Source organism: Hoplias malabaricus, chromosome 13 (genome assembly GCF_029633855.1).
Source record: "Hoplias malabaricus isolate fHopMal1 chromosome 13, fHopMal1.hap1, whole genome shotgun sequence".
NCBI classification, from domain to species: Eukaryota; Metazoa; Chordata; class Actinopteri; order Characiformes; family Erythrinidae; genus Hoplias; species Hoplias malabaricus.
Genome location: NC_089812.1, coordinates 35792600 through 35936778, shown reverse-complemented (window position 1 = coordinate 35936778; position 144179 = coordinate 35792600).

The following is a 144179-nucleotide window of genomic DNA, read 5'->3' as shown; positions in this document are numbered from 1 at the left end:
GAGCTTTCTTCGCCGTCCTTGAGAAGTTTAGTCATTTCATAGGATATGTTATCATGTTAAGCCTGGCCGAAAAACAATCTGTCTCGTTCTCTGTGTGTTTTTTGGGAGAGTTCTCTGACTTGCGCGATCTAAGCTCCGCCCAGTGTGGCCAAAAAAAAAAACAAAAAAAAAAATTCTCAGCTGTGTCATGTGACAGTTGTGGATACACCTACAATTGGACTAGGCAGTCTAAGCAATACAGTGACCTCTACTGCCCGATTGAATTCAGTGTCTTAAATAGGCCCTCCCATGTCTACTCTTTTAATTCATGGTGAATTAACAAAAAATGGCGGGAATTAGAGCTTCCTTCGCCGTCCTTGAGAAGTTTAGTCATTTCATAGGATATGTTATCATGTTAAGCCTGGCCGAAAAACAATCTGTCTCGTTCTCTGTGTGTTTTTTGGGAGAGTTCTCTGACTTGCGCGATCTAAGCTCCGCCCAGTGTGGCCAAAAAAAAAAAAAAAAAAAAAAAACTCTCAGCTGTATCACTTTAAATAGGTCCTCAAATGTCTCAGACTGAAAATTTTAGCCACCATGTTTGAGAAACATAGTTGGATCTTTGAAGCTAAGAACACCCTGAGCGAGCCGAAGGCGAGCGGCGCGAAGCCGGGCTCAGGCAGGCTTGGAGCGGGACCCTAGGGCCCCCTGACCCTGTGAAATGCAAAATCATATCAATAAATAAATCAATATAAAATAAAAAATGGAAAAAAAAAACCCCTCTCAGCCGTGTCATGTGACAACTATGGTTACACCCACAATTGGACTAGGCAGTCTAAGCAATACAACGACCTCTGTTGGTCCATTGAATTCAGTGTCTTAAATAGGCCCTCGCATGTCTACTCTTTTAATTCATGGTGAATTAACAAAAAATGGCGGGAATTAGAGCTTTCTTCGCCGTCCTTGAGAAGTTTAGTCATTTCATAGGATATGTTATCATGTTAAGCCTGGCCGAAAAACAATCTGTCTCGTTCTCTGTGTGTTTTTTGGGAGAGTTCTCTGACTTGCGCGATCTAAGCTCCGCCCAGTGTGGCCAAAAAAAAAAAAAAACTCTCAGCTGTGTCATGTGACAGTTGTGGATACACCCACAATTGGACTAGGCAGTCTAAACAATACAGCGACCTCTACTGCCCGATTGAATTCAGTGTCTTAAATAGGCCCTCCCATGTCTACTCTTTTAATTCATGGTGAATTAACAAAAAATGGCGGGAATTAGAGCTTTCTTCGCCGTCCTTGAGAAGTTTAGTCATTTCATAGGACATGTTATCATGTTAAGCCTGGCCGAAAAACAATCTGTCTCGTTCTCTGTGTGTTTTTTGGGAGAGTTCTCTGACTTGCGCGATCTAAGCTCCGCCCAGTGTGGCCAAAAAAAAAAAAAAATCTCTCAGCTGTGTCATGTGACAGCTGTGGATACAACCACAATTGGACTAGGCAGTCTAAGCAATACAGCGACCTCTACTGCCCGATTGAATTCAGTGTCTTAAATAGGCCCTCGCATGTCTACTCTTTTAATTCATGGTGAATTAACAAAAAATGGCGGGAATTAGAGCTTTCTTCGCCGTCCTTGAGAAGTTTAGTCATTTCATAGGATATGTTATCATGTTAAGCCTGGCCGAAAAACAATCTGTCTCGTTCTCTGTGTGTTTTTTGGGAGAGTTCTCTGACTTGCGGATCTAAGCTCCGCCCAGTGTGGCCAAAAAAAAAAAAAAAAAAAAAAACCTCTCAGCTGTGTCATGTGACAGCTGTGTATACACCCACAATTGGACTAGGCAGTCTAAGCAATACAGCGACCTCTACTGCCCGATTGAATTCAGTGTCTTAAATAGGCCCTCCCATGTCTACTCTTTTAATTCATGGTGAATTAACAAAAAATGGCGGGAATTAGAGCTTTCTTCGCCGTCCTTGAGAAGTTTAGTCATTTCATAGGATATGTTATCATGTTAAGCCTGGCCGAAAAACAATCTGTCTCGTTCTCTGTGTGTTTTTTGGGAGAGTTCTCTGACTTGCGCGATCTAAGCTCCGCCCAGTGTGGCCAAAAAAAAAAAAAAAAAAACTCTCAGCTGTATCACTTTAAATAGGTCCTCAAATGTCTCAGACTGAAAATTTTAGCCACCATGTTTGAAAAACATAGTTGGATCTCTGAAGCTAAGAACACCCTGAGCGAGCCGAAGGCGAGCGGAGCGAAGCCGGGCTCAGGCAGGCTTGGAGCGGGACCCTAGGGCCCCCTGACCCTGTGAAATGCAAAATCATATAAATAAATAAATCAATATAAAATAAAAATTGGACTACAATTTTTTTACCCACATTTGGACTAGGCAGTCTAAGCAATACAACAACCTCTGTTGGTTGATTGAATTCAGTGTCTTAAATAGGCCCTCCCATGTCTACTCTTTTAATTCATGGTGAATTAACAAAAAATGGCGGGAATTAGAGCTTTCTTCGCCGTCCCTGAGAAGTTTAGTCATTTCATAGGACATGTTATCATGTTAAGCCTGGCCGAAAAACAATCTGTCTCGTTCTCTGTGTGTTTTTTGGGAGAGTTCTCTGACTTGCGCGATCTAAGCTCCGCCCAGTGTGGCCAAAAAAAAAAAAAAATCTCTCAGCTGTGTCATGTGACAGCTGTGGATACAACCACAATTGGACTAGGCAGTCTAAGCAATACAGCGACCTCTACTGCCCGATTGAATTCAGTGTCTTAAATAGGCCCTCCCATGTCTACTCTTTTAATTCATGGTGAATTAACAAAAAATGGCGGGAATTAGAGCTTTCTTCGCCGTCCTTGAGAAGTTTAGTCATTTCATAGGATATGTTATCATGTTAAGCCTGGCCGAAAAACAATCTGTCTCGTTCTCTGTGTGTTTTTTGGGAGAGTTCTCTGACTTGCGCGATCTAAGCTCCGCCCAGTGTGGCCAAAAAAAAAACAAAAAAAAAACACTCTCAGCTGTGTCATGTGACAGTTGTGGATACACCTACAATTGGACTAGGCAGTCTAAGCAATACAGCGACCTCTACTGCCCGATTGAATTCAGTGTCTTAAATAGGCCCTCGCATGTCTACTCTTTTAATTCATGGTGAATTAACAAAAAATGGCGGGAATTAGAGCTTTCTTCGCCGTCCTTGAGAAGTTTAGTCATTTCATAGGATATGTTATCATGTTAAGCCTGGCCGAAAAACAATCTGTCTCGTTCTCTGTGTGTTTTTTGGGAGAGTTCTCTGACTTGCGGATCTAAGCTCCGCCCAGTGTGGCCAAAAAAAAAAAAAAAAAAAAAAAACTCTCAGCTGTGTCATGTGACAGCTGTGTATACACCCACAATTGGACTAGGCAGTCTAAGCAATACAGCGACCTCTACTGCCCGATTGAATTCAGTGTCTTAAATAGGCCCTCCCATGTCTACTCTTTTAATTCATGGTGAATTAACAAAAAATGGCGGGAATTAGAGCTTTCTTCGCCGTCCTTGAGAAGTTTAGTCATTTCATAGGATATGTTATCATGTTAAGCCTGGCCGAAAAACAATCTGTCTCGTTCTCTGTGTGTTTTTTGGGAGAGTTCTCTGACTTGCGCGATCTAAGCTCCGCCCAGTGTGGCCAAAAAAAAAAAAAAAAAAACTCTCAGCTGTATCACTTTAAATAGGTCCTCAAATGTCTCAGACTGAAAATTTTAGCCACCATGTTTGAGAAACATAGTTGGATCTCTGAAGCTAAGAACACCCTGAGCGAGCCGAAGGCGAGCGGAGCGAAGCCGGGCTCAGGCAGGCTTGGAGCGGGACCCTAGGGCCCCCTGACCCTGTGAAATGCAAAATCATATAAATAAATAAATCAATATAAAATAAAAATTGGACTACAATTTTTTTACCCACATTTGGACTAGGCAGTCTAAGCAATACAACAACCTCTGTTGGTTGATTGAATTCAGTGTCTTAAATAGGCCCTCCCATGTCTACTCTTTTAATTCATGGTGAATTAACAAAAAATGGCGGGAATTAGAGCTTTCTTCGCCGTCCCTGAGAAGTTTAGTCATTTCATAGGACATGTTATCATGTTAAGCCTGGCCGAAAAACAATCTGTCTCGTTCTCTGTGTGTTTTTTGGGAGAGTTCTCTGACTTGCGCGATCTAAGCTCCGCCCAGTGTGGCCAAAAAAAAAAAAAAATCTCTCAGCTGTGTCATGTGACAGCTGTGGATACAACCACAATTGGACTAGGCAGTCTAAGCAATACAGCGACCTCTACTGCCCGATTGAATTCAGTGTCTTAAATAGGCCCTCCCATGTCTACTCTTTTAATTCATGGTGAATTAACAAAAAATGGCGGGAATTAGAGCTTTCTTCGCCGTCCTTGAGAAGTTTAGTCATTTCATAGGATATGTTATCATGTTAAGCCTGGCCGAAAAACAATCTGTCTCGTTCTCTGTGTGTTTTTTGGGAGAGTTCTCTGACTTGCGCGATCTAAGCTCCGCCCAGTGTGGCCAAAAAAAAAACAAAAAAAAAACACTCTCAGCTGTGTCATGTGACAGTTGTGGATACACCTACAATTGGACTAGGCAGTCTAAGCAATACAGCGACCTCTACTGCCCGATTGAATTCAGTGTCTTAAATAGGCCCTCGCATGTCTACTCTTTTAATTCATGGTGAATTAACAAAAAATGGCGGGAATTAGAGCTTTCTTCGCCGTCCTTGAGAAGTTTAGTCATTTCATAGGATATGTTATCATGTTAAGCCTGGCCGAAAAACAATCTGTCTCGTTCTCTGTGTGTTTTTTGGGAGAGTTCTCTGACTTGCGGATCTAAGCTCCGCCCAGTGTGGCCAAAAAAAAAAAAAAAAAAAAAAAACTCTCAGCTGTGTCATGTGACAGCTGTGTATACACCCACAATTGGACTAGGCAGTCTAAGCAATACAGCGACCTCTACTGCCCGATTGAATTCAGTGTCTTAAATAGGCCCTCCCATGTCTACTCTTTTAATTCATGGTGAATTAACAAAAAATGGCGGGAATTAGAGCTTTCTTCGCCGTCCTTGAGAAGTTTAGTCATTTCATAGGATATGTTATCATGTTAAGCCTGGCCGAAAAACAATCTGTCTCGTTCTCTGTGTGTTTTTTGGGAGAGTTCTCTGACTTGCGCGATCTAAGCTCCGCCCAGTGTGGCCAAAAAAAAAAAAAAAAAAACTCTCAGCTGTATCACTTTAAATAGGTCCTCAAATGTCTCAGACTGAAAATTTTAGCCACCATGTTTGAAAAACATAGTTGGATCTCTGAAGCTAAGAACACCCTGAGCGAGCCGAAGGCGAGCGGAGCGAAGCCGGGCTCAGGCAGGCTTGGAGCGGGACCCTAGGGCCCCCTGACCCTGTGAAATGCAAAATCATATAAATAAATAAATCAATATAAAATAAAAATTGGACTACAATTTTTTTACCCACATTTGGACTAGGCAGTCTAAGCAATACAACAACCTCTGTTGGTTGATTGAATTCAGTGTCTTAAATAGGCCCTCCCATGTCTACTCTTTTAATTCATGGTGAATTAACAAAAAATGGCGGGAATTAGAGCTTTCTTCGCCGTCCCTGAGAAGTTTAGTCATTTCATAGGACATGTTATCATGTTAAGCCTGGCCGAAAAACAATCTGTCTCGTTCTCTGTGTGTTTTTTGGGAGAGTTCTCTGACTTGCGCGATCTAAGCTCCGCCCAGTGTGGCCAAAAAAAAAAAAAAATCTCTCAGCTGTGTCATGTGACAGCTGTGGATACAACCACAATTGGACTAGGCAGTCTAAGCAATACAGCGACCTCTACTGCCCGATTGAATTCAGTGTCTTAAATAGGCCCTCCCATGTCTACTCTTTTAATTCATGGTGAATTAACAAAAAATGGCGGGAATTAGAGCTTTCTTCGCCGTCCTTGAGAAGTTTAGTCATTTCATAGGATATGTTATCATGTTAAGCCTGGCCGAAAAACAATCTGTCTCGTTCTCTGTGTGTTTTTTGGGAGAGTTCTCTGACTTGCGCGATCTAAGCTCCGCCCAGTGTGGCCAAAAAAAAAACAAAAAAAAAACACTCTCAGCTGTGTCATGTGACAGTTGTGGATACACCTACAATTGGACTAGGCAGTCTAAGCAATACAGCGACCTCTACTGCCCGATTGAATTCAGTGTCTTAAATAGGCCCTCGCATGTCTACTCTTTTAATTCATGGTGAATTAACAAAAAATGGCGGGAATTAGAGCTTTCTTCGCCGTCCTTGAGAAGTTTAGTCATTTCATAGGATATGTTATCATGTTAAGCCTGGCCGAAAAACAATCTGTCTCGTTCTCTGTGTGTTTTTTGGGAGAGTTCTCTGACTTGCGGATCTAAGCTCCGCCCAGTGTGGCCAAAAAAAAAAAAAAAAACTCTCAGCTGTGTCATGTGACAGCTGTGTATACACCCACAATTGGACTAGGCAGTCTAAGCAATACAGCGACCTCTACTGCCCGATTGAATTCAGTGTCTTAAATAGGCCCTCCCATGTCTACTCTTTTAATTCATGGTGAATTAACAAAAAATGGCGGGAATTAGAGCTTTCTTCGCCGTCCTTGAGAAGTTTAGTCATTTCATAGGATATGTTATCATGTTAAGCCTGGCCGAAAAACAATCTGTCTCGTTCTCTGTGTGTTTTTTGGGAGAGTTCTCTGACTTGCGCGATCTAAGCTCCGCCCAGTGTGGCCAAAAAAAAAAAAAAAAAAACTCTCAGCTGTATCACTTTAAATAGGTCCTCAAATGTCTCAGACTGAAAATTTTAGCCACCATGTTTGAGAAACATAGTTGGATCTCTGAAGCTAAGAACACCCTGAGCGAGCCGAAGGCGAGCGGAGCGAAGCCGGGCTCAGGCAGGCTTGGAGCGGGACCCTAGGGCCCCCTGACCCTGTGAAATGCAAAATCATATAAATAAATAAATCAATATAAAATAAAAATTGGACTACAATTTTTTTACCCACATTTGGACTAGGCAGTCTAAGCAATACAACAACCTCTGTTGGTTGATTGAATTCAGTGTCTTAAATAGGCCCTCCCATGTCTACTCTTTTAATTCATGGTGAATTAACAAAAAATGGCGGGAATTAGAGCTTTCTTCGCCGTCCCTGAGAAGTTTAGTCATTTCATAGGACATGTTATCATGTTAAGCCTGGCCGAAAAACAATCTGTCTCGTTCTCTGTGTGTTTTTTGGGAGAGTTCTCTGACTTGCGCGATCTAAGCTCCGCCCAGTGTGGCCAAAAAAAAAAAAAAATCTCTCAGCTGTGTCATGTGACAGCTGTGGATACAACCACAATTGGACTAGGCAGTCTAAGCAATACAGCGACCTCTACTGCCCGATTGAATTCAGTGTCTTAAATAGGCCCTCCCATGTCTACTCTTTTAATTCATGGTGAATTAACAAAAAATGGCGGGAATTAGAGCTTTCTTCGCCGTCCTTGAGAAGTTTAGTCATTTCATAGGATATGTTATCATGTTAAGCCTGGCCGAAAAACAATCTGTCTCGTTCTCTGTGTGTTTTTTGGGAGAGTTCTCTGACTTGCGGATCTAAGCTCCGCCCAGTGTGGCCAAAAAAAAAAAAAAAAAAAAAAAACTCTCAGCTGTGTCATGTGACAGCTGTGTATACACCCACAATTGGACTAGGCAGTCTAAGCAATACAGCGACCTCTACTGCCCGATTGAATTCAGTGTCTTAAATAGGCCCTCCCATGTCTACTCTTTTAATTCATGGTGAATTAACAAAAAATGGCGGGAATTAGAGCTTTCTTCGCCGTCCTTGAGAAGTTTAGTCATTTCATAGGATATGTTATCATGTTAAGCCTGGCCGAAAAACAATCTGTCTCGTTCTCTGTGTGTTTTTTGGGAGAGTTCTCCTACTTGCGCGATCTAAGCTCCGCCCAGTGTGGCCAAAAAAAAAAAAAAAAAAACTCTCAGCTGTATCACTTTAAATAGGTCCTCAAATGTCTCAGACTGAAAATTTTAGCCACCATGTTTGAGAAACATAGTTGGATCTCTGAAGCTAAGAACACCCTGAGCGAGCCGAAGGCGAGCGGAGCGAAGCCGGGCTCAGGCAGGCTTGGAGCGGGACCCTAGGGCCCCCTGACCCTGTGAAATGCAAAATCATATAAATAAATAAATCAATATAAAATAAAAATTGGACTACAATTTTTTTACCCACATTTGGACTAGGCAGTCTAAGCAATACAACAACCTCTGTTGGTTGATTGAATTCAGTGTCTTAAATAGGCCCTCCCATGTCTACTCTTTTAATTCATGGTGAATTAACAAAAAATGGCGGGAATTAGAGCTTTCTTCGCCGTCCCTGAGAAGTTTAGTCATTTCATAGGACATGTTATCATGTTAAGCCTGGCCGAAAAACAATCTGTCTCGTTCTCTGTGTGTTTTTTGGGAGAGTTCTCTGACTTGCGCGATCTAAGCTCCGCCCAGTGTGGCCAAAAAAAAAAAAAAATCTCTCAGCTGTGTCATGTGACAGCTGTGGATACAACCACAATTGGACTAGGCAGTCTAAGCAATACAGCGACCTCTACTGCCCGATTGAATTCAGTGTCTTAAATAGGCCCTCCCATGTCTACTCTTTTAATTCATGGTGAATTAACAAAAAATGGCGGGAATTAGAGCTTTCTTCGCCGTCCTTGAGAAGTTTAGTCATTTCATAGGATATGTTATCATGTTAAGCCTGGCCGAAAAACAATCTGTCTCGTTCTCTGTGTGTTTTTTGGGAGAGTTCTCTGACTTGCGCGATCTAAGCTCCGCCCAGTGTGGCCAAAAAAAAAAAAAAAAAAAACACTCTCAGCTGTGTCATGTGACAGTTGTGGATACACCTACAATTGGACTAGGCAGTCTAAGCAATACAGCGACCTCTACTGCCCGATTGAATTCAGTGTCTTAAATAGGCCCTCGCATGTCTACTCTTTTAATTCATGGTGAATTAACAAAAAATGGCGGGAATTAGAGCTTTCTTCGCCGTCCTTGAGAAGTTTAGTCATTTCATAGGATATGTTATCATGTTAAGCCTGGCCGAAAAACAATCTGTCTCGTTCTCTGTGTGTTTTTTGGGAGAGTTCTCTGACTTGCGGATCTAAGCTCCGCCCAGTGTGGCCAAAAAAAAAAAAAAAAAAAAAAAACTCTCAGCTGTGTCATGTGACAGCTGTGTATACACCCACAATTGGACTAGGCAGTCTAAGCAATACAGCGACCTCTACTGCCCGATTGAATTCAGTGTCTTAAATAGGCCCTCCCATGTCTACTCTTTTAATTCATGGTGAATTAACAAAAAATGGCGGGAATTAGAGCTTTCTTCGCCGTCCTTGAGAAGTTTAGTCATTTCATAGGATATGTTATCATGTTAAGCCTGGCCGAAAAACAATCTGTCTCGTTCTCTGTGTGTTTTTTGGGAGAGTTCTCTGACTTGCGCGATCTAAGCTCCGCCCAGTGTGGCCAAAAAAAAAAAAAAACTCTCTGCTGTGTCATGTGACAGCTGTGGATACACCCACAATTGGACTAGGCAGTCTAAGCAATACAGCGACCTCTACTGCATATTGAATTCAGTGTCTTAAATAGGCCCTCCCATGTCTACTCTTTTAATTCATGGTGAATTAACAAAAAATGGCGGGAATTAGAGCTTTCTTCGCCGTCCTTGAGAAGTTTAGTCATTTCATAGGATATGTTATCATGTTAAGCCTGGCCGAAAAACAATCTGTCTCGTTCTCTGTGTGTTTTTTGGGAGAGTTCTCTGACTTGCGCGATCTAAGCTCCGCCCAGTGTGGCCAAAAAAAAAACAAAAAAAAAAAACTCTCAGCTGTGTCATGTGACAGTTGTGGATACACCTACAATTGGACTAGGCAGTCTAAGCAATACAGCGACCTCTACTGCCTGATTGAATTCAGTGTCTTAAATAGGCCCTCCCATGTCTACTCTTTTAATTCATGGTGAATTAACAAAAAATGGCGGGAATTAGAGCTTCCTTCGCCGTCCTTGAGAAGTTTAGTCATTTCATAGGATATGTTATCATGTTAAGCCTGGCCGAAAAACAATCTGTCTCGTTCTCTGTGTGTTTTTTGGGAGAGTTCTCTGACTTGCGCGATCTAAGCTCCGCCCAGTGTGGGCAAAAAAAAAACAGAAAAAAAAAACTCTCAGCTGTGTCATGTGACAGTTGTGGATACACCTACAATTGGACTAGGCAGTCTAAGCAATACAGCGACCTCTACTGCCCGATTGAATTCAGTGTCTTAAATAGGCCCTCCCATGTCTACTCTTTTAATTCATGGTGAATTAACAAAAAATGGCGGGAATTAGAGCTTTCTTCGCCGTCCTTGAGAAGTTTAGTCATTTCATAGGATATGTTATCATGTTAAGCCTGGCCGAAAAACAATCTGTCTCGTTCTATGTGTGTTTTTTGGGAGAGTTCTCTGACTTGCGCGATCTAAGCTCCGCCCAGTGTGGCCAAAAAAAAAAAAAAACTCTCAGCTGTATCACTTTAAATAGGTCCTCAGATGTCTCAGACTGAAAATTTTAGCCACCATGTTTGAGAAACATAGTTGGATCTCTGAAGCTAAGAACACCCTGAGCGAGCCGAAGGCGAGCGGAGCGAAGCCGGGCTCAGGCAGGCTTGGAGCGGGACCCTAGGGTCCCCTGATCCTGTGAAATGCAAAATCATATCAATAAATAAATCAATATAAAAATAAAAATGGAAAAAAAAAACCCTCTCAGCCGTGTCATGTGACAACTATGGTTACACCCACAATTGGACTAGGCAGTCTAAGCAATCCAACGACCTCTGTTGGTCGATTGAATTCAGTGTCTTAAATAGGCCCTCGCATGTCTACTCTTTTAATTCATGGTGAATTAACAAAAAATGGCGGGAATTAGAGCTTTCTTCGCCGTCCTTGAGAAGTTTAGTCATTTCATAGGATATGTTATCATGTTAAGCCTGGCCGAAAAACAATCTTTCTCGTTCTCTGTGTGTTTTTTGGGAGAGTTCTCTGACTTGCGCGATCTAAGCTCTGCCCAGTGTGGCCAAAAAAAAAACAAAACAAAAAAAAACTCTCAGCTGTGTCATGTGACAGTTGTGGATACACCTACAATTGGACTAGGCAGTCTAAGCAATACAGCGACCTCTACTGCCCGATTGAATTCAGTGTCTTAAATAGGCCCTCCCATGTCTACTCTTTTAATTCATGGTGAATTAACAAAAAATGGCGGGAATTAGAGCTTTCTTCGCCGTCCTTGAGAAGTTTAGTCATTTCATAGGATATGTTATCATGTTAAGCCTGGCCGAAAAACAATCTGTCTCGTTCTCTGTGTGTTTTTTGGGAGAGTTCTCTGACTTGCGCGATCTAAGCTCCGCCCAGTGTGGCCAAAAAAAAAAAAAAAAAAACTCTCAGCTGTATCACTTTAAATAGGTCCTCAAATGTCTCAGACTGAAAATTTTAGCCACCATGTTTGAGAAACATAGTTGGATCTCTGAAGCTAAGAACACCCTGAGCGAGCCGGGCTCAGGCAGGCTTGGAGCGGGACCCTAGGGCCCCCTGACCCTGTGAAATGCAAAATCATATAAATAAATAAATCAATATAAAATAAAAATTGGACTACAATTTTTTTACCCACATTTGGACTAGGCAGTCTAAGCAATACAACGACCTCTGTTGGTTGATTGAATTCAGTGTCTTAAATAGGCCCTCCCATGTCTACTCTTTTAATTCATGGTGAATTAACAAAAAATGGCGGGAATTAGAGCTTTCTTCGCCGTCCTTGAGAAGTTTAGTCATTTCATAGGACATGTTATCATGTTAAGCCTGGCCGAAAAACAATCTGTCTCGTTCTCTGTGTGTTTTTTGGGAGAGTTCTCTGACTTGCGCGATCTAAGCTCCGCCCAGTGTGGCCAAAAAAAACAAAAAAAATCTCTCAGCTGTGTCATGTGACAGCTGTGGATACAACCACAATTGGACTAGGCAGTCTAAGCAATACAGCGACCTCTACTGCCTGATTGAATTCAGTGTCTTAAATAGGCCCTCCCATGTCTACTCTTTTAATTCAAGGTGAATTAACAAAAAATGGCGGGAATTAGAGCTTTCTTCGCCGTCCTTGAGAAGTTTAGTCATTTCATAGGACATGTTATCATGTTAAGCCTGGCCGAAAAACAATCTGTCTCGTTCTCTGTGTGTTTTTTGGGAGAGTTCTCTGACTTGCGCGATCTAAGCTCCGCCCAGTGTGGCCAAAAAAAAAAAAAAAAAACTCTCAGCTGTATCACTTTAAATAGGTCCTCAAATGTCTCAGACTGAAAATTTTAGCCACCATGTTTGAGAAACATAGTTGGATCTCTGAAGCTAAGAACACCCTGAGCGAGCCGAAGGCGAGCGGAGCGAAGCCGGGCTCAGGCAGGCTTGGAGCGGGACCCTAGGGCCCCCTGACCCTGTGAAATGCAAAATCATATAAATAAATAAATCAATATAAAATAAAAATTGGACTACAATTTTTTTACCCACATTTGGACTAGGCAGTCTAAGCAATACAACAACCTCTGTTGGTTGATTGAATTCAGTGTCTTAAATAGGCCCTCCCATGTCTACTCTTTTAATTCATGGTGAATTAACAAAAAATGGCGGGAATTAGAGCTTTCTTCGCCGTCCTTGAGAAGTTTAGTCATTTCATAGGACATGTTATCATGTTAAGCCTGGCCGAAAAACAATCTGTCTCGTTCTCTGTGTGTTTTTTGGGAGAGTTCTCTGACTTGCGCGATCTAAGCTCCGCCCAGTGTGGCCAAAAAAAAAAAAAAATCTCTCAGCTGTGTCATGTGACAGCTGTGGATACAACCACAATTGGACTAGGCAGTCTAAGCAATACAGCGACCTCTACTGCCCGATTGAATTCAGTGTCTTAAATAGGCCCTCCCATGTCTACTCTTTTAATTCATGGTGAATTAACAAAAAATGGCGGGAATTAGAGCTTTCTTCGCCGTCCTTGAGAAGTTTAGTCATTTCATAGGATATGTTATCATGTTAAGCCTGGCCGAAAAACAATCTGTCTCGTTCTCTGTGTGTTTTTTGGGAGAGTTCTCTGACTTGCGCGATCTAAGCTCCGCCCAGTGTGGCCAAAAAAAAAACAAAAAAAAAACACTCTCAGCTGTGTCATGTGACAGTTGTGGATACACCTACAATTGGACTAGGCAGTCTAAGCAATACAGCGACCTCTACTGCCCGATTGAATTCAGTGTCTTAAATAGGCCCTCGCATGTCTACTCTTTTAATTCATGGTGAATTAACAAAAAATGGCGGGAATTAGAGCTTTCTTCGCCGTCCTTGAGAAGTTTAGTCATTTCATAGGATATGTTATCATGTTAAGCCTGGCCGAAAAACAATCTGTCTCGTTCTCTGTGTGTTTTTTGGGAGAGTTCTCTGACTTGCGGATCTAAGCTCCGCCCAGTGTGGCCAAAAAAAAAAAAAAAAAAAAAAAAACTCTCAGCTGTGTCATGTGACAGCTGTGTATACACCCACAATTGGACTAGGCAGTCTAAGCAATACAGCGACCTCTACTGCCTGATTGAATTCAGTGTCTTAAATAGGCCCTCCCATGTCTACTCTTTTAATTCATGGTGAATTAACAAAAAATGGCGGGAATTAGAGCTTTCTTCGCCGTCCTTGAGAAGTTTAGTCATTTCATAGGATATGTTATCATGTTAAGCCTGGCCGAAAAACAATCTGTCTCGTTCTCTGTGTGTTTTTTGGGAGAGTTCTCTGACTTGCGCGATCTAAGCTCCGCCCAGTGTGGCCAAAAAAAAAAAAAACTCTCTGCTGTGTCATGTGACAGCTGTGGATACACCCACAATTGGACTAGGCAGTCTAAGCAATACAGCGACCTCTACTGCATATTGAATTCAGTGTCTTAAATAGGCCCTCCCATGTCTACTCTTTTAATTCATGGTGAATTAACAAAAAATGGCGGGAATTAGAGCTTTCTTCGCCGTCCTTGAGAAGTTTAGTCATTTCATAGGATATGTTATCATGTTAAGCCTGGCCGAAAAACAATCTGTCTCGTTCTCTGTGTGTTTTTTGGGAGAGTTCTCTGACTTGCGCGATCTAAGCTCCGCCCAGTGTGGCCAAAAAAAAAAAAAAAAAAAACTCTCAGCTGTATCACTTTAAATAGGTCCTCAAATGTCTCAGACTGAAAATTTTAGCCACCATGTTTGAGAAACATAGTTGGATCTCTGAAGCTAAGAACACCCTGAGCGAGCCGAAGGCGAGCGGAGCGAAGCAGGGCTCAGGCAGGCTTGGAGCGGGACCCTAGGGCCCCCTGACCCTGTGAAATGCAAAATCATATAAATAAATAAATCAATATAAAATAAAAATTGGACTACATTTTTTTTACCCACAATTGGACTAGGCAGTCTAAGCAATACAACGACCTCTGTTGGTTGATTGAATTCAGTGTCTTAAATAGGCCCTCCCATGTCTACTCTTTTAATTCATGGTGAATTAACAAAAAATGGCGGGAATTAGAGCTTTCTTCGCCGTCCTTGAGAAGTTTAGTCATTTCATAGGACATGTTATCATGTTAAGCCTGGCCGAAAAACAATCTGTCTCGTTCTCTGTGTGTTTTTTGGGAGAGTTCTCTGACTTGCGCGATCTAAGCTCCGCCCAGTGTGGCCAAAAAAAAAAAAAAATCTCTCAGCTGTGTCATGTGACAGCTGTGGATACAACCACAATTGGACTAGGCAGTCTAAGCAATACAGCGACCTCTACTGCCCGATTGAATTCAGTGTCTTAAATAGGCCCTCCCATGTCTACTCTTTTAATTCATGGTGAATTAACAAAAAATGGCGGGAATTAGAGCTTTCTTCGCCGTCCTTGAGAAGTTTAGTCATTTCATAGGATATGTTATCATGTTAAGCCTGGCCGAAAAACAATCTGTCTCGTTCTCTGTGTGTTTTTTGGGAGAGTTCTCTGACTTGCGCGATCTAAGCTCCGCCCAGTGTGGCCAAAAAAAAAACAAAAAAAAAACACTCTCAGCTGTGTCATGTGACAGTTGTGGATACACCTACAATTGGACTAGGCAGTCTAAGCAATACAGCGACCTCTACTGCCCGATTGAATTCAGTGTCTTAAATAGGCCCTCGCATGTCTACTCTTTTAATTCATGGTGAATTAACAAAAAATGGCGGGAATTAGAGCTTTCTTCGCCGTCCTTGAGAAGTTTAGTCATTTCATAGGATATGTTATCATGTTAAGCCTGGCCGAAAAACAATCTGTCTCGTTCTCTGTGTGTTTTTTGGGAGAGTTCTCTGACTTGCGGATCTAAGCTCCGCCCAGTGTGGCCAAAAAAAAAAAAAAAAAAAAAAAAACTCTCAGCTGTGTCATGTGACAGCTGTGTATACACCCACAATTGGACTAGGCAGTCTAAGCAATACAGCGACCTCTACTGCCTGATTGAATTCAGTGTCTTAAATAGGCCCTCCCATGTCTACTCTTTTAATTCATGGTGAATTAACAAAAAATGGCGGGAATTAGAGCTTTCTTCGCCGTCCTTGAGAAGTTTAGTCATTTCATAGGATATGTTATCATGTTAAGCCTGGCCGAAAAACAATCTGTCTCGTTCTCTGTGTGTTTTTTGGGAGAGTTCTCTGACTTGCGCGATCTAAGCTCCGCCCAGTGTGGCCAAAAAAAAAAAAAACTCTCTGCTGTGTCATGTGACAGCTGTGGATACACCCACAATTGGACTAGGCAGTCTAAGCAATACAGCGACCTCTACTGCATATTGAATTCAGTGTCTTAAATAGGCCCTCCCATGTCTACTCTTTTAATTCATGGTGAATTAACAAAAAATGGCGGGAATTAGAGCTTTCTTCGCCGTCCTTGAGAAGTTTAGTCATTTCATAGGATATGTTATCATGTTAAGCCTGGCCGAAAAACAATCTGTCTCGTTCTCTGTGTGTTTTTTGGGAGAGTTCTCTGACTTGCGCGATCTAAGCTCCGCCCAGTGTGGCCAAAAAAAAAAAAAAAAAAAACTCTCAGCTGTATCACTTTAAATAGGTCCTCAAATGTCTCAGACTGAAAATTTTAGCCACCATGTTTGAGAAACATAGTTGGATCTCTGAAGCTAAGAACACCCTGAGCGAGCCGAAGGCGAGCGGAGCGAAGCAGGGCTCAGGCAGGCTTGGAGCGGGACCCTAGGGCCCCCTGACCCTGTGAAATGCAAAATCATATAAATAAATAAATCAATATAAAATAAAAATTGGACTACATTTTTTTTACCCACAATTGGACTAGGCAGTCTAAGCAATACAACGACCTCTGTTGGTTGATTGAATTCAGTGTCTTAAATAGGCCCTCCCATGTCTACTCTTTTAATTCATGGTGAATTAACAAAAAATGGCGGGAATTAGAGCTTTCTTCGCCGTCCTTGAGAAGTTTAGTCATTTCATAGGACATGTTATCATGTTAAGCCTGGCCGAAAAACAATCTGTCTCGTTCTCTGTGTGTTTTTTGGGAGAGTTCTCTGACTTGCGCGATCTAAGCTCCGCCCAGTGTGGCCAAAAAAAAAAACAAAAAAAAAAAACTCTCAGCTGTGTCATGTGACAGTTGTGGATACACCTACAATTGGACTAGGCAGTCTAAGCAATACAGTGACCTCTACTGCCCGATTGAATTCAGTGTCTTAAATAGGCCCTCCCATGTCTACTCTTTTAATTCATGGTGAATTAACAAAAAATGGCGGGAATTAGAGCTTCCTTCGCCGTCCTTGAGAAGTTTAGTCATTTCATAGGATATGTTATCATGTTAAGCCTGGCCGAAAAACAATCTGTCTCGTTCTCTGTGTGTTTTTTGGGAGAGTTCTCTGACTTGCGCGATCTAAGCTCCGCCCAGTGTGGCCAAAAAAAAAAAAAAAAAAAAAAAAAACTCTCAGCTGTATCACTTTAAATAGGTCCTCAAATGTCTCAGACTGAAAATTTTAGCCACCATGTTTGAGAAACATAGTTGGATCTTTGAAGCTAAGAACACCCTGAGCGAGCCGAAGGCGAGCGGCGCGAAGCCGGGCTCAGGCAGGCTTGGAGCGGGACCCTAGGGCCCCCTGACCCTGTGAAATGCAAAATCATATCAATAAATAAATCAATATAAAATAAAAAATGGAAAAAAAAAACCCCTCTCAGCCGTGTCATGTGACAACTATGGTTACACCCACAATTGGACTAGGCAGTCTAAGCAATACAACGACCTCTGTTGGTCGATTGAATTCAGTGTCTTAAATAGGCCCTCGCATGTCTACTCTTTTAATTCATGGTGAATTAACAAAAAATGGCGGGAATTAGAGCTTTCTTCGCCGTCCTTGAGAAGTTTAGTCATTTCATAGGATATGTTATCATGTTAAGCCTGGCCGAAAAACAATCTGTCTCGTTCTCTGTGTGTTTTTTGGGAGAGTTCTCTGACTTGCGCGATCTAAGCTCCGCCCAGTGTGGCCAAAAAAAAAAAAAAACTCTCAGCTGTGTCATGTGACAGTTGTGGATACACCCACAATTGGACTAGGCAGTCTAAACAATACAGCGACCTCTACTGCCCGATTGAATTCAGTGTCTTAAATAGGCCCTCCCATGTCTACTCTTTTAATTCATGGTGAATTAACAAAAAATGGCGGGAATTAGAGCTTTCTTCGCCGTCCTTGAGAAGTTTAGTCATTTCATAGGACATGTTATCATGTTAAGCCTGGCCGAAAAACAATCTGTCTCGTTCTCTGTGTGTTTTTTGGGAGAGTTCTCTGACTTGCGCGATCTAAGCTCCGCCCAGTGTGGCCAAAAAAAAAAAAAAATCTCTCAGCTGTGTCATGTGACAGCTGTGGATACAACCACAATTGGACTAGGCAGTCTAAGCAATACAGCGACCTCTACTGCCCGATTGAATTCAGTGTCTTAAATAGGCCCTCCCATGTCTACTCTTTTAATTCATGGTGAATTAACAAAAAATGGCGGGAATTAGAGCTTTCTTCGCCGTCCTTGAGAAGTTTAGTCATTTCATAGGATATGTTATCATGTTAAGCCTGGCCGAAAAACAATCTGTCTCGTTCTCTGTGTGTTTTTTGGGAGAGTTCTCTGACTTGCGCGATCTAAGCTCCGCCCAGTGTGGCCAAAAAAAAAACAAAAAAAAAACACTCTCAGCTGTGTCATGTGACAGTTGTGGATACACCTACAATTGGACTAGGCAGTCTAAGCAATACAGCGACCTCTACTGCCCGATTGAATTCAGTGTCTTAAATAGGCCCTCGCATGTCTACTCTTTTAATTCATGGTGAATTAACAAAAAATGGCGGGAATTAGAGCTTTCTTCGCCGTCCTTGAGAAGTTTAGTCATTTCATAGGATATGTTATCATGTTAAGCCTGGCCGAAAAACAATCTGTCTCGTTCTCTGTGTGTTTTTTGGGAGAGTTCTCTGACTTGCGGATCTAAGCTCCGCCCAGTGTGGCCAAAAAAAAAAAAAAAAAAAAAAAAACTCTCAGCTGTGTCATGTGACAGCTGTGTATACACCCACAATTGGACTAGGCAGTCTAAGCAATACAGCGACCTCTACTGCCCGATTGAATTCAGTGTCTTAAATAGGCCCTCCCATGTCTACTCTTTTAATTCATGGTGAATTAACAAAAAATGGCGGGAATTAGAGCTTTCTTCGCCGTCCTTGAGAAGTTTAGTCATTTCATAGGATATGTTATCATGTTAAGCCTGGCCGAAAAACAATCTGTCTCGTTCTCTGTGTGTTTTTTGGGAGAGTTCTCTGACTTGCGCGATCTAAGCTCCGCCCAGTGTGGCCAAAAAAAAAAAAAAACTCTCTGCTGTGTCATGTGACAGCTGTGGATACACCCACAATTGGACTAGGCAGTCTAAGCAATACAGCAACCTCTACTGCATATTGAATTCAGTGTCTTAAATAGGCCCTCCCATGTCTACTCTTTTAATTCATGGTGAATTAACAAAAAATGGCGGGAATTAGAGCTTTCTTCGCCGTCCTTGAGAAGTTTAGTCATTTCATAGGACATGTTATCATGTTAAGCCTGGCCGAAAAACAATCTGTCTCGTTCTCTGTGTGTTTTTTGGGAGAGTTCTCTGACTTGCGCGATCTAAGCTCCGCCCAGTGTGGCCAAAAAAAAAAAAAAATCTCTCAGCTGTGTCATGTGACAGCTGTGGATACAACCACAATTGGACTAGGCAGTCTAAGCAATACAGCGACCTCTACTGCCCGATTGAATTCAGTGTCTTAAATAGGCCCTCCCATGTCTACTCTTTTAATTCATGGTGAATTAACAAAAAATGGCGGGAATTAGAGCTTTCTTCGCCGTCCTTGAGAAGTTTAGTCATTTCATAGGATATGTTATCATGTTAAGCCTGGCCGAAAAACAATCTGTCTCGTTCTCTGTGTGTTTTTTGGGAGAGTTCTCTGACTTGCGGATCTAAGCTCCGCCCAGTGTGGCCAAAAAAAAAAAAAAAAAAAAAAAACTCTCAGCTGTGTCATGTGACAGCTGTGTATACACCCACAATTGGACTAGGCAGTCTAAGCAATACAGCGACCTGTACTGCCCGATTGAATTCAGTGTCTTAAATAGGCCCTCCCATGTCTACTCTTTTAATTCATGGTGAATTAACAAAAAATGGCGGGAATTAGAGCTTTCTTCGCCGTCCTTGAGAAGTTTAGTCATTTCATAGGATATGTTATCATGTTAAGCCTGGCCGAAAAACAATCTGTCTCGTTCTCTGTGTGTTTTTTGGGAGAGTTCTCTGACTTGCGCGATCTAAGCTCCGCCCAGTGTGGCCAAAAAAAAAAACAAAAAAAAAAAACTCTCAGCTGTGTCATGTGACAGTTGTGGATACACCTACAATTGGACTAGGCAGTCTAAGCAATACAGTGACCTCTACTGCCCGATTGAATTCAGTGTCTTAAATAGGCCCTCCCATGTCTACTCTTTTAATTCATGGTGAATTAACAAAAAATGGCGGGAATTAGAGCTTCCTTCGCCGTCCTTGAGAAGTTTAGTCATTTCATAGGATATGTTATCATGTTAAGCCTGGCCGAAAAACAATCTGTCTCGTTCTCTGTGTGTTTTTTGGGAGAGTTCTCTGACTTGCGCGATCTAAGCTCCGCCCAGTGTGGCCAAAAAAAAAAAAAAAAAAAAAAAAAACTCTCAGCTGTATCACTTTAAATAGGTCCTCAAATGTCTCAGACTGAAAATTTTAGCCACCATGTTTGAGAAACATAGTTGGATCTTTGAAGCTAAGAACACCCTGAGCGAGCCGAAGGCGAGCGGCGCGAAGCCGGGCTCAGGCAGGCTTGGAGCGGGACCCTAGGGCCCCCTGACCCTGTGAAATGCAAAATCATATCAATAAATAAATCAATATAAAATAAAAAATGGAAAAAAAAAACCCCTCTCAGCCGTGTCATGTGACAACTATGGTTACACCCACAATTGGACTAGGCAGTCTAAGCAATACAACGACCTCTGTTGGTCGATTGAATTCAGTGTCTTAAATAGGCCCTCGCATGTCTACTCTTTTAATTCATGGTGAATTAACAAAAAATGGCGGGAATTAGAGCTTTCTTCGCCGTCCTTGAGAAGTTTAGTCATTTCATAGGATATGTTATCATGTTAAGCCTGGCCGAAAAACAATCTGTCTCGTTCTCTGTGTGTTTTTTGGGAGAGTTCTCTGACTTGCGCGATCTAAGCTCCGCCCAGTGTGGCCAAAAAAAAAAAAAAACTCTCAGCTGTGTCATGTGACAGTTGTGGATACACCCACAATTGGACTAGGCAGTCTAAACAATACAGCGACCTCTACTGCCCGATTGAATTCAGTGTCTTAAATAGGCCCTCCCATGTCTACTCTTTTAATTCATGGTGAATTAACAAAAAATGGCGGGAATTAGAGCTTTCTTCGCCGTCCTTGAGAAGTTTAGTCATTTCATAGGACATGTTATCATGTTAAGCCTGGCCGAAAAACAATCTGTCTCGTTCTCTGTGTGTTTTTTGGGAGAGTTCTCTGACTTGCGCGATCTAAGCTCCGCCCAGTGTGGCCAAAAAAAAAAAAAAATCTCTCAGCTGTGTCATGTGACAGCTGTGGATACAACCACAATTGGACTAGGCAGTCTAAGCAATACAGCGACCTCTACTGCCCGATTGAATTCAGTGTCTTAAATAGGCCCTCCCATGTCTACTCTTTTAATTCATGGTGAATTAACAAAAAATGGCGGGAATTAGAGCTTTCTTCGCCGTCCTTGAGAAGTTTAGTCATTTCATAGGATATGTTATCATGTTAAGCCTGGCCGAAAAACAATCTGTCTCGTTCTCTGTGTGTTTTTTGGGAGAGTTCTCTGACTTGCGCGATCTAAGCTCCGCCCAGTGTGGCCAAAAAAAAAACAAAAAAAAAACACTCTCAGCTGTGTCATGTGACAGTTGTGGATACACCTACAATTGGACTAGGCAGTCTAAGCAATACAGCGACCTCTACTGCCCGATTGAATTCAGTGTCTTAAATAGGCCCTCGCATGTCTACTCTTTTAATTCATGGTGAATTAACAAAAAATGGCGGGAATTAGAGCTTTCTTCGCCGTCCTTGAGAAGTTTAGTCATTTCATAGGATATGTTATCATGTTAAGCCTGGCCGAAAAACAATCTGTCTCGTTCTCTGTGTGTTTTTTGGGAGAGTTCTCTGACTTGCGGATCTAAGCTCCGCCCAGTGTGGCCAAAAAAAAAAAAAAAAAAAAAAAAACTCTCAGCTGTGTCATGTGACAGCTGTGTATACACCCACAATTGGACTAGGCAGTCTAAGCAATACAGCGACCTCTACTGCCCGATTGAATTCAGTGTCTTAAATAGGCCCTCCCATGTCTACTCTTTTAATTCATGGTGAATTAACAAAAAATGGCGGGAATTAGAGCTTTCTTCGCCGTCCTTGAGAAGTTTAGTCATTTCATAGGATATGTTATCATGTTAAGCCTGGCCGAAAAACAATCTGTCTCGTTCTCTGTGTGTTTTTTGGGAGAGTTCTCTGACTTGCGCGATCTAAGCTCCGCCCAGTGTGGCCAAAAAAAAAAAAAAACTCTCTGCTGTGTCATGTGACAGCTGTGGATACACCCACAATTGGACTAGGCAGTCTAAGCAATACAGCAACCTCTACTGCATATTGAATTCAGTGTCTTAAATAGGCCCTCCCATGTCTACTCTTTTAATTCATGGTGAATTAACAAAAAATGGCGGGAATTAGAGCTTTCTTCGCCGTCCTTGAGAAGTTTAGTCATTTCATAGGACATGTTATCATGTTAAGCCTGGCCGAAAAACAATCTGTCTCGTTCTCTGTGTGTTTTTTGGGAGAGTTCTCTGACTTGCGCGATCTAAGCTCCGCCCAGTGTGGCCAAAAAAAAAAAAAAATCTCTCAGCTGTGTCATGTGACAGCTGTGGATACAACCACAATTGGACTAGGCAGTCTAAGCAATACAGCGACCTCTACTGCCCGATTGAATTCAGTGTCTTAAATAGGCCCTCCCATGTCTACTCTTTTAATTCATGGTGAATTAACAAAAAATGGCGGGAATTAGAGCTTTCTTCGCCGTCCTTGAGAAGTTTAGTCATTTCATAGGATATGTTATCATGTTAAGCCTGGCCGAAAAACAATCTGTCTCGTTCTCTGTGTGTTTTTTGGGAGAGTTCTCTGACTTGCGCGATCTAAGCTCCGCCCAGTGTGGCCAAAAAAAAAAAAAAACTCTCAGCTGTGTCATGTGACAGTTGTGGATACACCCACAATTGGACTAGGCAGTCTAAACAATACAGCGACCTCTACTGCCCGATTGAATTCAGTGTCTTAAATAGGCCCTCCCATGTCTACTCTTTTAATTCATGGTGAATTAACAAAAAATGGCGGGAATTAGAGCTTTCTTCGCCGTCCTTGAGAAGTTTAGTCATTTCATAGGACATGTTATCATGTTAAGCCTGGCCGAAAAACAATCTGTCTCGTTCTCTGTGTGTTTTTTGGGAGAGTTCTCTGACTTGCGCGATCTAAGCTCCGCCCAGTGTGGCCAAAAAAAAAAAAAAATCTCTCAGCTGTGTCATGTGACAGCTGTGGATACAACCACAATTGGACTAGGCAGTCTAAGCAATACAGCGACCTCTACTGCCCGATTGAATTCAGTGTCTTAAATAGGCCCTCCCATGTCTACTCTTTTAATTCATGGTGAATTAACAAAAAATGGCGGGAATTAGAGCTTTCTTCGCCGTCCTTGAGAAGTTTAGTCATTTCATAGGATATGTTATCATGTTAAGCCTGGCCGAAAAACAATCTGTCTCGTTCTCTGTGTGTTTTTTGGGAGAGTTCTCTGACTTGCGCGATCTAAGCTCCGCCCAGTGTGGCCAAAAAAAAAACAAAAAAAAAACACTCTCAGCTGTGTCATGTGACAGTTGTGGATACACCTACAATTGGACTAGGCAGTCTAAGCAATACAGCGACCTCTACTGCCCGATTGAATTCAGTGTCTTAAATAGGCCCTCGCATGTCTACTCTTTTAATTCATGGTGAATTAACAAAAAATGGCGGGAATTAGAGCTTTCTTCGCCGTCCTTGAGAAGTTTAGTCATTTCATAGGATATGTTATCATGTTAAGCCTGGCCGAAAAACAATCTGTCTCGTTCTCTGTGTGTTTTTTGGGAGAGTTCTCTGACTTGCGGATCTAAGCTCCGCCCAGTGTGGCCAAAAAAAAAAAAAAAAAAAAAAAAAACTCTCAGCTGTGTCATGTGACAGCTGTGTATACACCCACAATTGGACTAGGCAGTCTAAGCAATACAGCGACCTCTACTGCCCGATTGAATTCAGTGTCTTAAATAGGCCCTCCCATGTCTACTCTTTTAATTCATGGTGAATTAACAAAAAATGGCGGGAATTAGAGCTTTCTTCGCCGTCCTTGAGAAGTTTAGTCATTTCATAGGATATGTTATCATGTTAAGCCTGGCCGAAAAACAATCTGTCTCGTTCTCTGTGTGTTTTTTGGGAGAGTTCTCTGACTTGCGCGATCTAAGCTCCGCCCAGTGTGGCCAAAAAAAAAAAAAAACTCTCTGCTGTGTCATGTGACAGCTGTGGATACACCCACAATTGGACTAGGCAGTCTAAGCAATACAGCAACCTCTACTGCATATTGAATTCAGTGTCTTAAATAGGCCCTCCCATGTCTACTCTTTTAATTCATGGTGAATTAACAAAAAATGGCGGGAATTAGAGCTTTCTTCGCCGTCCTTGAGAAGTTTAGTCATTTCATAGGACATGTTATCATGTTAAGCCTGGCCGAAAAACAATCTGTCTCGTTCTCTGTGTGTTTTTTGGGAGAGTTCTCTGACTTGCGCGATCTAAGCTCCGCCCAGTGTGGCCAAAAAAAAAAAAAAATCTCTCAGCTGTGTCATGTGACAGCTGTGGATACAACCACAATTGGACTAGGCAGTCTAAGCAATACAGCGACCTCTACTGCCCGATTGAATTCAGTGTCTTAAATAGGCCCTCCCATGTCTACTCTTTTAATTCATGGTGAATTAACAAAAAATGGCGGGAATTAGAGCTTTCTTCGCCGTCCTTGAGAAGTTTAGTCATTTCATAGGATATGTTATCATGTTAAGCCTGGCCGAAAAACAATCTGTCTCGTTCTCTGTGTGTTTTTTGGGAGAGTTCTCTGACTTGCGCGATCTAAGCTCCGCCCAGTGTGGCCAAAAAAAAAACAAAAAAAAAACACTCTCAGCTGTGTCATGTGACAGTTGTGGATACACCTACAATTGGACTAGGCAGTCTAAGCAATACAGCGACCTCTACTGCCCGATTGAATTCAGTGTCTTAAATAGGCCCTCGCATGTCTACTCTTTTAATTCATGGTGAATTAACAAAAAATGGCGGGAATTAGAGCTTTCTTCGCCGTCCTTGAGAAGTTTAGTCATTTCATAGGATATGTTATCATGTTAAGCCTGGCCGAAAAACAATCTGTCTCGTTCTCTGTGTGTTTTTTGGGAGAGTTCTCTGACTTGCGGATCTAAGCTCCGCCCAGTGTGGCCAAAAAAAAAAAAAAAAAAAAAAAAAACTCTCAGCTGTGTCATGTGACAGCTGTGTATACACCCACAATTGGACTAGGCAGTCTAAGCAATACAGCGACCTCTACTGCCCGATTGAATTCAGTGTCTTAAATAGGCCCTCCCATGTCTACTCTTTTAATTCATGGTGAATTAACAAAAAATGGCGGGAATTAGAGCTTTCTTCGCCGTCCTTGAGAAGTTTAGTCATTTCATAGGATATGTTATCATGTTAAGCCTGGCCGAAAAACAATCTGTCTCGTTCTCTGTGTGTTTTTTGGGAGAGTTCTCTGACTTGCGCGATCTAAGCTCCGCCCAGTGTGGCCAAAAAAAAAAAAAAACTCTCTGCTGTGTCATGTGACAGCTGTGGATACACCCACAATTGGACTAGGCAGTCTAAGCAATACAGCAACCTCTACTGCATATTGAATTCAGTGTCTTAAATAGGCCCTCCCATGTCTACTCTTTTAATTCATGGTGAATTAACAAAAAATGGCGGGAATTAGAGCTTTCTTCGCCGTCCTTGAGAAGTTTAGTCATTTCATAGGACATGTTATCATGTTAAGCCTGGCCGAAAAACAATCTGTCTCGTTCTCTGTGTGTTTTTTGGGAGAGTTCTCTGACTTGCGCGATCTAAGCTCCGCCCAGTGTGGCCAAAAAAAAAAAAAAATCTCTCAGCTGTGTCATGTGACAGCTGTGGATACAACCACAATTGGACTAGGCAGTCTAAGCAATACAGCGACCTCTACTGCCCGATTGAATTCAGTGTCTTAAATAGGCCCTCCCATGTCTACTCTTTTAATTCATGGTGAATTAACAAAAAATGGCGGGAATTAGAGCTTTCTTCGCCGTCCTTGAGAAGTTTAGTCATTTCATAGGATATGTTATCATGTTAAGCCTGGCCGAAAAACAATCTGTCTCGTTCTCTGTGTGTTTTTTGGGAGAGTTCTCTGACTTGCGCGATCTAAGCTCCGCCCAGTGTGGCCAAAAAAAAAAAAAAACTCTCAGCTGTGTCATGTGACAGTTGTGGATACACCCACAATTGGACTAGGCAGTCTAAACAATACAGCGACCTCTACTGCCCAATTGAATTCAGTGTCTTAAATAGGCCCTCCCATGTCTACTCTTTTAATTCATGGTGAATTAACAAAAAATGGCGGGAATTAGAGCTTTCTTCGCCGTCCTTGAGAAGTTTAGTCATTTCATAGGACATGTTATCATGTTAAGCCTGGCCGAAAAACAATCTGTCTCGTTCTCTGTGTGTTTTTTGGGAGAGTTCTCTGACTTGCGCGATCTAAGCTCCGCCCAGTGTGGCCAAAAAAAAAAAAAAATCTCTCAGCTGTGTCATGTGACAGCTGTGGATACAACCACAATTGGACTAGGCAGTCTAAGCAATACAGCGACCTCTACTGCCCGATTGAATTCAGTGTCTTAAATAGGCCCTCCCATGTCTACTCTTTTAATTCATGGTGAATTAACAAAAAATGGCGGGAATTAGAGCTTTCTTCGCCGTCCTTGAGAAGTTTAGTCATTTCATAGGATATGTTATCATGTTAAGCCTGGCCGAAAAACAATCTGTCTCGTTCTCTGTGTGTTTTTTGGGAGAGTTCTCTGACTTGCGCGATCTAAGCTCCGCCCAGTGTGGCCAAAAAAAAAACAAAAAAAAAACACTCTCAGCTGTGTCATGTGACAGTTGTGGATACACCTACAATTGGACTAGGCAGTCTAAGCAATACAGCGACCTCTACTGCCCGATTGAATTCAGTGTCTTAAATAGGCCCTCGCATGTCTACTCTTTTAATTCATGGTGAATTAACAAAAAATGGCGGGAATTAGAGCTTTCTTCGCCGTCCTTGAGAAGTTTAGTCATTTCATAGGATATGTTATCATGTTAAGCCTGGCCGAAAAACAATCTGTCTCGTTCTCTGTGTGTTTTTTGGGAGAGTTCTCTGACTTGCGGATCTAAGCTCCGCCCAGTGTGGCCAAAAAAAAAAAAAAAAAAAAAAAAACTCTCAGCTGTGTCATGTGACAGCTGTGTATACACCCACAATTGGACTAGGCAGTCTAAGCAATACAGCGACCTCTACTGCCCGATTGAATTCAGTGTCTTAAATAGGCCCTCCCATGTCTACTCTTTTAATTCATGGTGAATTAACAAAAAATGGCGGGAATTAGAGCTTTCTTCGCCGTCCTTGAGAAGTTTAGTCATTTCATAGGATATGTTATCATGTTAAGCCTGGCCGAAAAACAATCTGTCTCGTTCTCTGTGTGTTTTTTGGGAGAGTTCTCTGACTTGCGCGATCTAAGCTCCGCCCAGTGTGGCCAAAAAAAAAAAAAAACTCTCTGCTGTGTCATGTGACAGCTGTGGATACACCCACAATTGGACTAGGCAGTCTAAGCAATACAGCAACCTCTACTGCATATTGAATTCAGTGTCTTAAATAGGCCCTCCCATGTCTACTCTTTTAATTCATGGTGAATTAACAAAAAATGGCGGGAATTAGAGCTTTCTTCGCCGTCCTTGAGAAGTTTAGTCATTTCATAGGACATGTTATCATGTTAAGCCTGGCCGAAAAACAATCTGTCTCGTTCTCTGTGTGTTTTTTGGGAGAGTTCTCTGACTTGCGCGATCTAAGCTCCGCCCAGTGTGGCCAAAAAAAAAAAAAAATCTCTCAGCTGTGTCATGTGACAGCTGTGGATACAACCACAATTGGACTAGGCAGTCTAAGCAATACAGCGACCTCTACTGCCCGATTGAATTCAGTGTCTTAAATAGGCCCTCCCATGTCTACTCTTTTAATTCATGGTGAATTAACAAAAAATGGCGGGAATTAGAGCTTTCTTCGCCGTCCTTGAGAAGTTTAGTCATTTCATAGGATATGTTATCATGTTAAGCCTGGCCGAAAAACAATCTGTCTCGTTCTCTGTGTGTTTTTTGGGAGAGTTCTCTGACTTGCGGATCTAAGCTCCGCCCAGTGTGGCCAAAAAAAAAAAAAAAAAAAAAAAACTCTCAGCTGTGTCATGTGACAGCTGTGTATACACCCACAATTGGACTAGGCAGTCTAAGCAATACAGCGACCTGTACTGCCCGATTGAATTCAGTGTCTTAAATAGGCCCTCCCATGTCTACTCTTTTAATTCATGGTGAATTAACAAAAAATGGCGGGAATTAGAGCTTTCTTCGCCGTCCTTGAGAAGTTTAGTCATTTCATAGGATATGTTATCATGTTAAGCCTGGCCGAAAAACAATCTGTCTCGTTCTCTGTGTGTTTTTTGGGAGAGTTCTCTGACTTGCGCGATCTAAGCTCCGCCCAGTGTGGCCAAAAAAAAAACAAAAAAAAAACACTCTCAGCTGTGTCATGTGACAGTTGTGGATACACCTACAATTGGACTAGGCAGTCTAAGCAATACAGCGACCTCTACTGCCCGATTGAATTCAGTGTCTTAAATAGGCCCTCGCATGTCTACTCTTTTAATTCATGGTGAATTAACAAAAAATGGCGGGAATTAGAGCTTTCTTCGCCGTCCTTGAGAAGTTTAGTCATTTCATAGGATATGTTATCATGTTAAGCCTGGCCGAAAAACAATCTGTCTCGTTCTCTGTGTGTTTTTTGGGAGAGTTCTCTGACTTGCGGATCTAAGCTCCGCCCAGTGTGGCCAAAAAAAAAAAAAAAAAAAAAAAACTCTCAGCTGTGTCATGTGACAGCTGTGTATACACCCACAATTGGACTAGGCAGTCTAAGCAATACAGCGACCTCTACTGCCTGATTGAATTCAGTGTCTTAAATAGGCCCTCCCATGTCTACTCTTTTAATTCATGGTGAATTAACAAAAAATGGCGGGAATTAGAGCTTTCTTCGCCGTCCTTGAGAAGTTTAGTCATTTCATAGGATATGTTATCATGTTAAGCCTGGCCGAAAAACAATCTGTCTCGTTCTCTGTGTGTTTTTTGGGAGAGTTCTCTGACTTGCGCGATCTAAGCTCCGCCCAGTGTGGCCAAAAAAAAAAAAAACTCTCTGCTGTGTCATGTGACAGCTGTGGATACACCCACAATTGGACTAGGCAGTCTAAGCAATACAGCGACCTCTACTGCATATTGAATTCAGTGTCTTAAATAGGCCCTCCCATGTCTACTCTTTTAATTCATGGTGAATTAACAAAAAATGGCGGGAATTAGAGCTTTCTTCGCCGTCCTTGAGAAGTTTAGTCATTTCATAGGATATGTTATCATGTTAAGCCTGGCCGAAAAACAATCTGTCTCGTTCTCTGTGTGTTTTTTGGGAGAGTTCTCTGACTTGCGCGATCTAAGCTCCGCCCAGTGTGGCCAAAAAAAAAAAAAAAAAAAACTCTCAGCTGTATCACTTTAAATAGGTCCTCAAATGTCTCAGACTGAAAATTTTAGCCACCATGTTTGAGAAACATAGTTGGATCTCTGAAGCTAAGAACACCCTGAGCGAGCCGAAGGCGAGCGGAGCGAAGCAGGGCTCAGGCAGGCTTGGAGCGGGACCCTAGGGCCCCCTGACCCTGTGAAATGCAAAATCATATAAATAAATAAATCAATATAAAATAAAAATTGGACTACATTTTTTTTACCCACAATTGGACTAGGCAGTCTAAGCAATACAACGACCTCTGTTGGTTGATTGAATTCAGTGTCTTAAATAGGCCCTCCCATGTCTACTCTTTTAATTCATGGTGAATTAACAAAAAATGGCGGGAATTAGAGCTTTCTTCGCCGTCCTTGAGAAGTTTAGTCATTTCATAGGACATGTTATCATGTTAAGCCTGGCCGAAAAACAATCTGTCTCGTTCTCTGTGTGTTTTTTGGGAGAGTTCTCTGACTTGCGCGATCTAAGCTCCGCCCAGTGTGGCCAAAAAAAAAAAAAATTCTCTCAGCTGTGTCATGTGACAGCTGTGGATACACCCACAATTGGACTAGGCAGTCTAAGCAATACAGCGACCTCTACTGCCCGATTGAATTCAGTGTCTTAAATAGGCCCTCCCATGTCTACTCTTTTAATTCATGGTGAATTAACAAAAAATGGCGGGAATTAGAGCTTTCTTCGCCGTCCTTGAGAAGTTTAGTCATTTCATAGGATATGTTATCATGTTAAGCCTGGCCGAAAAACAATCTGTCTCGTTCTCTGTGTGTTTTTTGGGAGAGTTCTCTGACTTGCGCGATCTAAGCTCCGCCCAGTGTGGCCAAAAAAAAAAAAATACTCTCTGCTGTGTCATGTGACAGCTGTGGATACACCCACAATTGGACTAGGCAGTCTAAGCAATACAGCAACCTCTACTGCATATTGAATTCAGTGTCTTAAATAGGCCCTCCCATGTCTACTCTTTTAATTCATGGTGAATTAACAAAAAATGGCGGGAATTAGAGCTTTCTTCGCCGTCCTTGAGAAGTTTAGTCATTTCATAGGACATGTTATCATGTTAAGCCTGGCCGAAAAACAATCTGTCTCGTTCTCTGTGTGTTTTTTGGGAGAGTTCTCTGACTTGCGCGATCTAAGCTCCGCCCAGTGTGGCCAAAAAAAAAAAAAAATCTCTCAGCTGTGTCATGTGACAGCTGTGGATACAACCACAATTGGACTAGGCAGTCTAAGCAATACAGCGACCTCTACTGCCCGATTGAATTCAGTGTCTTAAATAGGCCCTCCCATGTCTACTCTTTTAATTCATGGTGAATTAACAAAAAATGGCGGGAATTAGAGCTTTCTTCGCCGTCCTTGAGAAGTTTAGTCATTTCATAGGATATGTTATCATGTTAAGCCTGGCCGAAAAACAATCTGTCTCGTTCTCTGTGTGTTTTTTGGGAGAGTTCTCTGACTTGCGGATCTAAGCTCCGCCCAGTGTGGCCAAAAAAAAAAAAAAAAAAAAAAAACTCTCAGCTGTGTCATGTGACAGCTGTGTATACACCCACAATTGGACTAGGCAGTCTAAGCAATACAGCGACCTGTACTGCCCGATTGAATTCAGTGTCTTAAATAGGCCCTCCCATGTCTACTCTTTTAATTCATGGTGAATTAACAAAAAATGGCGGGAATTAGAGCTTTCTTCGCCGTCCTTGAGAAGTTTAGTCATTTCATAGGATATGTTATCATGTTAAGCCTGGCCGAAAAACAATCTGTCTCGTTCTCTGTGTGTTTTTTGGGAGAGTTCTCTGACTTGCGCGATCTAAGCTCCGCCCAGTGTGGCCAAAAAAAAAACAAAAAAAAAACACTCTCAGCTGTGTCATGTGACAGTTGTGGATACACCTACAATTGGACTAGGCAGTCTAAGCAATACAGCGACCTCTACTGCCCGATTGAATTCAGTGTCTTAAATAGGCCCTCGCATGTCTACTCTTTTAATTCATGGTGAATTAACAAAAAATGGCGGGAATTAGAGCTTTCTTCGCCGTCCTTGAGAAGTTTAGTCATTTCATAGGATATGTTATCATGTTAAGCCTGGCCGAAAAACAATCTGTCTCGTTCTCTGTGTGTTTTTTGGGAGAGTTCTCTGACTTGCGGATCTAAGCTCCGCCCAGTGTGGCCAAAAAAAAAAAAAAAAAAAAAAAACTCTCAGCTGTGTCATGTGACAGCTGTGTATACACCCACAATTGGACTAGGCAGTCTAAGCAATACAGCGACCTCTACTGCCTGATTGAATTCAGTGTCTTAAATAGGCCCTCCCATGTCTACTCTTTTAATTCATGGTGAATTAACAAAAAATGGCGGGAATTAGAGCTTTCTTCGCCGTCCTTGAGAAGTTTAGTCATTTCATAGGATATGTTATCATGTTAAGCCTGGCCGAAAAACAATCTGTCTCGTTCTCTGTGTGTTTTTTGGGAGAGTTCTCTGACTTGCGCGATCTAAGCTCCGCCCAGTGTGGCCAAAAAAAAAAAAAACTCTCTGCTGTGTCATGTGACAGCTGTGGATACACCCACAATTGGACTAGGCAGTCTAAGCAATACAGCGACCTCTACTGCATATTGAATTCAGTGTCTTAAATAGGCCCTCCCATGTCTACTCTTTTAATTCATGGTGAATTAACAAAAAATGGCGGGAATTAGAGCTTTCTTCGCCGTCCTTGAGAAGTTTAGTCATTTCATAGGATATGTTATCATGTTAAGCCTGGCCGAAAAACAATCTGTCTCGTTCTCTGTGTGTTTTTTGGGAGAGTTCTCTGACTTGCGCGATCTAAGCTCCGCCCAGTGTGGCCAAAAAAAAAAAAAAAAAAAACTCTCAGCTGTATCACTTTAAATAGGTCCTCAAATGTCTCAGACTGAAAATTTTAGCCACCATGTTTGAGAAACATAGTTGGATCTCTGAAGCTAAGAACACCCTGAGCGAGCCGAAGGCGAGCGGAGCGAAGCAGGGCTCAGGCAGGCTTGGAGCGGGACCCTAGGGCCCCCTGACCCTGTGAAATGCAAAATCATATAAATAAATAAATCAATATAAAATAAAAATTGGACTACATTTTTTTTACCCACAATTGGACTAGGCAGTCTAAGCAATACAACGACCTCTGTTGGTTGATTGAATTCAGTGTCTTAAATAGGCCCTCCCATGTCTACTCTTTTAATTCATGGTGAATTAACAAAAAATGGCGGGAATTAGAGCTTTCTTCGCCGTCCTTGAGAAGTTTAGTCATTTCATAGGACATGTTATCATGTTAAGCCTGGCCGAAAAACAATCTGTCTCGTTCTCTGTGTGTTTTTTGGGAGAGTTCTCTGACTTGCGCGATCTAAGCTCCGCCCAGTGTGGCCAAAAAAAAAAAAAATTCTCTCAGCTGTGTCATGTGACAGCTGTGGATACACCCACAATTGGACTAGGCAGTCTAAGCAATACAGCGACCTCTACTGCCCGATTGAATTCAGTGTCTTAAATAGGCCCTCCCATGTCTACTCTTTTAATTCATGGTGAATTAACAAAAAATGGCGGGAATTAGAGCTTTCTTCGCCGTCCTTGAGAAGTTTAGTCATTTCATAGGATATGTTATCATGTTAAGCCTGGCCGAAAAACAATCTGTCTCGTTCTCTGTGTGTTTTTTGGGAGAGTTCTCTGACTTGCGCGATCTAAGCTCCGCCCAGTGTGGCCAAAAAAAAAAACAAAAAAAAAAAACTCTCAGCTGTGTCATGTGACAGTTGTGGATACACCTACAATTGGACTAGGCAGTCTAAGCAATACAGTGACCTCTACTGCCCGATTGAATTCAGTGTCTTAAATAGGCCCTCCCATGTCTACTCTTTTAATTCATGGTGAATTAACAAAAAATGGCGGGAATTAGAGCTTCCTTCGCCGTCCTTGAGAAGTTTAGTCATTTCATAGGATATGTTATCATGTTAAGCCTGGCCGAAAAACAATCTGTCTCGTTCTCTGTGTGTTTTTTGGGAGAGTTCTCTGACTTGCGCGATCTAAGCTCCGCCCAGTGTGGCCAAAAAAAAAAAAAAAAAAAAAAAAACTCTCAGCTGTATCACTTTAAATAGGTCCTCAAATGTCTCAGACTGAAAATTTTAGCCACCATGTTTGAGAAACATAGTTGGATCTTTGAAGCTAAGAACACCCTGAGCGAGCCGAAGGCGAGCGGCGCGAAGCCGGGCTCAGGCAGGCTTGGAGCGGGACCCTAGGGCCCCCTGACCCTGTGAAATGCAAAATCATATCAATAAATAAATCAATATAAAATAAAAAATGGAAAAAAAAAACCCCTCTCAGCCGTGTCATGTGACAACTATGGTTACACCCACAATTGGACTAGGCAGTCTAAGCAATACAACGACCTCTGTTGGTCGATTGAATTCAGTGTCTTAAATAGGCCCTCGCATGTCTACTCTTTTAATTCATGGTGAATTAACAAAAAATGGCGGGAATTAGAGCTTTCTTCGCCGTCCTTGAGAAGTTTAGTCATTTCATAGGATATGTTATCATGTTAAGCCTGGCCGAAAAACAATCTGTCTCGTTCTCTGTGTGTTTTTTGGGAGAGTTCTCTGATTTGCGCGATCTAAGCTCCGCCCAGTGTGGCCAAAAAAAAAAAAAAACTCTCAGCTGTGTCATGTGACAGTTGTGGATACACCCACAATTGGACTAGGCAGTCTAAACAATACAGCGACCTCTACTGCCCGATTGAATTCAGTGTCTTAAATAGGCCCTCCCATGTCTACTCTTTTAATTCATGGTGAATTAACAAAAAATGGCGGGAATTAGAGCTTTCTTCGCCGTCCTTGAGAAGTTTAGTCATTTCATAGGACATGTTATCATGTTAAGCCTGGCCGAAAAACAATCTGTCTCGTTCTCTGTGTGTTTTTTGGGAGAGTTCTCTGACTTGCGCGATCTAAGCTCCGCCCAGTGTGGCCAAAAAAAAAAAAAATCTCTCAGCTGTGTCATGTGACAGCTGTGGATACAACCACAATTGGACTAGGCAGTCTAAGCAATACAGCGACCTCTACTGCCCGATTGAATTCAGTGTCTTAAATAGGCCCTCCCATGTCTACTCTTTTAATTCATGGTGAATTAACAAAAAATGGCGGGAATTAGAGCTTTCTTCGCCGTCCTTGAGAAGTTTAGTCATTTCATAGGATATGTTATCATGTTAAGCCTGGCCGAAAAACAATCTGTCTCGTTCTCTGTGTGTTTTTTGGGAGAGTTCTCTGACTTGCGCGATCTAAGCTCCGCCCAGTGTGGCCAAAAAAAAAACAAAAAAAAAACACTCTCAGCTGTGTCATGTGACAGTTGTGGATACACCTACAATTGGACTAGGCAGTCTAAGCAATACAGCGACCTCTACTGCCCGATTGAATTCAGTGTCTTAAATAGGCCCTCGCATGTCTACTCTTTTAATTCATGGTGAATTAACAAAAAATGGCGGGAATTAGAGCTTTCTTCGCCGTCCTTGAGAAGTTTAGTCATTTCATAGGATATGTTATCATGTTAAGCCTGGCCGAAAAACAATCTGTCTCGTTCTCTGTGTGTTTTTTGGGAGAGTTCTCTGACTTGCGGATCTAAGCTCCGCCCAGTGTGGCCAAAAAAAAAAAAAAAAAAAAAAAACTCTCAGCTGTGTCATGTGACAGCTGTGTATACACCCACAATTGGACTAGGCAGTCTAAGCAATACAGCGACCTCTACTGCCCGATTGAATTCAGTGTCTTAAATAGGCCCTCCCATGTCTACTCTTTTAATTCATGGTGAATTAACAAAAAATGGCGGGAATTAGAGCTTTCTTCGCCGTCCTTGAGAAGTTTAGTCATTTCATAGGATATGTTATCATGTTAAGCCTGGCCGAAAAACAATCTGTCTCGTTCTCTGTGTGTTTTTTGGGAGAGTTCTCCTACTTGCGCGATCTAAGCTCCGCCCAGTGTGGCCAAAAAAAAAAAAAAAAAAACTCTCAGCTGTATCACTTTAAATAGGTCCTCAAATGTCTCAGACTGAAAATTTTAGCCACCATGTTTGAGAAACATAGTTGGATCTCTGAAGCTAAGAACACCCTGAGCGAGCCGAAGGCGAGCGGAGCGAAGCCGGGCTCAGGCAGGCTTGGAGCGGGACCCTAGGGCCCCCTGACCCTGTGAAATGCAAAATCATATAAATAAATAAATCAATATAAAATAAAAATTGGACTACAATTTTTTTACCCACATTTGGACTAGGCAGTCTAAGCAATACAACAACCTCTGTTGGTTGATTGAATTCAGTGTCTTAAATAGGCCCTCCCATGTCTACTCTTTTAATTCATGGTGAATTAACAAAAAATGGCGGGAATTAGAGCTTTCTTCGCCGTCCCTGAGAAGTTTAGTCATTTCATAGGACATGTTATCATGTTAAGCCTGGCCGAAAAACAATCTGTCTCGTTCTCTGTGTGTTTTTTGGGAGAGTTCTCTGACTTGCGCGATCTAAGCTCCGCCCAGTGTGGCCAAAAAAAAAAAAAAATCTCTCAGCTGTGTCATGTGACAGCTGTGGATACAACCACAATTGGACTAGGCAGTCTAAGCAATACAGCGACCTCTACTGCCCGATTGAATTCAGTGTCTTAAATAGGCCCTCCCATGTCTACTCTTTTAATTCATGGTGAATTAACAAAAAATGGCGGGAATTAGAGCTTTCTTCGCCGTCCTTGAGAAGTTTAGTCATTTCATAGGACATGTTATCATGTTAAGCCTGGCCGAAAAACAATCTGTCTCGTTCTCTGTGTGTTTTTTGGGAGAGTTCTCTGACTTGCGCGATCTAAGCTCCGCCCAGTGTGGCCAAAAAAAAAAAAAAATCTCTCAGCTGTGTCATGTGACAGCTGTGGATACAACCACAATTGGACTAGGCAGTCTAAGCAATACAGCGACCTCTACTGCCCGATTGAATTCAGTGTCTTAAATAGGCCCTCCCATGTCTACTCTTTTAATTCATGGTGAATTAACAAAAAATGGCGGGAATTAGAGCTTTCTTCGCCGTCCTTGAGAAGTTTAGTCATTTCATAGGATATGTTATCATGTTAAGCCTGGCCGAAAAACAATCTGTCTCGTTCTCTGTGTGTTTTTTGGGAGAGTTCTCTGACTTGCGGATCTAAGCTCCGCCCAGTGTGGCCAAAAAAAAAAAAAAAAAAAAAAAACTCTCAGCTGTGTCATGTGACAGCTGTGTATACACCCACAATTGGACTAGGCAGTCTAAGCAATACAGCGACCTGTACTGCCCGATTGAATTCAGTGTCTTAAATAGGCCCTCCCATGTCTACTCTTTTAATTCATGGTGAATTAACAAAAAATGGCGGGAATTAGAGCTTTCTTCGCCGTCCTTGAGAAGTTTAGTCATTTCATAGGATATGTTATCATGTTAAGCCTGGCCGAAAAACAATCTGTCTCGTTCTCTGTGTGTTTTTTGGGAGAGTTCTCTGACTTGCGCGATCTAAGCTCCGCCCAGTGTGGCCAAAAAAAAAACAAAAAAAAAACACTCTCAGCTGTGTCATGTGACAGTTGTGGATACACCTACAATTGGACTAGGCAGTCTAAGCAATACAGCGACCTCTACTGCCCGATTGAATTCAGTGTCTTAAATAGGCCCTCGCATGTCTACTCTTTTAATTCATGGTGAATTAACAAAAAATGGCGGGAATTAGAGCTTTCTTCGCCGTCCTTGAGAAGTTTAGTCATTTCATAGGATATGTTATCATGTTAAGCCTGGCCGAAAAACAATCTGTCTCGTTCTCTGTGTGTTTTTTGGGAGAGTTCTCTGACTTGCGGATCTAAGCTCCGCCCAGTGTGGCCAAAAAAAAAAAAAAAAAAAAAAAACTCTCAGCTGTGTCATGTGACAGCTGTGTATACACCCACAATTGGACTAGGCAGTCTAAGCAATACAGCGACCTCTACTGCCTGATTGAATTCAGTGTCTTAAATAGGCCCTCCCATGTCTACTCTTTTAATTCATGGTGAATTAACAAAAAATGGCGGGAATTAGAGCTTTCTTCGCCGTCCTTGAGAAGTTTAGTCATTTCATAGGATATGTTATCATGTTAAGCCTGGCCGAAAAACAATCTGTCTCGTTCTCTGTGTGTTTTTTGGGAGAGTTCTCTGACTTGCGCGATCTAAGCTCCGCCCAGTGTGGCCAAAAAAAAAAAAAACTCTCTGCTGTGTCATGTGACAGCTGTGGATACACCCACAATTGGACTAGGCAGTCTAAGCAATACAGCGACCTCTACTGCATATTGAATTCAGTGTCTTAAATAGGCCCTCCCATGTCTACTCTTTTAATTCATGGTGAATTAACAAAAAATGGCGGGAATTAGAGCTTTCTTCGCCGTCCTTGAGAAGTTTAGTCATTTCATAGGATATGTTATCATGTTAAGCCTGGCCGAAAAACAATCTGTCTCGTTCTCTGTGTGTTTTTTGGGAGAGTTCTCTGACTTGCGCGATCTAAGCTCCGCCCAGTGTGGCCAAAAAAAAAAAAAAAAAAAACTCTCAGCTGTATCACTTTAAATAGGTCCTCAAATGTCTCAGACTGAAAATTTTAGCCACCATGTTTGAGAAACATAGTTGGATCTCTGAAGCTAAGAACACCCTGAGCGAGCCGAAGGCGAGCGGAGCGAAGCAGGGCTCAGGCAGGCTTGGAGCGGGACCCTAGGGCCCCCTGACCCTGTGAAATGCAAAATCATATAAATAAATAAATCAATATAAAATAAAAATTGGACTACATTTTTTTTACCCACAATTGGACTAGGCAGTCTAAGCAATACAACGACCTCTGTTGGTTGATTGAATTCAGTGTCTTAAATAGGCCCTCCCATGTCTACTCTTTTAATTCATGGTGAATTAACAAAAAATGGCGGGAATTAGAGCTTTCTTCGCCGTCCTTGAGAAGTTTAGTCATTTCATAGGACATGTTATCATGTTAAGCCTGGCCGAAAAACAATCTGTCTCGTTCTCTGTGTGTTTTTTGGGAGAGTTCTCTGACTTGCGCGATCTAAGCTCCGCCCAGTGTGGCCAAAAAAAAAAAAAATTCTCTCAGCTGTGTCATGTGACAGCTGTGGATACACCCACAATTGGACTAGGCAGTCTAAGCAATACAGCGACCTCTACTGCCCGATTGAATTCAGTGTCTTAAATAGGCCCTCCCATGTCTACTCTTTTAATTCATGGTGAATTAACAAAAAATGGCGGGAATTAGAGCTTTCTTCGCCGTCCTTGAGAAGTTTAGTCATTTCATAGGATATGTTATCATGTTAAGCCTGGCCGAAAAACAATCTGTCTCGTTCTCTGTGTGTTTTTTGGGAGAGTTCTCTGACTTGCGCGATCTAAGCTCCGCCCAGTGTGGCCAAAAAAAAAAACAAAAAAAAAAAACTCTCAGCTGTGTCATGTGACAGTTGTGGATACACCTACAATTGGACTAGGCAGTCTAAGCAATACAGTGACCTCTACTGCCCGATTGAATTCAGTGTCTTAAATAGGCCCTCCCATGTCTACTCTTTTAATTCATGGTGAATTAACAAAAAATGGCGGGAATTAGAGCTTCCTTCGCCGTCCTTGAGAAGTTTAGTCATTTCATAGGATATGTTATCATGTTAAGCCTGGCCGAAAAACAATCTGTCTCGTTCTCTGTGTGTTTTTTGGGAGAGTTCTCTGACTTGCGCGATCTAAGCTCCGCCCAGTGTGGCCAAAAAAAAAAAAAAAAAAAAAAAAACTCTCAGCTGTATCACTTTAAATAGGTCCTCAAATGTCTCAGACTGAAAATTTTAGCCACCATGTTTGAGAAACATAGTTGGATCTTTGAAGCTAAGAACACCCTGAGCGAGCCGAAGGCGAGCGGCGCGAAGCCGGGCTCAGGCAGGCTTGGAGCGGGACCCTAGGGCCCCCTGACCCTGTGAAATGCAAAATCATATCAATAAATAAATCAATATAAAATAAAAAATGGAAAAAAAAAACCCCTCTCAGCCGTGTCATGTGACAACTATGGTTACACCCACAATTGGACTAGGCAGTCTAAGCAATACAACGACCTCTGTTGGTCGATTGAATTCAGTGTCTTAAATAGGCCCTCGCATGTCTACTCTTTTAATTCATGGTGAATTAACAAAAAATGGCGGGAATTAGAGCTTTCTTCGCCGTCCTTGAGAAGTTTAGTCATTTCATAGGATATGTTATCATGTTAAGCCTGGCCGAAAAACAATCTGTCTCGTTCTCTGTGTGTTTTTTGGGAGAGTTCTCTGATTTGCGCGATCTAAGCTCCGCCCAGTGTGGCCAAAAAAAAAAAAAAACTCTCAGCTGTGTCATGTGACAGTTGTGGATACACCCACAATTGGACTAGGCAGTCTAAACAATACAGCGACCTCTACTGCCCGATTGAATTCAGTGTCTTAAATAGGCCCTCCCATGTCTACTCTTTTAATTCATGGTGAATTAACAAAAAATGGCGGGAATTAGAGCTTTCTTCGCCGTCCTTGAGAAGTTTAGTCATTTCATAGGACATGTTATCATGTTAAGCCTGGCCGAAAAACAATCTGTCTCGTTCTCTGTGTGTTTTTTGGGAGAGTTCTCTGACTTGCGCGATCTAAGCTCCGCCCAGTGTGGCCAAAAAAAAAAAAAATCTCTCAGCTGTGTCATGTGACAGCTGTGGATACAACCACAATTGGACTAGGCAGTCTAAGCAATACAGCGACCTCTACTGCCCGATTGAATTCAGTGTCTTAAATAGGCCCTCCCATGTCTACTCTTTTAATTCATGGTGAATTAACAAAAAATGGCGGGAATTAGAGCTTTCTTCGCCGTCCTTGAGAAGTTTAGTCATTTCATAGGATATGTTATCATGTTAAGCCTGGCCGAAAAACAATCTGTCTCGTTCTCTGTGTGTTTTTTGGGAGAGTTCTCTGACTTGCGCGATCTAAGCTCCGCCCAGTGTGGCCAAAAAAAAAACAAAAAAAAAACACTCTCAGCTGTGTCATGTGACAGTTGTGGATACACCTACAATTGGACTAGGCAGTCTAAGCAATACAGCGACCTCTACTGCCCGATTGAATTCAGTGTCTTAAATAGGCCCTCGCATGTCTACTCTTTTAATTCATGGTGAATTAACAAAAAATGGCGGGAATTAGAGCTTTCTTCGCCGTCCTTGAGAAGTTTAGTCATTTCATAGGATATGTTATCATGTTAAGCCTGGCCGAAAAACAATCTGTCTCGTTCTCTGTGTGTTTTTTGGGAGAGTTCTCTGACTTGCGGATCTAAGCTCCGCCCAGTGTGGCCAAAAAAAAAAAAAAAAAAAAAAAACTCTCAGCTGTGTCATGTGACAGCTGTGTATACACCCACAATTGGACTAGGCAGTCTAAGCAATACAGCGACCTCTACTGCCCGATTGAATTCAGTGTCTTAAATAGGCCCTCCCATGTCTACTCTTTTAATTCATGGTGAATTAACAAAAAATGGCGGGAATTAGAGCTTTCTTCGCCGTCCTTGAGAAGTTTAGTCATTTCATAGGATATGTTATCATGTTAAGCCTGGCCGAAAAACAATCTGTCTCGTTCTCTGTGTGTTTTTTGGGAGAGTTCTCCTACTTGCGCGATCTAAGCTCCGCCCAGTGTGGCCAAAAAAAAAAAAAAAAAAACTCTCAGCTGTATCACTTTAAATAGGTCCTCAAATGTCTCAGACTGAAAATTTTAGCCACCATGTTTGAGAAACATAGTTGGATCTCTGAAGCTAAGAACACCCTGAGCGAGCCGAAGGCGAGCGGAGCGAAGCCGGGCTCAGGCAGGCTTGGAGCGGGACCCTAGGGCCCCCTGACCCTGTGAAATGCAAAATCATATAAATAAATAAATCAATATAAAATAAAAATTGGACTACAATTTTTTTACCCACATTTGGACTAGGCAGTCTAAGCAATACAACAACCTCTGTTGGTTGATTGAATTCAGTGTCTTAAATAGGCCCTCCCATGTCTACTCTTTTAATTCATGGTGAATTAACAAAAAATGGCGGGAATTAGAGCTTTCTTCGCCGTCCCTGAGAAGTTTAGTCATTTCATAGGACATGTTATCATGTTAAGCCTGGCCGAAAAACAATCTGTCTCGTTCTCTGTGTGTTTTTTGGGAGAGTTCTCTGACTTGCGCGATCTAAGCTCCGCCCAGTGTGGCCAAAAAAAAAAAAAAATCTCTCAGCTGTGTCATGTGACAGCTGTGGATACAACCACAATTGGACTAGGCAGTCTAAGCAATACAGCGACCTCTACTGCCCGATTGAATTCAGTGTCTTAAATAGGCCCTCCCATGTCTACTCTTTTAATTCATGGTGAATTAACAAAAAATGGCGGGAATTAGAGCTTTCTTCGCCGTCCTTGAGAAGTTTAGTCATTTCATAGGATATGTTATCATGTTAAGCCTGGCCGAAAAACAATCTGTCTCGTTCTCTGTGTGTTTTTTGGGAGAGTTCTCTGACTTGCGCGATCTAAGCTCCGCCCAGTGTGGCCAAAAAAAAAAAAAAAAAAAACACTCTCAGCTGTGTCATGTGACAGTTGTGGATACACCTACAATTGGACTAGGCAGTCTAAGCAATACAGCGACCTCTACTGCCCGATTGAATTCAGTGTCTTAAATAGGCCCTCGCATGTCTACTCTTTTAATTCATGGTGAATTAACAAAAAATGGCGGGAATTAGAGCTTTCTTCGCCGTCCTTGAGAAGTTTAGTCATTTCATAGGATATGTTATCATGTTAAGCCTGGCCGAAAAACAATCTGTCTCGTTCTCTGTGTGTTTTTTGGGAGAGTTCTCTGACTTGCGGATCTAAGCTCCGCCCAGTGTGGCCAAAAAAAAAAAAAAAAAAAAAAAACTCTCAGCTGTGTCATGTGACAGCTGTGTATACACCCACAATTGGACTAGGCAGTCTAAGCAATACAGCGACCTCTACTGCCCGATTGAATTCAGTGTCTTAAATAGGCCCTCCCATGTCTACTCTTTTAATTCATGGTGAATTAACAAAAAATGGCGGGAATTAGAGCTTTCTTCGCCGTCCTTGAGAAGTTTAGTCATTTCATAGGATATGTTATCATGTTAAGCCTGGCCGAAAAACAATCTGTCTCGTTCTCTGTGTGTTTTTTGGGAGAGTTCTCTGACTTGCGCGATCTAAGCTCCGCCCAGTGTGGCCAAAAAAAAAAAAAAACTCTCTGCTGTGTCATGTGACAGCTGTGGATACACCCACAATTGGACTAGGCAGTCTAAGCAATACAGCGACCTCTACTGCATATTGAATTCAGTGTCTTAAATAGGCCCTCCCATGTCTACTCTTTTAATTCATGGTGAATTAACAAAAAATGGCGGGAATTAGAGCTTTCTTCGCCGTCCTTGAGAAGTTTAGTCATTTCATAGGATATGTTATCATGTTAAGCCTGGCCGAAAAACAATCTGTCTCGTTCTCTGTGTGTTTTTTGGGAGAGTTCTCTGACTTGCGCGATCTAAGCTCCGCCCAGTGTGGCCAAAAAAAAAACAAAAAAAAAAAACTCTCAGCTGTGTCATGTGACAGTTGTGGATACACCTACAATTGGACTAGGCAGTCTAAGCAATACAGCGACCTCTACTGCCTGATTGAATTCAGTGTCTTAAATAGGCCCTCCCATGTCTACTCTTTTAATTCATGGTGAATTAACAAAAAATGGCGGGAATTAGAGCTTCCTTCGCCGTCCTTGAGAAGTTTAGTCATTTCATAGGATATGTTATCATGTTAAGCCTGGCCGAAAAACAATCTGTCTCGTTCTCTGTGTGTTTTTTGGGAGAGTTCTCTGACTTGCGCGATCTAAGCTCCGCCCAGTGTGGGCAAAAAAAAAACAGAAAAAAAAAACTCTCAGCTGTGTCATGTGACAGTTGTGGATACACCTACAATTGGACTAGGCAGTCTAAGCAATACAGCGACCTCTACTGCCCGATTGAATTCAGTGTCTTAAATAGGCCCTCCCATGTCTACTCTTTTAATTCATGGTGAATTAACAAAAAATGGCGGGAATTAGAGCTTTCTTCGCCGTCCTTGAGAAGTTTAGTCATTTCATAGGATATGTTATCATGTTAGGCCTGGCCGAAAAACAATCTGTCTCGTTCTATGTGTGTTTTTTGGGAGAGTTCTCTGACTTGCGCGATCTAAGCTCCGCCCAGTGTGGCCAAAAAAAAAAAAAAACTCTCAGCTGTATCACTTTAAATAGGTCCTCAGATGTCTCAGACTGAAAATTTTAGCCACCATGTTTGAGAAACATAGTTGGATCTCTGAAGCTAAGAACACCCTGAGCGAGCCGAAGGCGAGCGGAGCGAAGCCGGGCTCAGGCAGGCTTGGAGCGGGACCCTAGGGTCCCCTGATCCTGTGAAATGCAAAATCATATCAATAAATAAATCAATATAAAAATAAAAATGGAAAAAAAAAACCCTCTCAGCCGTGTCATGTGACAACTATGGTTACACCCACAATTGGACTAGGCAGTCTAAGCAATCCAACGACCTCTGTTGGTCGATTGAATTCAGTGTCTTAAATAGGCCCTCGCATGTCTACTCTTTTAATTCATGGTGAATTAACAAAAAATGGCGGGAATTAGAGCTTTCTTCGCCGTCCTTGAGAAGTTTAGTCATTTCATAGGATATGTTATCATGTTAAGCCTGGCCGAAAAACAATCTTTCTCGTTCTCTGTGTGTTTTTTGGGAGAGTTCTCTGACTTGCGCGATCTAAGCTCTGCCCAGTGTGGCCAAAAAAAAAACAAAACAAAAAAAAACTCTCAGCTGTGTCATGTGACAGTTGTGGATACACCTACAATTGGACTAGGCAGTCTAAGCAATACAGCGACCTCTACTGCCCGATTGAATTCAGTGTCTTAAATAGGCCCTCCCATGTCTACTCTTTTAATTCATGGTGAATTAACAAAAAATGGCGGGAATTAGAGCTTTCTTCGCCGTCCTTGAGAAGTTTAGTCATTTCATAGGATATGTTATCATGTTAAGCCTGGCCGAAAAACAATCTGTCTCGTTCTCTGTGTGTTTTTTGGGAGAGTTCTCTGACTTGCGCGATCTAAGCTCCGCCCAGTGTGGCCAAAAAAAAAAAAAAAAAAACTCTCAGCTGTATCACTTTAAATAGGTCCTCAAATGTCTCAGACTGAAAATTTTAGCCACCATGTTTGAGAAACATAGTTGGATCTCTGAAGCTAAGAACACCCTGAGCGAGCCGGGCTCAGGCAGGCTTGGAGCGGGACCCTAGGGCCCCCTGACCCTGTGAAATGCAAAATCATATAAATAAATAAATCAATATAAAATAAAAATTGGACTACAATTTTTTTACCCACATTTGGACTAGGCAGTCTAAGCAATACAACGACCTCTGTTGGTTGATTGAATTCAGTGTCTTAAATAGGCCCTCCCATGTCTACTCTTTTAATTCATGGTGAATTAACAAAAAATGGCGGGAATTAGAGCTTTCTTCGCCGTCCTTGAGAAGTTTAGTCATTTCATAGGACATGTTATCATGTTAAGCCTGGCCGAAAAACAATCTGTCTCGTTCTCTGTGTGTTTTTTGGGAGAGTTCTCTGACTTGCGCGATCTAAGCTCCGCCCAGTGTGGCCAAAAAAAACAAAAAAAATCTCTCAGCTGTGTCATGTGACAGCTGTGGATACAACCACAATTGGACTAGGCAGTCTAAGCAATACAGCGACCTCTACTGCCTGATTGAATTCAGTGTCTTAAATAGGCCCTCCCATGTCTACTCTTTTAATTCAAGGTGAATTAACAAAAAATGGCGGGAATTAGAGCTTTCTTCGCCGTCCTTGAGAAGTTTAGTCATTTCATAGGACATGTTATCATGTTAAGCCTGGCCGAAAAACAATCTGTCTCGTTCTCTGTGTGTTTTTTGGGAGAGTTCTCTGACTTGCGCGATCTAAGCTCCGCCCAGTGTGGCCAAAAAAAACAAAAAAAATCTCTCAGCTGTGTCATGTGACAGCTGTGGATACAACCACAATTGGACTAGGCAGTCTAAGCAATACAGCGACCTCTACTGCCTGATTGAATTCAGTGTCTTAAATAGGCCCTCCCATGTCTACTCTTTTAATTCAAGGTGAATTAACAAAAAATGGCGGGAATTAGAGCTTTCTTCGCCGTCCTTGAGAAGTTTAGTCATTTCATAGGACATGTTATCATGTTAAGCCTGGCCGAAAAACAATCTGTCTCGTTCTCTGTGTGTTTTTTGGGAGAGTTCTCTGACTTGCGGATCTAAGCTCCGCCCAGTGTGGCCAAAAAAAAAAAAAAAAAAAAAAAACTCTCAGCTGTGTCATGTGACAGCTGTGTATACACCCACAATTGGACTAGGCAGTCTAAGCAATACAGCGACCTCTACTGCCCGATTGAATTCAGTGTCTTAAATAGGCCCTCCCATGTCTACTCTTTTAATTCATGGTGAATTAACAAAAAATGGCGGGAATTAGAGCTTTCTTCGCCGTCCTTGAGAAGTTTAGTCATTTCATAGGATATGTTATCATGTTAAGCCTGGCCGAAAAACAATCTGTCTCGTTCTCTGTGTGTTTTTTGGGAGAGTTCTCCTACTTGCGCGATCTAAGCTCCGCCCAGTGTGGCCAAAAAAAAAAAAAAAAAAACTCTCAGCTGTATCACTTTAAATAGGTCCTCAAATGTCTCAGACTGAAAATTTTAGCCACCATGTTTGAGAAACATAGTTGGATCTCTGAAGCTAAGAACACCCTGAGCGAGCCGAAGGCGAGCGGAGCGAAGCCGGGCTCAGGCAGGCTTGGAGCGGGACCCTAGGGCCCCCTGACCCTGTGAAATGCAAAATCATATAAATAAATAAATCAATATAAAATAAAAATTGGACTACAATTTTTTTACCCACATTTGGACTAGGCAGTCTAAGCAATACAACAACCTCTGTTGGTTGATTGAATTCAGTGTCTTAAATAGGCCCTCCCATGTCTACTCTTTTAATTCATGGTGAATTAACAAAAAATGGCGGGAATTAGAGCTTTCTTCGCCGTCCCTGAGAAGTTTAGTCATTTCATAGGACATGTTATCATGTTAAGCCTGGCCGAAAAACAATCTGTCTCGTTCTCTGTGTGTTTTTTGGGAGAGTTCTCTGACTTGCGCGATCTAAGCTCCGCCCAGTGTGGCCAAAAAAAAAAAAAAATCTCTCAGCTGTGTCATGTGACAGCTGTGGATACAACCACAATTGGACTAGGCAGTCTAAGCAATACAGCGACCTCTACTGCCCGATTGAATTCAGTGTCTTAAATAGGCCCTCCCATGTCTACTCTTTTAATTCATGGTGAATTAACAAAAAATGGCGGGAATTAGAGCTTTCTTCGCCGTCCTTGAGAAGTTTAGTCATTTCATAGGATATGTTATCATGTTAAGCCTGGCCGAAAAACAATCTGTCTCGTTCTCTGTGTGTTTTTTGGGAGAGTTCTCTGACTTGCGCGATCTAAGCTCCGCCCAGTGTGGCCAAAAAAAAAAAAAAAAAAAACACTCTCAGCTGTGTCATGTGACAGTTGTGGATACACCTACAATTGGACTAGGCAGTCTAAGCAATACAGCGACCTCTACTGCCCGATTGAATTCAGTGTCTTAAATAGGCCCTCGCATGTCTACTCTTTTAATTCATGGTGAATTAACAAAAAATGGCGGGAATTAGAGCTTTCTTCGCCGTCCTTGAGAAGTTTAGTCATTTCATAGGATATGTTATCATGTTAAGCCTGGCCGAAAAACAATCTGTCTCGTTCTCTGTGTGTTTTTTGGGAGAGTTCTCTGACTTGCGGATCTAAGCTCCGCCCAGTGTGGCCAAAAAAAAAAAAAAAAAAAAAAAACTCTCAGCTGTGTCATGTGACAGCTGTGTATACACCCACAATTGGACTAGGCAGTCTAAGCAATACAGCGACCTCTACTGCCCGATTGAATTCAGTGTCTTAAATAGGCCCTCCCATGTCTACTCTTTTAATTCATGGTGAATTAACAAAAAATGGCGGGAATTAGAGCTTTCTTCGCCGTCCTTGAGAAGTTTAGTCATTTCATAGGATATGTTATCATGTTAAGCCTGGCCGAAAAACAATCTGTCTCGTTCTCTGTGTGTTTTTTGGGAGAGTTCTCTGACTTGCGCGATCTAAGCTCCGCCCAGTGTGGCCAAAAAAAAAAAAAAACTCTCTGCTGTGTCATGTGACAGCTGTGGATACACCCACAATTGGACTAGGCAGTCTAAGCAATACAGCGACCTCTACTGCATATTGAATTCAGTGTCTTAAATAGGCCCTCCCATGTCTACTCTTTTAATTCATGGTGAATTAACAAAAAATGGCGGGAATTAGAGCTTTCTTCGCCGTCCTTGAGAAGTTTAGTCATTTCATAGGATATGTTATCATGTTAAGCCTGGCCGAAAAACAATCTGTCTCGTTCTCTGTGTGTTTTTTGGGAGAGTTCTCTGACTTGCGCGATCTAAGCTCCGCCCAGTGTGGCCAAAAAAAAAACAAAAAAAAAAAACTCTCAGCTGTGTCATGTGACAGTTGTGGATACACCTACAATTGGACTAGGCAGTCTAAGCAATACAGCGACCTCTACTGCCTGATTGAATTCAGTGTCTTAAATAGGCCCTCCCATGTCTACTCTTTTAATTCATGGTGAATTAACAAAAAATGGCGGGAATTAGAGCTTCCTTCGCCGTCCTTGAGAAGTTTAGTCATTTCATAGGATATGTTATCATGTTAAGCCTGGCCGAAAAACAATCTGTCTCGTTCTCTGTGTGTTTTTTGGGAGAGTTCTCTGACTTGCGCGATCTAAGCTCCGCCCAGTGTGGGCAAAAAAAAAACAGAAAAAAAAAACTCTCAGCTGTGTCATGTGACAGTTGTGGATACACCTACAATTGGACTAGGCAGTCTAAGCAATACAGCGACCTCTACTGCCCGATTGAATTCAGTGTCTTAAATAGGCCCTCCCATGTCTACTCTTTTAATTCATGGTGAATTAACAAAAAATGGCGGGAATTAGAGCTTTCTTCGCCGTCCTTGAGAAGTTTAGTCATTTCATAGGATATGTTATCATGTTAGGCCTGGCCGAAAAACAATCTGTCTCGTTCTATGTGTGTTTTTTGGGAGAGTTCTCTGACTTGCGCGATCTAAGCTCCGCCCAGTGTGGCCAAAAAAAAAAAAAAACTCTCAGCTGTATCACTTTAAATAGGTCCTCAGATGTCTCAGACTGAAAATTTTAGCCACCATGTTTGAGAAACATAGTTGGATCTCTGAAGCTAAGAACACCCTGAGCGAGCCGAAGGCGAGCGGAGCGAAGCCGGGCTCAGGCAGGCTTGGAGCGGGACCCTAGGGTCCCCTGATCCTGTGAAATGCAAAATCATATCAATAAATAAATCAATATAAAAATAAAAATGGAAAAAAAAAACCCTCTCAGCCGTGTCATGTGACAACTATGGTTACACCCACAATTGGACTAGGCAGTCTAAGCAATCCAACGACCTCTGTTGGTCGATTGAATTCAGTGTCTTAAATAGGCCCTCGCATGTCTACTCTTTTAATTCATGGTGAATTAACAAAAAATGGCGGGAATTAGAGCTTTCTTCGCCGTCCTTGAGAAGTTTAGTCATTTCATAGGATATGTTATCATGTTAAGCCTGGCCGAAAAACAATCTTTCTCGTTCTCTGTGTGTTTTTTGGGAGAGTTCTCTGACTTGCGCGATCTAAGCTCTGCCCAGTGTGGCCAAAAAAAAAACAAAACAAAAAAAAACTCTCAGCTGTGTCATGTGACAGTTGTGGATACACCTACAATTGGACTAGGCAGTCTAAGCAATACAGCGACCTCTACTGCCCGATTGAATTCAGTGTCTTAAATAGGCCCTCCCATGTCTACTCTTTTAATTCATGGTGAATTAACAAAAAATGGCGGGAATTAGAGCTTTCTTCGCCGTCCTTGAGAAGTTTAGTCATTTCATAGGATATGTTATCATGTTAAGCCTGGCCGAAAAACAATCTGTCTCGTTCTCTGTGTGTTTTTTGGGAGAGTTCTCTGACTTGCGCGATCTAAGCTCCGCCCAGTGTGGCCAAAAAAAAAAAAAAAAAAACTCTCAGCTGTATCACTTTAAATAGGTCCTCAAATGTCTCAGACTGAAAATTTTAGCCACCATGTTTGAGAAACATAGTTGGATCTCTGAAGCTAAGAACACCCTGAGCGAGCCGGGCTCAGGCAGGCTTGGAGCGGGACCCTAGGGCCCCCTGACCCTGTGAAATGCAAAATCATATAAATAAATAAATCAATATAAAATAAAAATTGGACTACAATTTTTTTACCCACATTTGGACTAGGCAGTCTAAGCAATACAACGACCTCTGTTGGTTGATTGAATTCAGTGTCTTAAATAGGCCCTCCCATGTCTACTCTTTTAATTCATGGTGAATTAACAAAAAATGGCGGGAATTAGAGCTTTCTTCGCCGTCCTTGAGAAGTTTAGTCATTTCATAGGACATGTTATCATGTTAAGCCTGGCCGAAAAACAATCTGTCTCGTTCTCTGTGTGTTTTTTGGGAGAGTTCTCTGACTTGCGCGATCTAAGCTCCGCCCAGTGTGGCCAAAAAAAACAAAAAAAATCTCTCAGCTGTGTCATGTGACAGCTGTGGATACAACCACAATTGGACTAGGCAGTCTAAGCAATACAGCGACCTCTACTGCCTGATTGAATTCAGTGTCTTAAATAGGCCCTCCCATGTCTACTCTTTTAATTCAAGGTGAATTAACAAAAAATGGCGGGAATTAGAGCTTTCTTCGCCGTCCTTGAGAAGTTTAGTCATTTCATAGGACATGTTATCATGTTAAGCCTGGCCGAAAAACAATCTGTCTCGTTCTCTGTGTGTTTTTTGGGAGAGTTCTCTGACTTGCGCGATCTAAGCTCCGCCCAGTGTGGCCAAAAAAAAAAAAAAAAAACTCTCAGCTGTATCACTTTAAATAGGTCCTCAAATGTCTCAGACTGAAAATTTTAGCCACCATGTTTGAGAAACATAGTTGGATCTCTGAAGCTAAGAACACCCTGAGCGAGCCGAAGGCGAGCGGAGCGAAGCCGGGCTCAGGCAGGCTTGGAGCGGGACCCTAGGGCCCCCTGACCCTGTGAAATGCAAAATCATATAAATAAATAAATCAATATAAAATAAAAATTGGACTACAATTTTTTTACCCACATTTGGACTAGGCAGTCTAAGCAATACAACAACCTCTGTTGGTTGATTGAATTCAGTGTCTTAAATAGGCCCTCCCATGTCTACTCTTTTAATTCATGGTGAATTAACAAAAAATGGCGGGAATTAGAGCTTTCTTCGCCGTCCTTGAGAAGTTTAGTCATTTCATAGGACATGTTATCATGTTAAGCCTGGCCGAAAAACAATCTGTCTCGTTCTCTGTGTGTTTTTTGGGAGAGTTCTCTGACTTGCGCGATCTAAGCTCCGCCCAGTGTGGCCAAAAAAAAAAAAAAATCTCTCAGCTGTGTCATGTGACAGCTGTGGATACAACCACAATTGGACTAGGCAGTCTAAGCAATACAGCGACCTCTACTGCCCGATTGAATTCAGTGTCTTAAATAGGCCCTCCCATGTCTACTCTTTTAATTCATGGTGAATTAACAAAAAATGGCGGGAATTAGAGCTTTCTTCGCCGTCCTTGAGAAGTTTAGTCATTTCATAGGATATGTTATCATGTTAAGCCTGGCCGAAAAACAATCTGTCTCGTTCTCTGTGTGTTTTTTGGGAGAGTTCTCTGACTTGCGCGATCTAAGCTCCGCCCAGTGTGGCCAAAAAAAAAACAAAAAAAAAACACTCTCAGCTGTGTCATGTGACAGTTGTGGATACACCTACAATTGGACTAGGCAGTCTAAGCAATACAGCGACCTCTACTGCCCGATTGAATTCAGTGTCTTAAATAGGCCCTCGCATGTCTACTCTTTTAATTCATGGTGAATTAACAAAAAATGGCGGGAATTAGAGCTTTCTTCGCCGTCCTTGAGAAGTTTAGTCATTTCATAGGATATGTTATCATGTTAAGCCTGGCCGAAAAACAATCTGTCTCGTTCTCTGTGTGTTTTTTGGGAGAGTTCTCTGACTTGCGGATCTAAGCTCCGCCCAGTGTGGCCAAAAAAAAAAAAAAAAAAAAAAAAACTCTCAGCTGTGTCATGTGACAGCTGTGTATACACCCACAATTGGACTAGGCAGTCTAAGCAATACAGCGACCTCTACTGCCTGATTGAATTCAGTGTCTTAAATAGGCCCTCCCATGTCTACTCTTTTAATTCATGGTGAATTAACAAAAAATGGCGGGAATTAGAGCTTTCTTCGCCGTCCTTGAGAAGTTTAGTCATTTCATAGGATATGTTATCATGTTAAGCCTGGCCGAAAAACAATCTGTCTCGTTCTCTGTGTGTTTTTTGGGAGAGTTCTCTGACTTGCGCGATCTAAGCTCCGCCCAGTGTGGCCAAAAAAAAAAAAAACTCTCTGCTGTGTCATGTGACAGCTGTGGATACACCCACAATTGGACTAGGCAGTCTAAGCAATACAGCGACCTCTACTGCATATTGAATTCAGTGTCTTAAATAGGCCCTCCCATGTCTACTCTTTTAATTCATGGTGAATTAACAAAAAATGGCGGGAATTAGAGCTTTCTTCGCCGTCCTTGAGAAGTTTAGTCATTTCATAGGATATGTTATCATGTTAAGCCTGGCCGAAAAACAATCTGTCTCGTTCTCTGTGTGTTTTTTGGGAGAGTTCTCTGACTTGCGCGATCTAAGCTCCGCCCAGTGTGGCCAAAAAAAAAAAAAAAAAAAACTCTCAGCTGTATCACTTTAAATAGGTCCTCAAATGTCTCAGACTGAAAATTTTAGCCACCATGTTTGAGAAACATAGTTGGATCTCTGAAGCTAAGAACACCCTGAGCGAGCCGAAGGCGAGCGGAGCGAAGCAGGGCTCAGGCAGGCTTGGAGCGGGACCCTAGGGCCCCCTGACCCTGTGAAATGCAAAATCATATAAATAAATAAATCAATATAAAATAAAAATTGGACTACATTTTTTTTACCCACAATTGGACTAGGCAGTCTAAGCAATACAACGACCTCTGTTGGTTGATTGAATTCAGTGTCTTAAATAGGCCCTCCCATGTCTACTCTTTTAATTCATGGTGAATTAACAAAAAATGGCGGGAATTAGAGCTTTCTTCGCCGTCCTTGAGAAGTTTAGTCATTTCATAGGACATGTTATCATGTTAAGCCTGGCCGAAAAACAATCTGTCTCGTTCTCTGTGTGTTTTTTGGGAGAGTTCTCTGACTTGCGCGATCTAAGCTCCGCCCAGTGTGGCCAAAAAAAAAAAAAAATCTCTCAGCTGTGTCATGTGACAGCTGTGGATACAACCACAATTGGACTAGGCAGTCTAAGCAATACAGCGACCTCTACTGCCCGATTGAATTCAGTGTCTTAAATAGGCCCTCCCATGTCTACTCTTTTAATTCATGGTGAATTAACAAAAAATGGCGGGAATTAGAGCTTTCTTCGCCGTCCTTGAGAAGTTTAGTCATTTCATAGGATATGTTATCATGTTAAGCCTGGCCGAAAAACAATCTGTCTCGTTCTCTGTGTGTTTTTTGGGAGAGTTCTCTGACTTGCGCGATCTAAGCTCCGCCCAGTGTGGCCAAAAAAAAAACACTCTCAGCTGTGTCATGTGACAGTTGTGGATACACCTACAATTGGACTAGGCAGTCTAAGCAATACAGCGACCTCTACTGCCCGATTGAATTCAGTGTCTTAAATAGGCCCTCGCATGTCTACTCTTTTAATTCATGGTGAATTAACAAAAAATGGCGGGAATTAGAGCTTTCTTCGCCGTCCTTGAGAAGTTTAGTCATTTCATAGGATATGTTATCATGTTAAGCCTGGCCGAAAAACAATCTGTCTCGTTCTCTGTGTGTTTTTTGGGAGAGTTCTCTGACTTGCGGATCTAAGCTCCGCCCAGTGTGGCCAAAAAAAAAAAAAAAAAAAAAAAACTCTCAGCTGTGTCATGTGACAGCTGTGTATACACCCACAATTGGACTAGGCAGTCTAAGCAATACAGCGACCTCTACTGCCTGATTGAATTCAGTGTCTTAAATAGGCCCTCCCATGTCTACTCTTTTAATTCATGGTGAATTAACAAAAAATGGCGGGAATTAGAGCTTTCTTCGCCGTCCTTGAGAAGTTTAGTCATTTCATAGGATATGTTATCATGTTAAGCCTGGCCGAAAAACAATCTGTCTCGTTCTCTGTGTGTTTTTTGGGAGAGTTCTCTGACTTGCGCGATCTAAGCTCCGCCCAGTGTGGCCAAAAAAAAAAAAAACTCTCTGCTGTGTCATGTGACAGCTGTGGATACACCCACAATTGGACTAGGCAGTCTAAGCAATACAGCGACCTCTACTGCATATTGAATTCAGTGTCTTAAATAGGCCCTCCCATGTCTACTCTTTTAATTCATGGTGAATTAACAAAAAATGGCGGGAATTAGAGCTTTCTTCGCCGTCCTTGAGAAGTTTAGTCATTTCATAGGATATGTTATCATGTTAAGCCTGGCCGAAAAACAATCTGTCTCGTTCTCTGTGTGTTTTTTGGGAGAGTTCTCTGACTTGCGCGATCTAAGCTCCGCCCAGTGTGGCCAAAAAAAAAAAAAAAAAAAACTCTCAGCTGTATCACTTTAAATAGGTCCTCAAATGTCTCAGACTGAAAATTTTAGCCACCATGTTTGAGAAACATAGTTGGATCTCTGAAGCTAAGAACACCCTGAGCGAGCCGAAGGCGAGCGGAGCGAAGCAGGGCTCAGGCAGGCTTGGAGCGGGACCCTAGGGCCCCCTGACCCTGTGAAATGCAAAATCATATAAATAAATAAATCAATATAAAATAAAAATTGGACTACATTTTTTTTACCCACAATTGGACTAGGCAGTCTAAGCAATACAACGACCTCTGTTGGTTGATTGAATTCAGTGTCTTAAATAGGCCCTCCCATGTCTACTCTTTTAATTCATGGTGAATTAACAAAAAATGGCGGGAATTAGAGCTTTCTTCGCCGTCCTTGAGAAGTTTAGTCATTTCATAGGACATGTTATCATGTTAAGCCTGGCCGAAAAACAATCTGTCTCGTTCTCTGTGTGTTTTTTGGGAGAGTTCTCTGACTTGCGCGATCTAAGCTCCGCCCAGTGTGGCCAAAAAAAAAAAAAATTCTCTCAGCTGTGTCATGTGACAGCTGTGGATACACCCACAATTGGACTAGGCAGTCTAAGCAATACAGCGACCTCTACTGCCCGATTGAATTCAGTGTCTTAAATAGGCCCTCCCATGTCTACTCTTTTAATTCATGGTGAATTAACAAAAAATGGCGGGAATTAGAGCTTTCTTCGCCGTCCTTGAGAAGTTTAGTCATTTCATAGGATATGTTATCATGTTAAGCCTGGCCGAAAAACAATCTGTCTCGTTCTCTGTGTGTTTTTTGGGAGAGTTCTCTGACTTGCGCGATCTAAGCTCCGCCCAGTGTGGCCAAAAAAAAAAACAAAAAAAAAAAACTCTCAGCTGTGTCATGTGACAGTTGTGGATACACCTACAATTGGACTAGGCAGTCTAAGCAATACAGTGACCTCTACTGCCCGATTGAATTCAGTGTCTTAAATAGGCCCTCCCATGTCTACTCTTTTAATTCATGGTGAATTAACAAAAAATGGCGGGAATTAGAGCTTCCTTCGCCGTCCTTGAGAAGTTTAGTCATTTCATAGGATATGTTATCATGTTAAGCCTGGCCGAAAAACAATCTGTCTCGTTCTCTGTGTGTTTTTTGGGAGAGTTCTCTGACTTGCGCGATCTAAGCTCCGCCCAGTGTGGCCAAAAAAAAAAAAAAAAAAAAAAAAAACTCTCAGCTGTATCACTTTAAATAGGTCCTCAAATGTCTCAGACTGAAAATTTTAGCCACCATGTTTGAGAAACATAGTTGGATCTTTGAAGCTAAGAACACCCTGAGCGAGCCGAAGGCGAGCGGCGCGAAGCCGGGCTCAGGCAGGCTTGGAGCGGGACCCTAGGGCCCCCTGACCCTGTGAAATGCAAAATCATATCAATAAATAAATCAATATAAAATAAAAAATGGAAAAAAAAAACCCCTCTCAGCCGTGTCATGTGACAACTATGGTTACACCCACAATTGGACTAGGCAGTCTAAGCAATACAACGACCTCTGTTGGTCGATTGAATTCAGTGTCTTAAATAGGCCCTCGCATGTCTACTCTTTTAATTCATGGTGAATTAACAAAAAATGGCGGGAATTAGAGCTTTCTTCGCCGTCCTTGAGAAGTTTAGTCATTTCATAGGATATGTTATCATGTTAAGCCTGGCCGAAAAACAATCTGTCTCGTTCTCTGTGTGTTTTTTGGGAGAGTTCTCTGACTTGCGCGATCTAAGCTCCGCCCAGTGTGGCCAAAAAAAAAAAAAAACTCTCAGCTGTGTCATGTGACAGTTGTGGATACACCCACAATTGGACTAGGCAGTCTAAACAATACAGCGACCTCTACTGCCCGATTGAATTCAGTGTCTTAAATAGGCCCTCCCATGTCTACTCTTTTAATTCATGGTGAATTAACAAAAAATGGCGGGAATTAGAGCTTTCTTCGCCGTCCTTGAGAAGTTTAGTCATTTCATAGGACATGTTATCATGTTAAGCCTGGCCGAAAAACAATCTGTCTCGTTCTCTGTGTGTTTTTTGGGAGAGTTCTCTGACTTGCGCGATCTAAGCTCCGCCCAGTGTGGCCAAAAAAAAAAAAAAATCTCTCAGCTGTGTCATGTGACAGCTGTGGATACAACCACAATTGGACTAGGCAGTCTAAGCAATACAGCGACCTCTACTGCCCGATTGAATTCAGTGTCTTAAATAGGCCCTCCCATGTCTACTCTTTTAATTCATGGTGAATTAACAAAAAATGGCGGGAATTAGAGCTTTCTTCGCCGTCCTTGAGAAGTTTAGTCATTTCATAGGATATGTTATCATGTTAAGCCTGGCCGAAAAACAATCTGTCTCGTTCTCTGTGTGTTTTTTGGGAGAGTTCTCTGACTTGCGCGATCTAAGCTCCGCCCAGTGTGGCCAAAAAAAAAACAAAAAAAAAACACTCTCAGCTGTGTCATGTGACAGTTGTGGATACACCTACAATTGGACTAGGCAGTCTAAGCAATACAGCGACCTCTACTGCCCGATTGAATTCAGTGTCTTAAATAGGCCCTCGCATGTCTACTCTTTTAATTCATGGTGAATTAACAAAAAATGGCGGGAATTAGAGCTTTCTTCGCCGTCCTTGAGAAGTTTAGTCATTTCATAGGATATGTTATCATGTTAAGCCTGGCCGAAAAACAATCTGTCTCGTTCTCTGTGTGTTTTTTGGGAGAGTTCTCTGACTTGCGGATCTAAGCTCCGCCCAGTGTGGCCAAAAAAAAAAAAAAAAAAAAAAAAACTCTCAGCTGTGTCATGTGACAGCTGTGTATACACCCACAATTGGACTAGGCAGTCTAAGCAATACAGCGACCTCTACTGCCCGATTGAATTCAGTGTCTTAAATAGGCCCTCCCATGTCTACTCTTTTAATTCATGGTGAATTAACAAAAAATGGCGGGAATTAGAGCTTTCTTCGCCGTCCTTGAGAAGTTTAGTCATTTCATAGGATATGTTATCATGTTAAGCCTGGCCGAAAAACAATCTGTCTCGTTCTCTGTGTGTTTTTTGGGAGAGTTCTCTGACTTGCGCGATCTAAGCTCCGCCCAGTGTGGCCAAAAAAAAAAAAAAACTCTCTGCTGTGTCATGTGACAGCTGTGGATACACCCACAATTGGACTAGGCAGTCTAAGCAATACAGCAACCTCTACTGCATATTGAATTCAGTGTCTTAAATAGGCCCTCCCATGTCTACTCTTTTAATTCATGGTGAATTAACAAAAAATGGCGGGAATTAGAGCTTTCTTCGCCGTCCTTGAGAAGTTTAGTCATTTCATAGGACATGTTATCATGTTAAGCCTGGCCGAAAAACAATCTGTCTCGTTCTCTGTGTGTTTTTTGGGAGAGTTCTCTGACTTGCGCGATCTAAGCTCCGCCCAGTGTGGCCAAAAAAAAAAAAAAATCTCTCAGCTGTGTCATGTGACAGCTGTGGATACAACCACAATTGGACTAGGCAGTCTAAGCAATACAGCGACCTCTACTGCCCGATTGAATTCAGTGTCTTAAATAGGCCCTCCCATGTCTACTCTTTTAATTCATGGTGAATTAACAAAAAATGGCGGGAATTAGAGCTTTCTTCGCCGTCCTTGAGAAGTTTAGTCATTTCATAGGATATGTTATCATGTTAAGCCTGGCCGAAAAACAATCTGTCTCGTTCTCTGTGTGTTTTTTGGGAGAGTTCTCTGACTTGCGGATCTAAGCTCCGCCCAGTGTGGCCAAAAAAAAAAAAAAAAAAAAAAAACTCTCAGCTGTGTCATGTGACAGCTGTGTATACACCCACAATTGGACTAGGCAGTCTAAGCAATACAGCGACCTGTACTGCCCGATTGAATTCAGTGTCTTAAATAGGCCCTCCCATGTCTACTCTTTTAATTCATGGTGAATTAACAAAAAATGGCGGGAATTAGAGCTTTCTTCGCCGTCCTTGAGAAGTTTAGTCATTTCATAGGATATGTTATCATGTTAAGCCTGGCCGAAAAACAATCTGTCTCGTTCTCTGTGTGTTTTTTGGGAGAGTTCTCTGACTTGCGCGATCTAAGCTCCGCCCAGTGTGGCCAAAAAAAAAACAAAAAAAAAACACTCTCAGCTGTGTCATGTGACAGTTGTGGATACACCTACAATTGGACTAGGCAGTCTAAGCAATACAGCGACCTCTACTGCCCGATTGAATTCAGTGTCTTAAATAGGCCCTCGCATGTCTACTCTTTTAATTCATGGTGAATTAACAAAAAATGGCGGGAATTAGAGCTTTCTTCGCCGTCCTTGAGAAGTTTAGTCATTTCATAGGATATGTTATCATGTTAAGCCTGGCCGAAAAACAATCTGTCTCGTTCTCTGTGTGTTTTTTGGGAGAGTTCTCTGACTTGCGGATCTAAGCTCCGCCCAGTGTGGCCAAAAAAAAAAAAAAAAAAAAAAAACTCTCAGCTGTGTCATGTGACAGCTGTGTATACACCCACAATTGGACTAGGCAGTCTAAGCAATACAGCGACCTCTACTGCCTGATTGAATTCAGTGTCTTAAATAGGCCCTCCCATGTCTACTCTTTTAATTCATGGTGAATTAACAAAAAATGGCGGGAATTAGAGCTTTCTTCGCCGTCCTTGAGAAGTTTAGTCATTTCATAGGATATGTTATCATGTTAAGCCTGGCCGAAAAACAATCTGTCTCGTTCTCTGTGTGTTTTTTGGGAGAGTTCTCTGACTTGCGCGATCTAAGCTCCGCCCAGTGTGGCCAAAAAAAAAAAAAAACTCTCTGCTGTGTCATGTGACAGCTGTGGATACACCCACAATTGGACTAGGCAGTCTAAGCAATACAGCGACCTCTACTGCATATTGAATTCAGTGTCTTAAATAGGCCCTCCCATGTCTACTCTTTTAATTCATGGTGAATTAACAAAAAATGGCGGGAATTAGAGCTTTCTTCGCCGTCCTTGAGAAGTTTAGTCATTTCATAGGATATGTTATCATGTTAAGCCTGGCCGAAAAACAATCTGTCTCGTTCTCTGTGTGTTTTTTGGGAGAGTTCTCTGACTTGCGCGATCTAAGCTCCGCCCAGTGTGGCCAAAAAAAAAAAAAAAAAAAACTCTCAGCTGTATCACTTTAAATAGGTCCTCAAATGTCTCAGACTGAAAATTTTAGCCACCATGTTTGAGAAACATAGTTGGATCTCTGAAGCTAAGAACACCCTGAGCGAGCCGAAGGCGAGCGGAGCGAAGCAGGGCTCAGGCAGGCTTGGAGCGGGACCCTAGGGCCCCCTGACCCTGTGAAATGCAAAATCATATAAATAAATAAATCAATATAAAATAAAAATTGGACTACATTTTTTTTACCCACAATTGGACTAGGCAGTCTAAGCAATACAACGACCTCTGTTGGTTGATTGAATTCAGTGTCTTAAATAGGCCCTCCCATGTCTACTCTTTTAATTCATGGTGAATTAACAAAAAATGGCGGGAATTAGAGCTTTCTTCGCCGTCCTTGAGAAGTTTAGTCATTTCATAGGACATGTTATCATGTTAAGCCTGGCCGAAAAACAATCTGTCTCGTTCTCTGTGTGTTTTTTGGGAGAGTTCTCTGACTTGCGCGATCTAAGCTCCGCCCAGTGTGGCCAAAAAAAAAAAAAATTCTCTCAGCTGTGTCATGTGACAGCTGTGGATACACCCACAATTGGACTAGGCAGTCTAAGCAATACAGCGACCTCTACTGCCCGATTGAATTCAGTGTCTTAAATAGGCCCTCCCATGTCTACTCTTTTAATTCATGGTGAATTAACAAAAAATGGCGGGAATTAGAGCTTTCTTCGCCGTCCTTGAGAAGTTTAGTCATTTCATAGGATATGTTATCATGTTAAGCCTGGCCGAAAAACAATCTGTCTCGTTCTCTGTGTGTTTTTTGGGAGAGTTCTCTGACTTGCGCGATCTAAGCTCCGCCCAGTGTGGCCAAAAAAAAAAAAAAACTCTCTGCTGTGTCATGTGACAGCTGTGGATACACCCACAATTGGACTAGGCAGTCTAAGCAATACAGCAACCTCTACTGCATATTGAATTCAGTGTCTTAAATAGGCCCTCCCATGTCTACTCTTTTAATTCATGGTGAATTAACAAAAAATGGCGGGAATTAGAGCTTTCTTCGCCGTCCTTGAGAAGTTTAGTCATTTCATAGGACATGTTATCATGTTAAGCCTGGCCGAAAAACAATCTGTCTCGTTCTCTGTGTGTTTTTTGGGAGAGTTCTCTGACTTGCGCGATCTAAGCTCCGCCCAGTGTGGCCAAAAAAAAAAAAAAATCTCTCAGCTGTGTCATGTGACAGCTGTGGATACAACCACAATTGGACTAGGCAGTCTAAGCAATACAGCGACCTCTACTGCCCGATTGAATTCAGTGTCTTAAATAGGCCCTCCCATGTCTACTCTTTTAATTCATGGTGAATTAACAAAAAATGGCGGGAATTAGAGCTTTCTTCGCCGTCCTTGAGAAGTTTAGTCATTTCATAGGATATGTTATCATGTTAAGCCTGGCCGAAAAACAATCTGTCTCGTTCTCTGTGTGTTTTTTGGGAGAGTTCTCTGACTTGCGGATCTAAGCTCCGCCCAGTGTGGCCAAAAAAAAAAAAAAAAAAAAAAAACTCTCAGCTGTGTCATGTGACAGCTGTGTATACACCCACAATTGGACTAGGCAGTCTAAGCAATACAGCGACCTGTACTGCCCGATTGAATTCAGTGTCTTAAATAGGCCCTCCCATGTCTACTCTTTTAATTCATGGTGAATTAACAAAAAATGGCGGGAATTAGAGCTTTCTTCGCCGTCCTTGAGAAGTTTAGTCATTTCATAGGATATGTTATCATGTTAAGCCTGGCCGAAAAACAATCTGTCTCGTTCTCTGTGTGTTTTTTGGGAGAGTTCTCTGACTTGCGCGATCTAAGCTCCGCCCAGTGTGGCCAAAAAAAAAACAAAAAAAAAACACTCTCAGCTGTGTCATGTGACAGTTGTGGATACACCTACAATTGGACTAGGCAGTCTAAGCAATACAGCGACCTCTACTGCCCGATTGAATTCAGTGTCTTAAATAGGCCCTCGCATGTCTACTCTTTTAATTCATGGTGAATTAACAAAAAATGGCGGGAATTAGAGCTTTCTTCGCCGTCCTTGAGAAGTTTAGTCATTTCATAGGATATGTTATCATGTTAAGCCTGGCCGAAAAACAATCTGTCTCGTTCTCTGTGTGTTTTTTGGGAGAGTTCTCTGACTTGCGGATCTAAGCTCCGCCCAGTGTGGCCAAAAAAAAAAAAAAAAAAAAAAAACTCTCAGCTGTGTCATGTGACAGCTGTGTATACACCCACAATTGGACTAGGCAGTCTAAGCAATACAGCGACCTCTACTGCCTGATTGAATTCAGTGTCTTAAATAGGCCCTCCCATGTCTACTCTTTTAATTCATGGTGAATTAACAAAAAATGGCGGGAATTAGAGCTTTCTTCGCCGTCCTTGAGAAGTTTAGTCATTTCATAGGATATGTTATCATGTTAAGCCTGGCCGAAAAACAATCTGTCTCGTTCTCTGTGTGTTTTTTGGGAGAGTTCTCTGACTTGCGCGATCTAAGCTCCGCCCAGTGTGGCCAAAAAAAAAAAAAACTCTCTGCTGTGTCATGTGACAGCTGTGGATACACCCACAATTGGACTAGGCAGTCTAAGCAATACAGCGACCTCTACTGCATATTGAATTCAGTGTCTTAAATAGGCCCTCCCATGTCTACTCTTTTAATTCATGGTGAATTAACAAAAAATGGCGGGAATTAGAGCTTTCTTCGCCGTCCTTGAGAAGTTTAGTCATTTCATAGGATATGTTATCATGTTAAGCCTGGCCGAAAAACAATCTGTCTCGTTCTCTGTGTGTTTTTTGGGAGAGTTCTCTGACTTGCGCGATCTAAGCTCCGCCCAGTGTGGCCAAAAAAAAAAAAAAAAAAAACTCTCAGCTGTATCACTTTAAATAGGTCCTCAAATGTCTCAGACTGAAAATTTTAGCCACCATGTTTGAGAAACATAGTTGGATCTCTGAAGCTAAGAACACCCTGAGCGAGCCGAAGGCGAGCGGAGCGAAGCAGGGCTCAGGCAGGCTTGGAGCGGGACCCTAGGGCCCCCTGACCCTGTGAAATGCAAAATCATATAAATAAATAAATCAATATAAAATAAAAATTGGACTACATTTTTTTTACCCACAATTGGACTAGGCAGTCTAAGCAATACAACGACCTCTGTTGGTTGATTGAATTCAGTGTCTTAAATAGGCCCTCCCATGTCTACTCTTTTAATTCATGGTGAATTAACAAAAAATGGCGGGAATTAGAGCTTTCTTCGCCGTCCTTGAGAAGTTTAGTCATTTCATAGGACATGTTATCATGTTAAGCCTGGCCGAAAAACAATCTGTCTCGTTCTCTGTGTGTTTTTTGGGAGAGTTCTCTGACTTGCGCGATCTAAGCTCCGCCCAGTGTGGCCAAAAAAAAAAAAAATTCTCTCAGCTGTGTCATGTGACAGCTGTGGATACACCCACAATTGGACTAGGCAGTCTAAGCAATACAGCGACCTCTACTGCCCGATTGAATTCAGTGTCTTAAATAGGCCCTCCCATGTCTACTCTTTTAATTCATGGTGAATTAACAAAAAATGGCGGGAATTAGAGCTTTCTTCGCCGTCCTTGAGAAGTTTAGTCATTTCATAGGATATGTTATCATGTTAAGCCTGGCCGAAAAACAATCTGTCTCGTTCTCTGTGTGTTTTTTGGGAGAGTTCTCTGACTTGCGCGATCTAAGCTCCGCCCAGTGTGGCCAAAAAAAAAAACAAAAAAAAAAAACTCTCAGCTGTGTCATGTGACAGTTGTGGATACACCTACAATTGGACTAGGCAGTCTAAGCAATACAGTGACCTCTACTGCCCGATTGAATTCAGTGTCTTAAATAGGCCCTCCCATGTCTACTCTTTTAATTCATGGTGAATTAACAAAAAATGGCGGGAATTAGAGCTTCCTTCGCCGTCCTTGAGAAGTTTAGTCATTTCATAGGATATGTTATCATGTTAAGCCTGGCCGAAAAACAATCTGTCTCGTTCTCTGTGTGTTTTTTGGGAGAGTTCTCTGACTTGCGCGATCTAAGCTCCGCCCAGTGTGGCCAAAAAAAAAAAAAAAAAAAAAAAAACTCTCAGCTGTATCACTTTAAATAGGTCCTCAAATGTCTCAGACTGAAAATTTTAGCCACCATGTTTGAGAAACATAGTTGGATCTTTGAAGCTAAGAACACCCTGAGCGAGCCGAAGGCGAGCGGCGCGAAGCCGGGCTCAGGCAGGCTTGGAGCGGGACCCTAGGGCCCCCTGACCCTGTGAAATGCAAAATCATATCAATAAATAAATCAATATAAAATAAAAAATGGAAAAAAAAAACCCCTCTCAGCCGTGTCATGTGACAACTATGGTTACACCCACAATTGGACTAGGCAGTCTAAGCAATACAACGACCTCTGTTGGTCGATTGAATTCAGTGTCTTAAATAGGCCCTCGCATGTCTACTCTTTTAATTCATGGTGAATTAACAAAAAATGGCGGGAATTAGAGCTTTCTTCGCCGTCCTTGAGAAGTTTAGTCATTTCATAGGATATGTTATCATGTTAAGCCTGGCCGAAAAACAATCTGTCTCGTTCTCTGTGTGTTTTTTGGGAGAGTTCTCTGACTTGCGCGATCTAAGCTCCGCCCAGTGTGGCCAAAAAAAAAAAAAAACTCTCAGCTGTGTCATGTGACAGTTGTGGATACACCCACAATTGGACTAGGCAGTCTAAACAATACAGCGACCTCTACTGCCCGATTGAATTCAGTGTCTTAAATAGGCCCTCCCATGTCTACTCTTTTAATTCATGGTGAATTAACAAAAAATGGCGGGAATTAGAGCTTTCTTCGCCGTCCTTGAGAAGTTTAGTCATTTCATAGGACATGTTATCATGTTAAGCCTGGCCGAAAAACAATCTGTCTCGTTCTCTGTGTGTTTTTTGGGAGAGTTCTCTGACTTGCGCGATCTAAGCTCCGCCCAGTGTGGCCAAAAAAAAAAAAAATCTCTCAGCTGTGTCATGTGACAGCTGTGGATACAACCACAATTGGACTAGGCAGTCTAAGCAATACAGCGACCTCTACTGCCCGATTGAATTCAGTGTCTTAAATAGGCCCTCCCATGTCTACTCTTTTAATTCATGGTGAATTAACAAAAAATGGCGGGAATTAGAGCTTTCTTCGCCGTCCTTGAGAAGTTTAGTCATTTCATAGGATATGTTATCATGTTAAGCCTGGCCGAAAAACAATCTGTCTCGTTCTCTGTGTGTTTTTTGGGAGAGTTCTCTGACTTGCGCGATCTAAGCTCCGCCCAGTGTGGCCAAAAAAAAAACAAAAAAAAAACACTCTCAGCTGTGTCATGTGACAGTTGTGGATACACCTACAATTGGACTAGGCAGTCTAAGCAATACAGCGACCTCTACTGCCCGATTGAATTCAGTGTCTTAAATAGGCCCTCGCATGTCTACTCTTTTAATTCATGGTGAATTAACAAAAAATGGCGGGAATTAGAGCTTTCTTCGCCGTCCTTGAGAAGTTTAGTCATTTCATAGGATATGTTATCATGTTAAGCCTGGCCGAAAAACAATCTGTCTCGTTCTCTGTGTGTTTTTTGGGAGAGTTCTCTGACTTGCGGATCTAAGCTCCGCCCAGTGTGGCCAAAAAAAAAAAAAAAAAAAAAAAACTCTCAGCTGTGTCATGTGACAGCTGTGTATACACCCACAATTGGACTAGGCAGTCTAAGCAATACAGCGACCTCTACTGCCCGATTGAATTCAGTGTCTTAAATAGGCCCTCCCATGTCTACTCTTTTAATTCATGGTGAATTAACAAAAAATGGCGGGAATTAGAGCTTTCTTCGCCGTCCTTGAGAAGTTTAGTCATTTCATAGGATATGTTATCATGTTAAGCCTGGCCGAAAAACAATCTGTCTCGTTCTCTGTGTGTTTTTTGGGAGAGTTCTCTGACTTGCGCGATCTAAGCTCCGCCCAGTGTGGCCAAAAAAAAAAAAAAACTCTCTGCTGTGTCATGTGACAGCTGTGGATACACCCACAATTGGACTAGGCAGTCTAAGCAATACAGCGACCTCTACTGCATATTGAATTCAGTGTCTTAAATAGGCCCTCCCATGTCTACTCTTTTAATTCATGGTGAATTAACAAAAAATGGCGGGAATTAGAGCTTTCTTCGCCGTCCTTGAGAAGTTTAGTCATTTCATAGGACATGTTATCATGTTAAGCCTGGCCGAAAAACAATCTGTCTCGTTCTCTGTGTGTTTTTTGGGAGAGTTCTCTGACTTGCGCGATCTAAGCTCCGCCCAGTGTGGCCAAAAAAAAAAAAAAATCTCTCAGCTGTGTCATGTGACAGCTGTGGATACAACCACAATTGGACTAGGCAGTCTAAGCAATACAGCGACCTCTACTGCCCGATTGAATTCAGTGTCTTAAATAGGCCCTCCCATGTCTACTCTTTTAATTCATGGTGAATTAACAAAAAATGGCGGGAATTAGAGCTTTCTTCGCCGTCCTTGAGAAGTTTAGTCATTTCATAGGATATGTTATCATGTTAAGCCTGGCCGAAAAACAATCTGTCTCGTTCTCTGTGTGTTTTTTGGGAGAGTTCTCTGACTTGCGGATCTAAGCTCCGCCCAGTGTGGCCAAAAAAAAAAAAAAAAAAAAAAAACTCTCAGCTGTGTCATGTGACAGCTGTGTATACACCCACAATTGGACTAGGCAGTCTAAGCAATACAGCGACCTGTACTGCCCGATTGAATTCAGTGTCTTAAATAGGCCCTCCCATGTCTACTCTTTTAATTCATGGTGAATTAACAAAAAATGGCGGGAATTAGAGCTTTCTTCGCCGTCCTTGAGAAGTTTAGTCATTTCATAGGATATGTTATCATGTTAAGCCTGGCCGAAAAACAATCTGTCTCGTTCTCTGTGTGTTTTTTGGGAGAGTTCTCTGACTTGCGCGATCTAAGCTCCGCCCAGTGTGGCCAAAAAAAAAAAAAAAAAAACTCTCAGCTGTATCACTTTAAATAGGTCCTCAAATGTCTCAGACTGAAAATTTTAGCCACCATGTTTGAGAAACATAGTTGGATCTCTGAAGCTAAGAACACCCTGAGCGAGCCGAAGGCGAGCGGAGCGAAGCCGGGCTCAGGCAGGCTTGGAGCGGGACCCTAGGGCCCCCTGACCCTGTGAAAAGCAAAATCATATAAATAAATAAATCAATATAAAATAAAAATTGGACTACAATTTTTTTACCCACATTTGGACTAGGCAGTCTAAGCAATACAACAACCTCTGTTGGTTGATTGAATTCAGTGTCTTAAATAGGCCCTCCCATGTCTACTCTTTTAATTCATGGTGAATTAACAAAAAATGGCGGGAATTAGAGCTTTCTTCGCCGTCCTTGAGAAGTTTAGTCATTTCATAGGACATGTTATCATGTTAAGCCTGGCCGAAAAACAATCTGTCTCGTTCTCTGTGTGTTTTTTGGGAGAGTTCTCTGACTTGCGCGATCTAAGCTCCGCCCAGTGTGGCCAAAAAAAAAAAAAAAAAAAAAAAAACTCTCAGCTGTATCACTTTAAATAGGTCCTCAAATGTCTCAGACTGAAAATTTTAGCCACCATGTTTGAGAAACATAGTTGGATCTTTGAAGCTAAGAACACCCTAAGCGAGCCGAAGGCAAGCGGCGCGAAGCCGGGCTCAGGCAGGCTTGGAGCGGGACCCTAGGGCCCCCTGACCCTGTGAAATGCAAAATCATATCAATAAATAAATCAATATAAAATAAAAAATGGAAAAAAAAAACCCCTCTCAGCCGTGTCATGTGACAACTATGGTTACACCCACAATTGGACTAGGCAGTCTAAGCAATACAACGACCTCTGTTGGTCGATTGAATTCAGTGTCTTAAATAGGCCCTCGCATGTCTACTCTTTTAATTCATGGTGAATTAACAAAAAATGGCGGGAATTAGAGCTTTCTTCGCCGTCCTTGAGAAGTTTAGTCATTTCATAGGATATGTTATCATGTTAAGCCTGGCCGAAAAACAATCTGTCTCGTTCTCTGTGTGTTTTTTGGGAGAGTTCTCTGACTTGCGCGATCTAAGCTCCGCCCAGTGTGGCCAAAAAAAAAAAAAAACTCTCAGCTGTGTCATGTGACAGTTGTGGATACACCCACAATTGGACTAGGCAGTCTAAACAATACAGCGACCTCTACTGCCCGATTGAATTCAGTGTCTTAAATAGGCCCTCCCATGTCTACTCTTTTAATTCATGGTGAATTAACAAAAAATGGCGGGAATTAGAGCTTTCTTCGCCGTCCTTGAGAAGTTTAGTCATTTCATAGGACATGTTATCATGTTAAGCCTGGCCGAAAAACAATCTGTCTCGTTCTCTGTGTGTTTTTTGGGAGAGTTCTCTGACTTGCGCGATCTAAGCTCCGCCCAGTGTGGCCAAAAAAAAAAAAAAAATCTCTCAGCTGTGTCATGTGACAGCTGTGGATACAACCACAATTGGACTAGGCAGTCTAAGCAATACAGCGACCTCTACTGCCCGATTGAATTCAGTGTCTTAAATAGGCCCTCCCATGTCTACTCTTTTAATTCATGGTGAATTAACAAAAAATGGCGGGAATTAGAGCTTTCTTCGCCGTCCTTGAGAAGTTTAGTCATTTCATAGGATATGTTATCATGTTAAGCCTGGCCGAAAAACAATCTGTCTCGTTCTCTGTGTGTTTTTTGGGAGAGTTCTCTGACTTGCGGATCTAAGCTCCGCCCAGTGTGGCCAAAAAAAAAAAAAAAAAAAAAAAACTCTCAGCTGTGTCATGTGACAGCTGTGTATACACCCACAATAGGACTAGGCAGTCTAAGCAATACAGCGACCTCTACTGCCTGATTGAATTCAGTGTCTTAAATAGGCCCTCCCATGTCTACTCTTTTAATTCATGGTGAATTAACAAAAAATGGCGGGAATTAGAGCTTTCTTCGCCGTCCTTGAGAAGTTTAGTCATTTCATAGGATATGTTATCATGTTAAGCCTGGCCGAAAAACAATCTGTCTCGTTCTCTGTGTGTTTTTTGGGAGAGTTCTCTGACTTGCGCGATCTAAGCTCCGCCCAGTGTGGCCAAAAAAAAAAAAAACTCTCTGCTGTGTCATGTGACAGCTGTGGATACACCCACAATTGGACTAGGCAGTCTAAGCAATACAGCGACCTCTACTGCATATTGAATTCAGTGTCTTAAATAGGCCCTCCCATGTCTACTCTTTTAATTCATGGTGAATTAACAAAAAATGGCGGGAATTAGAGCTTTCTTCGCCGTCCTTGAGAAGTTTAGTCATTTCATAGGATATGTTATCATGTTAAGCCTGGCCGAAAAACAATCTGTCTCGTTCTCTGTGTGTTTTTTGGGAGAGTTCTCTGACTTGCGCGATCTAAGCTCCGCCCAGTGTGGCCAAAAAAAAAAAAAAAAAAACTCTCAGCTGTATCACTTTAAATAGGTCCTCAAATGTCTCAGACTGAAAATTTTAGCCACCATGTTTGAGAAACATAGTTGGATCTCTGAAGCTAAGAACACCCTGAGCGAGCCGAAGGCGAGCGGAGCGAAGCAGGGCTCAGGCAGGCTTGGAGCGGGACCCTAGGGCCCCCTGACCCTGTGAAATGCAAAATCATATAAATAAATAAATCAATATAAAATAAAAATTGGACTACATTTTTTTTACCCACAATTGGACTAGGCAGTCTAAGCAATACAACGACCTCTGTTGGTTGATTGAATTCAGTGTCTTAAATAGGCCCTCCCATGTCTACTCTTTTAATTCATGGTGAATTAACAAAAAATGGCGGGAATTAGAGCTTTCTTCGCCGTCCTTGAGAAGTTTAGTCATTTCATAGGACATGTTATCATGTTAAGCCTGGCCGAAAAACAATCTGTCTCGTTCTCTGTGTGTTTTTTGGGAGAGTTCTCTGACTTGCGCGATCTAAGCTCCGCCCAGTGTGGCCAAAAAAAAAAAAAAATCTCTCAGCAGTGTCATGTGACAGCTGTGGATACACCCACAATTGGACTAGGCAGTCTAAGCAATACAGCGACCTCTACTGCCCGATTGAATTCAGTGTCTTAAATAGGCCCTCCCATGTCTACTCTTTTAATTCATGGTGAATTAACAAAAAATGGCGGGAATTAGAGCTTTCTTCGCCGTCCTTGAGAAGTTTAGTCATTTCATAGGATATGTTATCATGTTAAGCCTGGCCGAAAAACAATCTGTCTCGTTCTCTGTGTGTTTTTTGGGAGAGTTCTCTGACTTGCGCGATCTAAGCTCCGCCCAGTGTGGCCAAAAAAAAAAACAAAAAAAAAAAACTCTCAGCTGTGTCATGTGACAGTTGTGGATACACCTACAATTGGACTAGGCAGTCTAAGCAATACAGTGACCTCTACTGCCCGATTGAATTCAGTGTCTTAAATAGGCCCTCCCATGTCTACTCTTTTAATTCATGGTGAATTAACAAAAAATGGCGGGAATTAGAGCTTCCTTCGCCGTCCTTGAGAAGTTTAGTCATTTCATAGGATATGTTATCATGTTAAGCCTGGCCGAAAAACAATCTGTCTCGTTCTCTGTGTGTTTTTTGGGAGAGTTCTCTGACTTGCGCGATCTAAGCTCCGCCCAGTGTGGCCAAAAAAAAAAAAAAAAAAAAAAAAAACTCTCAGCTGTATCACTTTAAATAGGTCCTCAAATGTCTCAGACTGAAAATTTTAGCCACCATGTTTGAGAAACATAGTTGGATGTTTGAAGCTAAGAACACCCTGAGCGAGCCGAAGGCGAGCGGCGCGAAGCCGGGCTCAGGCAGGCTTGGAGCGGGACCCTAGGGCCCCCTGACCCTGTGAAATGCAAAATCATATCAATAAATAAATCAATATAAAATAAAAAATGGAAAAAAAAAACCCCTCTCAGCCGTGTCATGTGACAACTATGGTTACACCCACAATTGGACTAGGCAGTCTAAGCAATACAACGACCTCTGTTGGTCGATTGAATTCAGTGTCTTAAATAGGCCCTCGCATGTCTACTCTTTTAATTCATGGTGAATTAACAAAAAATGGCGGGAATTAGAGCTTTCTTCGCCGTCCTTGAGAAGTTTAGTCATTTCATAGGATATGTTATCATGTTAAGCCTGGCCGAAAAACAATCTGTCTCGTTCTCTGTGTGTTTTTTGGGAGAGTTCTCTGACTTGCGCGATCTAAGCTCCGCCCAGTGTGGCCAAAAAAAAAAAAAAACTCTCAGCTGTGTCATGTGACAGTTGTGGATACACCCACAATTGGACTAGGCAGTCTAAACAATACAGCGACCTCTACTGCCCGATTGAATTCAGTGTCTTAAATAGGCCCTCCCATGTCTACTCTTTTAATTCATGGTGAATTAACAAAAAATGGCGGGAATTAGAGCTTTCTTCGCCGTCCTTGAGAAGTTTAGTCATTTCATAGGACATGTTATCATGTTAAGCCTGGCCGAAAAACAATCTGTCTCGTTCTCTGTGTGTTTTTTGGGAGAGTTCTCTGACTTGCGCGATCTAAGCTCCGCCCAGTGTGGCCAAAAAAAAAAAAAAATCTCTCAGCTGTGTCATGTGACAGCTGAGGATACAACCACAATTGGACTAGGCAGTCTAAGCAATACAGCGACCTCTACTGCCCGATTGAATTCAGTGTCTTAAATAGGCCCTCCCATGTCTACTCTTTTAATTCATGGTGAATTAACAAAAAATGGCGGGAATTAGAGCTTTCTTCGCCGTCCTTGAGAAGTTTAGTCATTTCATAGGATATGTTATCATGTTAAGCCTGGCCGAAAAACAATCTGTCTCGTTCTCTGTGTGTTTTTTGGGAGAGTTCTCTGACTTGCGCGATCTAAGCTCCGCCCAGTGTGGCCAAAAAAAAAACAAAAAAAAAACACTCTCAGCTGTGTCATGTGACAGTTGTGGATACACCTACAATTGGACTAGGCAGTCTAAGCAATACAGCGACCTCTACTGCCCGATTGAATTCAGTGTCTTAAATAGGCCCTCGCATGTCTACTCTTTTAATTCATGGTGAATTAACAAAAAATGGCGGGAATTAGAGCTTTCTTCGCCGTCCTTGAGAAGTTTAGTCATTTCATAGGATATGTTATCATGTTAAGCCTGGCCGAAAAACAATCTGTCTCGTTCTCTGTGTGTTTTTTGGGAGAGTTCTCTGACTTGCGGATCTAAGCTCCGCCCAGTGTGGCCAAAAAAAAAAAAAAAAAAAAAAAAAACTCTCAGCTGTGTCATGTGACAGCTGTGTATACACCCACAATTGGACTAGGCAGTCTAAGCAATACAGCGACCTCTACTGCCCGATTGAATTCAGTGTCTTAAATAGGCCCTCCCATGTCTACTCTTTTAATTCATGGTGAATTAACAAAAAATGGCGGGAATTAGAGCTTTCTTCGCCGTCCTTGAGAAGTTTAGTCATTTCATAGGATATGTTATCATGTTAAGCCTGGCCGAAAAACAATCTGTCTCGTTCTCTGTGTGTTTTTTGGGAGAGTTCTCTGACTTGCGCGATCTAAGCTCCGCCCAGTGTGGCCAAAAAAAAAAAAAAACTCTCTGCTGTGTCATGTGACAGCTGTGGATACACCCACAATTGGACTAGGCAGTCTAAGCAATACAGCGACCTCTACTGCATATTGAATTCAGTGTCTTAAATAGGCCCTCCCATGTCTACTCTTTTAATTCATGGTGAATTAACAAAAAATGGCGGGAATTAGAGCTTTCTTCGCCGTCCTTGAGAAGTTTAGTCATTTCATAGGATATGTTATCATGTTAAGCCTGGCCGAAAAACAATCTGTCTCGTTCTCTGTGTGTTTTTTGGGAGAGTTCTCTGACTTGCGCGATCTAAGCTCCGCCCAGTGTGGCCAAAAAAAAAACAAAAAAAAAAAACTCTCAGCTGTGTCATGTGACAGTTGTGGATACACCTACAATTGGACTAGGCAGTCTAAGCAATACAGCGACCTCTACTGCCCGATTGAATTCAGTGTCTTAAATAGGCCCTCCCATGTCTACTCTTTTAATTCATGGTGAATTAACAAAAAATGGCGGGAATTAGAGCTTCCTTCGCCGTCCTTGAGAAGTTTAGTCATTTCATAGGATATGTTATCATGTTAAGCCTGGCCGAAAAACAATCTGTCTCGTTCTATGTGTGTTTTTTGGGAGAGTTCTCTGACTTGCGCGATCTAAGCTCCGCCCAGTGTGGCCAAAAAAAAAAAAAACCTCTCAGCTGTATCACTTTAAATAGGTCCTCAGATGTCTCAGACTGAAAATTTTAGCCACCATGTTTGAGAAACATAGTTGGATCTCTGAAGCTAAGAACACCCTGAGCGAGCCGAAGGCGAGCGGAGCGAAGCCGGGCTCAGGCAGGCTTGGAGCGGGACCCTAGGGTCCCCTGATCCTGTGAAATGCAAAATCATATCAATAAATAAATCAATATAAAAATAAAAATGGAAAAAAAAAACCCTCTCAGCCGTGTCATGTGACAACTATGGTTACACCCACAATTGGACTAGGCAGTCTAAGCAATCCAACGACCTCTGTTGGTCGATTGAATTCAGTGTCTTAAATAGGCCCTCGCATGTCTACTCTTTTAATTCATGGTGAATTAACAAAAAATGGCGGGAATTAGAGCTTTCTTCGCCGTCCTTGAGAAGTTTAGTCATTTCATAGGATATGTTATCATGTTAAGCCTGGCCGAAAAACAATCTTTCTCGTTCTCTGTGTGTTTTTTGGGAGAGTTCTCTGACTTGCGCGATCTAAGCTCTGCCCAGTGTGGCCAAAAAAAAAACAAAACAAAAAAAAACTCTCAGCTGTGTCATGTGACAGTTGTGGATACACCTACAATTGGACTAGGCAGTCTAAGCAATACAGCGACCTCTACTGCCCGATTGAATTCAGTGTCTTAAATAGGCCCTCCCATGTCTACTCTTTTAATTCATGGTGAATTAACAAAAAATGGCGGGAATTAGAGCTTTCTTCGCCGTCCTTGAGAAGTTTAGTCATTTCATAGGATATGTTATCATGTTAAGCCTGGCCGAAAAACAATCTGTCTCGTTCTCTGTGTGTTTTTTGGGAGAGTTCTCTGACTTGCGCGATCTAAGCTCCGCCCAGTGTGGCCAAAAAAAAAAAAAAAAAAACTCTCAGCTGTATCACTTTAAATAGGTCCTCAAATGTCTCAGACTGAAAATTTTAGCCACCATGTTTGAGAAACATAGTTGGATCTCTGAAGCTAAGAACACCCTGAGCGAGCCGGGCTCAGGCAGGCTTGGAGCGGGACCCTAGGGCCCCCTGACCCTGTGAAATGCAAAATCATATAAATAAATAAATCAATATAAAATAAAAATTGGACTACAATTTTTTTACCCACATTTGGACTAGGCAGTCTAAGCAATACAACGACCTCTGTTGGTTGATTGAATTCAGTGTCTTAAATAGGCCCTCGCATGTCTACTCTTTTAATTCATGGTGAATTAACAAAAAATGGCGGGAATTAGAGCTTTCTTCGCCGTCCTTGAGAAGTTTAGTCATTTCATAGGACATGTTATCATGTTAAGCCTGGCCGAAAAACAATCTGTCTCGTTCTCTGTGTGTTTTTTGGGAGAGTTCTCTGACTTGCGCGATCTAAGCTCCGCCCAGTGTGGCCAAAAAAAAAAAAAAATCTCTCAGCTGTGTCATGTGACAGCTGTGGATACAACCACAATTGGACTAGGCAGTCTAAGCAATACAGCGACCTCTACTGCCCGATTGAATTCAGTGTCTTAAATAGGCCCTCCCATGTCTACTCTTTTAATTCATGGTGAATTAACAAAAAATGGCGGGAATTAGAGCTTTCTTCGCCGTCCTTGAGAAGTTTAGTCATTTCATAGGATATGTTATCATGTTAAGCCTGGCCGAAAAACAATCTGTCTCGTTCTCTGTGTGTTTTTTGGGAGAGTTCTCTGACTTGCGCGATCTAAGCTCCGCCCAGTGTGGCCAAAAAAAAAACAAAAAAAAAACACTCTCAGCTGTGTCATGTGACAGTTGTGGATACACCTACAATTGGACTAGGCAGTCTAAGCAATACAGCGACCTCTACTGCCCGATTGAATTCAGTGTCTTAAATAGGCCCTCGCATGTCTACTCTTTTAATTCATGGTGAATTAACAAAAAATGGCGGGAATTAGAGCTTTCTTCGCCGTCCTTGAGAAGTTTAGTCATTTCATAGGATATGTTATCATGTTAAGCCTGGCCGAAAAACAATCTGTCTCGTTCTCTGTGTGTTTTTTGGGAGAGTTCTCTGACTTGCGGATCTAAGCTCCGCCCAGTGTGGCCAAAAAAAAAAAAAAAAAAAAAAAACTCTCAGCTGTGTCATGTGACAGCTGTGTATACACCCACAATTGGACTAGGCAGTCTAAGCAATACAGCGACCTCTACTGCCCGATTGAATTCAGTGTCTTAAATAGGCCCTCCCATGTCTACTCTTTTAATTCATGGTGAATTAACAAAAAATGGCGGGAATTAGAGCTTTCTTCGCCGTCCTTGAGAAGTTTAGTCATTTCATAGGATATGTTATCATGTTAAGCCTGGCCGAAAAACAATCTGTCTCGTTCTATGTGTGTTTTTTGGGAGAGTTCTCTGACTTGCGCGATCTAAGCTCCGCCCAGTGTGGCCAAAAAAAAAAAAAACCTCTCAGCTGTATCACTTTAAATAGGTCCTCAGATGTCTCAGACTGAAAATTTTAGCCACCATGTTTGAGAAACATAGTTGGATCTCTGAAGCTAAGAACACCCTGAGCGAGCCGAAGGCGAGCGGAGCGAAGCCGGGCTCAGGCAGGCTTGGAGCGGGACCCTAGGGTCCCCTGATCCTGTGAAATGCAAAATCATATCAATAAATAAATCAATATAAAAATAAAAATGGAAAAAAAAAACCCTCTCAGCCGTGTCATGTGACAACTATGGTTACACCCACAATTGGACTAGGCAGTCTAAGCAATCCAACGACCTCTGTTGGTCGATTGAATTCAGTGTCTTAAATAGGCCCTCGCATGTCTACTCTTTTAATTCATGGTGAATTAACAAAAAATGGCGGGAATTAGAGCTTTCTTCGCCGTCCTTGAGAAGTTTAGTCATTTCATAGGATATGTTATCATGTTAAGCCTGGCCGAAAAACAATCTTTCTCGTTCTCTGTGTGTTTTTTGGGAGAGTTCTCTGACTTGCGCGATCTAAGCTCTGCCCAGTGTGGCCAAAAAAAAAACAAAACAAAAAAAAACTCTCAGCTGTGTCATGTGACAGTTGTGGATACACCTACAATTGGACTAGGCAGTCTAAGCAATACAGCGACCTCTACTGCCCGATTGAATTCAGTGTCTTAAATAGGCCCTCCCATGTCTACTCTTTTAATTCATGGTGAATTAACAAAAAATGGCGGGAATTAGAGCTTTCTTCGCCGTCCTTGAGAAGTTTAGTCATTTCATAGGATATGTTATCATGTTAAGCCTGGCCGAAAAACAATCTGTCTCGTTCTCTGTGTGTTTTTTGGGAGAGTTCTCTGACTTGCGCGATCTAAGCTCCGCCCAGTGTGGCCAAAAAAAAAAAAAAAAAAACTCTCAGCTGTATCACTTTAAATAGGTCCTCAAATGTCTCAGACTGAAAATTTTAGCCACCATGTTTGAGAAACATAGTTGGATCTCTGAAGCTAAGAACACCCTGAGCGAGCCGGGCTCAGGCAGGCTTGGAGCGGGACCCTAGGGCCCCCTGACCCTGTGAAATGCAAAATCATATAAATAAATAAATCAATATAAAATAAAAATTGGACTACAATTTTTTTACCCACATTTGGACTAGGCAGTCTAAGCAATACAACGACCTCTGTTGGTTGATTGAATTCAGTGTCTTAAATAGGCCCTCGCATGTCTACTCTTTTAATTCATGGTGAATTAACAAAAAATGGCGGGAATTAGAGCTTTCTTCGCCGTCCTTGAGAAGTTTAGTCATTTCATAGGACATGTTATCATGTTAAGCCTGGCCGAAAAACAATCTGTCTCGTTCTCTGTGTGTTTTTTGGGAGAGTTCTCTGACTTGCGCGATCTAAGCTCCGCCCAGTGTGGCCAAAAAAAAAAAAAAATCTCTCAGCTGTGTCATGTGACAGCTGTGGATACAACCACAATTGGACTAGGCAGTCTAAGCAATACAGCGACCTCTACTGCCCGATTGAATTCAGTGTCTTAAATAGGCCCTCCCATGTCTACTCTTTTAATTCATGGTGAATTAACAAAAAATGGCGGGAATTAGAGCTTTCTTCGCCGTCCTTGAGAAGTTTAGTCATTTCATAGGATATGTTATCATGTTAAGCCTGGCCGAAAAACAATCTGTCTCGTTCTCTGTGTGTTTTTTGGGAGAGTTCTCTGACTTGCGCGATCTAAGCTCCGCCCAGTGTGGCCAAAAAAAAAACAAAAAAAAAACACTCTCAGCTGTGTCATGTGACAGTTGTGGATACACCTACAATTGGACTAGGCAGTCTAAGCAATACAGCGACCTCTACTGCCCGATTGAATTCAGTGTCTTAAATAGGCCCTCGCATGTCTACTCTTTTAATTCATGGTGAATTAACAAAAAATGGCGGGAATTAGAGCTTTCTTCGCCGTCCTTGAGAAGTTTAGTCATTTCATAGGATATGTTATCATGTTAAGCCTGGCCGAAAAACAATCTGTCTCGTTCTCTGTGTGTTTTTTGGGAGAGTTCTCTGACTTGCGGATCTAAGCTCCGCCCAGTGTGGCCAAAAAAAAAAAAAAAAAAAAAAAACTCTCAGCTGTGTCATGTGACAGCTGTGTATACACCCACAATTGGACTAGGCAGTCTAAGCAATACAGCGACCTCTACTGCCCGATTGAATTCAGTGTCTTAAATAGGCCCTCCCATGTCTACTCTTTTAATTCATGGTGAATTAACAAAAAATGGCGGGAATTAGAGCTTTCTTCGCCGTCCTTGAGAAGTTTAGTCATTTCATAGGATATGTTATCATGTTAAGCCTGGCCGAAAAACAATCTGTCTCGTTCTCTGTGTGTTTTTTGGGAGAGTTCTCTGACTTGCGCGATCTAAGCTCCGCCCAGTGTGGCCAAAAAAAAAAAAAAACTCTCTGCTGTGTCATGTGACAGCTGTGGATACACCCACAATTGGACTAGGCAGTCTAAGCAATACAGCGACCTCTACTGCATATTGAATTCAGTGTCTTAAATAGGCCCTCCCATGTCTACTCTTTTAATTCATGGTGAATTAACAAAAAATGGCGGGAATTAGAGCTTTCTTCGCCGTCCTTGAGAAGTTTAGTCATTTCATAGGATATGTTATCATGTTAAGCCTGGCCGAAAAACAATCTGTCTCGTTCTCTGTGTGTTTTTTGGGAGAGTTCTCTGACTTGCGCGATCTAAGCTCCGCCCAGTGTGGCCAAAAAAAAAAAAAACCTCTCAGCTGTATCACTTTAAATAGGTCCTCAGATGTCTCAGACTGAAAATTTTAGCCACCATGTTTGAGAAACATAGTTGGATCTCTGAAGCTAAGAACACCCTGAGCGAGCCGAAGGCGAGCGGAGCGAAGCCGGGCTCAGGCAGGCTTGGAGCGGGACCCTAGGGTCCCCTGATCCTGTGAAATGCAAAATCATATCAATAAATAAATCAATATAAAAATAAAAATGGAAAAAAAAAACCCTCTCAGCCGTGTCATGTGACAACTATGGTTACACCCACAATTGGACTAGGCAGTCTAAGCAATCCAACGACCTCTGTTGGTCGATTGAATTCAGTGTCTTAAATAGGCCCTCGCATGTCTACTCTTTTAATTCATGGTGAATTAACAAAAAATGGCGGGAATTAGAGCTTTCTTCGCCGTCCTTGAGAAGTTTAGTCATTTCATAGGATATGTTATCATGTTAAGCCTGGCCGAAAAACAATCTTTCTCGTTCTCTGTGTGTTTTTTGGGAGAGTTCTCTGACTTGCGCGATCTAAGCTCTGCCCAGTGTGGCCAAAAAAAAAACAAAACAAAAAAAAACTCTCAGCTGTGTCATGTGACAGTTGTGGATACACCTACAATTGGACTAGGCAGTCTAAGCAATACAGCGACCTCTACTGCCCGATTGAATTCAGTGTCTTAAATAGGCCCTCCCATGTCTACTCTTTTAATTCATGGTGAATTAACAAAAAATGGCGGGAATTAGAGCTTTCTTCGCCGTCCTTGAGAAGTTTAGTCATTTCATAGGATATGTTATCATGTTAAGCCTGGCCGAAAAACAATCTGTCTCGTTCTCTGTGTGTTTTTTGGGAGAGTTCTCTGACTTGCGCGATCTAAGCTCCGCCCAGTGTGGCCAAAAAAAAAAAAAAAAAAACTCTCAGCTGTATCACTTTAAATAGGTCCTCAAATGTCTCAGACTGAAAATTTTAGCCACCATGTTTGAGAAACATAGTTGGATCTCTGAAGCTAAGAACACCCTGAGCGAGCCGGGCTCAGGCAGGCTTGGAGCGGGACCCTAGGGCCCCCTGACCCTGTGAAATGCAAAATCATATAAATAAATAAATCAATATAAAATAAAAATTGGACTACAATTTTTTTACCCACATTTGGACTAGGCAGTCTAAGCAATACAACGACCTCTGTTGGTTGATTGAATTCAGTGTCTTAAATAGGCCCTCGCATGTCTACTCTTTTAATTCATGGTGAATTAACAAAAAATGGCGGGAATTAGAGCTTTCTTCGCCGTCCTTGAGAAGTTTAGTCATTTCATAGGACATGTTATCATGTTAAGCCTGGCCGAAAAACAATCTGTCTCGTTCTCTGTGTGTTTTTTGGGAGAGTTCTCTGACTTGCGCGATCTAAGCTCCGCCCAGTGTGGCCAAAAAAAAAAAAAAATCTCTCAGCTGTGTCATGTGACAGCTGTGGATACAACCACAATTGGACTAGGCAGTCTAAGCAATACAGCGACCTCTACTGCCCGATTGAATTCAGTGTCTTAAATAGGCCCTCCCATGTCTACTCTTTTAATTCATGGTGAATTAACAAAAAATGGCGGGAATTAGAGCTTTCTTCGCCGTCCTTGAGAAGTTTAGTCATTTCATAGGATATGTTATCATGTTAAGCCTGGCCGAAAAACAATCTGTCTCGTTCTCTGTGTGTTTTTTGGGAGAGTTCTCTGACTTGCGCGATCTAAGCTCCGCCCAGTGTGGCCAAAAAAAAAACAAAAAAAAAACACTCTCAGCTGTGTCATGTGACAGTTGTGGATACACCTACAATTGGACTAGGCAGTCTAAGCAATACAGCGACCTCTACTGCCCGATTGAATTCAGTGTCTTAAATAGGCCCTCGCATGTCTACTCTTTTAATTCATGGTGAATTAACAAAAAATGGCGGGAATTAGAGCTTTCTTCGCCGTCCTTGAGAAGTTTAGTCATTTCATAGGATATGTTATCATGTTAAGCCTGGCCGAAAAACAATCTGTCTCGTTCTCTGTGTGTTTTTTGGGAGAGTTCTCTGACTTGCGGATCTAAGCTCCGCCCAGTGTGGCCAAAAAAAAAAAAAAAAAAAAAAAACTCTCAGCTGTGTCATGTGACAGCTGTGTATACACCCACAATTGGACTAGGCAGTCTAAGCAATACAGCGACCTCTACTGCCCGATTGAATTCAGTGTCTTAAATAGGCCCTCCCATGTCTACTCTTTTAATTCATGGTGAATTAACAAAAAATGGCGGGAATTAGAGCTTTCTTCGCCGTCCTTGAGAAGTTTAGTCATTTCATAGGATATGTTATCATGTTAAGCCTGGCCGAAAAACAATCTGTCTCGTTCTCTGTGTGTTTTTTGGGAGAGTTCTCTGACTTGCGCGATCTAAGCTCCGCCCAGTGTGGCCAAAAAAAAAAAAAAACTCTCTGCTGTGTCATGTGACAGCTGTGGATACACCCACAATTGGACTAGGCAGTCTAAGCAATACAGCGACCTCTACTGCATATTGAATTCAGTGTCTTAAATAGGCCCTCCCATGTCTACTCTTTTAATTCATGGTGAATTAACAAAAAATGGCGGGAATTAGAGCTTTCTTCGCCGTCCTTGAGAAGTTTAGTCATTTCATAGGATATGTTATCATGTTAAGCCTGGCCGAAAAACAATCTGTCTCGTTCTCTGTGTGTTTTTTGGGAGAGTTCTCTGACTTGCGCGATCTAAGCTCCGCCCAGTGTGGCCAAAAAAAAAAAAAACCTCTCAGCTGTATCACTTTAAATAGGTCCTCAGATGTCTCAGACTGAAAATTTTAGCCACCATGTTTGAGAAACATAGTTGGATCTCTGAAGCTAAGAACACCCTGAGCGAGCCGAAGGCGAGCGGAGCGAAGCCGGGCTCAGGCAGGCTTGGAGCGGGACCCTAGGGTCCCCTGATCCTGTGAAATGCAAAATCATATCAATAAATAAATCAATATAAAAATAAAAATGGAAAAAAAAAACCCTCTCAGCCGTGTCATGTGACAACTATGGTTACACCCACAATTGGACTAGGCAGTCTAAGCAATCCAACGACCTCTGTTGGTCGATTGAATTCAGTGTCTTAAATAGGCCCTCGCATGTCTACTCTTTTAATTCATGGTGAATTAACAAAAAATGGCGGGAATTAGAGCTTTCTTCGCCGTCCTTGAGAAGTTTAGTCATTTCATAGGATATGTTATCATGTTAAGCCTGGCCGAAAAACAATCTTTCTCGTTCTCTGTGTGTTTTTTGGGAGAGTTCTCTGACTTGCGCGATCTAAGCTCTGCCCAGTGTGGCCAAAAAAAAAACAAAACAAAAAAAAACTCTCAGCTGTGTCATGTGACAGTTGTGGATACACCTACAATTGGACTAGGCAGTCTAAGCAATACAGCGACCTCTACTGCCCGATTGAATTCAGTGTCTTAAATAGGCCCTCCCATGTCTACTCTTTTAATTCATGGTGAATTAACAAAAAATGGCGGGAATTAGAGCTTTCTTCGCCGTCCTTGAGAAGTTTAGTCATTTCATAGGATATGTTATCATGTTAAGCCTGGCCGAAAAACAATCTGTCTCGTTCTCTGTGTGTTTTTTGGGAGAGTTCTCTGACTTGCGCGATCTAAGCTCCGCCCAGTGTGGCCAAAAAAAAAACAAAAAAAAAACACTCTCAGCTGTGTCATGTGACAGTTGTGGATACACCTACAATTGGACTAGGCAGTCTAAGCAATACAGCAACCTCTACTGCCCGATTGAATTCAGTGTCTTAAATAGGCCCTCGCATGTCTACTCTTTTAATTCATGGTAAATTAACAAAAAATCGCGGGAATTAGAGCTTTCTTCGCCGTCCTTGAGAAGTTTAGTCATTTCATAGGATATGTTATCATGTTAAGCCTGGCCGAAAAACAATCTGTCTCGTTCTCTGTGTGTTTTTTGGGAGAGTTCTCTGACTTGCGGATCTAAGCTCCGCCCAGTGTGGCCAAAAAAAAAACAAAAAAAAAAAAAACTCTCAGCTGTGTCATGTGACAGCTGTGTATACACCCACAATTGGACTAGGCAGTCTAAGGAATACAGCGACCTCTACTGCCCGATTGAATTCAGTGTCTTAAATAGGCCCTCCCATGTCTACTCTTTTAATTCATGGTGAATTAACAAAAAATGGCGGGAATTAGAGCTTTCTTCGCCGTCCTTGAGAAGTTTAGTCATTTCATAGGATATGTTATCATGTTAAGCCTGGCCGAAAAACAATCTGTCTCGTTCTCTGTGTGTTTTTTGGGAGAGTTCTCTGACTTGCGCGATCTAAGCTCCGCCCAGTGTGGCCAAAAAAAAAAAAAAAAAACTCTCAGCTGTATCACTTTAAATAGGTCCTCAAATGTCTCAGACTGAAAATTTTAGCCACCATGTTTGAGAAACATAGTTGGATCTCTGAAGCTAAGAACACCCTGAGCGAGCCGAAGGCGAGCGGCGCGAAGCCGGGCTCAGGCAGGCTTGGAGCGGGACCCTAGGGCCCCCTGACCCTGTGAAATGCAAAATCATATCAATAAATAAATCAATATAAAAATAAAAATGGAAAAAAAAAACCCTCTCAGCCGTGTCATGTGACAACTATGGTTACACCCACAATTGGACTAGGCAGTCTAAGCAATACAACGACCTCTGTTGGTCGATTGAATTCAGTGTCTTAAATAGGCCCTCGCATGTCTACTCTTTTAATTCATGGTGAATTAACAAAAAATGGCGGGAATTAGAGCTTTCTTCGCCGTCCTTGAGAAGTTTAGTCATTTCATAGGATATGTTATCATGTTAAGCCTGGCCGAAAAACAATCTGTCTCGTTCTCTGTGTGTTTTTTGGGAGAGTTCTCTGACTTGCGCGATCTAAGCTCCGCCCAGTGTGGCCAAAAAAAAAAAAAACTCTCAGCTGTGTCATGTGACAGTTGTGGATACACCCACAATTGGACTAGGCAGTCTAAACAATACAGCGACCTCTACTGCCCGAATGAATTCAGTGTCTTAAATAGGCCCTCGCATGTCTACTCTTTTAATTCATGGTGAATTAACAAAAAATGGCGGGAATTAGAGCTTTCTTCGCCGTCCTTGAGAAGTTTAGTCATTTCATAGGATATGTTATCATGTTAAGCCTGGCCGAAAAACAATCTGTCTCGTTCTCTGTGTGTTTTTTGGGAGAGTTCTCTGACTTGCGGATCTAAGCTCCGCCCAGTGTGGCCAAAAAAAAAAAAAAAAAAAAAAACTCTCAGCTGTGTCATGTGACAGCTGTGTATGCACCCACAATTGGACTAGGCAGTCTAAGCAATACAGCGACCTCTACTGCCCGATTGAATTCAGTGTCTTAAATAGGCCCTCCCATGTCTACTCTTTTAATTCATGGTGAATTAACAAAAAATGGCGGGAATTAGAGCTTTCTTCGCCGTCCTTGAGAAGTTTAGTCATTTCATAGGATATGTTATCATGTTAAGCCTGGCCGAAAAACAATCTGTCTCGTTCTCTGTGTGTTTTTTGGGAGAGTTCTCTGACTTGCGCGATCTAAGCTCCGCCCAGTGTGGCCAAAAAAAAAACAGAAAAAAAAAACTCTCAGCTGTGTCATGTGACAGTTGTGGATACACCTACAATTGGACTAGGCAGTCTAAGCAATACAGCGACCTCTACTGCCCAATTGAATTCAGTGTCTTAAATAGGCCCTCCCATGTCTACTCTTTTAATTCATGGTGAATTAACAAAAAATGGCGGGAATTAGAGCTTTCTTCGCCGTCCTTGAGAAGTTTAGTCATTTCATAGGATATGTTATCATGTTAAGCCTGGCCGAAAAACAATCTGTCTCGTTCTATGTGTGTTTTTTGGGAGAGTTCTCTGACTTGCGCGATCTAAGCTCCGCCCAGTGTGGCCAAAAAAAAAAAAAAACTCTCAGCTGTATCACTTTAAATAGGTCCTCAGATGTCTCAGACTGAAAATTTTAGCCACCGTGTTTGAGAAACATAGTTGGATCTCTGAAGCTAAGAACACCCTGAGCGAGCCGAAGGCGAGCGGAGCGAAGCCGGGCTCAGGCAGGCTTGGAGCGGGACCCTAGGGTCCCCTGATCCTGTGAAATGCAAAATCATATCAATAAATAAATCAATATAAAAATAAAAATGGAAAAAAAAAACCCTCTCAGCCGTGTCATGTGACAACTATGGTTTCACCCACAATTGGACTAGGCAGTCTAAGCAATCCAACGACCTCTGTTGGTCGATTGAATTCAGTGTCTTAAATAGGCCCTCGCATGTCTACTCTTTTAATTCATGGTGAATTAACAAAAAATGGCGGGAATTAGAGCTTTCTTCGCCGTCCTTGAGAAGTTTAGTCATTTCATAGGATATGTTATCATGTTAAGCCTGGCCGAAAAACAATCTTTCTCGTTCTCTGTGTGTTTTTTGGGAGAGTTCTCTGACTTGCGCGATCTAAGCTCTGCCCAGTGTGGCCAAAAAAAAAACAAAAAAAAAAAAAACTCTCAGCTGTGTCATGTGACAGTTGTGGATACACCTACAATTGGACTAGGCAGTCTAAGCAATACAGCAACCTCTACTGCCCGATTGAATTCAGTGTCTTAAATAGGCCCTCGCATGTCTACTCTTTTAATTCATGGTAAATTAACAAAAAATCGCGGGAATTAGAGCTTTCTTCGCCGTCCTTGAGAAGTTTAGTCATTTCATAGGATATGTTATCATGTTAAGCCTGGCCGAAAAACAATCTGTCTCGTTCTCTGTGTGTTTTTTGGGAGAGTTCTCTGACTTGCGGATCTAAGCTCCGCCCAGTGTGGCCAAAAAAAAAACAAAAAAAAAAAAAACTCTCAGCTGTGTCATGTGACAGCTGTGTATACACCCACAATTGGACTAGGCAGTCTAAGCAATACAGCGACCTCTACTGCCCGATTGAATTCAGTGTCTTAAATAGGCCCTCCCATGTCTACTCTTTTAATTCATGGTGAATTAACAAAAAATGGCGGGAATTAGAGCTTTCTTCGCCGTCCTTGAGAAGTTTAGTCATTTCATAGGATATGTTATCATGTTAAGCCTGGCCGAAAAACAATCTGTCTCGTTCTCTGTGTGTTTTTTGGGAGAGTTCTCTGACTTGCGCGATCTAAGCTCCGCCCAGTGTGGCCAAAAAAAAAACAAAAAAAACTCTCAGCTGTATCACTTTAAATAGGTCCTCAAATGTCTCAGACTGAAAATTTTAGCCACCATGTTTGAGAAACATAGTTGGATCTCTGAAGCTAAGAACACCCTGAGCGAGCCGAAGGCGAGCGGCGCGAAGCCGGGCTCAGGCAGGCTTGGAGCGGGACCCTAGGGCCCCCTGACCCTGTGAAATGCAAAATCATATCAATAAATAAATCAATATAAAAATAAAAATGGAAAAAAAAAACCCTCTCAGCCGTGTCATGTGACAACTATGGTTACACCCACAATTGGACTAGGCAGTCTAAGCAATACAACGACCTCTGTTGGTCGATTGAATTCAGTGTCTTAAATAGGCCCTCGCATGTCTACTCTTTTAATTCATGGTGAATTAACAAAAAATGGCGGGAATTAGAGCTTTCTTCGCCGTCCTTGAGAAGTTTAGTCATTTCATAGGATATGTTATCATGTTAAGCCTGGCCGAAAAACAATCTGTCTCGTTCTCTGTGTGTTTTTTGGGAGAGTTCTCTGACTTGCGCGATCTAAGCTCCGCCCAGTGTGGCCAAAAAAAAAAAAAACTCTCAGCTGTGTCATGTGACAGTTGTGGATACACCCACAATTGGACTAGGCAGTCTAAACAATACAGCGACCTCTACTGCCCGATTGAATTCAGTGTCTTAAATAGGCCCTCGCATGTCTACTCTTTTAATTCATGGTGAATTAACAAAAAATGGCGGGAATTGGAGCTTTCTTCGCCGTCCTTGAGAAGTTTAGTCATTTCATAGGATATGTTATCATGTTAAGCCTGGCCGAAAAACAATCTGTCTCGTTCTCTGTGTGTTTTTTGGGAGAGTTCTCTGACTTGCGGATCTAAGCTCCGCCCAGTGTGGCCAAAAAAAAAAAAAAAAAAAAAAACTCTCAGCTGTGTCATGTGACAGCTGTGTATGCACCCACAATTGGACTAGGCAGTCTAAGCAATACAGCGACCTCTACTGCCCGATTGAATTCAGTGTCTTAAATAGGCCCTCCCATGTCTACTCTTTTAATTCATGGTGAATTAACAAAAAATGGCGGGAATTAGAGCTTTCTTCGCCGTCCTTGAGAAGTTTAGTCATTTCATAGGATATGTTATCATGTTAAGCCTGGCCGAAAAACAATCTGTCTCGTTCTCTGTGTGTTTTTTGGGAGAGTTCTCTGACTTGCGCGATCTAAGCTCCGCCCAGTGTGGCCAAAAAAAAAACAGAAAAAAAAAACTCTCAGCTGTGTCATGTGACAGTTGTGGATACACCTACAATTGGACTAGGCAGTCTAAGCAATACAGCGACCTCTACTGCCCAATTGAATTCAGTGTCTTAAATAGGCCCTCCCATGTCTACTCTTTTAATTCATGGTGAATTAACAAAAAATGGCGGGAATTAGAGCTTTCTTCGCCGTCCTTGAGAAGTTTAGTCATTTCATAGGATATGTTATCATGTTAAGCCTGGCCGAAAAACAATCTGTCTCGTTCTATGTGTGTTTTTTGGGAGAGTTCTCTGACTTGCGCGATCTAAGCTCCGCCCAGTGTGGCCAAAAAAAAAAAAAAACTCTCAGCTGTATCACTTTAAATAGGTCCTCAGATGTCTCAGACTGAAAATTTTAGCCACCGTGTTTGAGAAACATAGTTGGATCTCTGAAGCTAAGAACACCCTGAGCGAGCCGAAGGCGAGCGGAGCGAAGCCGGGCTCAGGCAGGCTTGGAGCGGGACCCTAGGGTCCCCTGATCCTGTGAAATGCAAAATCATATCAATAAATAAATCAATATAAAAATAAAAATGGAAAAAAAAAACCCTCTCAGCCGTGTCATGTGACAACTATGGTTTCACCCACAATTGGACTAGGCAGTCTAAGCAATCCAACGACCTCTGTTGGTCGATTGAATTCAGTGTCTTAAATAGGCCCTCGCATGTCTACTCTTTTAATTCATGGTGAATTAACAAAAAATGGCGGGAATTAGAGCTTTCTTCGCCGTCCTTGAGAAGTTTAGTCATTTCATAGGATATGTTATCATGTTAAGCCTGGCCGAAAAACAATCTTTCTCGTTCTCTGTGTGTTTTTTGGGAGAGTTCTCTGACTTGCGCGATCTAAGCTCTGCCCAGTGTGGCCAAAAAAAAAACAAAAAAAAAAAAAACTCTCAGCTGTGTCATGTGACAGTTGTGGATACACCTACAATTGGACTAGGCAGTCTAAGCAATACAGCGACCTCTACTGCCCGATTGAATTCAGTGTCTTAAATAGGCCCTCCCATGTCTACTCTTTTAATTCATGGTGAATTAACAAAAAATGGCGGGAATTAGAGCTTTCTTCGCCGTCCTTGAGAAGTTTAGTCATTTCATAGGATATGTTATCATGTTAAGCCTGGCCGAAAAACAATCTGTCTCGTTCTCTGTGTGTTTTTTGGGAGAGTTCTCTGACTTGCGCGATCTAAGCTCCGCCCAGTGTGGCCAAAAAAAAAAAAAAAAAAACTCTCAGCTGTATCACTTTAAATAGGTCCTCAAATGTCTCAGACTGAAAATTTTAGCCACCATGTTTGAGAAACATAGTTGGATCTCTGAAGCTAAGAACACCCTGAGCGAGCCGAAGGCGAGCGGAGCGAAGCCGGGCTCAGGCAGGCTTGGAGCGGGACCCTAGGGCCCCCTGACCCTGTGAAATGCAAAATCATATAAATAAGTAAATCAATATAAAATAAAAATTGGACTACAATTTTTTTACCCACATTTGGACTAGGCAGTCTAAGCAATACAACGACCTCTGTTGGTTGATTGAATTCAGTGTCTTAAATAGGCCCTCCCATGTCTACTCTTTTAATTCATGGTGAATTAACAAAAAATGGCGGGAATTAGAGCTTTCTTCGCCGTCCTTGAGAAGTTTAGTCATTTCATAGGACATGTTATCATGTTAAGCCTGGCCGAAAAACAATCTGTCTCGTTCTCTGTGTGTTTTTTGGGAGAGTTCTCTGACTTGCGCGATCTAAGCTCCGCCCAGTGTGGCCAAAAAAAAAAAAATCTCTCAGCTGTGTCATGTGACAGCTGTGGATACAACCACAATTGGACTAGGCAGTCTAAGCAATACAGCGACCTCTACTGCCCGATTGAATTCAGTGTCTTAAATAGGCCCTCCCATGTCTACTCTTTTAATTCATGGTGAATTAACAAAAAATGGCGGGAATTAGAGCTTTCTTCGCCGTCCTTGAGAAGTTTAGTCATTTCATAGGATATGTTATCATGTTAAGCCTGGCCGAAAAACAATCTGTCTCGTTCTCTGTGTGTTTTTTGGGAGAGTTCTCTGACTTGCGCGATCTAAGCTCCGCCCAGTGTGGCCAAAAAAAAAACAAAAAAAAAACACTCTCAGCTGTGTCATGTGACAGTTGTGGATACACCTACAATTGGACTAGGCAGTCTAAGCAATACAGTGACCTCTACTGCCCGATTGAATTCAGTGTCTTAAATAGGCCCTCCCATGTCTACTCTTTTAATTCATGGTGAATTAACAAAAAATGGCGGGAATTAGAGCTTCCTTCGCCGTCCTTGAGAAGTTTAGTCATTTCATAGGATATGTTATCATGTTAAGCCTGGCCGAAAAACAATCTGTCTCGTTCTCTGTGTGTTTTTTGGGAGAGTTCTCTGACTTGCGCGATCTAAGCTCCGCCCAGTGTGGCCAAAAAAAAAAAAAAAAAAAAAAAAAACTCTCAGCTGTATCACTTTAAATAGGTCCTCAAATGTCTCAGACTGAAAATTTTAGCCACCATGTTTGAGAAACATAGTTGGATCTCTGAAGCTAAGAACACCCTGAGCGAGCCGAAGGCGAGCGGCGCGAAGCCGGGCTCAGGCAGGCTTGGAGCGGGACCCTAGGGCCCCCTGACCCTGTGAAATGCAAAATCATATCAATAAATAAATCAATATAAAATAAAAAATGGAAAAAAAAAACCCCTCTCAGCCGTGTCATGTGACAACTATGGTTACACCCACAATTGGACTAGGCAGTCTAAGCAATACAACGACCTCTGTTGGTCGATTGAATTCAGTGTCTTAAATAGGCCCTCGCATGTCTACTCTTTTAATTCATGGTGAATTAACAAAAAATGGCGGGAATTAGAGCTTTCTTCGCCGTCCTTGAGAAGTTTAGTCATTTCATAGGACATGTTATCATGTTAAGCCTGGCCGAAAAACAATCTGTCTCGTTCTCTGTGTGTTTTTTGGGAGAGTTCTCTGACTTGCGCGATCTAAGCTCCGCCCAGTGTGGCCAAAAAAAAAAAAAAATCTCTCAGCTGTGTCATGTGACAGCTGTGGATACAACCACAATTGGACTAGGCAGTCTAAGCAATACAGCGACCTCTACTGCCTGATTGAATTCAGTGTCTTAAATAGGCCCTCCCATGTCTACTCTTTTAATTCATGGTGAATTAACAAAAAATGGCGGGAATTAGAGCTTTCTTCGCCGTCCTTGAGAAGTTTAGTCATTTCATAGGATATGTTATCATGTTAAGCCTGGCCGAAAAACTATCTGTCTCGTTCTCTGTGTGTTTTTTGGGAGAGTTCTCTGACTTGCGCGATCTAAGCTCCGCCCAGTGTGGCCAAAAAAAAAACAAAAAAAAAACACTCTCAGCTGTGTCATGTGACAGTTGTGGATACACCTACAATTGGACTAGGCAGTCTAAGCAATACAGCGACCTCTACTGCCCGATTGAATTCAGTGTCTTAAATAGGCCCTCGCATGTCTACTCTTTTAATTCATGGTGAATTAACAAAAAATGGCGGGAATTAGAGCTTTCTTCGCCGTCCTTGAGAAGTTTAGTCATTTCATAGGATATGTTATCATGTTAAGCCTGGCCGAAAAACAATCTGTCTCGTTCTCTGTGTGTTTTTTGGGAGAGTTCTCTGACTTGCGGATCTAAGCTCCGCCCAGTGTGGCCAAAAAAAAAACAAAACTCTCAGCTGTGTCATGTGACAGCTGTGTATACACCCACAATTGGACTAGGCAGTCTAAGCAATACAGCGACCTCTACTGCCCGATTGAATTCAGTGTCTTAAATAGGCCCTCCCATGTCTACTCTTTTAATTCATGGTGAATTAACAAAAAATGGCGGGAATTAGAGCTTTCTTCGCCGTCCTTGAGAAGTTTAGTCATTTCATAGGATATGTTATCATGTTAAGCCTGGCCGAAAAACAATCTGTCTCGTTCTCTGTGTGTTTTTTGGGAGAGTTCTCTGACTTGCGCGATCTAAGCTCCGCCCAGTGTGGCCAAAAAAAAAAAAAAAAAAACTCTCAGCTGTATCACTTTAAATAGGTCCTCAAATGTCTCAGACTGAAAATTTTAGCCACCATGTTTGAGAAACATAGTTGGATCTCTGAAGCTAAGAACACCCTGAGCGAGCCGAAGGCGAGCGGAGCGAAGCAGGGCTCAGGCAGGCTTGGAGCGGGACCCTAGGGCCCCCTGACCCTGTGAAATGCAAAATCATATAAATAAATAAATCAATATAAAATAAAAATTGGACTACATTTTTTTTACCCACAATTGGACTAGGCAGTCTAAGCAATACAACGACCTCTGTTGGTTGATTGAATTCAGTGTCTTAAATAGGCCCTCCCATGTCTACTCTTTTAATTCATGGTGAATTAACAAAAAATGGCGGGAATTAGAGCTTTCTTCGCCGTCCTTGAGAAGTTTAGTCATTTCATAGGACATGTTATCATGTTAAGCCTGGCCGAAAAACAATCTGTCTCGTTCTCTGTGTGTTTTTTGGGAGAGTTCTCTGACTTGCGCGATCTAAGCTCCGCCCAGTGTGGCCAAAAAAAAAAAAAAATCTCTCAGCTGTGTCATGTGACAGCTGTGGATACACCCACAATTGGACTAGGCAGTCTAAGCAATACAGCGACCTCTACTGCCCGATTGAATTCAGTGTCTTAAATAGGCCCTCCCATGTCTACTCTTTTAATTCATGGTGAATTAACAAAAAATGGCGGGAATTAGAGCTTTCTTCGCCGTCCTTGAGAAGTTTAGTCATTTCATAGGATATGTTATCATGTTAAGCCTGGCCGAAAAACAATCTGTCTCGTTCTCTGTGTGTTTTTTGGGAGAGTTCTCTGACTTGCGCGATCTAAGCTCCGCCCAGTGTGGCCAAAAAAAAAACAAAAAAAAAAAACTCTCAGCTGTGTCATGTGACAGTTGTGGATACACCTACAATTGGACTAGGCAGTCTAAGCAATACAGTGACCACTACTGCCCGATTGAATTCAGTGTCTTAAATAGGCCCTCCCATGTCTACTCTTTTAATTCATGGTGAATTAACAAAAAATGGCGGGAATTAGAGCTTCCTTCGCCGTCCTTGAGAAGTTTAGTCATTTCATAGGATATGTTATCATGTTAAGCCTGGCCGAAAAACAATCTGTCTCGTTCTCTGTGTGTTTTTTGGGAGAGTTCTCTGACTTGCGCGATCTAAGCTCCGCCCAGTGTGGCCAAAAAAAAAAAAAAAAACTCTCAGCTGTATCACTTTAAATAGGTCCTCAAATGTCTCAGACTGAAAATTTTAGCCACCATGTTTGAGAAACATAGTTGGATCTCTGAAGCTAAGAACACCCTGAGCGAGCCGAAGGAGAGCGGCGCGAAGCCGGGCTCAGGCAGGCTTGGAGCGGGACCCTAGGGCCCCCTGACCCTGTGAAATGCAAAATCATATCAATAAATAAATCAATATAAAATAAAAAATGGAAAAAAAAAACCCCTCTCAGCCGTGTCATGTGACAACTATGGTTACACCCACAATTGGACTAGGCAGTCTAAGCAATACAACGACCTCTGTTGGTCGATTGAATTCAGTGTCTTAAATAGGCCCTCGCATGTCTACTCTTTTAATTCATGGTGAATTAACAAAAAATGGCGGGAATTAGAGCTTTCTTCGCCGTCCTTGAGAAGTTTAGTCATTTCATAGGATATGTTATCATGTTAAGCCTGGCCGAAAAACAATCTGTCTCGTTCTCTGTGTGTTTTTTGGGAGAGTTCTCTGACTTGCGCGATCTAAGCTCCGCCCAGTGTGGCCAAAAAAAAAAAAAAACTCTCAGCTGTGTCATGTGACAGTTGTGGATACACCCACAATTGGACTAGGCAGTCTAAACAATACAGCGACCTCTACTGCCCGATTGAATTCAGTGTCTTAAATAGGCCCTCCCATGTCTACTCTTTTAATTCATGGTGAATTAACAAAAAATGGCGGGAATTAGAGCTTTCTTCGCCGTCCTTGAGAAGTTTAGTCATTTCATAGGATATGTTATCATGTTAAGCCTGGCCGAAAAACAATCTGTCTCGTTCTCTGTGTGTTTTTTGGGAGAGTTCTCTGACTTGCGCGATCTAAGCTCCGCCCAGTGTGGCCAAAAAAAAAACAAAAAAAAAAAACTCTCAGCTGTGTCATGTGACAGTTGTGGATACACCTACAATTGGACTAGGCAGTCTAAGCAATACAGTGACCTCTACTGCCCGATTGAATTCAGTGTCTTAAATAGGCCCTCCCATGTCTACTCTTTTAATTCATGGTGAATTAACAAAAAATGGCGGGAATTAGAGCTTTCTTCGCCGTCCTTGAGAAGTTTAGTCATTTCATAGGATATGTTATCATGTTAAGCCTGGCCGAAAAACAATCTGTCTCGTTCTCTGTGTGTTTTTTGGGAGAGTTCTCTGACTTGCGCGATCTAAGCTCCGCCCAGTGTGGCCAAAAAAAAAAAAAAAAAAAAAAAACTCTCAGCTGTATCACTTTAAATAGGTCCTCAAATGTCTCAGACTGAAAATTTTAGCCACCATGTTTGAGAAACATAGTTGGATCTCTGAAGCTAAGAACACCCTGAGCGAGCCGAAGGCGAGCGGCGCGAAGCCGGGCTCAGGCAGGCTTGGAGCGGGACCCTAGGGCCCCCTGACCCTGTGAAATGCAAAATCATATCAATAAATAAATCAATATAAAATAAAAAATGGAAAAAAAAAACCCCTCTCAGCCGTGTCATGTGACAACTATGGTTACACCCACAATTGGACTAGGCAGTCTAAGCAATACAACGACCTCTGTTGGTCGATTGAATTCAGTGTCTTAAATAGGCCCTCGCATGTCTACTCTTTTAATTCATGGTGAATTAACAAAAAATGGCGGGAATTAGAGCTTTCTTCGCCGTCCTTGAGAAGTTTAGTCATTTCATAGGATATGTTATCATGTTAAGCCTGGCCGAAAAACAATCTGTCTCGTTCTCTGTGTGTTTTTTGGGAGAGTTCTCTGACTTGCGCGATCTAAGCTCCGCCCAGTGTGGCCAAAAAAAAAAAAAAACTCTCAGCTGTGTCATGTGACAGTTGTGGATACACCCACAATTGGACTAGGCAGTCTAAACAATACAGCGACCTCTACTGCCCGATTGAATTCAGTGTCTTAAATAGGCCCTCGCATGTCTACTCTTTTAATTCATGGTGAATTAACAAAAAATGGCGGGAATTAGAGCTTTCTTCGCCGTCCTTGAGAAGTTTAGTCATTTCATAGGATATGTTATCATGTTAAGCCTGGCCGAAAAACAATCTGTCTCGTTCTCTGTGTGTTTTTTGGGAGAGTTCTCTGACTTGCGGATCTAAGCTCCGCCCAGTGTGGCCAAAAAAAAAAAAAAAAAAAAAAAAAAACTCTCAGCTGTGTCATGTGACAGCTGTGTATACACCCACAATTGGACTAGGCAGTCTAAGCAATACAGCAACCTCTACTGCCCGATTGAATTCAGTGTCTTAAATAGGCCCTCCCATGTCTACTCTTTTAGATCATGGTGAATTAACAAAAAATGGCGGGAATTAGAGCTTTCTTCGCCGTCCTTGAGAAGTTTAGTCATTTCATAGGATATGTTATCATGTTAAGCCTGGCCGAAAAACAATCTGTCTCGTTCTCTGTGTGTTTTTTGGGAGAGTTCTCTGACTTGCGCGATCTAAGCTCCGCCCAGTGTGGCCAAAAAAAAAAAAAAAAAACTCTCAGCTGTATCACTTTAAATAGGTCCTCAAATGTCTCAGACTGAAAATTTTAGCCACCATGTTTGAGAAACATAGTTGGATCTCTGAAGCTAAGAACACCCTGAGCGAGCCGAAGGCGAGCGGAGCGAAGCCGGGCTCAGGCAGGCTTGGAGCGGGACCCTAGGGCCCCCTGACCCTGTGAAATGCAAAATCATATAAATAAATAAATCAATATAAAATAAAAATTGGACTACAATTTTTTTACCCACATTTGGACTAGGCAGTCTAAGCAATACAACGACCTCTGTTGGTTGATTGAATTCAGTGTCTTAAATAGGCCCTCCCATGTCTACTCTTTTAATTCATGGTGAATTAACAAAAAATGGCGGGAATTAGAGCTTTCTTCGCCGTCCTTGAGAAGTTTAGTCATTTCATAGGACATGTTATCATGTTAAGCCTGGCCGAAAAACAATCTGTCTCGTTCTCTGTGTGTTTTTTGGGAGAGTTCTCTGACTTGCGCGATCTAAGCTCCGCCCAGTGTGGCCAAAAAAAAAAAAAAATCTCTCAGCTGTGTCATGTGACAGCTGTGGATACAACCACAATTGGACTAGGCAGTCTAAGCAATACAGCGACCTCTACTGCCCGATTGAATTCAGTGTCTTAAATAGGCCCTCTCATGTCTACTCTTTTAATTCATGGTGAATTAACAAAAAATGGCGGGAATTAGAGCTTTCTTCGCCGTCCTTGAGAAGTTTAGTCATTTCATAGGATATGTTATCATGTTAAGCCTGGCCGAAAAACAATCTGTCTCGTTCTCTGTGTGTTTTTTGGGAGAGTTCTCTGACTTGCGCGATCTAAGCTCCGCCCAGTGTGGCCAAAAAAAAAACAAAAAAAAAACACTCTCAGCTGTGTCATGTGACAGTTGTGGATACACCTACAATTGGACTAGGCAGTCTAAGCAATACAGCAACCTCTACTGCCCGATTGAATTCAGTGTCTTAAATAGGCCCTCGCATGTCTACTCTTTTAATTCATGGTAAATTAACAAAAAATCGCGGGAATTAGAGCTTTCTTCGCCGTCCTTGAGAAGTTTAGTCATTTCATAGGATATGTTATCATGTTAAGCCTGGCCGAAAAACAATCTGTCTCGTTCTCTGTGTGTTTTTTGGGAGAGTTCTCTGACTTGCGGATCTAAGCTCCGCCCAGTGTGGCCAAAAAAAAAACAAAAAAAAAAAAAACTCTCAGCTGTGTCATGTGACAGCTGTGTATACACCCACAATTGGACTAGGCAGTCTAAGCAATACAGCGACCTCTACTGCCCGGTTGAATTCAGTGTCTTAAATAGGCCCTCCCATGTCTACTCTTTTAATTCATGGTGAATTAACAAAAAATGGCGGGAATTAGAGCTTTCTTCGCCGTCCTTGAGAAGTTTAGTCATTTCATAGGATATGTTATCATGTTAAGCCTGGCCGAAAAACAATCTGTCTCGTTCTCTGTGTGTTTTTTGGGAGAGTTCTCTGACTTGCGCGATCTAAGCTCCGCCCAGTGTGGCCAAAAAAAAAAAAAAAAAAACTCTCAGCTGTATCACTTTAAATAGGTCCTCAAATGTCTCAGACTGAAAATTTTAGCCACCATGTTTGAGAAACATAGTTGGATCTCTGAAGCTAAGAACACCCTGAGCGAGCCGAAGGCGAGCGGCGCGAAGCCGGGCTCAGGCAGGCTTGGAGCGGGACCCTAGGGCCCCCTGACCCTGTGAAATGCAAAATCATATCAATAAATAAATCAATATAAAAAAAAAATGGAAAAAAAAAACCCTCTCAGCCGTGTCATGTGACAACTATGGTTACACCCACAATTGGACTAGGCAGTCTAAGCAATACAACGACCTCTGTTGGTCGATTGAATTCAGTGTCTTAAATAGGCCCTCGCATGTCTACTCTTTTAATTCATGGTGAATTAACAAAAAATGGCGGGAATTAGAGCTTTCTTCGCCGTCCTTGAGAAGTTTAGTCATTTCATAGGATATGTTATCATGTTAAGCCTGGCCGAAAAACAATCTGTCTCGTTCTCTGTGTGTTTTTTGGGAGAGTTCTCTGACTTGCGCGATCTAAGCTCCGCCCAGTGTGGCCAAAAAAAAAAAAAACTCTCAGCTGTGTCATGTGACAGTTGTGGATACACCCACAATTGGACTAGGCAGTCTAAACAATACAGCGACCTCTACTGCCCGATTGAATTCAGTGTCTTAAATAGGCCCTCGCATGTCTACTCTTTTAATTCATGGTGAATTAACAAAAAATGGCGGGAATTAGAGCTTTCTTCGCCGTCCTTGAGAAGTTTAGTCATTTCATAGGATATGTTATCATGTTAAGCCTGGCCGAAAAACAATCTGTCTCGTTCTCTGTGTGTTTTTTGGGAGAGTTCTCTGACTTGCGCGATCTAAGCTCCGCCCAGTGTGGCCAAAAAAAAAAACAGAAAAAAAAAACTCTCAGCTGTGTCATGTGACAGTTGTGGATACACCTACAATTGGACTAGGCAGTCTAAGCAATACAGCGACCTCTACTGCCCAATTGAATTCAGTGTCTTAAATAGGCCCTCCCATGTCTACTCTTTTAATTCATGGTGAATTAACAAAAAATGGCGGGAATTAGAGCTTTCTTCGCCGTCCTTGAGAAGTTTAGTCATTTCATAGGATATGTTATCATGTTAAGCCTGGCCGAAAAACAATCTGTCTCGTTCTATGTGTGTTTTTTGGGAGAGTTCTCTGACTTGCGCGATCTAAGCTCCGCCCAGTGTGGCCAAAAAAAAAAAAAAACTCTCAGCTGTATCACTTTAAATAGGTCCTCAGATGTCTCAGACTGAAAATTTTAGCCACCGTGTTTGAGAAACATAGTTGGATCTCTGAAGCTAAGAACACCCTGAGCGAGCCGAAGGCAACGGAGCGAAGCCGGGCTCAGGCAGGCTTGGAGCGGGACCCTAGGGTCCCCTGATCCTGTGAAATGCAAAATCATATCAATAAATAAATCAATATAAAAATAAAAATGGAAAAAAAAAACTCTCTCAGCCGTGTCATGTGACAACTATGGTTTCACCCACAATTGGACTAGGCAGTCTAAGCAATCCAACGACCTCTGTTGGTCGATTGAATTCAGTGTCTTAAATAGGCCCTCGCATGTCTACTCTTTTAATTCATGGTGAATTAACAAAAAATGGCGGGAATTAGAGCTTTCTTCGCCGTCCTTGAGAAGTTTAGTCATTTCATAGGATATGTTATCATGTTAAGCCTGGCCGAAAAACAATCTTTCTCGTTCTCTGTGTGTTTTTTGGGAGAGTTCTCTGACTTGCGCGATCTAAGCTCTGCCCAGTGTGGCCAAAAAAAAAACAAAAAAAAAAAAAACTCTCAGCTGTGTCATGTGACAGCTGTGTATACACCCACAATTGGACTAGGCAGTCTAAGCAATACAGCGACCTCTACTGCCCGATTGAATTCAGTGTCTTAAATAGGCCCTCCCATGTCTACTCTTTTAATTCATGGTGAATTAACAAAAAATGGCGGGAATTAGAGCTTTCTTCGCCGTCCTTGAGAAGTTTAGTCATTTCATAGGATATGTTATCATGTTAAGCCTGGCCGAAAAACAATCTGTCTCGTTCTCTGTGTGTTTTTTGGGAGAGTTCTCTGACTTGCGCGATCTAAGCTCCGCCCAGTGTGGCCAAAAAAAAAAAAAAAAAAAAAAAAAAAAAACTCTCAGCTGTATCACTTTAAATAGGTCCTCAGATGTCTCAGACTGAAAATTTTAGCCACCATGTTTGAGAAACATAGTTGGATCTCTGAAGCTAAGAACACCCTGAGCGAGCCGAAGGCGAGCGGAGCGAAGCCGGGCTCAGGCAGGCGCGGAGCGGGACTCTAGGGCCCCCTGACCCTGTGAAATGCAAAATCATATAAATAAATAAATCAATATAAAAATAAAAATGGAAAAAAAAAACCCTCTCAGCCGTGTCATGTGACAACTATGGTTACACCCACAATTGGACTAGGCAGTCTAAGCAATACAGCGACCTCTACTGCCCGATTGAATTCAGTGTCTTAAATAGTCCCTCGCATGTCTACTCTTTTAATTCATGGTGAATTAACAAAAAATGGCGGGAATTAGAGCTTTCTTCGCCGTCCTTGAGAAGTTTAGTCATTTCATAGGATATGTTATCATGTTAAGCCTGGCCGAAAAACAATCTGTCTCGTTCTCTGTGTGTTTTTTGGGAGAGTTCTCTGACTTGCGCGATCTAAGCTCCGCCCAGTGTGGCCAAAAAAAAAAAAAAAAAAAACAAACTCTCAGCTGTGTCATGTGACAGCTGTGGATACACCCACAATTGGACTAGGCAGTCTAAGCAATACAGCGACCTCTACTGCCTGATTGAATTCAGTGTCTTAAATAGGCCCTCCCATGTCTACTCTTTTAATTCATGGTGAATTAACAAAAAATGGCGGGAATTAGAGCTTTCTTCGCCGTCCTTGAGAAGTTTAGTCATTTCATAGGATATGTTATCATGTTAAGCCTGGCCGAAAAACAATCTGTCTCGTTCTCTGTGTGTTTTTTGGGAGAGTTCTCTGACTTGCGCGATCTAAGCTCCGCCCAGTGTGGCCAAAAAAAAAAAAAAACTCTCTGCTGTGTCATGTGACAGCTGTGGATACACCCACAATTGGACTAGGCAGTCTAAGCAATACAGCGACCTCTACTGCATATTGAATTCAGTGTCTTAAATAGGCCCTCCCATGTCTACTCTTTTAATTCATGGTGAATTAACAAAAAATGGCGGGAATTAGAGCTTTCTTCGCCGTCCTTGAGAAGTTTAGTCATTTCATAGGATATGTTATCATGTTAAGCCTGGCCGAAAAACAATCTGTCTCGTTCTATGTGTGTTTTTTGGGAGAGTTTTCTGACTTGCGCGATCTAAGCTCCGCCCAGTGTGGCCAAAAAAAAAACAAAAAAAAAAAACTCTCAGCTGTGTCATGTGACAGTTGTGGATACACCTACAATTGGACTAGGCAGTCTAAGCAATACAGCGACCTCTACTGCCCGATTGAATTCAGTGTCTTAAATAGGCCCTCCCATGTCTACTCTTTTAATTCATGGTGAATTAACAAAAAATGGCGGGAATTAGAGCTTTCTTCGCCGTCCTTGAGAAGTTTAGTCATTTCATAGGATATGTTATCATGTTAAGCCTGGCCGAAAAACAATCTGTCTCGTTCTCTGTGTGTTTTTTGGGAGAGTTCTCTGACTTGCGCGATCTAAGCTCCGCCCAGTGTGGCCAAAAAAAAAAAAAAAAAAAAAAAAAAAACTCTCAGCTGTATCACTTTAAATAGGTCCTCAGATGTCTCAGACTGAAAATTTTAGCCACCATGTTTGAGAAACATAGTTGGATCTCTGAAGCTAAGAACACCCTGAGCGAGCCGAAGGCGAGCGGAGCGAAGCCGGGCTCAGGCAGGCGCGGAGCGGGACTCTAGGGCCCCCTGACCCTGTGAAATGCAAAATCATATAAATAAATAAATCAATATAAAAATAAAAATGGAAAAAAAAACCCTCTCAGCCGTGTCATGTGACAACTATGGTTACACCCACAATTGGACTAGGCAGTCTAAGCAATACAGCGACCTCTACTGCCCGATTGAATTCAGTGTCTTAAATAGTCCCTCGCATGTCTACTCTTTTAATTCATGGTGAATTAACAAAAAATGGCGGGAATTAGAGCTTTCTTCGCCGTCCTTGAGAAGTTTAGTCATTTCATAGGATATGTTATCATGTTAAGCCTGGCCGAAAAACAATCTGTCTCGTTCTCTGTGTGTTTTTTGGGAGAGTTCTCTGACTTGCGCGATCTAAGCTCCGCCCAGTGTGGCCAAAAAAAAAAAACAAACTCTCAGCTGTGTCATGTGACAGCTGTGGATACACCCACAATTGGACTAGGCAGTCTAAGCAATACAGCGACCTCTACTGCCTGATTGAATTCAGTGTCTTAAATAGGCCCTCCCATGTCTACTCTTTTAATTCATGGTGAATTAACAAAAAATGGCGGGAATTAGAGCTTTCTTCGCCGTCCTTGAGAAGTTTAGTCATTTCATAGGATATGTTATCATGTTAAGCCTGGCCGAAAAACAATCTGTCTCGTTCTCTGTGTGTTTTTTGGGAGAGTTCTCTGACTTGCGGATCTAAGCTCCGCCCAGTGTGGCCAAAAAAAAAAAAAAAAAAAAAAAAACTCTCAGCTGTGTCATGTGACAGCTGTGTATACACCCACAATTGGACTAGGCAGTCTAAGCAATACAGCGACCTCTACTGCCCGATTGAATTCAGTGTCTTAAATAGGCCCTCCCATGTCTACTCTTTTAATTCATGGTGAATTAACAAAAAATGGCGGGAATTAGAGCTTTCTTCGCCGTCCTTGAGAAGTTTAGTCATTTCATAGGATATGTTATCATGTTAAGCCTGGCCGAAAAACAATCTGTCTCGTTCTCTGTGTGTTTTTTGGGAGAGTTCTCTGACTTGCGCGATCTAAGCTCCGCCCAGTGTGGCCAAAAAAAAAAAAAAAAAAAAAAAAAAAAAAACTCTCAGCTGTATCACTTTAAATAGGTCCTCAGATGTCTCAGACTGAAAATTTTAGCCACCATGTTTGAGAAACATAGTTGGATCTCTGAAGCTAAGAACACCCTGAGCGAGCCGAAGGCGAGCGGAGCGAAGCCGGGCTCAGGCAGGCGCGGAGCGGGACTCTAGGGCCCCCTGACCCTGTGAAATGCAAAATCATATAAATAAATAAATCAATATAAAAATAAAAATGGAAAAAAAAACCCTCTCAGCCGTGTCATGTGACAACTATGGTTACACCCACAATTGGACTAGGCAGTCTAAGCAATACAGCGACCTCTACTGCCCGATTGAATTCAGTGTCTTAAATAGTCCCTCGCATGTCTACTCTTTTAATTCATGGTGAATTAACAAAAAATGGCGGGAATTAGAGCTTTCTTCGCCGTCCTTGAGAAGTTTAGTCATTTCATAGGATATGTTATCATGTTAAGCCTGGCCGAAAAACAATCTGTCTCGTTCTCTGTGTGTTTTTTGGGAGAGTTCTCTGACTTGCGCGATCTAAGCTCCGCCCAGTGTGGCCAAAAAAAAAAAAAAAAAAAACAAACTCTCAGCTGTGTCATGTGACAGCTGTGGATACACCCACAATTGGACTAGGCAGTCTAAGCAATACAGCGACCTCTACTGCCTGATTGAATTCAGTGTCTTAAATAGGCCCTCCCATGTCTACTCTTTTAATTCATGGTGAATTAACAAAAAATGGCGGGAATTAGAGCTTTCTTCGCCGTCCTTGAGAAGTTTAGTCATTTCATAGGATATGTTATCATGTTAAGCCTGGCCGAAAAACAATCTGTCTCGTTCTCTGTGTGTTTTTTGGGAGAGTTCTCTGACTTGCGCGATCTAAGCTCCGCCCAGTGTGGCCAAAAAAAAAAAAAAACTCTCTGCTGTGTCATGTGACAGCTGTGGATACACCCACAATTGGACTAGGCAGTCTAAGCAATACAGCGACCTCTACTGCATATTGAATTCAGTGTCTTAAATAGGCCCTCCCATGTCTACTCTTTTAATTCATGGTGAATTAACAAAAAATGGCGGGAATTAGAGCTTTCTTCGCCGTCCTTGAGAAGTTTAGTCATTTCATAGGATATGTTATCATGTTAAGCCTGGCCGAAAAACAATCTGTCTCGTTCTATGTGTGTTTTTTGGGAGAGTTCTCTGACTTGCGCGATCTAAGCTCCGCCCAGTGTGGCCAAAAAAAAAACAAAAAAAAAAAACTCTCAGCTGTGTCATGTGACAGTTGTGGATACACCTACAATTGGACTAGGCAGTCTAAGCAATACAGCGACCTCTACTGCCCGATTGAATTCAGTGTCTTAAATAGGCCCTCCCATGTCTACTCTTTTAATTCATGGTGAATTAACAAAAAATGGCGGGAATTAGAGCTTTCTTCGCCGTCCTTGAGAAGTTTAGTCATTTCATAGGATATGTTATCATGTTAAGCCTGGCCGAAAAACAATCTGTCTCGTTCTCTGTGTGTTTTTTGGGAGAGTTCTCTGACTTGCGCGATCTAAGCTCCGCCCAGTGTGGCCAAAAAAAAAACAAAAAAAAAACACTCTCAGCTGTGTCATGTGACAGTTGTGGATACACCTACAATTGGACTAGGCAGTCTAAGCAATACAGTGACCTCTATTGCCCGATTGAATTCAGTGTCTTAAATAGGCCCTCCCATGTCTACTCTTTTAATTCATGGTGAATTAACAAAAAATGGCGGGAATTAGAGCTTCCTTCGCCGTCCTTGAGAAGTTTAGTCATTTCATAGGATATGTTATCATGTTAAGCCTGGCCGAAAAACAATCTGTCTCGTTCTCTGTGTGTTTTTTGGGAGAGTTCTCTGACTTGCGCGATCTAAGCTCCGCCCAGTGTGGCCAAAAAAAAAAAAAAAAAAAAAAAAACTCTCAGCTGTATCACTTTAAATAGGTCCTCAAATGTCTCAGACTGAAAATTTTAGCCACCATGTTTGAGAAACATAGTTGGATCTCTGAAGCTAAGAACACCCTGAGCGAGCCGAAGGCGAGCGGCGCGAAGCCGGGCTCAGGCAGGCTTGGAGCGGGACCCTAGGGCCCCCTGACCCTGTGAAATGCAAAATCATATCAATAAATAAATCAATATAAAATAAAAAATGGAAAAAAAAAACCCCTCTCAGCCGTGTCATGTGACAACTATGGTTACACCCACAATTGGACTAGGCAGTCTAAGCAATACAACGACCTCTGTTGGTCGATTGAATTCAGTGTCTTAAATAGGCCCTCGCATGTCTACTCTTTTAATTCATGGTGAATTAACAAAAAATGGCGGGAATTAGAGCTTTCTTCGCCGTCCTTGAGAAGTTTAGTCATTTCATAGGACATGTTATCATGTTAAGCCTGGCCGAAAAACAATCTGTCTCGTTCTCTGTGTGTTTTTTGGGAGAGTTCTCTGACTTGCGCGATCTAAGCTCCGCCCAGTGTGGCCAAAAAAAAAAAAAAATCTCTCAGCTGTGTCATGTGACAGCTGTGGATACAACCACAATTGGACTAGGCAGTCTAAGCAATACAGCGACCTCTACTGCCTGATTGAATTCAGTGTCTTAAATAGGCCCTCCCATGTCTACTCTTTTAATTCATGGTGAATTAACAAAAAATGGCGGGAATTAGAGCTTTCTTCGCCGTCCTTGAGAAGTTTAGTCATTTCATAGGATATGTTATCATGTTAAGCCTGGCCGAAAAACAATCTGTCTCGTTCTCTGTGTGTTTTTTGGGAGAGTTCTCTGACTTGCGCGATCTAAGCTCCGCCCAGTGTGGCCAAAAAAAAAAAAAAAAAAACTCTCAGCTGTATCACTTTAAATAGGTCCTCAAATGTCTCAGACTGAAAATTTTAGCCACCATGTTTGAGAAACATAGTTGGATCTCTGAAGCTAAGAACACCCTGAGCGAGCCGAAGGCGAGCGGAGCGAAGCAGGGCTCAGGCAGGCTTGGAGCGGGACCCTAGGGCCCCCTGACCCTGTGAAATGCAAAATCATATAAATAAATAAATCAATATAAAATAAAAATTGGACTACATTTTTTTTACCCACAATTGGACTAGGCAGTCTAAGCAATACAACGACCTCTGTTGGTTGATTGAATTCAGTGTCTTAAATAGGCCCTCCCATGTCTACTCTTTTAATTCATGGTGAATTAACAAAAAATGGCGGGAATTAGAGCTTTCTTCGCCGTCCTTGAGAAGTTTAGTCATTTCATAGGACATGTTATCATGTTAAGCCTGGCCGAAAAACAATCTGTCTCGTTCTCTGTGTGTTTTTTGGGAGAGTTCTCTGACTTGCGCGATCTAAGCTCTGCCCAGTGTGGCCAAAAAAAAAAAAAAATCTCTCAGCTGTGTCATGTGACAGCTGTGGATACACCCACAATTGGACTAGGCAGTCTAAGCAATACAGCGACCTCTACTGCCCGATTGAATTCAGTGTCTTAAATAGGCCCTCCCATGTCTACTCTTTTAATTCATGGTGAATTAACAAAAAATGGCGGGAATTAGAGCTTTCTTCGCCGTCCTTGAGAAGTTTAGTCATTTCATAGGATATGTTATCATGTTAAGCCTGGCCGAAAAACAATCTGTCTCGTTCTCTGTGTGTTTTTTGGGAGAGTTCTCTGACTTGCGCGATCTAAGCTCCGCCCAGTGTGGCCAAAAAAAAAACAAAAAAAAAAAACTCTCAGCTGTGTCATGTGACAGTTGTGGATACACCTACAATTGGACTAGGCAGTCTAAGCAATACAGTGACCTCTACTGCCCGATTGAATTCAGTGTCTTAAATAGGCCCTCCCATGTCTACTCTTTTAATTCATGGTGAATTAACAAAAAATGGCGGGAATTAGAGCTTCCTTCGCCGTCCTTGAGAAGTTTAGTCATTTCATAGGATATGTTATCATGTTAAGCCTGGCCGAAAAACAATCTGTCTCGTTCTCTGTGTGTTTTTTGGGAGAGTTCTCTGACTTGCGCGATCTAAGCTCCGCCCAGTGTGGCCAAAAAAAAAAAAAAAAACTCTCAGCTGTATCACTTTAAATAGGTCCTCAAATGTCTCAGACTGAAAATTTTAGCCACCATGTTTGAGAAACATAGTTGGATCTCTGAAGCTAAGAACACCCTGAGCGAGCCGAAGGAGAGCGGCGCGAAGCCGGGCTCAGGCAGGCTTGGAGCGGGACCCTAGGGCCCCCTGACCCTGTGAAATGCAAAATCATATCAATAAATAAATCAATATAAAAATAAAAATGGAAAAAAAAAACCCTCTCAGCCGTGTCATGTGACAACTATGGTTACACCCACAATTGGACTAGGCAGTCTAAACAATACAACGACCTCTGTTGGTCGATTGAATTCAGTGTCTTAAATAGGCCCTCGCATGTCTACTCTTTTAATTCATGGTGAATTAACAAAAAATGGCGGGAATTAGAGCTTTCTTCGCCGTCCTTGAGAAGTTTAGTCATTTCATAGGATATGTTATCATGTTAAGCCTGGCCGAAAAACAATCTGTCTCGTTCTCTGTGTGTTTTTTGGGAGAGTTCTCTGACTTGCGCGATCTAAGCTCCGCCCAGTGTGGCCAAAAAAAAAAAATAACTCTCAGCTGTGTCATGTGACAGTTGTGGATACACCCACAATTGGACTAGGCAGTCTAAACAATACAGCGACCTCTACTGCCCGATTGAATTCAGTGTCTTAAATAGGCCCTCCCATGTCTACTCTTTTAATTCATGGTGAATTAACAAAAAATGGCGGGAATTAGAGCTTTCTTCACCGTCCTTGAGAAGTTTAGTCATTTCATAGGATATGTTATCATGTTAAGCCTGGCCGAAAAACAATCTGTCTCGTTCTCTGTGTGTTTTTTGGGAGAGTTCTCTGACTTGCGCGATCTAAGCTCCGCCCAGTGTGGCCAAAAAAAAAACAAAAAAAAAAAACTCTCAGCTGTGTCATGTGACAGTTGTGGATACACCTACAATTGGACTAGGCAGTCTAAGCAATACAGTGACCTCTACTGCCCGATTGAATTCAGTGTCTTAAATAGGCCCTCCCATGTCTACTCTTTTAATTCATGGTGAATTAACAAAAAATGGCGGGAATTAGAGCTTTCTTCGCCGTCCTTGAGAAGTTTAGTCATTTCATAGGATATGTTATCATGTTAAGCCTGGCCGAAAAACAATCTGTCTCGTTCTCTGTGTGTTTTTTGGGAGAGTTCTCTGACTTGCGCGATCTAAGCTCCGCCCAGTGTGGCCAAAAAAAAAACAAAAAAAAAAAAACTCTCAGCTGTATCACTTTAAATAGGTCCTCAAATGTCTCAGACTGAAAATTTTAGCCACCATGTTTGAGAAACATAGTTGGATCTCTGAAGCTAAGAACACCCTGAGCGAGCCGAAGGCGAGCGGCGCGAAGCCGGGCTCAGGCAGGCTTGGAGCGGGACCCTAGGGCCCCCTGACCCTGTGAAATGCAAAATCATATCAATAAATAAATCAATATAAAATAAAAAATGGAAAAAAAAAACCCCTCTCAGCCGTGTCATGTGACAACTATGGTTACACCCACAATTGGACTAGGCAGTCTAAGCAATACAACGACCTCTGTTGGTCGATTGAATTCAGTGTCTTAAATAGGCCCTCGCATGTCTACTCTTTTAATTCATGGTGAATTAACAAAAAATGGCGGGAATTAGAGCTTTCTTCGCCGTCCTTGAGAAGTTTAGTCATTTCATAGGATATGTTATCATGTTAAGCCTGGCCGAAAAACAATCTGTCTCGTTCTCTGTGTGTTTTTTGGGAGAGTTCTCTGACTTGCGCGATCTAAGCTCCGCCCAGTGTGGCCAAAAAAAAAAAAAAACTCTCAGCTGTGTCATGTGACAGTTGTGGATACACCCACAATTGGACTAGGCAGTCTAAACAATACAGCGACCTCTACTGCCCGATTGAATTCAGTGTCTTAAATAGGCCCTCGCATGTCTACTCTTTTAATTCATGGTGAATTAACAAAAAATGGCGGGAATTAGAGCTTTCTTCGCCGTCCTTGAGAAGTTTAGTCATTTCATAGGATATGTTATCATGTTAAGCCTGGCCGAAAAACAATCTGTCTCGTTCTCTGTGTGTTTTTTGGGAGAGTTCTCTGACTTGCGGATCTAAGCTCCGCCCAGTGTGGCCAAAAAAAAAAAAAAAAAAAAAAAAAACTCTCAGCTGTGTCATGTGACAGCTGTGTATACACCCACAATTGGACTAGGCAGTCTAAGCAATACAGCAACCTCTACTGCCCGATTGAATTCAGTGTCTTAAATAGGCCCTCCCATGTCTACTCTTTTAGATCATGGTGAATTAACAAAAAATGGCGGGAATTAGAGCTTTCTTCGCCGTCCTTGAGAAGTTTAGTCATTTCATAGGATATGTTATCATGTTAAGCCTGGCCGAAAAACAATCTGTCTCGTTCTCTGTGTGTTTTTTGGGAGAGTTCTCTGACTTGCGCGATCTAAGCTCCGCCCAGTGTGGCCAAAAAAAAAAAAAAAAAAACTCTCAGCTGTATCACTTTAAATAGGTCCTCAAATGTCTCAGACTGAAAATTTTAGCCACCATGTTTGAGAAACATAGTTGGATCTCTGAAGCTAAGAACACCCTGAGCGAGCCGAAGGCGAGCGGAGCGAAGCCGGGCTCAGGCAGGCTTGGAGCGGGACCCTAGGGCCCCCTGACCCTGTGAAATGCAAAATCATATAAATAAATAAATCAATATAAAATAAAAATTGGACTACAATTTTTTTACCCACATTTGGACTAGGCAGTCTAAGCAATACAACGACCTCTGTTGGTTGATTGAATTCAGTGTCTTAAATAGGCCCTCCCATGTCTACTCTTTTAATTCATGGTGAATTAACAAAAAATGGCGGGAATTAGAGCTTTCTTCGCCGTCCTTGAGAAGTTTAGTCATTTCATAGGACATGTTATCATGTTAAGCCTGGCCGAAAAACAATCTGTCTCGTTCTATGTGTGTTTTTTGGGAGAGTTCTCTGACTTGCGCGATCTAAGCTCCGCCCAGTGTGGCCAAAAAAAAAAAAAAATCTCTCAGCTGTGTCATGTGACAGCTGTGGATACAACCACAATTGGACTAGGCAGTCTAAGCAATACAGCGACCTCTACTGCCCGATTGAATTCAGTGTCTTAAATAGGCCCTCCCATGTCTACTCTTTTAATTCATGGTGAATTAACAAAAAATGGCGGGAATTAGAGCTTTCTTCGCCGTCCTTGAGAAGTTTAGTCATTTCATAGGATATGTTATCATGTTAAGCCTGGCCGAAAAACAATCTGTCTCGTTCTCTGTGTGTTTTTTGGGAGAGTTCTCTGACTTGCGCGATCTAAGCTCCGCCCAGTGTGGCCAAAAAAAAAACAAAAAAAAAACACTCTCAGCTGTGTCATGTGACAGTTGTAGATACACCTACAATTGGACTAGGCAGTCTAAGCAATACAGCAACCTCTACTGCCCGATTGAATTCAGTGTCTTAAATAGGCCCTCGCATGTCTACTCTTTTAATTCATGGTAAATTAACAAAAAATCGCGGGAATTAGAGCTTTCTTCGCCGTCCTTGAGAAGTTTAGTCATTTCATAGGATATGTTATCATGTTAAGCCTGGCCGAAAAACAATCTGTCTCGTTCTCTGTGTGTTTTTTGGGAGAGTTCTCTGACTTGCGGATCTAAGCTCCGCCCAGTGTGGCCAAAAAAAAAACAAAAAAAAAAAAACTCTCAGCTGTGTCATGTGACAGCTGTGTATACACCCACAATTGGACTAGGCAGTCTAAGCAATACAGCGACCTCTACTGCCCGGTTGAATTCAGTGTCTTAAATAGGCCCTCCCATGTCTACTCTTTTAATTCATGGTGAATTAACAAAAAATGGCGGGAATTAGAGCTTTCTTCGCCGTCCTTGAGAAGTTTAGTCATTTCATAGGATATGTTATCATGTTAAGCCTGGCCGAAAAACAATCTGTCTCGTTCTCTGTGTGTTTTTTGGGAGAGTTCTCTGACTTGCGCGATCTAAGCTCCGCCCAGTGTGGCCAAAAAAAAAAAAAAAAAAACTCTCAGCTGTATCACTTTAAATAGGTCCTCAAATGTCTCAGACTGAAAATTTTAGCCACCATGTTTGAGAAACATAGTTGGATCTCTGAAGCTAAGAACACCCTGAGCGAGCCGAAGGCGAGCGGCGCGAAGCCGGGCTCAGGCAGGCTTGGAGCGGGACCCTAGGGCCCCCTGACCCTGTGAAATGCAAAATCATATCAATAAATAAATCAATATAAAAAAAAAAATGGAAAAAAAAAACCCTCTCAGCCGTGTCATGTGACAACTATGGTTACACCCACAATTGGACTAGGCAGTCTAAGCAATACAACGACCTCTGTTGGTCGATTGAATTCAGTGTCTTAAATAGGCCCTCGCATGTCTACTCTTTTAATTCATGGTGAATTAACAAAAAATGGCGGGAATTAGAGCTTTCTTCGCCGTCCTTGAGAAGTTTAGTCATTTCATAGGATATGTTATCATGTTAAGCCTGGCCGAAAAACAATCTGTCTCGTTCTCTGTGTGTTTTTTGGGAGAGTTCTCTGACTTGCGCGATCTAAGCTCCGCCCAGTGTGGCCAAAAAAAAAAAAAAACTCTCAGCTGTGTCATGTGACAGTTGTGGATACACCCACAATTGGACTAGGCAGTCTAAACAATACAGCGACCTCTACTGCCCGATTGAATTCAGTGTCTTAAATAGGCCCTCGCATGTCTACTCTTTTAATTCATGGTGAATTAACAAAAAATGGCGGGAATTAGAGCTTTCTTCGCCGTCCTTGAGAAGTTTAGTCATTTCATAGGATATGTTATCATGTTAAGCCTGGCCGAAAAACAATCTGTCTCGTTCTCTGTGTGTTTTTTGGGAGAGTTCTCTGACTTGCGCGATCTAAGCTCCGCCCAGTGTGGCCAAAAAAAAAAAAAAAAAAAAAAAAACTCTCAGCTGTGTCATGTGACAGCTGTGTATACACCCACAATTGGACTAGGCAGTCTAAGCAATACAGCGACCTCTACTGCCCGGTTGAATTCAGTGTCTTAAATAGGCCCTCCCATGTCTACTCTTTTAATTCATGGTGAATTAACAAAAAATGGCGGGAATTAGAGCTTTCTTCGCCGTCCTTGAGAAGTTTAGTCATTTCATAGGATATGTTATCATGTTAAGCCTGGCCGAAAAACAATCTGTCTCGTTCTCTGTGTGTTTTTTGGGAGAGTTCTCTGACTTGCGCGATCTAAGCTCCGCCCAGTGTGGCCAAAAAAAAAAAAAAAAAAACTCTCAGCTGTATCACTTTAAATAGGTCCTCAAATGTCTCAGACTGAAAATTTTAGCCACCATGTTTGAGAAACATAGTTGGATCTCTGAAGCTAAGAACACCCTGAGCGAGCCGAAGGCGAGCGGCGCGAAGCCGGGCTCAGGCAGGCTTGGAGCGGGACCCTAGGGCCCCCTGACCCTGTGAAATGCAAAATCATATCAATAAATAAATCAATATAAAAAAAAAAATGGAAAAAAAAAACCCTCTCAGCCGTGTCATGTGACAACTATGGTTACACCCACAATTGGACTAGGCAGTCTAAGCAATACAACGACCTCTGTTGGTCGATTGAATTCAGTGTCTTAAATAGGCCCTCGCATGTCTACTCTTTTAATTCATGGTGAATTAACAAAAAATGGCGGGAATTAGAGCTTTCTTCGCCGTCCTTGAGAAGTTTAGTCATTTCATAGGATATGTTATCATGTTAAGCCTGGCCGAAAAACAATCTGTCTCGTTCTCTGTGTGTTTTTTGGGAGAGTTCTCTGACTTGCGCGATCTAAGCTCCGCCCAGTGTGGCCAAAAAAAAAAAAAACTCTCAGCTGTGTCATGTGACAGTTGTGGATACACCCACAATTGGACTAGGCAGTCTAAACAATACAGCGACCTCTACTGCCCGATTGAATTCAGTGTCTTAAATAGGCCCTCGCATGTCTACTCTTTTAATTCATGGTGAATTAACAAAAAATGGCGGGAATTAGAGCTTTCTTCGCCGTCCTTGAGAAGTTTAGTCATTTCATAGGATATGTTATCATGTTAAGCCTGGCCGAAAAACAATCTGTCTCGTTCTCTGTGTGTTTTTTGGGAGAGTTCTCTGACTTGCGCGATCTAAGCTCCGCCCAGTGTGGCCAAAAAAAAAAACAGAAAAAAAAAACTCTCAGCTGTGTCATGTGACAGTTGTGGATACACCTACAATTGGACTAGGCAGTCTAAGCAATACAGCGACCTCTACTGCCCAATTGAATTCAGTGTCTTAAATAGGCCCTCCCATGTCTACTCTTTTAATTCATGGTGAATTAACAAAAAATGGCGGGAATTAGAGCTTTCTTCGCCGTCCTTGAGAAGTTTAGTCATTTCATAGGATATGTTATCATGTTAAGCCTGGCCGAAAAACAATCTGTCTCGTTCTATGTGTGTTTTTTGGGAGAGTTCTCTGACTTGCGCGATCTAAGCTCCGCCCAGTGTGGCCAAAAAAAAAAAAAAACTCTCAGCTGTATCACTTTAAATAGGTCCTCAGATGTCTCAGACTGAAAATTTTAGCCACCGTGTTTGAGAAACACAGTTGGATCTCTGAAGCTAAGAACACCCTGAGCGAGCCGAAGGCAACGGAGCGAAGCCGGGCTCAGGCAGGCTTGGAGCGGGACCCTAGGGTCCCCTGATCCTGTGAAATGCAAAATCATATCAATAAATAAATCAATATAAAAATAAAAATGGAAAAAAAAAACCCTCTCAGCCGTGTCATGTGACAACTATGGTTTCACCCACAATTGGACTAGGCAGTCTAAGCAATCCAACGACCTCTGTTGGTCGATTGAATTCAGTGTCTTAAATAGGCCCTCGCATGTCTACTCTTTTAATTCATGGTGAATTAACAAAAAATGGCGGGAATTAGAGCTTTCTTCGCCGTCCTTGAGAAGTTTAGTCATTTCATAGGATATGTTATCATGTTAAGCCTGGCCGAAAAACAATCTTTCTCGTTCTCTGTGTGTTTTTTGGGAGAGTTCTCTGACTTGCGCGATCTAAGCTCTGCCCAGTGTGGCCAAAAAAAAAACAAAAAAAAAAAAAACTCTCAGCTGTGTCATGTGACAGTTGTGGATACACCTACAATTGGACTAGGCAGTCTAAGCAATACAGCGACCTCTACTGCCCGATTGAATTCAGTGTCTTAAATAGGCCCTCGCATGTCTACTCTTTTAATTCATGGTGAATTAACAAAAAATGGCGGGAATTAGAGCTTTCTTCGCCGTCCTTGAGAAGTTTAGTCATTTCATAGGATATGTTATCATGTTAAGCCTGGCCGAAAAACAATCTGTCTCGTTCTATGTGTGTTTTTTGGGAGAGTTCTCTGACTTGCGCGATCTAAGCTCCGCCCAGTGTGGCCAAAAAAAAAACAAAAAAAAAAAAACTCTCAGCTGTATCACTTTAAATAGGTCCTCAAATGTCTCAGACTGAAAATTTTAGCCACCATGTTTGAGAAACATAGTTGGATCTCTGAAGCTAAGAACACCCTGAGCGAGCCGAAGGCGAGCGGCGCGAAGCCGGGCTCAGGCAGGCTTGGAGCGGGACCCTAGGGCCCCCTGACCCTGTGAAATGCAAAATCATATCAATAAATAAATCAATATAAAATAAAAAATGGAAAAAAAAAACCCCTCTCAGCCGTGTCATGTGACAACTATGGTTACACCCACAATTGGACTAGGCAGTCTAAGCAATACAACGACCTCTGTTGGTCGATTGAATTCAGTGTCTTAAATAGGCCCTCGCATGTCTACTCTTTTAATTCATGGTGAATTAACAAAAAATGGCGGGAATTAGAGCTTTCTTCGCCGTCCTTGAGAAGTTTAGTCATTTCATAGGATATGTTATCATGTTAAGCCTGGCCGAAAAACAATCTGTCTCGTTCTCTGTGTGTTTTTTGGGAGAGTTCTCTGACTTGCGCGATCTAAGCTCCGCCCAGTGTGGCCAAAAAAAAAAAAAAACTCTCAGCTGTGTCATGTGACAGTTGTGGATACACCCACAATTGGACTAGGCAGTCTAAACAATACAGCGACCTCTACTGCCCGATTGAATTCAGTGTCTTAAATAGGCCCTCGCATGTCTACTCTTTTAATTCATGGTGAATTAACAAAAAATGGCGGGAATTAGAGCTTTCTTCGCCGTCCTTGAGAAGTTTAGTCATTTCATAGGATATGTTATCATGTTAAGCCTGGCCGAAAAACAATCTGTCTCGTTCTCTGTGTGTTTTTTGGGAGAGTTCTCTGACTTGCGGATCTAAGCTCCGCCCAGTGTGGCCAAAAAAAAAAAAAAAAAAAAAAAAAACTCTCAGCTGTGTCATGTGACAGCTGTGTATACACCCACAATTGGACTAGGCAGTCTAAGCAATACAGCAACCTCTACTGCCCGATTGAATTCAGTGTCTTAAATAGGCCCTCCCATGTCTACTCTTTTAGATCATGGTGAATTAACAAAAAATGGCGGGAATTAGAGCTTTCTTCGCCGTCCTTGAGAAGTTTAGTCATTTCATAGGATATGTTATCATGTTAAGCCTGGCCGAAAAACAATCTGTCTCGTTCTCTGTGTGTTTTTTGGGAGAGTTCTCTGACTTGCGCGATCTAAGCTCCGCCCAGTGTGGCCAAAAAAAAAAAAAAAAAAACTCTCAGCTGTATCACTTTAAATAGGTCCTCAAATGTCTCAGACTGAAAATTTTAGCCACCATGTTTGAGAAACATAGTTGGATCTCTGAAGCTAAGAACACCCTGAGCGAGCCGAAGGCGAGCGGAGCGAAGCCGGGCTCAGGCAGGCTTGGAGCGGGACCCTAGGGCCCCCTGACCCTGTGAAATGCAAAATCATATAAATAAATAAATCAATATAAAATAAAAATTGGACTACAATTTTTTTACCCACATTTGGACTAGGCAGTCTAAGCAATACAACGACCTCTGTTGGTTGATTGAATTCAGTGTCTTAAATAGGCCCTCCCATGTCTACTCTTTTAATTCATGGTGAATTAACAAAAAATGGCGGGAATTAGAGCTTTCTTCGCCGTCCTTGAGAAGTTTAGTCATTTCATAGGACATGTTATCATGTTAAGCCTGGCCGAAAAACAATCTGTCTCGTTCTATGTGTGTTTTTTGGGAGAGTTCTCTGACTTGCGCGATCTAAGCTCCGCCCAGTGTGGCCAAAAAAAAAAAAAAATCTCTCAGCTGTGTCATGTGACAGCTGTGGATACAACCACAATTGGACTAGGCAGTCTAAGCAATACAGCGACCTCTACTGCCCGATTGAATTCAGTGTCTTAAATAGGCCCTCCCATGTCTACTCTTTTAATTCATGGTGAATTAACAAAAAATGGCGGGAATTAGAGCTTTCTTCGCCGTCCTTGAGAAGTTTAGTCATTTCATAGGATATGTTATCATGTTAAGCCTGGCCGAAAAACAATCTGTCTCGTTCTCTGTGTGTTTTTTGGGAGAGTTCTCTGACTTGCGCGATCTAAGCTCCGCCCAGTGTGGCCAAAAAAAAAACAAAAAAAAAACACTCTCAGCTGTGTCATGTGACAGTTGTAGATACACCTACAATTGGACTAGGCAGTCTAAGCAATACAGCAACCTCTACTGCCCGATTGAATTCAGTGTCTTAAATAGGCCCTCGCATGTCTACTCTTTTAATTCATGGTAAATTAACAAAAAATCGCGGGAATTAGAGCTTTCTTCGCCGTCCTTGAGAAGTTTAGTCATTTCATAGGATATGTTATCATGTTAAGCCTGGCCGAAAAACAATCTGTCTCGTTCTCTGTGTGTTTTTTGGGAGAGTTCTCTGACTTGCGGATCTAAGCTCCGCCCAGTGTGGCCAAAAAAAAAACAAAAAAAAAAAAAACTCTCAGCTGTGTCATGTGACAGCTGTGTATACACCCACAATTGGACTAGGCAGTCTAAGCAATACAGCGACCTCTACTGCCCGGTTGAATTCAGTGTCTTAAATAGGCCCTCCCATGTCTACTCTTTTAATTCATGGTGAATTAACAAAAAATGGCGGGAATTAGAGCTTTCTTCGCCGTCCTTGAGAAGTTTAGTCATTTCATAGGATATGTTATCATGTTAAGCCTGGCCGAAAAACAATCTGTCTCGTTCTCTGTGTGTTTTTTGGGAGAGTTCTCTGACTTGCGCGATCTAAGCTCCGCCCAGTGTGGCCAAAAAAAAAAAAAAAAAAACTCTCAGCTGTATCACTTTAAATAGGTCCTCAAATGTCTCAGACTGAAAATTTTAGCCACCATGTTTGAGAAACATAGTTGGATCTCTGAAGCTAAGAACACCCTGAGCGAGCCGAAGGCGAGCGGCGCGAAGCCGGGCTCAGGCAGGCTTGGAGCGGGACCCTAGGGCCCCCTGACCCTGTGAAATGCAAAATCATATCAATAAATAAATCAATATAAAAAAAAAAATGGAAAAAAAAAACCCTCTCAGCCGTGTCATGTGACAACTATGGTTACACCCACAATTGGACTAGGCAGTCTAAGCAATACAACGACCTCTGTTGGTCGATTGAATTCAGTGTCTTAAATAGGCCCTCGCATGTCTACTCTTTTAATTCATGGTGAATTAACAAAAAATGGCGGGAATTAGAGCTTTCTTCGCCGTCCTTGAGAAGTTTAGTCATTTCATAGGATATGTTATCATGTTAAGCCTGGCCGAAAAACAATCTGTCTCGTTCTCTGTGTGTTTTTTGGGAGAGTTCTCTGACTTGCGCGATCTAAGCTCCGCCCAGTGTGGCCAAAAAAAAAAAAAACTCTCAGCTGTGTCATGTGACAGTTGTGGATACACCCACAATTGGACTAGGCAGTCTAAACAATACAGCGACCTCTACTGCCCGATTGAATTCAGTGTCTTAAATAGGCCCTCGCATGTCTACTCTTTTAATTCATGGTGAATTAACAAAAAATGGCGGGAATTAGAGCTTTCTTCGCCGTCCTTGAGAAGTTTAGTCATTTCATAGGATATGTTATCATGTTAAGCCTGGCCGAAAAACAATCTGTCTCGTTCTCTGTGTGTTTTTTGGGAGAGTTCTCTGACTTGCGCGATCTAAGCTCCGCCCAGTGTGGCCAAAAAAAAAAACAGAAAAAAAAAACTCTCAGCTGTGTCATGTGACAGTTGTGGATACACCTACAATTGGACTAGGCAGTCTAAGCAATACAGCGACCTCTACTGCCCAATTGAATTCAGTGTCTTAAATAGGCCCTCCCATGTCTACTCTTTTAATTCATGGTGAATTAACAAAAAATGGCGGGAATTAGAGCTTTCTTCGCCGTCCTTGAGAAGTTTAGTCATTTCATAGGATATGTTATCATGTTAAGCCTGGCCGAAAAACAATCTGTCTCGTTCTATGTGTGTTTTTTGGGAGAGTTCTCTGACTTGCGCGATCTAAGCTCCGCCCAGTGTGGCCAAAAAAAAAAAAAAACTCTCAGCTGTATCACTTTAAATAGGTCCTCAGATGTCTCAGACTGAAAATTTTAGCCACCGTGTTTGAGAAACATAGTTGGATCTCTGAAGCTAAGAACACCCTGAGCGAGCCGAAGGCAACGGAGCGAAGCCGGGCTCAGGCAGGCTTGGAGCGGGACCCTAGGGTCCCCTGATCCTGTGAAATGCAAAATCATATCAATAAATAAATCAATATAAAAATAAAAATGGAAAAAAAAAACCCTCTCAGCCGTGTCATGTGACAACTATGGTTTCACCCACAATTGGACTAGGCAGTCTAAGCAATCCAACGACCTCTGTTGGTCGATTGAATTCAGTGTCTTAAATAGGCCCTCGCATGTCTACTCTTTTAATTCATGGTGAATTAACAAAAAATGGCGGGAATTAGAGCTTTCTTCGCCGTCCTTGAGAAGTTTAGTCATTTCATAGGATATGTTATCATGTTAAGCCTGGCCGAAAAACAATCTTTCTCGTTCTCTGTGTGTTTTTTGGGAGAGTTCTCTGACTTGCGCGATCTAAGCTCTGCCCAGTGTGGCCAAAAAAAAAACAAAAAAAAAAAAAACTCTCAGCTGTGTCATGTGACAGTTGTGGATACACCTACAATTGGACTAGGCAGTCTAAGCAATACAGCGACCTCTACTGCCCGATTGAATTCAGTGTCTTAAATAGGCCCTCGCATGTCTACTCTTTTAATTCATGGTGAATTAACAAAAAATGGCGGGAATTAGAGCTTTCTTCGCCGTCCTTGAGAAGTTTAGTCATTTCATAGGATATGTTATCATGTTAAGCCTGGCCGAAAAACAATCTGTCTCGTTCTATGTGTGTTTTTTGGGAGAGTTCTCTGACTTGCGCGATCTAAGCTCCGCCCAGTGTGGCCAAAAAAAAAAAAAAAAAAACTCTCAGCTGTATCACTTTAAATAGGTCCTCAAATGTCTCAGACTGAAAATTTTAGCCACCATGTTTGAGAAACATAGTTGGATCTCTGAAGCTAAGAACACCCTGAGCGAGCCAAAGGCGAGCGGAGCGAAGCCGGGCTCAGGCAGGCTTGGAGCGGGACCCTAGGGCCCCCTGACCCTGTGAAATGCAAAATCATATAAATAAGTAAATCAATATAAAATAAAAATTGGACTACAATTTTTTTACCCACATTTGGACTAGGCAGTCTAAGCAATACAACGACCTCTGTTGGTTGATTGAATTCAGTGTCTTAAATAGGCCCTCCCATGTCTACTCTTTTAATTCATGGTGAATTAACAAAAAATGGCGGGAATTAGAGCTTTCTTCGCCGTCCTTGAGAAGTTTAGTCATTTCATAGGACATGTTATCATGTTAAGCCTGGCCGAAAAACAATCTGTCTCGTTCTCTGTGTGTTTTTTGGGAGAGTTCTCTGACTTGCGCGATCTAAGCTCCGCCCAGTGTGGCCAAAAAAAAAAAAATCTCTCAGCTGTGTCATGTGACAGCTGTGGACACAACCACAATTGGACTAGGCAGTCTAAGCAATACAGCGACCTCTACTGCCCGATTGAATTCAGTGTCTTAAATAGGCCCTCCCATGTCTACTCTTTTAATTCATGGTGAATTAACAAAAAATGGCGGGAATTAGAGCTTTCTTCGCCGTCCTTGAGAAGTTTAGTCATTTCATAGGATATGTTATCATGTTAAGCCTGGCCGAAAAACAATCTGTCTCGTTCTCTGTGTGTTTTTTGGGAGAGTTCTCTGACTTGCGCGATCTAAGCTCCGCCCAGTGTGGCCAAAAAAAAAACAAAAAAAAAACACTCTCAGCTGTGTCATGTGACAGTTGTGGATACACCTACAATTGGACTAGGCAGTCTAAGCAATACAGCGACCTCTACTGCCCGATTGAATTCAGTGTCTTAAATAGGCCCTCGCATGTCTACTCTTTTAATTCATGGTGAATTAACAAAAAATGGCGGGAATTAGAGCTTTCTTCGCCGTCCTTGAGAAGTTTAGTCATTTCATAGGATATGTTATCATGTTAAGCCTGGCCGAAAAACAATCTGTCTCGTTCTCTGTGTGTTTTTTGGGAGAGTTCTCTGACTTGCGGATCTAAGCTCCGCCCAGTGTGGCCAAAAAAAAAAAAAAAAAAACTCTCAGCTGTGTCATGTGACAGCTGTGTATACACCCACAATTGGACTAGGCAGTCTAAGCAATACAGCGACCTCTACTGCCCGATTGAATTCAGTGTCTTAAATAGGCCCTCCCATGTCTACTCTTTTAATTCATGGTGAATTAACAAAAAATGGCGGGAATTAGAGCTTTCTTCGCCGTCCTTGAGAAGTTTAGTCATTTCATAGGATATGTTATCATGTTAAGCCTGGCCGAAAAACAATCTGTCTCGTTCTCTGTGTGTTTTTTGGGAGAGTTCTCTGACTTGCGCGATCTAAGCTCCGCCCAGTGTGGCCAAAAAAAAAAAAAAAAAAAAAAAAAAAAAAACTCTCAGCTGTATCACTTTAAATAGGTCCTCAGATGTCTCAGACTGAAAATTTTAGCCACCATGTTTGAGAAACATAGTTGGATCTCTGAAGCTAAGAACACCCTGAGCGAGCCGAAGGCGAGCGGAGCGAAGCCGGGCTCAGGCAGGCGCGGAGCGGGACTCTAGGGCCCCCTGACCCTGTGAAATGCAAAATCATATAAATAAATAAATCAATATAAAAATAAAAATGGAAAAAAAAACCCTCTCAGCCGTGTCATGTGACAACTATGGTTACACCCACAATTGGACTAGGCAGTCTAAGCAATACAGCGACCTCTACTGCCCGATTGAATTCAGTGTCTTAAATAGTCCCTCGCATGTCTACTCTTTTAATTCATGGTGAATTAACAAAAAATGGCGGGAATTAGAGCTTTCTTCGCCGTCCTTGAGAAGTTTAGTCATTTCATAGGATATGTTATCATGTTAAGCCTGGCCGAAAAACAATCTGTCTCGTTCTCTGTGTGTTTTTTGGGAGAGTTCTCTGACTTGCGCGATCTAAGCTCCGCCCAGTGTGGCCAAAAAAAAAAAAAAAAAAAAACAAACTCTCAGCTGTGTCATGTGACAGCTGTGGATACACCCACAATTGGACTAGGCAGTCTAAGCAATACAGCGACCTCTACTGCCTGATTGAATTCAGTGTCTTAAATAGGCCCTCCCATGTCTACTCTTTTAATTCATGGTGAATTAACAAAAAATGGCGGGAATTAGAGCTTTCTTCGCCGTCCTTGAGAAGTTTAGTCATTTCATAGGATATGTTATCATGTTAAGCCTGGCCGAAAAACAATCTGTCTCGTTCTCTGTGTGTTTTTTGGGAGAGTTCTCTGACTTGCGCGATCTAAGCTCCGCCCAGTGTGGCCAAAAAAAAAAAAAAACTCTCTGCTGTGTCATGTGACAGCTGTGGATACACCCACAATTGGACTAGGCAGTCTAAGCAATACAGCGACCTCTACTGCATATTGAATTCAGTGTCTTAAATAGGCCCTCCCATGTCTACTCTTTTAATTCATGGTGAATTAACAAAAAATGGCGGGAATTAGAGCTTTCTTCGCCGTCCTTGAGAAGTTTAGTCATTTCATAGGATATGTTATCATGTTAAGCCTGGCCGAAAAACAATCTGTCTCGTTCTATGTGTGTTTTTTGGGAGAGTTCTCTGACTTGCGCGATCTAAGCTCCGCCCAGTGTGGCCAAAAAAAAAACAAAAAAAACAAACTCTCAGCTGTGTCATGTGACAGTTGTGGATACACCTACAATTGGACTAGGCAGTCTAAGCAATACAGCGACCTCTACTGCCCGATTGAATTCAGTGTCTTAAATAGGCCCTCCCATGTCTACTCTTTTAATTCATGGTGAATTAACAAAAAATGGCGGGAATTAGAGCTTTCTTCGCCGTCCTTGAGAAGTTTAGTCATTTCATAGGATATGTTATCATGTTAAGCCTGGCCGAAAAACAATCTGTCTCGTTCTCTGTGTGTTTTTTGGGAGAGTTCTCTGACTTGCGCGATCTAAGCTCCGCCCAGTGTGGCCAAAAAAAAAAAAAAAAAAAAAAAAAAAAACTCTCAGCTGTATCACTTTAAATAGGTCCTCAGATGTCTCAGACTGAAAATTTTAGCCACCATGTTTGAGAAACATAGTTGGATCTCTGAAGCTAAGAACACCCTGAGCGAGCCGAAGGCGAGCGGAGCGAAGCCGGGCTCAGGCAGGCGCGGAGCGGGACTCTAGGGCCCCCTGACCCTGTGAAATGCAAAATCATATAAATAAATAAATCAATATAAAAATAAAAATGGAAAAAAAAACCCTCTCAGCCGTGTCATGTGACAACTATGGTTACACCCACAATTGGACTAGGCAGTCTAAGCAATACAGCGACCTCTACTGCCCGATTGAATTCAGTGTCTTAAATAGTCCCTCGCATGTCTACTCTTTTAATTCATGGTGAATTAACAAAAAATGGCGGGAATTAGAGCTTTCTTCGCCGTCCTTGAGAAGTTTAGTCATTTCATAGGATATGTTATCATGTTAAGCCTGGCCGAAAAACAATCTGTCTCGTTCTCTGTGTGTTTTTTGGGAGAGTTCTCTGACTTGCGCGATCTAAGCTCCGCCCAGTGTGGCCAAAAAAAAAAAACAAACTCTCAGCTGTGTCATGTGACAGCTGTGGATACACCCACAATTGGACTAGGCAGTCTAAGCAATACAGCGACCTCTACTGCCTGATTGAATTCAGTGTCTTAAATAGGCCCTCCCATGTCTACTCTTTTAATTCATGGTGAATTAACAAAAAATGGCGGGAATTAGAGCTTTCTTCGCCGTCCTTGAGAAGTTTAGTCATTTCATAGGATATGTTATCATGTTAAGCCTGGCCGAAAAACAATCTGTCTCGTTCTCTGTGTGTTTTTTGGGAGAGTTCTCTGACTTGCGGATCTAAGCTCCGCCCAGTGTGGCCAAAAAAAAAAAAAAAAAAAAAAAACTCTCAGCTGTGTCATGTGACAGCTGTGTATACACCCACAATTGGACTAGGCAGTCTAAGCAATACAGCGACCTCTACTGCCCGATTGAATTCAGTGTCTTAAATAGGCCCTCCCATGTCTACTCTTTTAATTCATGGTGAATTAACAAAAAATGGCGGGAATTAGAGCTTTCTTCGCCGTCCTTGAGAAGTTTAGTCATTTCATAGGATATGTTATCATGTTAAGCCTGGCCGAAAAACAATCTGTCTCGTTCTCTGTGTGTTTTTTGGGAGAGTTCTCTGACTTGCGCGATCTAAGCTCCGCCCAGTGTGGCCAAAAAAAAAAAAAAAAAAAAAAAAAAAAAACTCTCAGCTGTATCACTTTAAATAGGTCCTCAGATGTCTCAGACTGAAAATTTTAGCCACCATGTTTGAGAAACATAGTTGGATCTCTGAAGCTAAGAACACCCTGAGCGAGCCGAAGGCGAGCGGAGCGAAGCCGGGCTCAGGCAGGCGCGGAGCGGGACTCTAGGGCCCCCTGACCCTGTGAAATGCAAAATCATATAAATAAATAAATCAATATAAAAATAAAAATGGAAAAAAAAACCCTCTCAGCCGTGTCATGTGACAACTATGGTTACACCCACAATTGGACTAGGCAGTCTAAGCAATACAGCGACCTCTACTGCCCGATTGAATTCAGTGTCTTAAATAGTCCCTCGCATGTCTACTCTTTTAATTCATGGTGAATTAACAAAAAATGGCGGGAATTAGAGCTTTCTTCGCCGTCCTTGAGAAGTTTAGTCATTTCATAGGATATGTTATCATGTTAAGCCTGGCCGAAAAACAATCTGTCTCGTTCTCTGTGTGTTTTTTGGGAGAGTTCTCTGACTTGCGCGATCTAAGCTCCGCCCAGTGTGGCCAAAAAAAAAAAAAAAAAAAACAAACTCTCAGCTGTGTCATGTGACAGCTGTGGATACACCCACAATTGGACTAGGCAGTCTAAGCAATACAGCGACCTCTACTGCCTGATTGAATTCAGTGTCTTAAATAGGCCCTCCCATGTCTACTCTTTTAATTCATGGTGAATTAACAAAAAATGGCGGGAATTAGAGCTTTCTTCGCCGTCCTTGAGAAGTTTAGTCATTTCATAGGATATGTTATCATGTTAAGCCTGGCCGAAAAACAATCTGTCTCGTTCTCTGTGTGTTTTTTGGGAGAGTTCTCTGACTTGCGCGATCTAAGCTCCGCCCAGTGTGGCCAAAAAAAAAAAAAAACTCTCTGCTGTGTCATGTGACAGCTGTGGATACACCCACAATTGGACTAGGCAGTCTAAGCAATACAGCGACCTCTACTGCATATTGAATTCAGTGTCTTAAATAGGCCCTCCCATGTCTACTCTTTTAATTCATGGTGAATTAACAAAAAATGGCGGGAATTAGAGCTTTCTTCGCCGTCCTTGAGAAGTTTAGTCATTTCATAGGATATGTTATCATGTTAAGCCTGGCCGAAAAACAATCTGTCTCGTTCTATGTGTGTTTTTTGGGAGAGTTCTCTGACTTGCGCGATCTAAGCTCCGCCCAGTGTGGCCAAAAAAAAAACAAAAAAAAAAAACTCTCAGCTGTGTCATGTGACAGTTGTGGATACACCTACAATTGGACTAGGCAGTCTAAGCAATACAGCGACCTCTACTGCCCGATTGAATTCAGTGTCTTAAATAGGCCCTCCCATGTCTACTCTTTTAATTCATGGTGAATTAACAAAAAATGGCGGGAATTAGAGCTTTCTTCGCCGTCCTTGAGAAGTTTAGTCATTTCATAGGATATGTTATCATGTTAAGCCTGGCCGAAAAACAATCTGTCTCGTTCTCTGTGTGTTTTTTGGGAGAGTTCTCTGACTTGCGCGATCTAAGCTCCGCCCAGTGTGGCCAAAAAAAAAAAAAAAAAAAAAAAAAAAACTCTCAGCTGTATCACTTTAAATAGGTCCTCAGATGTCTCAGACTGAAAATTTTAGCCACCATGTTTGAGAAACATAGTTGGATCTCTGAAGCTAAGAACACCCTGAGCGAGCCGAAGGCGAGCGGAGCGAAGCCGGGCTCAGGCAGGCGCGGAGCGGGACTCTAGGGCCCCCTGACCCTGTGAAATGCAAAATCATATAAATAAATAAATCAATATAAAAATAAAAATGGAAAAAAAAACCCTCTCAGCCGTGTCATGTGACAACTATGGTTACACCCACAATTGGACTAGGCAGTCTAAGCAATACAGCGACCTCTACTGCCTGATTGAATTCAGTGTCTTAAATAGTCCCTCGCATGTCTACTCTTTTAATTCATGGTGAATTAACAAAAAATGGCGGGAATTAGAGCTTTCTTCGCCGTCCTTGAGAAGTTTAGTCATTTCATAGGATATGTTATCATGTTAAGCCTGGCCGAAAAACAATCTGTCTCGTTCTCTGTGTGTTTTTTGGGAGAGTTCTCTGACTTGCGCGATCTAAGCTCCGCCCAGTGTGGCCAAAAAAAACAAACAAACTCTCAGCTGTGTCATGTGACAGCTGTGGATACACCCACAATTGGACTAGGCAGTCTAAGCAATACAGCGACCTCTACTGCCTGATTGAATTCAGTGTCTTAAATAGGCCCTCCCATGTCTACTCTTTTAATTCATGGTGAATTAACAAAAAATGGCGGGAATTAGAGCTTTCTTCGCCGTCCTTGAGAAGTTTAGTCATTTCATAGGATATGTTATCATGTTAAGCCTGGCCGAAAAACAATCTGTCTCGTTCTCTGTGTGTTTTTTGGGAGAGTTCTCTGACTTGCGGATCTAAGCTCCGCCCAGTGTGGCCAAAAAAAAAAAAAAAAAAAAAAAAACTCTCAGCTGTGTCATGTGACAGCTGTGTATACACCCACAATTGGACTAGGCAGTCTAAGCAATACAGCGACCTCTACTGCCCGATTGAATTCAGTGTCTTAAATAGGCCCTCCCATGTCTACTCTTTTAATTCATGGTGAATTAACAAAAAATGGCGGGAATTAGAGCTTTCTTCGCCGTCCTTGAGAAGTTTAGTCATTTCATAGGATATGTTATCATGTTAAGCCTGGCCGAAAAACAATCTGTCTCGTTCTCTGTGTGTTTTTTGGGAGAGTTCTCTGACTTGCGCGATCTAAGCTCCGCCCAGTGTGGCCAAAAAAAAAAAAAAAAAAAAAAAAAAAAACTCTCAGCTGTATCACTTTAAATAGGTCCTCAGATGTCTCAGACTGAAAATTTTAGCCACCATGTTTGAGAAACATAGTTGGATCTCTGAAGCTAAGAACACCCTGAGCGAGCCGAAGGCGAGCGGAGCGAAGCCGGGCTCAGGCAGGCGCGGAGCGGGACTCTAGGGCCCCCTGACCCTGTGAAATGCAAAATCATATAAATAAATAAATCAATATAAAAATAAAAATGGAAAAAAAAACCCTCTCAGCCGTGTCATGTGACAACTATGGTTACACCCACAATTGGACTAGGCAGTCTAAGCAATACAGCGACCTCTACTGCCCGATTGAATTCAGTGTCTTAAATAGTCCCTCGCATGTCTACTCTTTTAATTCATGGTGAATTAACAAAAAATGGCGGGAATTAGAGCTTTCTTCGCCGTCCTTGAGAAGTTTAGTCATTTCATAGGATATGTTATCATGTTAAGCCTGGCCGAAAAACAATCTGTCTCGTTCTCTGTGTGTTTTTTGGGAGAGTTCTCTGACTTGCGCGATCTAAGCTCCGCCCAGTGTGGCCAAAAAAAAAAAAAAAAAAAACAAACTCTCAGCTGTGTCATGTGACAGCTGTGGATACACCCACAATTGGACTAGGCAGTCTAAGCAATACAGCGACCTCTACTGCCTGATTGAATTCAGTGTCTTAAATAGGCCCTCCCATGTCTACTCTTTTAATTCATGGTGAATTAACAAAAAATGGCGGGAATTAGAGCTTTCTTCGCCGTCCTTGAGAAGTTTAGTCATTTCATAGGATATGTTATCATGTTAAGCCTGGCCGAAAAACAATCTGTCTCGTTCTCTGTGTGTTTTTTGGGAGAGTTCTCTGACTTGCGCGATCTAAGCTCCGCCCAGTGTGGCCAAAAAAAAAAAAAAACTCTCTGCTGTGTCATGTGACAGCTGTGGATACACCCACAATTGGACTAGGCAGTCTAAGCAATACAGCGACCTCTACTGCATATTGAATTCAGTGTCTTAAATAGGCCCTCCCATGTCTACTCTTTTAATTCATGGTGAATTAACAAAAAATGGCGGGAATTAGAGCTTTCTTCGCCGTCCTTGAGAAGTTTAGTCATTTCATAGGATATGTTATCATGTTAAGCCTGGCCGAAAAACAATCTGTCTCGTTCTATGTGTGTTTTTTGGGAGAGTTCTCTGACTTGCGCGATCTAAGCTCCGCCCAGTGTGGCCAAAAAAAAAACAAAAAAAACAAACTCTCAGCTGTGTCATGTGACAGTTGTGGATACACCTACAATTGGACTAGGCAGTCTAAGCAATACAGCGACCTCTACTGCCCGATTGAATTCAGTGTCTTAAATAGGCCCTCCCATGTCTACTCTTTTAATTCATGGTGAATTAACAAAAAATGGCGGGAATTAGAGCTTTCTTCGCCGTCCTTGAGAAGTTTAGTCATTTCATAGGATATGTTATCATGTTAAGCCTGGCCGAAAAACAATCTGTCTCGTTCTCTGTGTGTTTTTTGGGAGAGTTCTCTGACTTGCGCGATCTAAGCTCCGCCCAGTGTGGCCAAAAAAAAAAAAAAAAAAAAAAAAAAAAAAAACTCTCAGCTGTATCACTTTAAATAGGTCCTCAGATGTCTCAGACTGAAAATTTTAGCCACCATGTTTGAGAAACATAGTTGGATCTCTGAAGCTAAGAACACCCTGAGCGAGCCGAAGGCGAGCGGAGCGAAGCCGGGCTCAGGCAGGCGCGGAGCGGGACTCTAGGGCCCCCTGACCCTGTGAAATGCAAAATCATATAAATAAATAAATCAATATAAAAATGGAAAAAAAAACCCTCTCAGCCGTGTCATGTGACAACTATGGTTACACCCACAATTGGACTAGGCAGTCTAAGCAATACAGCGACCTCTACTGCCCGATTGAATTCAGTGTCTTAAATAGTCCCTCGCATGTCTACTCTTTTAATTCATGGTGAATTAACAAAAAATGGCGGGAATTAGAGCTTTCTTCGCCGTCCTTGAGAAGTTTAGTCATTTCATAGGATATGTTATCATGTTAAGCCTGGCCGAAAAACAATCTGTCTCGTTCTCTGTGTGTTTTTTGGGAGAGTTCTCTGACTTGCGCGATCTAAGCTCCGCCCAGTGTGGCCAAAAAAAAAAAAAAAAAAAACAAACTCTCAGCTGTGTCATGTGACAGCTGTGGATACACCCACAATTGGACTAGGCAGTCTAAGCAATACAGCGACCTCTACTGCCTGATTGAATTCAGTGTCTTAAATAGGCCCTCCCATGTCTACTCTTTTAATTCATGGTGAATTAACAAAAAATGGCGGGAATTAGAGCTTTCTTCGCCGTCCTTGAGAAGTTTAGTCATTTCATAGGATATGTTATCATGTTAAGCCTGGCCGAAAAACAATCTGTCTCGTTCTCTGTGTGTTTTTTGGGAGAGTTCTCTGACTTGCGCGATCTAAGCTCCGCCCAGTGTGGCCAAAAAAAAAAAAAACTCTCTGCTGTGTCATGTGACAGCTGTGGATACACCCACAATTGGACTAGGCAGTCTAAGCAATACAGCGACCTCTACTGCATATTGAATTCAGTGTCTTAAATAGGCCCTCCCATGTCTACTCTTTTAATTCATGGTGAATTAACAAAAAATGGCGGGAATTAGAGCTTTCTTCGCCGTCCTTGAGAAGTTTAGTCATTTCATAGGATATGTTATCATGTTAAGCCTGGCCGAAAAACAATCTGTCTCGTTCTATGTGTGTTTTTTGGGAGAGTTCTCTGACTTGCGCGATCTAAGCTCCGCCCAGTGTGGCCAAAAAAAAAACAAAAAAAAAAAACTCTCAGCTGTGTCATGTGACAGTTGTGGATACACCTACAATTGGACTAGGCAGTCTAAGCAATACAGCGACCTCTACTGCCCGATTGAATTCAGTGTCTTAAATAGGCCCTCCCATGTCTACTCTTTTAATTCATGGTGAATTAACAAAAAATGGCGGGAATTAGAGCTTTCTTCGCCGTCCTTGAGAAGTTTAGTCATTTCATAGGATATGTTATCATGTTAAGCCTGGCCGAAAAACAATCTGTCTCGTTCTCTGTGTGTTTTTTGGGAGAGTTCTCTGACTTGCGCGATCTAAGCTCCGCCCAGTGTGGCCAAAAAAAAAAAAAAAAAAAAAAAAAAAACTCTCAGCTGTATCACTTTAAATAGGTCCTCAGATGTCTCAGACTGAAAATTTTAGCCACCATGTTTGAGAAACATAGTTGGATCTCTGAAGCTAAGAACACCCTGAGCGAGCCGAAGGCGAGCGGAGCGAAGCCGGGCTCAGGCAGGCGCGGAGCGGGACTCTAGGGCCCCCTGACCCTGTGAAATGCAAAATCATATAAATAAATAAATCAATATAAAAATAAAAATGGAAAAAAAAACCCTCTCAGCCGTGTCATGTGACAACTATGGTTACACCCACAATTGGACTAGGCAGTCTAAGCAATACAGCGACCTCTACTGCCCGATTGAATTCAGTGTCTTAAATAGTCCCTCGCATGTCTACTCTTTTAATTCATGGTGAATTAACAAAAAATGGCGGGAATTAGAGCTTTCTTCGCCGTCCTTGAGAAGTTTAGTCATTTCATAGGATATGTTATCATGTTAAGCCTGGCCGAAAAACAATCTGTCTCGTTCTCTGTGTGTTTTTTGGGAGAGTTCTCTGACTTGCGCGATCTAAGCTCCGCCCAGTGTGGCCAAAAAAAAAAAAAAAAAAAACAAACTCTCAGCTGTGTCATGTGACAGCTGTGGATACACCCACAATTGGACTAGGCAGTCTAAGCAATACAGCGACCTCTACTGCCCAATTGAATTCAGTGTCTTAAATAGGCCCTCCCATGTCTACTCTTTTAATTCATGGTGAATTAACAAAAAATGGCGGGAATTAGAGCTTTCTTCGCCGTCCTTGAGAAGTTTAGTCATTTCATAGGATATGTTATCATGTTAAGCCTGGCCGAAAAACAATCTGTCTCGTTCTCTGTGTGTTTTTTGGGAGAGTTCTCTGACTTGCGCGATCTAAGCTCCGCCCAGTGTGGCCAAAAAAAAAACAAAAAAAAAAAACTCTCAGCTGTGTCATGTGACAGTTGTGGATACACCTACAATTGGACTAGGCAGTCTAAGCAATACAGCGACCTCTACTGCCCGATTGAATTCAGTGTCTTAAATAGGCCCTCCCATGTCTACTCTTTTAATTCATGGTGAATTAACAAAAAATGGCGGGAATTAGAGCTTTCTTCGCCGTCCTTGAGAAGTTTAGTCATTTCATAGGATATGTTATCATGTTAAGCCTGGCCGAAAAACAATCTGTCTCGTTCTCTGTGTGTTTTTTGGGAGAGTTCTCTGACTTGCGCGATCTAAGCTCCGCCCAGTGTGGCCAAAAAAAAAAAAAAAAAAAAAAAAAAAACTCTCAGCTGTATCACTTTAAATAGGTCCTCAGATGTCTCAGACTGAAAATTTTAGCCACCATGTTTGAGAAACATAGTTGGATCTCTGAAGCTAAGAACACCCTGAGCGAGCCGAAGGCGAGCGGAGCGAAGCCGGGCTCAGGCAGGCGCGGAGCGGGACTCTAGGGCCCCCTGACCCTGTGAAATGCAAAATCATATAAATAAATAAATCAATATAAAAATAAAAATGGAAAAAAAAACCCTCTCAGCCGTGTCATGTGACAACTATGGTTACACCCACAATTGGACTAGGCAGTCTAAGCAATACAGCAACCTCTACTGCCCGATTGAATTCAGTGTCTTAAATAGTCCCTCGCATGTCTACTCTTTTAATTCATGGTGAATTAACAAAAAATGGCGGGAATTAGAGCTTTCTTCGCCGTCCTTGAGAAGTTTAGTCATTTCATAGGATATGTTATCATGTTAAGCCTGGCCGAAAAACAATCTGTCTCGTTCTCTGTGTGTTTTTTGGGAGAGTTCTCTGACTTGCGCGATCTAAGCTCCGCCCAGTGTGGCCAAAAAAAAAAAAAAAAAAAACAAACTCTCAGCTGTGTCATGTGACAGCTGTGGATACACCCACAATTGGACTAGGCAGTCTAAGCAATACAGCGACCTCTACTGCCTGATTGAATTCAGTGTCTTAAATAGGCCCTCCCATGTCTACTCGTTTAATTCATGGTGAATTAACAAAAAATGGCGGGAATTAGAGCTTTCTTCGCCGTCCTTGAGAAGTTTAGTCATTTCATAGGATATGTTATCATGTTAAGCCTGGCCGAAAAACAATCTGTCTCGTTCTCTGTGTGTTTTTTGGGAGAGTTCTCTGACTTGCGCGATCTAAGCTCCGCCCAGTGTGGCCAAAAAAAAAAAAAAACTCTCTGCTGTGTCATGTGACAGCTGTGGATACACCCACAATTGGACTAGGCAGTCTAAGCAATACAGCGACCTCTACTGCATATTGAATTCAGTGTCTTAAATAGGCCCTCCCATGTCTACTCTTTTAATTCATGGTGAATTAACAAAAAATGGCGGGAATTAGAGCTTTCTTCGCCGTCCTTGAGAAGTTTAGTCATTTCATAGGATATGTTATCATGTTAAGCCTGGCCGAAAAACAATCTGTCTCGTTCTATGTGTGTTTTTTGGGAGAGTTCTCTGACTTGCGCGATCTAAGCTCCGCCCAGTGTGGCCAAAAAAAAAAAAAAACTCTCTGCTGTGTCATGTGACAGCTGTGGATACACCCACACTTGGACTAGGCAGTCTAAGCAATACAGCGACCTCTACTGCATATTGAATTCAGTGTCTTAAATAGGCCCTCCCATGTCTACTCTTTTAATTCATGGTGAATTAACAAAAAATGGCGGGAATTAGAGCTTTCTTCGCCGTCCTTGAGAAGTTTAGTCATTTCATAGGATATGTTATCATGTTAAGCCTGGCCGAAAAACAATCTGTCTCGTTCTATGTGTGTTTTTTGGGAGAGTTCTCTGACTTGCGCGATCTAAGCTCCGCCCAGTGTGGCCAAAAAAAAAACAAAACTCTCTGCTGTGTCATGTGACAGCTGTGGATACACCCACACTTGGACTAGGCAGTCTAAGCAATACAGCGACCTCTACTGCATATTGAATTCAGTGTCTTAAATAGGCCCTCCCATGTCTACTCTTTTAATTCATGGTGAATTAACAAAAAATGGCGGGAATTAGAGCTTTCTTCGCCGTCCTTGAGAAGTTTAGTCATTTCATAGGATATGTTATCATGTTAAGCCTGGCCGAAAAACAATCTGTCTCGTTCTCTGTGTGTTTTTTGGGAGAGTTCTCTGACTTGCGCGATCTAAGCTCCGCCCAGTGTGGCCAAAAAAAAAAAAAAAAAAAACAAACTCTCAGCTGTGTCATGTGACAGCTGTGGATACACCCACAATTGGACTAGGCAGTCTAAGCAATACAGCGACCTCTACTGCCTGATTGAATTCAGTGTCTTAAATAGGCCCTCCCATGTCTACTCTTTTAATTCATGGTGAATTAACAAAAAATGGCGGGAATTAGAGCTTTCTTCGCCGTCCTTGAGAAGTTTAGTCATTTCATAGGATATGTTATCATGTTAAGCCTGGCCGAAAAACAATCTGTCTCGTTCTCTGTGTGTTTTTTGGGAGAGTTCTCTGACTTGCGCGATCTAAGCTCCGCCCAGTGTGGCCAAAAAAAAAAAAAAACTCTCTGCTGTGTCATGTGACAGCTGTGGATACACCCACAATTGGACTAGGCAGTCTAAGCAATACAGCGACCTCTACTGCATATTGAATTCAGTGTCTTAAATAGGCCCTCCCATGTCTACTCTTTTAATTCATGGTGAATTAACAAAAAATGGCGGGAATTAGAGCTTTCTTCGCCGTCCTTGAGAAGTTTAGTCATTTCATAGGATATGTTATCATGTTAAGCCTGGCCGAAAAACAATCTGTCTCGTTCTATGTGTGTTTTTTGGGAGAGTTCTCTGACTTGCGCGATCTAAGCTCCGCCCAGTGTGGCCAAAAAAAAAACAAAAAAAAAAAACTCTCAGCTGTGTCATGTGACAGTTGTGGATACACCTACAATTGGACTAGGCAGTCTAAGCAATACAGCGACCTCTACTGCCCGATTGAATTCAGTGTCTTAAATAGGCCCTCCCATGTCTACTCTTTTAATTCATGGTGAATTAACAAAAAATGGCGGGAATTAGAGCTTTCTTCGCCGTCCTTGAGAAGTTTAGTCATTTCATAGGATATGTTATCATGTTAAGCCTGGCCGAAAAACAATCTGTCTCGTTCTCTGTGTGTTTTTTGGGAGAGTTCTCTGACTTGCGCGATCTAAGCTCCGCCCAGTGTGGCCAAAAAAAAAAAAAAAAAAAAAAAAAAAACTCTCAGCTGTATCACTTTAAATAGGTCCTCAGATGTCTCAGACTGAAAATTTTAGCCACCATGTTTGAGAAACATAGTTGGATCTCTGAAGCTAAGAACACCCTGAGCGAGCCGAAGGCGAGCGGAGCGAAGCCGGGCTCAGGCAGGCGCGGAGCGGGACTCTAGGGCCCCCTGACCCTGTGAAATGCAAAATCATATAAATAAATAAATCAATATAAAAATAAAAATGGAAAAAAAAACCCTCTCAGCCGTGTCATGTGACAACTATGGTTACACCCACAATTGGACTAGGCAGTCTAAGCAATACAACGACCTCTGTTGGTCGATTGAATTCAGTGTCTTAAATAGGCCCTCGCATGTCTACTCTTTTAATTCATGGTGAATTAACAAAAAATGGCGGGAATTAGAGCTTTCTTCGCCGTCCTTGAGAAGTTTAGTCAATTCATAGGATATGTTATCATGTTAAGCCTGGCCGAAAAACAATCTGTCTCGTTCTCTGTGTGTTTTTTGGGAGAGTTCTCTGACTTGCGCGATCTAAGCTCCGCCCAGTGTGGCCAAAAAAAAAAAAAAACTCTCAGCTGTGTCATGTGACAGTTGTGGATACACCCACAATTTGACTAGGCAGTCTAAACAATACAGCAACCTCTACTGCCCGATTGAATTCAGTGTCTTAAATAGGCCCTCGCATGTCTACTCTTTTAATTCATGGTGAATTAACAAAAAATGGCGGGAATTAGAGCTTTCTTCGCCGTCCTTGAGAAGTTTAGTCATTTCATAGGATATGTTATCATGTTAAGCCTGGCCGAAAAACAATCTGTCTCGTTCTCTGTGTGTTTTTTGGGAGAGTTCTCTGACTTGCGGATCTAAGCTCCGCCCAGTGTGGCCAAAAAAAAAAAAAAAAAAAAAACCTCTCAGCTGTGTCATGTGACAGCTGTGTATGTACCCACAATTGGACTAGGCAGTCTAAGCAATACAGCGACCTCTACTGCCCGATTGAATTCAGTGTCTTAAATAGGCCCTCCCATGTCTACTCTTTTAATTCATGGTGAATTAACAAAAAATGGCGGGAATTAGAGCTTTCTTCGCCGTCCTTGAGAAGTTTAGTCATTTCATAGGATATGATATCATGTTAAGCCTGGCCGAAAAACAATCTGTCTCGTTCTATGTGTGTTTTTTGGGAGAGTTCTCTGACTTGCGCGATCTAAGCTCCGCCCAGTGTGGCCAAAAAAAAAACAAAAAAAAAAAACTCTCAGCTGTGTCATGTGACAGTTGTGGATACACCTACAATTGGACTAGGCAGTCTAAGCAATACAGCGACCTCTACTGCCCGATTGAATTCAGTGTCTTAAATAGGCCCTCCCATGTCTACTCTTTTAATTCATGGTGAATTAACAAAAAATGGCGGGAATTAGAGCTTTCTTCGCCGTCCTTGAGAAGTTTAGTCATTTCATAGGATATGTTATCATGTTAAGCCTGGCCGAAAAACAATCTGTCTCGTTCTCTGTGTGTTTTTTGGGAGAGTTCTCTGACTTGCGCGATCTAAGCTCCGCCCAGTGTGGCCAAAAAAAAAAAAAAAAAAACTCTCAGCTGTATCACTTTAAATAGGTCCTCAAATGTCTCAGACTGAAAATTTTAGCCACCATGTTTGAGAAACATAGTTGGATCTCTGAAGCTATGAACACCCTGAGCGAGCCGAAGGCGAGCGGCGCGAAGCCGGGCTCAGGCAGGCTTGGAGCGGGACCCTAGGGCCCCCTGACCCTGTGAAATGCAAAATCATATCAATAAATAAATCAATATAAAAATAAAAATGGAAAAAAAAAACCCTCTCAGCCGTGTCATGTGACAACTATGGTTACACCCACAATTGGACTAGGCAGTCTAAGCAATACAACGACCTCTGTTGGTCGATTGAATTCAGTGTCTTAAATAGGCCCTCGCATGTCTACTCTTTTAATTCATGGTGAATTAACAAAAAATGGCGGGAATTAGAGCTTTCTTCGCCGTCCTTGAGAAGTTTAGTCATTTCATAGGATATGTTATCATGTTAAGCCTGGCCGAAAAACAATCTGTCTCGTTCTCTGTGTGTTTTTTGGGAGAGTTCTCTGACTTGCGCGATCTAAGCTCCGCCCAGTGTGGCCAAAAAAAAAAAAAAACTCTCAGCTGTGTCATGTGACAGTTGTGGATACACCCACAATTGGACTAGGCAGTCTTAACAATACAGCGACCTCTACTGCCCGATTGAATTCAGTGTCTTAAACAGGCCCTCGCATGTCTACTCTTTTAATTCATGGTGAATTAACAAAAAATGGCGGGAATTAGAGCTTTCTTCGCCGTCCTTGAGAAGTTTAGTCATTTCATAGGATATGTTATCATGTTAAGCCTGGCCGAAAAACAATCTGTCTCGTTCTCTGTGTGTTTTTTGGGAGAGTTCTCTGACTTGCGGATCTAAGCTCCGCCCAGTATGGCCAAAAAAAAAAAAAAAAAAACTCTCAGCTGTGTCATGTGACAGCTGTGTATGCACCCACAATTGGACTAGGCAGTCTAAGCAATACAGCGACCTCTACTGCCTGATTGAATTCAGTGTCTTAAATAGGCCCTCCCATGTCTACTCTTTTAATTCATGGTGAATTAACAAAAAATGGCGGGAATTAGAGCTTTCTTCGCCGTCCTTGAGAAGTTTAGTCATTTCATAGGATATGTTATCATGTTAAGCCTGGCCGAAAAACAATCTGTCTCGTTCTCTGTGTGTTTTTTGGGAGAGTTCTCTGACTTGCGCGATCTAAGCTCCGCCCAGTGTGGCCAAAAAAAAAAAAAAACTCTCTGCTGTGTCATGTGACAGCTGTGGATACACCCACAATTGGACTAGGCAGTCTAAGCAATACAGCGACCTCTACTGCATATTGAATTCAGTGTCTTAAATAGGCCCTCCCATGTCTACTCTTTTAATTCATGGTGAATTAACAAAAAATGGCGGGAATTAGAGCTTTCTTCGCCGTCCTTGAGAAGTTTAGTCATTTCATAGGATATGTTATCATGTTAAGCCTGGCCGAAAAACAATCTGTCTCGTTCTATGTGTGTTTTTTGGGAGAGTTCTCTGACTTGCGCGATCTAAGCTCCGCCCAGTGTGGCCAAAAAAAAAACAAACAAAAAAAACTCTCAGCTGTGTCATGTGACAGTTGTGGATACACCTACAATTGGACTAGGCAGTCTAAGCAATACAGCGACCTCTACTGCCCGATTGAATTCAGTGTCTTAAATAGGCCCTCCCATGTCTACTCTTTTAATTCATGGTGAATTAACAAAAAATGGCGGGAATTAGAGCTTCCTTCGCCGTCCTTGAGAAGTTTAGTCATTTCATAGGATATGTTATCATGTTAAGCCTGGCCGAAAAACAATCTGTCTCGTTCTCTGTGTGTTTTTTGGGAGAGTTCTCTGACTTGCGCGATCTAAGCTCCGCCCAGTGTGGCCAAAAAAAAAAAAAAAAAAAAAAAAAAACTCTCAGCTGTATCACTTTAAATAGGTCCTCAAATGTCTCAGACTGAAAATTTTAGCCACCATGTTTGAGAAACATAGTTGGATCTCTGAAGCTAAGAACACCCTGAGCGAGCCGAAGGCGAGCGGCGCGAAGCCGGGCTCAGGCAGGCTTGGAGCGGGACCCTAGGGCCCCCTGACCCTGTGAAATGCAAAATCATATCAATAAATAAATCAATATAAAAATAAAAATGGAAAAAAAAAAACCCTCTCAGCCGTGTCATGTGACAACTATGGTTACACCCACAATTGGACTAGGCAGTCTAAGCAATACAACGACCTCTGTTGGTCGATTGAATTCAGTGTCTTAAATAGGCCCTCGCATGTCTACTCTTTTAATTCATGGTGAATTAACAAAAAATGGCGGGAATTACAGCTTTCTTCGCCGTCCTTGAGAAGTTTAGTCATTTCATAGGATATGTTATCATGTTAAGCCTGGCCGAAAAACAATCTGTCTCGTTCTCTGTGTGTTTTTTGGGAGAGTTCTCTGACTTGCGCGATCTAAGCTCCGCCCAGTGTGGCCAAAAAAAAAAAAAAACTCTCAGCTGTGTCATGTGACAGTTGTGGATACACCCACAATTGGACTAGGCAGTCTAAACAATACAGCGACCTTTACTGCCCGATTGAATTCAGTGTCTTAAATAGGCCCTCACATGTCTACTCTTTTAATTCATGGTGAATTAACAAAAAATGGCGGGAATTAGAGCTTTCTTCGCCGTCCTTGAGAAGTTTAGTCATTTCATAGGATATGTTATCATGTTAAGCCTGGCCGAAAAACAATCTGTCTCGTTCTCTGTGTGTTTTTTGGGAGAGTTCTCTGACTTGCGGATCTAAGCTCCGCCCAGTGTGGCCAAAAAAAAAAAAAAAAAAAAAAAACTCTCAGCTGTGTCATGTGACAGCTGTGTATGCACCCACAATTGGACTAGGCAGTCTAAGCAATACAGCGACCTCTACTGCCCGATTGAATTCAGTGTCTTAAATAGGCCCTCCCATGTCTACTCTTTTAATTCATGGTGAATTAACAAAAAATGGCGGGAATTAGAGCTTTCTTCGCCGTCCTTGAGAAGTTTAGTCATTTCATAGGATATGTTATCATGTTAAGCCTGGCCGAAAAACAATCTGTCTCGTTCTCTGTGTGTTTTTTGGGAGAGTTCTCTGACTTGCGCGATCTAAGCTCCGCCCAGTGTGGCCAAAAAAAAAACAGAAAAAAAAAACTCTCAGCTGTGTCATGTGACAGTGGTGGATACACCTACAATTGGACTAGGCAGTCTAAGCAATACAGCGACCTCTACTGCCCGATTGAATTCAGTGTCTTAAATAGGCCCTCCCATGTCTACTCTTTTAATTCATGGTGAATTAACAAAAAATGGCGGGAATTAGAGCTTTCTTCGCCGTCCTTGAGAAGTTTAGTCATTTCATAGGATATGTTATCATGTTAAGCCTGGCCGAAAAACAATCTGTCTCGTTCTATGTGTGTTTTTTGGGAGAGTTCTCTGACTTGCGCGATCTAAGCTCCGCCCAGTGTGGCCAAAAAAAAAACAAAAAAAAAAAACTCTCAGCTGTGTCATGTGACAGTTGTGGATACACCTACAATTGGACTAGGCAGTCTAAGCAATACAGCGACCTCTACTGCCCGATTGAATTCAGTGTCTTAAATAGGCCCTCCCATGTCTACTCTTTTAATTCATGGTGAATTAACAAAAAATGGCGGGAATTAGAGCTTCCTTCGCCGTCCTTGAGAAGTTTAGTCATTTCATAGGATATGTTATCATGTTAAGCCTGGCCGAAAAACAATCTGTCTCGTTCTCTGTGTGTTTTTTGGGAGAGTTCTCTGACTTGCGCGATCTAAGCTCCGCCCAGTGTGGCCAAAAAAAAAAAAAAAAAAAAAAAAAAAAACTCTCAGCTGTATCACTTTAAATAGGTCCTCAAATGTCTCAGACTGAAAATTTTAGCCACCATGTTTGAGAAACATAGTTGGATCTCTGAAGCTAAGAACACCCTGAGCGAGCCGAAGGCGAGCGGCGCGAAGCCGGGCTCAGGCAGGCTTGGAGCGGGACCCTAGGGCCCCCTGACCCTGTGAAATGCAAAATCATATCAATAAATAAATCAATATAAAAATAAAAATGGAAAAAAAAAACCCTCTCAGCCGTGTCATGTGACAACTATGGTTACACCCACAATTGGACTAGGCAGTCTAAGCAATACAACGACCTCTGTTGGTCGATTGAATTCAGTGTCTTAAATAGGCCCTCGCATGTCTACTCTTTTAATTCATGGTGAATTAACAAAAAATGGCGGGAATTAGAGCTTTCTTCGCCGTCCTTGAGAAGTTTAGTCATTTCATAGGATATGTTATCATGTTAAGCCTGGCCGAAAAACAATCTGTCTCGTTCTCTGTGTTTTTTTTGGGAGAGTTCTCTGACTTGCGCGATCTAAGCTCCGCCCAGTGTGGCCAAAAAAAAAAAAAAACTCTCAGCTGTGTCATGTGACAGTTGTGGATACACCCACAATTGGACTAGGCAGTCTAAACAATACAGCGACCTCTACTGCCCGATTGAATTCAGTGTCTTAAATAGGCCCTCGCATGTCTACTCTTTTAATTCATGGTGAATTAACAAAAAATGGCAGGAATTAGAGCTTTCTTCGCCGTCCTTGAGAAGTTTAGTCATTTCATAGGATATGTTATCATGTTACGCCTGGCCGAAAAACAATCTTTCTCGTTCTCTGTGTGTTTTTTGGGAGAGTTCTCTGACTTGCGCGATCTAAGCTCTGCCCAGTGTGGCCAAAAAAAAAACAAAAAAAAAAAAAACTCTCAGCTGTGTCATGTGACAGTTGTGGATACACCTATAATTGGACTAGGCAGTCTAAGCAATACAGCGACCTCTACTGCCCGATTGAATTCAGTGTCTTAAATAGGCCCTCCCATGTCTACTCTTTTAATTCATGGTGAATTAACAAAAAATGGCGGGAATTAGAGCTTTCTTCGCCGTCCTTGAGAAGTTTAGTCATTTCATAGGATATGTTATCATGTTAAGCCTGGCCGAAAAACAATCTGTCTCGTTCTCTGTGTGTTTTTTGGGAGAGTTCTCTGACTTGCGCGATCTAAGCTCCGCCCAGTGTGGCCAAAAAAAAAAAACTCTCAGCTGTATCACTTTAAATAGGTCCTCAAATGTCTCAGACTGAAAATTTTAGCCACCATGTTTGAGAAACATAGTTGGATCTCTGAAGCTAAGAACACCCTGAGCGAGCCGAAGGCGAGCGGAGCGAAGCCGGGCTCAGGCAGGCTTGGAGCGGGACCCTAGGGCCCCCTGACCCTGTGAAATGCAAAATCATATAAATAAATAAATCAATATAAAATAAAAATTGGACTACAATTTTTTTACCCACATTTGGACTAGGCAGTCTAAGTAATACAACGACCTCTGTTGGTTGATTGAATTCAGTGTCTTAAATAGGCCCTCCCATGTCTACTCTTTTAATTCATGGTGAATTAACAAAAAATGGCGGGAATTAGAGCTTTCTTCGCCGTCCTTGAGAAGTTTAGTCATTTCATAGGACATGTTATCATGTTAAGCCTGGCCGAAAAACAATCTGTCTCGTTCTCTGTGTGTTTTTTGGGAGAGTTCTCTGACTTGCGCGATCTAAGCTCCGCCCAGTGTGGCCAAAAAAAAAAAAAAATCTCTCAGCTGTGTCATGTGACAGCTGTGGATACACCCACAATTGGACAAGGCAGTCTAAGCAATACAGCGACCTCTACTGCCCAATTGAATTCAGTGTCTTAAATAGGCCCTCCCATGTCTACTCTTTTAATTCATGGTGAATTAACAAAAAATGGCGGGAATTAGAGCTTCCTTCGCCGTCCTTGAGAAGTTTAGTCATTTCATAGGATATGTTATCATGTTAAGCCTGGCCGAAAAACTATCTGTCTCGTTCTATGTGTGTTTTTTGGGAGAGTTCTCTGACTTGCGCGATCTAAGCTCCGCCCAGTGTGGCCAAAAAAAAAACAAAAAAAAAAAAAACTCTCAGCTGTATCACTTTAAATAGGTCCTCAGATGTCTCAGACTGAAAATTTTAGCCACCATGTTTGAGAAACATAGTTGGATCTCTGAAGCTAAGAACACCCTGAGCGAGCCGGGATCAGGCAGGCGCGGAGCGGGACCCTAGGGCCCCCTGACCCTGTGGAATGCAAAATCATATCAATAAATAAATCAATATAAAAATAAAAATGGAAAAAAAAAACCCTCTCAGCCGTGTCATGTGACAACTATAGTTACACCCACAATTGGACTAGGCAGTCTAAGCAATACAACGACCTCTGTTGGTTGATTGAATTCAGTGTCTTAAATAGGCCCTCGCATGTCTACTCTTTTAATTCATGGTGAATTAACAAAAAATGGCGGGAATTAGAGCTTTCTTCGCCGTCCTTGAGAAGTTTAGTCATTTCATAGGATATGTTATCATGTTAAGCCTGGCCGAAAAACAATCTGTCTCGTTCTCTGTGTGTTTTTTGGGAGAGTTCTCTGACTTGCGCGATCTAAGCTCCGCCAGTGTGGCCAAAAAAAAAAAACAAAAACTCTCAGCTGTGTCATGTGACAGTTGTGGATACACCTACAATTGGACTAGGCAGTCCAAGCAATACAGCGACCTCTACTGCCCGATTGAATTCAGTGTCTTAAATAGGCCCTCCCATGTCTACTCTTTTAATTCATGGTGAATTAACAAAAAATGGCGGGAATTAGAGCTTTCTTCGCCGTCCTTGAGAAGTTTAGTCATTTCATAGGATATGTTATCATGTTAAGCCTGGCCGAAAAACAATCTGTCTCGTTCTCTGTGTGTTTTTTGGGAGAGTTCTCTGACTTGCGCGATCTAAGCTCTGCCCAGTGTGGCCAAAAAAAAAAAAAAAAAAAAAACTCTCAGCTGTGTCATGTGACAGCTGTGGATACACCCACAATTGGACTAGGCAGTCTAAGCAATACAGCGACCTCTACTGCCCGATTGAATTCAGTGTCTTAAATAGGCCCTCCCATGTCTACTCTTTTAATTCATGGTGAATTAACAAAAAATGGCGGGAATTAGAGCTTTCTTCGCCGTCCTTGAGAAGTTTAGTCATTTCATAGGATATGTTATCATGTTAAGCCTGGCCGAAAAACAATCTGTATCGTTCTCTGTGTGTTTTTTGGGAGAGTTCTCTGACTTGCGCGATCTAAGCTCCGCCCAGTGTGGCCAAAAAAAAAACAAAAAAAAAAAAACTCTCAGCTGTATCACTTTAAATAGGTCCTCAGATGTCTCAGACTGAAAATTTTAGCCACCATGTTTGAGAAACATAGTTGGATCTCTGAAGCTAAGAACACCCTGAGCGAGCCGGGATCAGGCAGGCGCGGAGCGGGACCCTAGGGCCCCCTGACCCTGTGGAATGCAAAATCATATCAATAAATAAATCAATATAAAAATAAAAATGGAAAAAAAAACCCTCTCAGCCGTGTCATGTGACAACTATGGTTACACCCACAATTGGACTAGGCAGTCTAAGCAATACAACGACCTCTGTTGGTTGATTGAATTCAGTGTCTTAAATAGGCCCTCGCATGTCTACTCTTTTAATTCATGGTGAATTAACAAAAAATGGCGGGAATTAGAGCTTTCTTCGCCGTCCTTGAGAAGTTTAGTCATTTCATAGGATATGTTATCATGTTAAGCCTGGCCGAAAAACAATCTGTCTCGTTCTCTGTGTGTTTTTTGGGAGAGTTCTCTGACTTGCGCGATCTAAGCTCCGCCCAGTGTGGCCAAAAAAAAAAAACAAAAACTCTCAGCTGTGTCATGTGACAGTTGTGGATACACCTACAATTGGACTAGGCAGTCCAAGCAATACAGCGACCTCTACTGCCCGATTGAATTCAGTGTCTTAAATAGGCCCTCCCATGTCTACTCTTTTAATTCATGGTGAATTAACAAAAAATGGCGGGAATTAGAGCTTTCTTCGCCGTCCTTGAGAAGTTTAGTCATTTCATAGGATATGTTATCATGTTAAGCCTGGCCGAAAAACAATCTGTCTCGTTCTCTGTGTGTTTTTTGGGAGAGTTCTCTGACTTGCGCGATCTAAGCTCTACCCAGTGTGGCCAAAAAAAAAAAAAAAAAAAAAAAAAAAACTCTCAGCTGTGTCATGTGACAGCTGTGGATACACCCACAATTGGACTAGGCAGTCTAAGCAATACAGCGACCTCTACTGCCCGATTGAATTCAGTGTCTTAAATAGGCCCTCCCATGTCTACTCTTTTAATTCATGGTGAATTAACAAAAAATGGCGGGAATTAGAGCTTTCTTCGCCGTCCTTGAGAAGTTTAGTCATTTCATAGGATATGTTATCATGTTAAGCCTGGCCGAAAAACAATCTGTATCGTTCTCTGTGTGTTTTTTGGGAGAGTTCTCTGACTTGCGCGATCTAAGCTCCGCCCAGTGTGGCCAAAAAAAAAAAAAAAAAAAAAAAACTCTCAGCTGTATCACTTTAAATAGGTCCTCAGATGTCTCAGACTGAAAATTTTAGCCACCATGTTTGAGAAACATAGTTGGATCTCTGAAGCTAAGAACACCCTGAGCGAGCCGAAGGCGAGCGGAGCGAAGCCGGGCTCAGGCAGGCCGCGGCCGAAGGCGGCGCGGAGCGGGACCCTAGGGCCCCCTGACCCTGTGAAATGCAAAATCATATAAATAAATAAATCAATAAAAAAATAAAAATGGAAAAAAAAACCCTCTCAGCCGTGTCATGTGACAACTATGGTTACACCCACAATTGGACTAGGCAGTCTAAGCAATACAACGACCTCTACTGCCCGATTGAATTCAGTGTCTTAAATAGGCCCCCCCATGTCTACTCTTTTAATTCATGGTGAATTAACAAAAAATGGCGGGAATTAGAGCTTTCTTCGCCGTCCTTGAGAAGTTTAGTCATTTCATAGGATATGTTATCATGTTAAGCCTGGCCGAAAAACAATCTGTCTCGTTCTCTGTGTGTTTTTTGGGAGAGTTCTCTGACTTGCGCGATCTAAGCTCCGCCCAGTGTGGCCAAAAAAAAAAAAAAAAACTCTCAGCTGTGTCATGTGACAGTTGTGGATACACCCACAATTGGACTAGGCAGTCTAAACAATACAGCGACCTCTACTGCCCTATTGAATTCAGTGTCTTAAATAGGCCCTCACATGTCTACTCTTTTAATTCATGGTGAATTAACAAAAAATGGCGGGAATTAGAGCTTTCTTCGCCGTCCTTGAGAAGTTTAGTCATTTCATAGGATATGTTATCATGTTAAGCCTGGCCGAAAAACAATCTGTCTCGTTCTCTGTGTGTTTTTTGGGAGAGTTCTCTGACTTGCGCGATCTAAGCTCCGCCCAGTGTGGCCAAAAAAAAAAAAAAAAAAAAAAAAACTCTCAGCTGTGTCATGTGACAGCTGTGGATACACCCACAATTGGACAAGGCAGTCTAAGCAATACAGCGACCTCTACTACCCGATTGAATTCAGTGTCTTAAATAGGCCCTCCCATGTCTACTCTTTTAATTCATGGTGAATTAACAAAAAATGGCGGGAATTAGAGCTTTCTTCGCCGTCCTTGAGAAGTTTAGTCATTTCATAGGATATGTTATCATGTTAAGCCTGGCCGAAAAACAATCTGTCTCGTTCTATGTGTGTTTTTTGGGAGAGTTCTCTGACTTGCGCGATCTAAGCTCCGCCCAGTGTGGCAAAAAAAAAAAAAAAAAAAAAAAAACTCTCAGCTGTATCACTTTAAATAGGTCCTCAGATGTCTCAGACTGAAAATTTTAGCCACCATGTTTGAGAAACATAGTTGGATCTCTGAAGCTAAGAACACCCTGAGCGAGCCGAAGGCGAGCGGTGCGAAGCCGGGCTCAGGCAGGCTTGGAGCGGGACCCTAGGGCCCCCTGACCCTGTGAAATGCAAAATCATATCAATAAATAAATCAATATAAAAATAAAAATGGAAAAAAAAAACCCCTCTCAGCCGTGTCATGTGACAACTATGGTTACACCCACAATTGGACTAGGCAGTCTAAGCAATACAACGACCTCTGTTGGTCGATTGAATTCAGTGTCTTAAATAGGCCCTCCCATGTCTACTCTTTTAATTCATGGTGAATTAACAAAAAATGGCGGGAATTAGAGCTTTCTTCGCCGTCCTTGAGAAGTTTAGTCATTTCATAGGATATGTTATCATGTTAAGCCTGGCCGAAAAACAATCTGTCTCGTTCTCTGTGTGTTTTTTGGGAGAGTTCTCTGACTTGCGCGATCTAAGCTCCGCCCAGTGTGGTCAAAAAAAAAAAAAAAAAACTCTCAGCTGTGTCATGTGACAGCTGTGGATACACCCACAATTGGACAAGGCAGTCTAAGCAATACAGCGACCTCTACTGCCCGATTGAATTCAGTGTCTTAAATAGGCCCTCCCATGTCTACTCTTTTAATTCATGGTGAATTAACAAAAAATGGCGGGAATTAGAGCTTCCTTCGCCGTCCTTGAGAAGTTTAGTCATTTCATAGGATATGTTATCATGTTAAGCCTGGCCGAAAAACAATCTGTCTCGTTCTATGTGTGTTTTTTGGGAGAGTTCTCTGACTTGCGCGATCTAAGCTCCGCCCAGTGTGGCCAAAAAAAAAAAAAAACTCTCAGCTGTATCACTTTAAATAGGTCCTCAGATGTCTCAGACTGAAAATTTTAGCCACCATGTTTGAGAAACATAGTTGGATCTCTGAAGCTAAGAACACCCTGAGCGAGCAGAAGGCGAGCGGAGCGAAGCCGGGCTCAGGCAGGCTTGGAGCGGGACCCTAGGGCCCCCTGACCCTGTGAAATGCAAAATCATATCAATAAATAAATCAATATAAAAATAAAAATGGAAAAAAAAACCCTCTCAGCAGTGTCATG